General features: G+C 36.6%; 2 protein-coding genes across 4 annotated transcripts; both read right to left on the reverse strand.

Annotated features, from left to right (window-relative positions):
• Positions 1 to 30,202: 30,202 nt before the first annotated feature.
• Positions 30,203 to 31,159, reverse strand: LOC121426607 (galanin receptor 2b-like). Its single transcript, XM_041622965.1, has one exon. It carries the CDS (start codon positions 31,157 to 31,159, stop codon positions 30,203 to 30,205), a length of 957 nt encoding a protein of 318 aa, XP_041478899.1.
• Positions 31,160 to 38,500: 7,341 nt separating this feature from the next.
• Positions 38,501 to 95,152, reverse strand: LOC121426401 (rho GTPase-activating protein 27-like). Of its 3 annotated transcripts, none has more exons than XM_041622691.1 (15): positions 92,607 to 95,152; positions 88,351 to 88,539; positions 84,589 to 84,708; positions 81,332 to 81,412; positions 70,484 to 70,660; positions 56,953 to 56,982; positions 50,294 to 50,467; positions 48,646 to 48,741; positions 48,046 to 48,135; positions 46,653 to 46,725; positions 45,536 to 45,661; positions 45,020 to 45,199; positions 44,207 to 44,344; positions 41,585 to 41,693; positions 38,501 to 39,931 (listed from the first exon to the last, which is right to left on the reverse strand). In XM_041622691.1, exons 1-15 carry the CDS (start codon positions 94,074 to 94,076, stop codon positions 39,757 to 39,759), a joined length of 3,228 nt encoding a protein of 1,075 aa, XP_041478625.1. In that variant the 5' UTR covers positions 94,077 to 95,152; the 3' UTR covers positions 38,501 to 39,756. The 3 variants fall into 3 exon arrangements, with proteins under 3 accessions (XP_041478625.1, XP_041478626.1, XP_041478627.1); XM_041622692.1 differs by lacking the exon at positions 56,953 to 56,982 and adding an exon at positions 67,144 to 67,170; XM_041622693.1 differs by lacking the exon at positions 56,953 to 56,982 and having other exon boundaries at positions 92,607 to 95,150.
• Positions 95,153 to 115,714: the final 20,562 nt, after the last annotated feature.

A 115,714-nucleotide genomic window follows, 5' to 3' on the forward strand; every position in this document is an offset into this window, starting at 1 on the left:
AGGGAGATTTCATTTAATTTGTTTCATTTCATTTGCAACCAAGTACAAATCAGAAAAATACACTTTAGTCAAAACGTCTACATGTCTGATCACGTAAAAAATGTATTTTACTTCCAAAAGGTTCCATTTTACGATCAAGAATACAAATAAATTAAGGAAAACGGAAAACAAGATTGCGCCATCATTACACACGAATTGAAAACGCTGTTTGAATATTTTATACAACGCTATTTACTACTATATTAACCTTACCAATGTTGTTTTTCTTTTGTTTAAACAAGTTTTTTAATTCTTAAATAACAAAGTTTACTTTTTTAATATTTAATTCTCAATCAATTATTGAGCAGGTCGTTGAAACTGGTGAAGAACTATTGTAAGGTTTATATCGTAAACATTGTTGCATTAGATTTTAAACAGCATTTTTACTTCACACTTAAAATAAATGAATAGCATATATAGGAATACACGATTAATAACAAAAGAAGTATGACATTATATTAAACTTCGATACATACATGTATATTTACTATTGAAACACATTTTTCAGAGAAAAGTAACTTTCATGCCTCGACCGTTTTAACATAAATGTAATTAGTTTGAAGTTCTCATCCTATTTGTATTTCACTGTATTATATAATATTGAATTAATACATTGAAGTGACATACAATCATATGATTTTGTTAATAATCGTTATTGAATAAAATCATACACTCTAAAAACAAATCAGTCAAAAATGACTAGTTAATAGGGTCAGCTGGGAGCAACTGTTATTCTAGTCATATTTGACTATTTTCTAGTCGTATTTTACTAGAACATAGTTATTTCTGACTAGAATATACGTCAGAAATGTGATTATCAGGATTGTCATATCAGTTGCACCCAGCTGACTACTGGTCTAGTCAATTTGACTGATTTGTTTTAAGAGTGTATGGGATAAGATTCTTGTACTTCAAAAAGCAGTGAGTTATGCTTAAACATACATGCAATCTTCTCCCAGATGGTCTTATAACCTATAGAAATAGCAGTGCGTCCCAGAAAAAGGAAACCGGGATTTCCATGTGCTTTTTTCTTCAAAGGCAAATACGCTATATTTCATTTACATAATCTTTATAATTCAATTATACCTCTTTATTTTGATACCTAACATGAGACGAACACTTAACGCATTAATGAGCAAGAAGAGTTTGAAATTTTAATGTAAAAACGGTTGCTCAGAAAAAAAAATGGGACAAGATTTGTTCGAGATACGACGACCGTGCTTATTCGACGATTGGCTCATAAGCATTTCTATTTGGGGGGGGGGGTTAAAATTCTCTTAATGTTCTCTGAAATGAAAGTGGATTCAGATTCACAGGTGAGTTTCTGCACAAGTAGTTGCCTGAATATTTATTGTTTGTAATATGCCATGCGTGAACGATTTGCTTAGCTATTGGTTTCAAATTCGAGATGAGATTCCACTCTTGCCAAGAGTATCAAATTTATAGCAAAAAACATATTATATAATTGTGAAATCTATCTCTTAAAACGGTTCTCTTTTTTGCGGGACGTACTGTATATGAACTTTATTCTGAATACTATTCGAGGGATATATATCATGGATGCGTTGAGTTTCATTTTATTGTATACACCATTCACGTTGTACACATAAACTTGTTCAATATCTTAAAATCGTAATGTATATAAGATTCATTTTTATTCTCATGATTGAGATGATCATCTTTTTCAAAGATTTATATTAATTGTATCATTATTCAGTCTAGAATTATGCATATTCAACGATTTTCTTGTATATACAATCATACGATTTTACAAAAAATGACATCTTAAAATTTTGAGTACATGTGTTCATTTTGGTGTCCTTTCAATGATTTTTACTATCATAAAGAAGGAATCAAACTCCATGAATAATTAGCGAACGAGAGAAGAGAATTTGCTGCAAAGTGGGGGAGGGAAAGGGGTGAAAAAAAAACGAAAGAGGATGGAATAAAGAAAGAGAAATTGAGGAGGGGCAAAAAGGATGGATAGATGAGTAAAGAGTGCTGAAGAGAGGGAGAGAGAGGGGGTTGAGAAGGAAGAGAAATGCTAATATGAAATAAAAAGGAAACACTTGTGTAATGAATCAAGGGTTCTCCCCCAATTCCCCGGTCTCACAAAGAAATGCGAATAGACCAGTAGACGTCTTAAGTGTAGAAGACTTCGAGAAGCTAAGTACAGGCTTTTTTGTTGATTTGTCTTTTAAATGGGTATTGAAGTAAAGTCAGCTTGGTTGCCACCTTGACAACCTTAAGCATTTCTTTTTCTTTGCATAACCGCGTAAACATCTAATTATCATGTACAATATGATATGTAATATGCAATCAATTTTACACCAGAAAGTCTGAAAATCTGAAAACAAAAATAAATGTAATACCATTTTCTAAAGGCTCCTGTGACAAAAATGTATCCATGTAGGACACTATCAAGGAGGACTTCATCAAGGACACTTTCTCTTATCTAACCCCCTTTTCCACTTTTCCACCCCTTTTATTCCATCTTCTCTCCATCTTACTCCTCCTTTAATCTCCTCCCCTCCTTTTCTTCTGTCGTCCTTTCACCCTCTTATATTCCTCCTCCTTTCATGTCTTCCCCTTCTCTTCTTTCACCCCTTTCATCCCCTGTCTCTCCATCTTCCTCCTCCTTTCATCTCCTCCTCCTCTCCATCCACCCCTTTCAACCTCTCATCTCTCCATTATTCTCCTCCTTTCATCTCTTTCCCTCCTTTTCTTCTTTCATCCTTTCACCCCTCTTATCTTACCCCCTCCTTTCATGTCTTCCCCTTCTCTTCTTCCACCCCTTTCATCCCCTCTTCTCTCCCTCTTCCTCCTCCTTTCATCTCCTGCCCTTGTTTTGGCCCTTTCTTGTTCATATCCAATCATCTAAGCGCCAGACTGCATGCAATCAATCTTCTCACAACCAATCAGAACCAATTGACCATCCTTCAATTCGTCCAAACCTGATTAATCTATATAACATGAATTGAACAAATGAACATGATGTTCAAAAGAGGGCAGAATTTATCCATCCAAGGAAGGTAACGATCTTAAATTTCCTAAAGCATCCCGTTTGTGGGTCTTTAATTTGAAAAAAAAGTGTTAATATTCAAAATAAAACGAATCCCCCAATTTCAGATATGAATATGCATCTTAATTTGTATTAACTTGACATGTTTGACAAAGCGAGAAAATGGGAGGGGGGTACTTTAATTTTGTCCGGTGTTTTTTTTTTTCAATGTTAATTTTTATACAGAATCGCTCCCAGGGACAAGATTGTCTGTATTCTTTGATAAAAACAGGAGTCGTTGGAGAGAAATTAATTTTTATGATTATTTAAAACATTAAAATTTTTATGAAATTAACTTTTTAAGCTATGAAATCCATAAAGCTCCTTTCTACTAGTATGCAAAACATACGCTTCCCTAATTTTAAAATTAGTTTAGTTTAGTGAGACAGTCCCTGTCCAGTTGGCTGCATCTCCCTGTAGTGCGGTTCCTTCATCCCCTCCCCATCCTATTTACCTCTTAAAGGGGAAGTTCACCCTGAAGAAAAGTTTGTTGTAAAAATAGCAGAAAAAATAATAAAAAATATTGGTGAAGGTTTGAGGAAAATCCGTTAAAGATTAAGAAAGTTATTAGAATTCAAAGTTTTGGATTTGTGACGTCATATGCGAGCAGCATTCCTACATAGCGAATGGTAAAAAATCAATGAATTTCAAATTTTGTACGGTTCCTGATAACTTTATTTTGTTTTCTATTTATGATCGGGTGTGAAATGATTTGTCTATTGATATACAAAAGGCACAGTAAAAACCATTTTCAATTTTCTGAGAAAATGACATTTCATATATTTTTTACCATTCGCTTTGTAGGAATGCTGCTCGCATATGACGTCACAAATTCAAAACTTTGAATTCTAATAACTTTCTTAATCATTGAAGGATTTTCCTCAAACCTTCACCAATATTTTTTAATATTTTTTCTGCTATTTTTACAACAAACTTTTCTTCAGGGTGAACTTCCCCTTTAAACCATTTCAGATTATCCGTGGATTATTCTAAATTGTAGCACGAAACCTGCCATGCTTGATGGGCTGCAATTAGAGAAATTCAACTAAAACTTCATGTTTAGATGAAGAGTAACTCAAAACGAAATTGAAAGGGATGTTCGTAACCAATCAAGTTAATGGGGGTAGTTTCTACAACGACATGATCGAACACGACATTTTGGCGTATGGTTTTCCAATCTCTCTTCGCTGGCGTGGCTATAGGGTATTTCTCTGCTTTTGTTACATGTACGTGTGTATAATAAACCAAATTTTGACAGGGGGCCGGGAGCGGTCACCCCCTTAAGACTTTTAAAATAATATAGTATAAAAAAGAGGAAAAAGGGAGGAGGTGAAAGAATGACATGGGACATAGAAAAGGGCTATTTTAACACTACAATTCTACCCTTATATATAAATGAGAAATAGCATCAGCTTTAGATTGTTTTGCCCCCTTTATCAAATATCCTGCTGTCGCCCCTAGGTTTGCTCAAAATCTTTTTTCGGGGGGGGGTTCTATCTTACTTTCAATATTTTTCCGTGAGATACGAAGATCAGTAAGTCAGGACAGGCTGTCCAGAACGACAATAATTACTTCATCTCGTGATTCAAGAGTCGATGCAATTAGAGTTGGTTCATTTGTTCTAATATATCAAAGAGATCTTTTTATATAAGACGGGGCTGTATAACGCTTCATGCATCACTTTGGAAATGGTGTCGAAAATATTTGAGAATTTTATAACAAAATATTTTTTTCTTTTGGATAAGTTGTATATGGGCTCCTGCACATCAAATATTAATCAACTTATATTTGTGCTGACAGCAAGCACTGCCGGAAAGATTGCCGGTTCGAAAGCAATGCCCCCCCAAAAAAAAAAATATATATATATATATATATATATTTAATAATAATAAGTAAGCAAATAAAACTATAACCAAGGGATGGAAACTTTAGAGAAAATAAAAGTAAGGAAAAGTAGAATAGCATGAAATAATATGAAAATATATATAATTTTTTAGATTTTAAATAATTAGATTTTCATTTTAAAAAGATCAGAATTTTCGCTCCCTCGCGAAATAGATATCTTCCCATACGCCATATCTTACCCCCTAGTAAAATTGTTGGTATATACTGCGGTATAAGTACATGTTTGGTGCTCAGTGAGGCAAGCGCTCTACCGAAATTGCGAAATTGCGTGTTGACCGCTGATTAAAGAATACAACAGCGATTCCATTTTGAATTTATACGGTCCTTATCTTTAAAGCGGAAATAACGCTAATGGTAATGGGGAAGATGCGACGGCCAAAGTTAAACAATATTAAATATATCCTTGGCTTAAAAGCGCCAATAAATTACCTGAGAGGTAAAATCGCAAACCGGCGCCGCTCGTTACTTTGTCTGTAATGGCACGTGCATTAGCGATGACCATTACGGCGAAGGCCTAATCGTTTTGCGGAGTATTCATTTGACCCAATTCAAATTTTATAAAATGCTCTGTGTTTGGTCAAAATGTCGAAAGGGCACATGAAGGGCTATATGCTCTTTCATTATGAGGTCTAAACAAGTCTAAAGAGCGGTGTATCCAATTTCTTTATTATAGGTTAACAGGGGCGGATCCAGGATTTTGAAATAGGGGGGGCGCCAGCGGCAAGGGAGCGAAGCGACCGAGCGGGGGGAGGGTGTGGGAGGGGGGATACCCCCCTCCCACGGCAAGGACTTTTTCAAAAAATCATGTCCAAAAGTCGTATTTTGAGAGCACCTTTAGAAGAAAAATGCACACTTAAATCACTGTAACTTCATGAATAAAAGACACATACTGACTCATTTAGGAGCTGGTTTCCAGTCACACACCGTATAAGCGGTCATTCAAAACATACATTTGGCAAAGGCTCTTCACTTGCTTGCATCGTGTGATTGAAACGTCAAATTTAAATGATACGAAACTGAGACTTGTAATCGATAAGTTCCGAATAATCCATTCTGTTTATTGTCATTTGTGTATTTACATTGTGTGTTTTAAACGAGAATTGTTTAGTCGTATGGCAACATGCATAAAATTTGGTTCTTTTTTCCCCAAAATGCACAGTAAATTGTTACAAACTACAGAAAAAAACGACATCATCTTCTGGTAATCAACCTTTTCCCTCGTATTATTTTCAAATCATCTTCAATAATCCAGTCATTCTGCACAACCTCAAAGTAATATAATGCTTCTTAAGGGGATTCTCATCATTTTTATTGTTTACGTTTTCGATTTTGCTGGCAATTTTTTTTAAAGATATGTATATTGTAATCAGCAAACCTATAGATTATCAAACATTAAAAATGGGGTAAGGGGGGGTTAATGTCACAATTTCTACTTTTTAACAATACACAATGTGTCCTCGGGACGTTTTTCCCCAGCACGAAAGTATTTTTATTCTCCCCCCCCCCCCCCCCCCCCCCCCGTCACATAAAATCTTCGCTCCTTACGCTGACATATAGCTGCCTATAAACAGCAAACGCGGAGTGGGGTCGACTGGTGATTGAGAATATACAATTTTGCTCCTTGATAATTCGTTGGAATGATTGCTTCGGCGAAACTTAGTTGGGGCGCCCTGGATAATATGCCTCTGAATCTACCAGAAAGTGTAAAAGTTAGTTTACATTAAATACAAATATGTCTGACCTATACATTTCAGTGAAAACGTACATGACCAAGGCAGAATGATAATGCTACGCACGTGGCGCCCGATATAGGGCTTCATCTTTGAGTGAAGATTGAAGAATAATCAGATAATCTCGGGGATAGACATTATCATTCGCATCGTTGACACTTTCTCTCGCGATCTGTTACTTACAATTGACATGTATTTGCCATAAAGATGGACAAACGCATGTTACAAAAAACACAAAATTTCGGGAAAAAATGATATCCAATCCAACATCTTCACACTGGTCACTGCACTGCAACTCCCGATTACAAGTGGTGCAACTTTCCAACCAATCGACTTGCGCGCCCTGGAATTCCGGAATTTACATATTGCAATACAGTATGACAGAGGTGCATTTGTGCGAACACAAAGGCCATGAGCGTAAGTTAAAATATAGTTTTGACTAGATCTAGCCCTTGAAATTGACTACATTGTACCAATCCAGTAAATATAACCATCAAAAAAAAAAAATCCGGCGAAAATAGGGGGGGCGCGCGCCCGGGGCGCCCCCCTCTGGATCCGCCACTGCTTAAAGACCCTTTTTCTTTATATTGTGTATTGTATTGTATTTTTGTCTACAGGCGTATCCCGCCACAAGCCTTAGCTTTTAGGGTATACGCCTTCTTCCTTAAACCTAATATGTACATATTTATATATAGATATTTTTTTGAACAAATTGATTTATGTATGAATTTATGTTATGAAAAATGTACTGAAATGGAAGAAAATAAATGTTTTATTTGAATTGAATTGACCTACATGGGCGGAAATCACAGGGGGACAGGGGGACGCGTCCCCCCCCCCCCCCCCGTACCCAATAATAGGGGGACACATTATCAAATGCCCCCTACTATTTTTGGTCTTTTAAGATGTAAAAAAAATACATCATTCAAAACTGAAATAAACATTCTGGACGAGATGAGCTTATTTTTGGGGTGATAGCCTTTTTTTTTTGCTTGTCAAATTTGGTCGAAATGACCTGACCTTAGAGGTAATAAACTTTTTTTGTTCATTTGTTTTATTGCTTGTTAAATTTTCCAGCCCCTCGTCCCTCTACCTTTGAAGAAAGATTTTCACGTTCATTAAGCATGCATGCGCAACGAAGCCGCACTTTACTTACAGTATTATACAACACATACATAACCCCTTTTTTCTTTTCTTTTATCTTCTAAGTTTTCTTTTCAATCTCTTGGTCCTAAGACATTGGTGGTCCATGCTACAAGCCCCCCCCCCCCCCCCATCTTTACCCCAGTAACTCAAATCAAATGAAAACTTGAGATCGGGAACACGCCATGCACCCCATCCCCTTCCTTTCCTCAGGTTAAACGACCTTAAATGTTTACCAGATCAATATCTGGATGAGTACAAAAGGAACAGGTGTTTTCTGATCCCAGAGGGGCGTTTATGTATTGATTCATTTTGAATATAGAATCAAGATCGATTTCAAAGAAATATGAATCCAAAGATGATCTTGTATCGAGCTTCATGCGTGGCTATTATTTGTATATGAACGCCAGAAACGATCGCGAAATATAAAGGAACTCTTTCGACTAGTACTCCCTTCCCACAATAATTGTTTTTATCATTCGTATTAGTTACAGGTAATTTATCCGATCGCTCAGGTGGGGGATTACTTTTAATTCAATTTACGAATATTTTGTATAAATTTATTTAAATACAATCCCAATCTGAAAAGTAATCCCTAAATACACGATATGCCATATAATTATGGATCAAAGTATGGAAATTTTAGATTTACCAGTTTGAGAAAATAAGAAAATAATGGTATATTATTTACATAGCATGACTAAAAGACAACAACAGCAATTGCAATTGTTTATTACTACTGCACATTTTTAATAGTTTATCTGTGGTTGATTTGTAATCATATTTGATTCATATTTGATTGCGTAAATTAAATAATAGCTTGAACTTGATCACCATAATGAATTAAAGAGAGAGAGGGCGAGAAAGATTTTTTAGAAGGGCAAAGAAAGGCTAGAGAAAGAGTAAGGGATAGATAGTGGGGAGGGATGAGGTAGATGTGATGGTGGAGAAGTGGAGGAGAGGGAAAAGGAGTGAGAGGGAGGGAGAGGAGAGGAAAGTGGGAAAGTGATAAAGAGGGGGGAGGGGGAAGGGGAAGAGAGAGAGAGAAAGACAGCGCGGATACAGACAAGAGGGTGAAAAAAAAGAGTACCTTAATTGTCTATAAGGGATTTTTTCACTGGTTTACTTAGATGTGCAATCATATGCAAAACAAAAAAATACTGATTACCTGTCAACAGATGAAATTATTTAAACCGAGGTTTACATAAAATATTCACTACACAAAAATTAGGATTATACTTGTCACAGGCTAGCAATTAATTCTGCTTTAAGAATTATTCGTGATGATATTATTGTTGGTTGTGGTTATCGGCAAAAAGCTTTGACGAAAAGAATGAAAGAAAGAAAGTGTGATGCAGAGTCTGAGAGAGGGGGTATACTGGGAGAGAAGGGGGCAGAGAAGGGGAAAGAGAGAGAGTGTGTGTGTGTGTGTGTGTACATAAATATATATAGAGAGAGAGAGAAAGATTCACGAATCTTCCCTGTAGAAGGTAGAGGTCTACCGAAAATTTGGAGAGTGAATAATATAACTTAATTGTTAATTGTTGGCATTATTATTAACAATACATATGGATTCATTAATGTGAAATTGACAAAAACGGAAGGATGGCCCTACTCAGAAGCAACAACCATGGTGCTATCTACTGGTCTACCAAGGTATCCCCATAGAGCTTAAAAGAAAAATACACAAGCACAAATAAACATAAATTATACATAATAATATAAAAATGAAATACCAAGACAGCAAGAAATCAAGCTAATCGGTCATAACCCTCAGCCCCCTCCCTCCCCTCCCCCTATAGTAGGAGACGGAAAGAGAGATAGAGATGGAGGGGGGTGAAAGAGGGAGAGTGTGAATGCAAGAAAATGAAAGAATAATTATGGCTCTGACGAGAAAGAACCAGTAGGGTTAAAGAATAGAAGTCTGGAAAGAAATAATGATATCAGAGAGACTGCAAGCAATTAATACCGTTCTGTCTGAATCTACATAATCTCTCTGGAGAGAAAATTAGAAACTAAGCTGCTCCGATCATATTCCTATCAAGATATGTCTCTTCTGACACTAGATACAGATCACCGATAAGGGATGATTTTTAATGGATTTGTTTTAAAGGACCTGTTTATCGCAGTTTATTATTGCACTGCGAGCGTATACTGCCGCGTGTACAATGCATAATTTGGATAGGTAAACGGAAGCGTTATACCTAATTCTTCAAGGATTACAAATATATTTTACAGGTTCCATGAAATCTGCTCCGGTGACAATTGCTCAGATGGAAAATCCGCACATTTAGCCAAACATAGAATCTATCTTCCAACACTAAAGGCCTGGGGGGTGTTTCACAAAGATTTAAGCATGACTTAAATCGCACTTAAATGCCGACGCGTACATGATATGCAAAGCGCGATCTTATTGATAGATACGCATTAGTGCGCGTCCTCATGACACGATCTGACCAATGCGGTCAAGCCTTTCATACCGTACGCAACTCGGTATTTAAGTGCGACTCTAAGTCATACTTAAATCTTTGTGAAACACCCCCCTGGTCACACCGCCCGAGCGTTGTTGGAGCTGTCGTGGAGCGGAGAGAAAAAAATCATCACCGCTCGCTACTGTTCACCATTTTAGATTTCGATTGTTTTGGGGTTTTTTCGATTTTTTCCCCCAGGTTTGTGAGCGAAATTCGACCCTCTCTCCCTACCGCTCCAACAACGCTCGGGCGGTGTGACCAGGCCTTAAATAAACCCTAAAGGCATGGTCACACCGCCCGAGCGTTGTTGGAGCGGTCGTGGAGCGGAGAGTAAAAAATCATCACCGCTCGCTACCGTTCACCATTTTCGATTTCGATTGTTTTTTTTATGTTTTCGATTTTTTCCCCCAATTTTGAAAGCGAAATTCGACCCTCTTTCCCTATCGCTCCACGACCGCTCCAACGACCCTGTGACCAGGCCTTTATCCTTGACATTATTCTATTACAACCCAACTCCGACATGTCTGTGATATTAAGACCGGAGAAAATGTCACAGGAGCAAATGTCATGTGACTATTTTCACAACATTATTTTATTTTTCAAATTGGCAAAAACAGCCCCCCCCAGAAAAAAACAAATAGTGGATATAGTTTATTTTGAGTCAAACTTTCATCAAGCGCGATCATTGACTTTAACAAAAGTACGTCTTCTTCATAATATTAGATTTATCATATACGTATATAGGAGCGTTTGATAAAACTGCGATTATGTTACACACGACTGATAACCCTTTCTTATACGTCAAACATTTTTATTCCCAATTTAAAATCCAATCTTCGTACACTGAAATTTAACAAGCATTCGATTGCGAAGTTCATAATTGTCAAGTTTGATTATAGTAGTTAGATAAAAAAGAGTATTTCCAGGAAAAGTGAGGTATTTCGTTTCGAGTAAGGAGGAATAGCTAAGCAGTATTGTTACGATACTGCAACAAATAATAATAAATATTGAGTGTTGAATTTGATTTCCTTTTTTTATTACAGGATATTGATTATACATTAACAATCATAAATAAAACATAAATAAATATTGATCTTACGTCTCTTGAAATTGTGATAATAATCCAAAGTAAAATCCAGTATTTAATCCAAGTTGGTTGGCGAAGGTTCCGCAAATTAAAGTTCACAATGCTGGCGAGTGGCGACGATGAAACCGATGTTGAAGCACGATGAATAACAAGAGTCACTGTAACGAGTTGAAATGTCCATGAAGAAGATGTTGATGATGATTAACAGTCAATTTCAGCAATCCATGGGTTGAAAAGCGTTCATTAAAACAGGTTGACGATCTCGATGAGAACTTAGAATTCCTCTCTCAAAGTAACTGCAAACAGTTCATTGATGGCGGCAAATAATTCCACAGGGTGAAGATAAATATTCCCGGTGGAAATAAAGTCTGCTCTGACATAAAGTCTGGCGTGAAACTCTGAGTTCTGATCTGATATGATGATGTGATCTGGTATGATGTAATGTTGTCCTTGAAGAAACTGCAGCTTATATATACAAATTTCAACTATTCTAGAAACTTCTAGTATTCACCATTCTGGAAGCTTCTGGTATTGTCTTTAAAAATAACATTCTCCTTCTTTCTGGAGCAGTCTACATTTAGAAGATTCTTGAATGACTCAGTGAAATTAACATGTCAACAACATAGCTAAGCCTATTGTTCTTTTCACTACTACTGGGAGCTCTATTGTCTGCCTTACCCTATTCAAAAATAAAATTCCTTGGCCTTTAAATAGGCGAGAGGCCCGCATAACAGAAGCTTTACTATCAGGACATTCTGGAATATTCTTTATCATTCTATGCTATAAATATCCTTAAAGAGGAAATAACTAAATAAATGAATGTAATTGCTCTTACAACTCTTATTTTAACAGTAACGTGTGTTATAGCATAAAGACAGTTAGGAGGGAGTTTTGACGCACGACGAATTGAAGAATACTTTAAATGTATTGAAAATGCCTGAAAAACGACAATGGACAGCTGGGAGGTCTTTGTCGAAAATTGGTGAACGGGGAAAAAAACTCTTTCTTCCTAAATTTCGAAGCTGAATAAAAATGGCAAATCTATTTCGTTGTCAGTGGTCCAGTAAGAAAACTAATGTTTTATTCAGCAATTTTCGACAAAGACAGTGGCAGTTCCGGGGGGGCACATCCGGCCCCACGCCCCCCCCTTGAAAGTTACAGCATATATTTCAATGATATAATTTTATGACAATATTTCGTTCAGACGCAACCGATTACGCTTTAAATATATTTCATTTTTACTTGTCAAATTGTTCGTGGACGTTATGACCTTTAATTTGTGATTAAAGCTTTTTATTTATTATTTTTGCTTGTCAAATTTTCCTTTGGAAATGTGCCCCCTTCTTTTGGAAAATCTGACTTCTCGGTTCTTCATTGTCATGAATGAATGATGAAGATTATTTGACAATATGTTTTCTATGCTCTTGAGTCAATCGTGCGTCGGTGAAGAGAAAAAAAACCTATAGCATTTGTGGGGGGAAATAATCTGAATGAAAATTCGACTGGTCTTGAACACGAGATGGCAGCATTTCATTCAATGATTCGTTTGGTAACACACCACTAACTATTTCTTCATAGGCTCATGTGGTAATGAGATTTTATGAAATCATTAAAAACAAGTGTTAATAATGACACGATTCATACCTTTGTCATGAAGAGATCCCATCAAACATCCTTCATTTCTGAAAATATGATGATGTTTAGCTCTTTTTGTAATAGGGGGTTTGAAATCCAGCATACTCTGAAATTTAAAGGACACCAAAACCCAAGAGGTGCAGCAATCATATTGGAAAGAGTGAAATGAGAGGAACAATTTAAAAAAAAATATCACCAAAATCGGTTATGAAACAAGCAAGTTATGGACGTTTTAAAAGTCTTGTTGTACTTCTATGGGGATCCTCAAAATAATGTGCAAACGTGCTTCAAAATGGGTGATTTTGTGGACAACTCTTTATCTGTTTTGCACACATTTTCAGATTTTCCTCATTATCTTTAAAATCGCTTCTTGCCTCCTTCTGAGCACAACATATGTCATATGAAAATATGATTCACACCATGTATGTCAAGGTCAGGGGGAGATAATGTGAAATATGTAAAATACAGGGGAAAATCTGAAAATATGTGTACAAAACTAATGGAGAGTTGTCCACAAAATCAGCCATTTTGAAGCATGTTTGCCAATTTGAGGATCCTCATAGAAAGTACGATAAGACTTTTTAAACGTCCATAACTTGCTTATTTCACAACCGATTTTGATGAAACGTTTTTTAATTGTTCCCATCATTTTACTCTTTCCAATAAGATTGCTGCTTCTCTTGGGTTTTAGTTTCCTTTTTTAAGTGCAGCAACGTACAATGATGGTAGGTATTATTGGGCAACTAATAAAGTCCCCATAGAATACGAAAAAGATCAAATGATACTACTTATCTAGACTCGTAACAACAAGTTTAGGAAACGAAGACTGGGGACCTGTGTATTGTCAGTGGCAGTAAAATTGCAAATGCCAGCTGATCTAAGCACACATTCGGACGTACCATCAGTCAGTGTTGTAAAAAAAAATGAGAGGGCCAGATTCGCGGGTAAAGATTTTGAGCTTCTAAGTACAAAAATCGAATTATGAATAGATTTTGACGTATTGTTCAGAAAAAAAATATAAAGGCCTAATATTTCACTCTTTCCGGCCTTTAATTCCCTTTTCTCTCTTTTTCTTTTTTTTGGGGGGGCTGGTGTCATGGTCTTGAAAACTTTTGGGGGCATCAGCCCCCGCCCCCTATTTGTACGCCAGCGCATTTCTCCCTGATGAAGCACCTCCTGCTGACAAATATTTTTTATAAATGTTTGACAACACAGCACACACCCCAACCATACAAGATCAATTCTCATTTTTAACACGAACGACATGAGCATATAGAGAAATAGTTACTGGTGTGTTGCCCTGCGAATCGTTGAATCAAAATGCTGCCATCTCGTGTTAAAGAGTAGTCGAATTTCCATTCGCAGGAATTTTTCCCGCGTTGTAGGGAGCTTTCGCTTCAACGACGCAAATTCAAGGTCATTACGTCCAAGGTCCAAAAATAGGTAATCATATTCTCATTTAAAATATACGCTGGAACTTTCAAAGGGGGGCACACTTGCGTAAGAACGACATATTTACATTAAGATACTGACTATGGCTCTCAAAAGGGGGCACGGGCCGGATGTACGTGCGCCCCCCCCCAACCCCCCCCCCCTCCCCCTCCCGGACCGCCATCGTCTTTGTAGAAAATTTTGGTTCGGAGAGCTTGCTGTCTTGTAAATATTATGTGTAATTTATAAAGCTAGGGTTACACCAAAACCGAATTCTCCCGAATGAATTCGGAATGATTCTGCCCGAATATGGTCCGATTCGGAACCTATTCGCCTCTGATTCGCGGAACTCCCCGAATAGAGACGAATGGATCCGGAATAGGTCACGATTCAGCGCAGAAACGCAAAAAATAGACCAGTTCCGAGTTACTTCATGGGCGAGTTCGGTCAAGTTAATAACCTTTCATTTTTTTTCATTATGATAGGTAGATTTCATAGCAAAATATAATACAAGCATGCCTTACATAGCAGGATGCAGAAATTGCATAGACCAGGCGACTAGAATAGCACACCAATGAACACTCCTTTAAGGTAGTTGCATCTCTACTTTAAATGTATTAACATCTACTTGGCCAACTGTGAAATATACCAGTCGCTAATGAGTATTATTTTGTTTTGTTTTGTTTTTGTAGATCTAATGAAAAACACGATTCAAAAGAATATATGAATAATCAAGACATCAAAGTTGGTGCTTATCTTATTGAGCATTAAACAGTCAGACTGCAGGTCCCAAGAAAGTGGCTTCTTTCGGTAGGTCCATGGTGATATTCATGACTTGAGTTGTTTTGCATATGTAATGAGCTTGATGCGGACCAAACACCTCTTTTCATTCGGTCATTGCTGCTCTAATTGTGCATCGAATTTCATGAATTTGGTACCATTGTAAAGAAGAAGAATCATTCTTTCAGGTCATGTGTTTGGATTTATTCAAAGATTTTGTAATATAGGTTAAAATTTTGATCTAAAATATGCTACAAAATAAATATTTTCACCTGACAAAAGCTGCTATTTTCACACTTTATTTATGTTTGAGCCCAAATGATTTTTATATCATGATAAAGCTGAATATGTATGCTTTGAAATGATATAGGTTTCAAAATAAGAATTGGTTTAATCGGGTCAAGATCACACTTTTCATTTGCCAAGTACATAAAGCAGTTTGAAAACAAGAATACTGCACTCTGATTGGTCAAAGAGACCACCCAGTGGCAAATTCCAACGGTTCCAGTACCTGGGTTCGTGGGAAGGTCATACTTCCCATGTGGTAATCTCCTCAAATACCCCGCGCCTGTTGTTCTGTGAACCTTATCCAGCCAATCAGGACTCTGGATTTCATGCAAGTACAGAATTTCAGAAATCTCGTCTTGTACCTTGGTGGGAAAAGTGTGATCTTGACCCGATTAAAAGATGCCGCATATCAAGAGTGGCATTGTGAGAAAGTACAGAAGTTCAGCGTTATGGTGATATAGATATCATTGAGGCTCAAAATAAAAAGTTTTGCACAATTTGCAAACGAAAACAGAGGAAGAAAATTCATTTTTGAGGCACACTTTCAGGCCAGAAATTTACTTTTTTTAACAAAATATTGTATACAAAATAAATGACCAATATGAAAGAGTAAGAAAAAGAGAATAAGAAAATATCACGAATCACGAGATTTTGCAAGGAGGATTCAGCCACGAGATGATTTGGATGAATCTGGCCTTTTTGCTCATTAGCATAGGGACCTGCGGTCTGACTGTAAATCACCATGTCACTTTAGTACGAATGACCTTCTTCTGACCATGCGCAGAATGGACTCCGAACTGGCTTATTGACGCGAATAAATTTTGGCCTTCACGAATAAAGCCGAATGCCACCCGACTAGTGGCGAGAATGCCAAAGGTGCCCATAATTGAGCCGAATGTGACCTGATTGCTCCGATTACAGCCAAATGATGACCCGAAATTCAATGTTGACCCGCCAGTTGGAATGAATATGGCCGTATGCGCCGAGCTCGGACCATTACGCCCCGAATGATACGATAATTTATACAGTGCGTATCCAAAAAAAAAGTTTACACTTTGAAAACCCATGGGAATTAAAAAATATACAACATGTGGGTAAATGTTTACATATAATCTTGGGTTTGGGTCTCATCTATCCAAGAAAGTAAAAGTTTTGGCAGAATGTTGCACTTGAGTGAGCACTGTCCATTTTTGTAAAGCTCGCAGAAATCTGTTTGCGGATAAATGCTTGTTTTCACGCGAATTCAAACTTACCCTGCGAAACATATCACATATACATTTCCCTTGCACTTTTAGTTAGTTGAAATAAAACGGATACATTCAAGCGTTTTGTAACAATTTTGCCACCCAAATTGAAATTTGAACATTAGTATAAGCACAACCTTTACCCTTTTTCATGTTTTTGTGCCAGCTGGATCTGAGGACATAACTGAATCTGAACAAAAGTTTATATCAGACATCTCCAGCACTCCTTCACAAAGTTTTTATCCTTTAAAGTTGGTTTACATTTCAATTATCATTTAATACTTCTCCACCATTTTCCTAAGCTTGACAATGATTAAAAGATAAAAATCAAGCCTAAGCAATTTCATGGTAATCACAGCTGAGTGTAAAGCAAATATCTTTTCGATGGCCTCGGTGTGTGGGGAAGTGTGGTGGGGCGCAATGCACTCTTCGAAGTGTTTTGGGCAAAGAAACCAGTTTAAAAAGGTAAAATATATCTCAAAATCAATTTCACGAGCTAAATTTCATGATTAAGGTTCGCATAACTATTTCAAGGCTCTGCGCAAATCATTTTACACTAGCTTTTCAAAACTAAGTGGTGCTCACTCAAGCGGAAATATTTTTCGACAGTTATATCGTCATTAGCTTAAATGGATCTGTACCAATGTTAAAGGATAAGCCCACCCCAACAAAAAGTTGATTTAAATAAAAAGAGAAAAAGACAACAAGCATATTACTGAAAATTTCATCAAAATCGGATATAAAATAAGAAAGTAATGACATTTTAAAGTTTCGCTTCATTTCACAAAACAGTTTTATGCACATCCATGGTCGGTAGGCAAATGAGGAGACGGATGATGTCATCCATCACTCACTATTTCTTTTGTATATCATTATATGAAATACGAAATATTCTCATTTTCTCCTCATTGTAAAGTGAAAGAACAATTAATTCATCCATGAACATGTAGAATTAGCATGGTTTGATACTATATGGTTCACTTAAGTTGGTCCTTATTGTTAAATCTGTAGAAAAATGAAATATTGTATAATTCTTACAATATAAAACAAATGAAATAGTGAGTGAGGGACATCATCGAAAATCTCATTGGCATGACACTGAATTGTGCATATCACTCTTTTGTGAAATATAAGCGAAAATTTAAAATGTCATTACTTTCTTATTTCACATCCAATTTTGATGATATTTGCAGCGTTGCGCTACTTTCATTTTCTCTATTCATTCAAATCAACGTTGTTCTAGGGTGGATTTGACCTATAAAATGTGGAAAATCTTCGGGATAATGTATGATTTTACAGGATTTTTTTCTAAGTGTAAACTTTCTTTTGATACGCACTGTATAGGTTCGAATCTGCCCAGAATACTCCGAATGCCTCCCTTAATCCATCTGAATGCCATTCGAATGCATCCAGGCGCGTACGCAAGGGGGGGGGGTTCGGGGGTTCAACCCCCCCCCTTTCGTTTCCTTTTTTTTTTGCTTGTCTCCCCAGAGGTCGGTCTGGTCAAGGAGATATCGGGCAAGCGCCTGATAACTCCTTGGTCTGGTTACGGACAGTTCCCCTACCCAATAATGTATATGACAGCAATAATGAACAGAATCTCATGTTTCCGACGAAAAATACAGAAAAAATTTGCGCTCGCTTAGCGCGCTCCAATTTATTATATCTTTTATTTCCGCATGTCGCCGACATGATCACGGTATCGCCATTAACAAGGCCATACATGATTATCATGATGTATACTTATGAATACAAGTGAACCAAGACAAAGACATACGTTTTCTTACAAAATATGTTTTACCAATATGAAAACAAAAATGACGGAGAACGCTAAAATGTCGGTTAGCTCGCTCCGCTCGCTCGTAATAATTTATGAAATTCCATTAGTATCTAGTCTCCTGTTCAAGGCCGTATTATGAGTGTTACGAATAGAAGGACATGTAGCATCGACTAATACTTGATTTACTAACAAACTATTGACAAGAAATGTATGTTTTGACGGGAAAACGCGAAAATTTCGGCTCGCTCACTCCGCTCGCTCGTAATCATTTATGAAATTTCTTAAGTTTCTAGTCTCTTGATCAAGGCCATATCATGAGACTTACGAGCAGAAGGACATGTATCATCAACTAATATGTAATCATTACCAACAAGCTATTGAGAAGAATTGTATGTTTTGACGGAAAAACGCAAACATTTCGGCTCGCTTGCTCCGCTCGCTCGTAATTATTCATGACATTTATCAAGTTTCTAGTGTTCTGATCAAGGCCATATCCAGGCGCGTAGCCAGGGGGCGGTCGCCCCCCAAAAAAAGTCCCCAAAAAGAAAAAAAAAGAAGGGAAAAAGGAGAGGAGAAAAGGAAAAGGGAAGGAAGGAAAGGGAAGAAAGGTAGCTTTGTGTTTTTTCTTTTTATACTTTATTTTTTCTCAAAAGAGAAACTCCTTCACTCTTCTTGCTTTAAATTCATATATGAATTTTGCTTCCGCGCTGCACGCGGTTAAATGACAATTTAGAAGTTCTCCATTGTTCCCCACCTTTTCTCTAACCCTGTTTTTCCACCTCAGCTATGTGCTTCTTGCCAGTTAAAGTTAAAATTGTATACATTAGGGCATGAATTTGAGTAAGGTTAGGCCGAAGTAAATGTATGAAGTTATCTTTTTTTTTCAATTGATCGCGCAACTTCTGGTCTGGTCGGCTCCGAGCGGGTAAAATCTTTATATCAGTTTCTGCCGTCACCTCCATAAAGTCAGCTTCTCCCGCTTTTCAGCTCATTACTATAAACAACCATAATTTGGGGGCAAACAGGTTCCTAATTTAAAAAGAGGAAGGTATGGAATTCGTGTCGTATTAAATAAAAAAGTACAATATTTTTTTTTATCAAATTGTATTAAACTTCATGTCATTTCCCTGTATACATTCATCTCCTGTCCTGTTTTGCGCCCTCAGTTTGAAATTTTGAATGACACTTAAGTTTCTTTATATTCAAAATGAAGCGCTTCAGGATAAGTCAAAATAAATAATCATCCTTTATTATATAGATAGATAATTTCAATAAATCACAGAAGTTTCAACTTTATGCGCAATGTTTTCCTTGTAATGAAGTTCAATAATCTTAGAAAATCAATTGAATTAGAGACGATTGGGTATTAGAGATATCTACATTTGATGAAACGTCCGCCCTTTGAAATTTCAGAGTTTCACTGCTCATCGCGGGGAGGAATATCTTCCTCTACCAATCTTCTCCTCTGTTTTGCGAGTTAAAAATATGCACTGATGCTAAATTGTTTGTAATCAAATCTGATCTTTCCAAAGAAAGTTTCAATATATCTTTGAGAATACCCTTTTCATGGGACCCTTTTTATGGCAAGAAAAATTGATAAATCACTTTAGCTTCCGCGCTTCGCGCGGAGTTATTATCATTTTAATTTCCTCCATTGTATACCTCTTTTGTGCGTTTACAATCACTTTTGAAAACAAGGTTCAAAATCGCAATATAGTCAACCGAATTGGAGGTACTAGAGACAAGAGAAACGGCTCCTTTTCATTTTAATTTATGAAACACTAAAAGCTTCCCTCCCTGCACCCACCCCCTAGGGAGCGCGCTTCGCGCGCTCTGTAAGTGTTGGCACGCTTCGCGTGCATTTACCGCCCCCTCCAAAATGAAATCCTGGCTACGCGGTTGGCCATATCATGAGTGCTACGATCCAAAGGACATGTAGCATCGACTATGATTCCAACAAACTATTGACAAAAAGGTTATGTTTTCAACGCAAAAACGAGAACATTTCTGCTCGCTCGCGGGTCATGACCGCACTGTTACATACCCATCCCCACTTAAATGTTATTGTCTTATTTGCAGATCCTCACCCCCCCCCCCCCCCGCTCATCACTTTTTAGAGACTGGGCGGGAGATTTAAAAAAAAATCAGCTCGAAACCCCCCCCCCCTTTCAAAAATCCTGCGTACGCGCCTGAATGCATCCCAAATGTGGCCCGAATGAAATTTGTTGTGGTCATATTCGGAAGTAATTTGAAGTGTATTCGGCTGGTTTTGAATATTTCAAAACGAGCCGAATCCCTCCCGAATTTTCTCGCGGAGGGAGAACGGAATACCCCCGAAACCACCCGAATGAGTGTTCGGTTGGATTCGCGCTGATTCGGTTCCGATGTAGCCTTAGCTTTATATTAAACAGAACATTTCTTTTAAGCTATAATGAGGATCCCTTGGTAGACCGGCGACATGACTGATGCTTCGGAATAGAGCCATCCTCCCGCTTTAATTTCACATGAATTATTTTGTATGTAATGTTTGTTAACGGAAATAAATTCAATTTAATATAACTCTTTCACTCTACCCCTCTCTCCTTCTCTCCTTCCTTTTCCTTCTTTTTTTATATTTTCTTTGAGTCACTCACGACCGCTTTCTGTCTCCCCTCCCCTATCTCTCCCTCTCTCTCTCTCTCTCTATCCTCCAAGTCATCCCCTCTCTTCTCTCTTTACAGATTGCAAAGAAAAATCATCTGAAAAAAAAAAACAAATCACCTTGGTTTCCTGATTTCCTAAGAACAAAAATAACAAAAAGAAAGCATGTCCGCTTTTAGCGCCATATTCGCTGGTGTAAAATGTTAGCGGTTACGCCACTCCTTTAAATCAATTTATCAAAATAGAACGGAAAACACATTGATTCTCACCGCTTTATTCTCTTTCCTTGACATTTGAATTCCATACAACTAAATTTCGTAACCAAAAATCCTAGGGGTAAAAAAAACACCTAAGAAAATATGTTTTTTATATTATATTTGAGAAAACCGTATAATTGATTTCCAATGATATTATGCAAAGCAAGTGCCTATTTCAACACATGATATTACCAAGCTCATTGGAGAAAATGAGTTCAGGGCTAATAATAGGCAATTTTGATGTATGATCATGGTGATGTTGATACATTGCGCGCTAATGCAGAATTTTTCACATTTTAATTTCGGCTGAGTTTGCGTTTGGAAATCCTGCGTTCGCCTTAATGCATGATTGTAAGAAAATATCATCGACTAATATGGAATTTGAAAGGATAGAAGTGAACATTCAAGGACGGTTTGTCAATTTATTGGCATAATAAAACCGATTATACTAGAAGTACGTAGAAATAGATATGAATTCCATTCGTGTTTCCATGGATACCGATGGACTCTTTTATTAGTTTGAGACTTCTCATGTTTCGAAGTATTATCACTTCATTTCTGACCAAAACGATGAGTAAATCACTCTTTGGGGGAAAAAAATCGTACAAAAAAAATCCCTTCAAGACACACGTGTACACACAAACAGCGAACTGAATCACCTCGATCCGCAGCTCTCTTCTCCCGATAGGGGTAGTGCAAATGGACCACTGCTCTTTTACGAATGGGGTGGTGACTCCTCTCTACACGGGGCCTCCATTTAACGCCCTATCCGAGGGGCGGAGTGTTTTCTACTTTAACATAGCCTGCGTCTAGTGAACACAACAGACAATTTAGTTGAACACAAAGAAAATCCAAAACAATCTGAACACCGAAAAGTTTCAGCTTAATCGGATGGAAAATACGAAAATAAGAGAGTCGATGATGTCACTCAATCACTCATTTTTTGTTTGTATTTTATGACACGAATTTTGAAATATTTGAACTTTAACAGATATGACAATCTGAAGACTCTTCATGAGATCACGATATATATAGGTAACAATAATGTAAATTTGACTTGTTCAGTGTTTGTTTCACTCTCTTATTTTACATCCGATCTTGAGTGTTATAATTATTCTCTTTTCATTCGTATTAGGCTATCTTTTTGCTGGGATTTATACCCCTTTCCCTTTTTTTAGTGCTTCTTGGTACCTCATTCTGCTATTCCCATACGTCTTCCTGACCCACATCTACCCCACCGCCCAGCCACCACCCCCCCCCCCTCCCCCCTGCTGACGACTCTCTTGATATTTGTATGTTCTATTGAATCTTAAAGTCATAACCAAGGTAAAATTACAATATTAATAAATTATTGTGACAGATCACAATTATTGCAACAAAAAAGCAAACACAAAGACATAATTTAGCAAACAAAACAATAAAGTAATACAAGTCAAATACATCAACAACATAGCATTGTACAGTTGCTATGTGCTGTATATGACTGAGTTAAAGAAATACTTTATCAAAGAAAATATATCAACGTATATCTTTAAATATCAAGGTAACACCTCAAATTTCCATTTTTTAAAGTGGATGGAAAGGTTATTTCTTTTTTCTGGGGGGCGCTAAAGATTATTCCAAATCATTCTGTTTTTTGTAACAAACAACTTAAAAGCCTCGTTGTTTGGTAAGAGATCCCTGACTTTTCAAGCTGAATGTGACTCTGCTTTGTACCTATGAAAAGACATAATATTTATTAAAACAAATTTCTGTCATGGCGCGAACAAGGTTATAAGACAACAGAGATATCAAGTAGCATTCTATACATATGTGTCTTACCGCCATCAAACCTTCAACATGACTATTCTCCTTCTAACATTCTTATTATGATAAAAAGAAACCATGTCACTTTGGCATTTCAACGTCGAAAGCAAGCCAATTTAAATATCGAATCATTCCTTCTTCAATAAGGAAACAATACAGCAATATGTGCGTGATCAAGCAATGATTACATCGAAGCCATGACCATTTCCAACGAAAGTCGTCAACTCATGACTGTAAAAAATGAATGCTTCTTATTTTATCACTATTACGAATCAGACACATGTATATACAGCTCTTTTTAATCAAGTTTGATATTAGCTCATGTGAGTTTGACAAGAACTACAACCTTGCTTTCAAATTAAACTAATATTTTGGATGAAATTAAATCCTCTGAAGGGAGCGAGGCTGTCACCGCAGCATATTTTTAATTTCCGCGTCTTTGACAAAAAAGCTTATACTGGAGAATCTTCCGAACAAGGATCTTGGCCGCACCAAAAATAGCTTAGTTTTAGTTGAAATTATGAAGAAGGTGTTGTTTCGTCATCAATTAATTCAATCAAAGACCTGGGCACACACAATGCCTACAGATTGATCGAGAGGTTGATTTGTACCCATGATCATTGCAATCAAACTCAGACATCTAGCCCTGCGATTGATCGCTAAGCAATATGCTACGGGGCACGGTTTTGTAGTGACGCGCAATACGTAAACGTTTTGACCAATAACCTGTTAAACCAAGCTTAAAATTGATTAGGCCTAAGCCTGGAAAAATCAACAAAAACAATTTCAAATTTGATATACTTTCATCATCATTATTTATATAAGCATTCATGCTGTATAGATTTTCTTTCTCAACTTATTGAAAATATCGGGAAAAGAGGTAGTTATTAAAAGACGTTGATCCTCAACATATGGGGTCTAGTTATTGCGTGAAAATAAGAAAAAAACTCTCTTGGGTGAGGTTAATGCCGTATCCCCTACCCCCCCCCCCCATCTCCCCCCCTCCTCTCTTATCCTTCTTCCCATTCCCTCTTCTCTCTCGTTTTCTCCTTCTATCTACTATCTCCCCATCTCAACTCATTTCTCCTTTTATTCTAGTTTTGACCCTTTTTTCTTTTATTCCCAGTTTCATTCACGCTATCTCGTTATAGAATAATATCATACCTCTCACTCCCCCCCCCCCTCTCCCTCGTTCCTATCTTCCCTCTCTCTTGCTCTTTTTCTTTCATAATATTACATTATCATAAACTTTTGATTTTGTCATGTTAAAAGCTCCAATTCAGCCTCTATAAATCGCATGAGATATTAGAAAAGCCGTTTCATAAAGGGGTACAGTCTTATCATAAAAAAATAAACCTTTTGCCGACGGGTATCGTATAGGCCTATTCAATCATTTGTGTTTTTTACGTCATTCTATACATTTTATATACGCCTTTTTAATATTTCTTGGCGATTCAAGAATATCAATCAAATCAAAGAGGAGCGTAGTATCACAGTGGAAATAATTATGGCGCCATGCATTACCTTAGTACACCTCTGTCCATATCATAGTTCATCTATAGAAATGAAAACCGAAGGCCTATAATATCCGGTATAATATACCAGTGGATTGTTGTAGTTGTTGTTGTAGTTGTTGTTGTATGTTGTTTTATATCATATCCACCATGTCCACAGATTTCACAAAACCGCGATTCAAAACACATGTAAGTGCAATGTGGGCGAAAATCAAAAGCAAACAAAATTCATCAAAACAAAATTTCAACAACAGCAACAACGGGTCAATATTTGTCATTCAGTTCTCTAATAATCAATGTCACCATGGCAACGACTGATAATCTGCACTCATCTTCAGTTTACTTGCATTTTCAAAAAGAGGGGCAAAAACATGCACGAGGAAAAAAAACGGCTAATGCATATTTCGTGAATTACCAAACCCTGCTCAATATATCCTGCACCTCAGCCTTGAAGCTGGCTACTAAAGTGCAGTTAACTGTAATGGCAGGGAAAATATTCCACAGTCTAATGTCATCAGGAATATATATATATATATATATATATATATATATATATATATATATATATATATATATATATATATATATATATATATATATATATATATATATATATATATCAAAGAGTTCTGCGTCGGCGTCATAATGTAAAAACAAAAGAAGACTTAATAGGAACGCCGTGAGGAGAATCTTCCAAATTTTCGGTCATAGACCTAATTCTTCAGGGATGATGTTATTAAATCCAAAACAGGGGAGCGTTTCATAAAATGACTTGTCGGACGTTTTATCCGACAAGTCTTGTTTTATCCGACAGTTACTATTGTAACAGTGCTTCTCAACCAATCAGAATCCAGGAAAGTTGTCAGATCTGTCAACTTGTCGGACGAAAATATTGATGAAACATCCCCCCCCAGGTTGCATCATTTGGTGATGATACCAACGCGCAATAAATACATTGCGCAACAACATCACGCGACAGGTGCATTGTTATAATATATTGTGACGTAATTAGTAGTCCATGCAACTATTATGACGTAGAGTAAAAACGACAAATAAGTCTATCGATTCATCGGTATAAAGTAAGAAAGAAAGGTTCACTTGGTCTCAGGCGCGAAAAGGCACATTCATTCCGTGGGGGCGAGGGTCCCGAGACTGTAGATCAGCTTCTCTTCTCTGAGTTTGCGATCCGTCTCATTGTCGCAAGACATGGTAACGCATTCCTGTAGACCGTTGATGAAATGTCCAGGATGGTTGCAATGCGTTGCCACTGGAAGGCCAGGTGTGTTAAGTCGAATCGAACGCATGCAGGTTCTCTGTTACTTTGTCTGCCAGACGTCGTTTAGTCTCTCCGATGTATAGGCCTAAAGCTTAGAGCAGCGAGAGCATCTTACAGCATATACGACGTTTCTGGTAGTGCCCGGGGGTAGTGCACTTAAAGAAGCCTTGACGCGCCAAGTGCTTCTGGGTCCTTGGATGACATCTCCCCTCATGACGTAGGGACAGGTATTACATCTCGGCCTGTCGCATTGAGATGTACCAGGTGCATCTGTGGGTTGATCAGTCGGCAATTTGGAACGAACGAGATGATCACGCAGAGAACGGTCTTTCCTATATGCCAGAAGTACGGGGTTGTCTCCAAAGATCTCCTTTCAAAAAGATGACAGGAACAGCTTGGCGTTGTTTTTGATTGATCTTGTGATGAGTGCAGACGTGGGATAATGAGTCATCACTAGTGGAACTCGACGACTCTTGTTGTTATTTATCTTCCCAGTCAAAGCTTCGTCCTGCGAGATCAAACTAGACCTTTGAATGGAGTGTTGAATGAGCTCCTGAGGATAGCCTCTCTTCACAAAGAAATCACCCATCTCGGCAGCCCGTTGTTTAAAACGAGCATCATAGCTGCAGATTCTAGGTAGCCTGGTCATCTGGGAGTAGGGGATCGCATTTTTACAAGCCGCTGGATGGGAGAAGTCATATGATATCAGTAGAAAGACCTAAATCTTTGAGAGAGATGGAGATGTCTAGAAAGTCCACACTGGTGCTAGAGATACAAGGCGTGAACCTAAGAGATGGATGGTAGTTGTTAGCATATGCGATGAAATCTTGAAGATCCTCCTCTGAGCTGGTGCTTATTCCAAGATAGTCATCTATGTATCGCTTTAAACAAGACAGGCTTATAGGCCCATGATATGATTGCAACATCTGCTCCTCCATGAACCCAACAAAAAGACAAGCATAAGAAGGGCCCATTTTTGTTCCCATAGCTACACCTTTATGTTGGTTGTAGGAGCGTCCATCAAATTATATTAAATTATATATATATATACAATAATTGAGATAAACAGGATTTTTAAAGGACTATCCTTCCATGTTTAATTTTAGCGATTGATTTTTTACAATCATTTATAAAACGATATAAATGATGGACAAGTGTTTGATAGCGTACTCCTTTAACAATATAGTGGTCTATGATGTCATTATATACATGTACGGATCCTGCAAGCTCGTTAGTAATACAAAGGAAAAATAAAAACACTCCAGTTCTGGAAATTTTTGTTCCGAAAATTGTCTGTAACTCACAGAGCATATTTTTTTAACGAAGGAAAGTTTCTGTTATGGAGAATTTTGCTTTTGGACTCATACACCGATTTTCTGTAATTTCACAGTCTTCCTCAGTTTCAACGATGACAAAAACCCTTTCTACTTGTGAAGATTCCGAGAGGATCACTTCACTGTCCTACAAGAAATACCCTATTTTCCGTTATTTAACAGAAATTTAATAGAGTTCTTTCTTAGTTTTTGAAAAAGAGGTTTATCAAATACGCATTGGGTAATTTCCAGTTCAGTGTTGACCTTTTGGTGTTGGTGTTAGGTCAATTTTTACACGATTATTACACCAAACATAGAATGAAGATGGTCCTGAAAAGTCACTCACTGGTTGTTGAGATGTCAATAATGTGATCTGGATCAGTTTTACATACTTAGAATAGGTTTTGGAGCTAGGGGAAGCAATCCAAATTCCAACATTAGCACTAACACCACGGCCAACACATGACTTGAAATCACCCATTGTGTTATCAAATAGAATCAAATAGAAGAAGTGTAAATTATGTTTATAAAATGATAATTATAATCACAACATTTATTGTGCGCCATCTATATCTCGTGAACTATTCTGGGGCGCAGAGGTTATACAAAAAAGGTAGAGAAGCGGAAATGGATAACTTAGAATGTGTATTTTATTTGTGGGTGCAAGAATACATGAAAATAGCTAACATAATTATATTGAAACATATACAGCAGATTTACCATGCGTAGAGTAAGATTTGAAAAATAATGATAATGACGACAACAACAATCGTAATACAAAGCAAAAAAGGGCACCTACATGTCAGAAAGGGCATTTTAGTGCAGTCGGATTTTTCCACCATGAGATTATCACCTGCGTGAAGTAGATGTGCATTGTGTACTAATTAAGTTGAGCCAAGCCATTTTGAAATGATTTCTGATTGAAAAGATATGCAATAAGGCTCATCCGTTACGCGAGCGAGCGGTTTGAAAAAATATCAAATCTGAGGTTGTAAAACTCGCTTTTGGCCTATTATAGCCCTAATATCTGTTAAAAGGGCATCATTAATGCGAGATGTTGCAAGCATGAACCGCGAGTTCAAACTTTGAAAATTTTCACGTAATAAGATATATGTATTTTTTATATCCTGACCAGAAAAGTAACCTGTTAAGGACGGAATTTATTGACTCATGCATAGGAAACACATCTCACCAATCAAATGCGAGCGCGAAGCGCGAACTTAAAATTTATGATATTACAACCTGAAAACTGGACATTGTAAGTATTTTTGAAACCAGGAGCAGAATGAATACCTTACTAAATAATAATTAATACGAGTGCAAAGCGCTAGCTAAAACTTTGTGATATTCCAACCTTAACACTGGACATTCTAACAATGCCCATATTCCATGAACAGGATGAGTAACCTACTAAACATTTATTGATGCGAACGCGAAGCGCAAGCCAAAAATTGTGTGATTTCCTAACATGAAATTATTGTTTTACTTAAAAAATAAATCGTTTTTCATTTTGAAAAAAAGGCATATTTCATTTTGAAAAAAAAGACATTTTTCGTTTTGATAAAGTGCACTTTTTTCTACGGGGGATTTTTTTGGGGGGAGGGGGGCAAGTGCCCCTCCCCTGCCCCCGGTTTCGCCGCCCCTGATCAAGTCTAATTACCTCCACCAAAAATAATCATATTATTTTGGCACAGGTGGATCTCGCTCGACAAAGTAATCGGGGTCAGAATAACAGGTGAGGTCTAAAAAATGATATCCGAACTTTTCGCAATAACTGCGCAAAAACTTTCTACAACGGACCAGTTCCTTACCAAATGCAAGAAAAATTGTAATGAAGAGCTGAGAGGCTATTGTCGAAAGTTGTTGGGCCGGGACAGCATCGGAATCTCTTGACTCTGGACATTTGCAATTGTTCGTCCGGTGCAAATCTTCGGATGATCTGCTGTCTGAGTCCACCAATTTCCAACCAAAGCCTCTCAGCTCTCTATTGTGATTTTAATTGCCTCTTCAAAGGAATCGATGCGTTGTAGAGACACTCAAAGACTATCTATTGGGTGGTCCTTTTCAGGACCAACACTAGCCCAAGAAAGATACATGGTGTACCGTGAAACCTACTACACTAAACTATCTATTATGTAACCAGAGTGGTGACGATCAAGGTAGATCAACAACGATCTGTAATAATTTGATACCAATCATGATATAGAATCCGATCACCTATCGCCGAAATAGATCGACCAAGCAAAAAATATATTTTGAATTCGGTACACATGGCGCAGGGAACCCTTATTAGCAGGATCGATCAATTCTGTCGGCTTCTCTTAAAAAGATAAATCGTGTTCATTGAAAAGCTTGGGGCTATCGACAACACTTATGTTGCAATCGTGTTTGACCTACGATGGGCGTGCGGCGACTCAAAAACAGCCGTTTTTTAGAAGTTTTGTACCAGCTTCCTGTATCTGGTTCGTACAGAAATCCGTAAAGCGGCTGTCCACGACTCGCCTTGCGGACATCACGGGGGAACGCGACTGCAGCATTAGTCTCGGTATTTGATCATTTTGGCATGTTTAAAATATTGTGCAACACGACCGTTGTCAAACAATCCTTGTTACCTTGCTCAGCTAGGATGGCCAGGCGTCGACGGAAAGTATTTTGATCTAGTTTAATTAATTAATTAAATTGATTACAGTGCAAAAGTGGGACCGTAAAGGCTGAAACAGCTGCATCCTCAAGCAAATCGTTCCAGCAGTGGGAATCTCAATTAATGATATAGCAATTATTATCTCTCTAGGCGTATGTGGTCTATGCTTTCATTCTGAACAATTTCTTCAAACCCTTTTGGAACTTCCGATATTTGAAGGTATAAATCACCGGATTGATACACATATTCACGAAGGCAATGTAGACAGACGCGTAGAATACTGGACCATTTAGATCAATTGGCCCACCGAGATTATAGTACAAAAATACAATCTGATTCGGGGTCCAGCAAATTACGTACGTTATGCAGACGATAAGGAGAGTTTTTATCACGTTCTTTCGCGCCTTTTCTCGGTAGTTGGGCAAACCTGGCTCGGCGGTTGTTACGTCGGATCGGGTTTCTGTGGATGGGTTGCCGACGTCCTCAACTCTCTGTCTCATCAGCTTTCCGATTCTGATGTAGACGTAGGCAATGATGATGAGAGGGATTACGAACTCAACGATCACGGTTAGACAACCGATAAAACCCCTGATAAAGTTGCTTTCGTATTTGACGATGCATCGACCATCGACGTGCTGGTTGACGACCATCCAATGGATGCCGTACCCGAAGCCAACGATCCAAGGAGCAACAGCGACTCCAGCTGCACGACGATAACTGAACTTATTGCGGTAAGCCACCGGATACATGACTGCGAAGTATCGCTCGAGTGCTAGCATGACCAGATTGTACGTCGACGAGATAATGGTCCCCCAGAATATATAACCCGAGTTCCAGAAAGAGCAGATGAAATTGGCAGCCATCTTCTGCTTCGGTACGGCGGGATGTGGAGCGATGAACGTTATGAAAAGAAATATCGATGTCGTCATGTCGATGATGGATTGGTTGGCGATGAAGAGGTTGGTGATGTTTCGTAGATCCTTGACGGCAATCATCACGACTAGGACAAGACCGTTGCCGATGATTCCAATGGAGCCAAGGATGGAATAGATGGCCACTGCTACAAGTCTGGACGATCCTGGGTCGGTGAGCGGAGGCGGTTCCGAAGTAATATTCATTTTTATCGTTATTCTGTAAACCTTATAAGCAGAGTATTTCGTTGCTGAGTTGATTAACTGATTAGGATGGCGAGTATTAAGATAGTTTAATAGGTTTTCTAACTTCTCCCGGTAAGACTGTCGAAGAAACTACGGCATTACAAACTTGTGCTCATTTTGAAAAATATGAACGCTTGTAGAGCGGGATCGCATAAACTCGATTATTGTAGAATCAGTGACGATGATTTCGAACACATGAGAGAACAGTGATCATGATGACAATGAGCTTCATCACGTGACACTGCTGAACATGAGCAAATTTCATTGCGAAGAGAATTCCATGTTTATCAGCCGATGATTGTAAGATTGACTCGAGGGCGAGAGCGTGCATCTGATAATGAATGACAACTAGAATAGAAACTCGGCGATCGAGAAGACACTTGGCGTTGAAGAAAGCACTGTCATATTTTGTAGTCGTTCTCGCGATATGGTTTGAAAAGCGATTGCGTACGTTTAATGGGTTTACTTTGTACTGTGCTGGTTGTTGCAGAAAGGAGTTTCGTTTAAACGGGAGTCATAATATCAAACCGGTATCAAGCACAAGTCAGGAATGAGTGCTTTTGATTGGTCGAAAATCCAAGTGCTTATGAGTTTTAGAGTTAATAATAATAATGTTCCGCATTTACCCCGGTCGGATACTTGCATGCCCGCATGCAATGTATGCACCTTCTCCACTCCCTTGGGACCATTCCAACAAGAGTTCCAGGACTCAATTGCTAGGCATACTACACAGGCTTTCGCATCCTACCGGGTACCCATTTAACACCTGGGGCCTGTTGCATAAAGCTTTTACCTGAGCAAGCTCTGGTAAAAACTGAAAACTAAGGTTAGTCTGATCTCTGCCATTGACTTTAACACAGGGCAAAAACTCAAGGTAAAAAACAACCTGAGATTTTTCAGGTAAAAAGTTTTATGCAACGGGCCTCTGGGTGGAGAGTGGCACATTGAGGATTGACGCCTTGCCAAAGGACGATAAGCCATGGTGGGATTCGAACACAAGACCCTCTGATTACAAGGCGAGTGTCAGAACCGCTACGCCGCGGCGCTTCCACTATTCTTCCACAGAGTTGCGTTTGATTGTAATTCATTATACAAACTGGCTTTTGTCTCAGCCACACCAAAACAACCGACTCGGTTTCGATCGATTGTACATCTATGAAAATAGCGTAATACTTCTTATTGGTCTTCATTCGGTTTCGTGGGTATGACTGAGCGTACGATATATCTAGACATTAACTACATGAAAATTATTATACGGGGGTATATCGTAACACGGCATTGAAAGGACCCTAAAGAGTTAGAATGCTGGCTCACATGAACGACTTTTAGAAAAGTATCCAGGGTTTGTGTGTTGCGATGGGACATGAAAAGAGAATGGAGCATGAGGGGGAGAGAAAGAGAGATCTCTATGGAGTGAGAGAGTAGGGAGAGAGGAAGCAAGATTGATAGAAAAAGAAAGGGGATGGAGAGCAACATGATAGATGACGACTGTAGAAGTTCATGTTAACATGCTGATCAATATTGTCAGCTATATATTCATAAATAGCAAGATATAATTATGCCTTCGTTTTAATTTAGACACCATCTGTCACTGGCGTCCGCCCAGTCTTCACGACCAAGAAAAATAAAAAAGAAGATAGAAAAGAATAGGGATAAGGGAGAACTGTGATATTATTTTCTGAATATTATGTCTAAATCTATCATATTTTTGGTAATATAAATGTTGTTTGCTTTGCTCGCTCGCAACTTTTTTAATTTCATGCCCCCTCAAAATTTTTGGCTCATTACGTCACTTCCTTTTCTCTCTCATTCCATCATTCTTTCTGACCCTCCTCTCTCCGACAATCACTCACTTAATCTTTCCCTCTCTCACACACTCTTTAACTTCTATCCATTCAGCCATCCAGCTATATTTCTCTATCTATTTATCTATCTATCTGTCTGCCTGTCTGCTTATCTATCTACCTATCTATCCATCTATCTTTCGATCTATGTATCTATCTCTCTATCTATCTGACTATCTATCTGTCTATCTATCTTTCTCCCTCTTTATCAATCTATCTATCTGTATATCTATCTTATCTTATGAAAGGATGATGAAAGGAGCGATCTTTTGAATACACAAAAATGTGAAGTCCTGAACGGGCTTTCTCTGTCGCAGGCTCGCAGCACCTCTTTGGAACTAAATGCAATTAAATCTTAGGAAAATTTATCATACAATATAATCGTTTTGATAGAGACTTTCAAACCTAATTTCAAGTCTTAGATATATTTTCTATAAGAAGCAGTTCTTGGCATTAATACACCAATTCACTCTCGTCCACTCACAACATGGTCTACCTCCATTTAGTCTGTCATTCCATTTGTCTAACATTTGGTCCAATGACCATTTGGTCCAATCATCATGTTGTCTAATCACTAGTTTGTCTATGACCATTTCGTCTCATAACCAGTTGGTCTATTATGTGTTTTATTTTCATTCATTTTACCCAATTTTAGACCAAATGGTATATGGACTAAATGGCCATTGAACCAATTGGTTATTAGGCAAAATGGTGAGTGGACGAAATAGCAATAAGACCATGTGGTAATTGGAAGAATTGGTATTGCACCAAATGAAAATAAACCACAAAAAGCAGATTAATAGCAAAAAAAATTATATAAACTGTGCTTGTGCATCTTCGGCTCCCTATAATTTTGGCATAAAATTGGACCACAAATACATTTTAACCAGAGCTCAGAATTATGATCATTAAAAGTAAAAAAAAATCTGCCAATCATCAATCAAAATAAACAAACCATCACTCTTTTTAACTATATTTCCCAGTATCTTTTAATACCATCATCCGCCGTCTCATCCATTTTTCGCAAATGGAAAAAAAAATTATAAATCTTGACATGCTTGTCATTATAAACAATACATCTACCTGTACATAGTTATATGCAATGTTCCCACATCCCAGTGAAAGCAAACTTTTACATGGTGGTACATGGTACAATCAACTCTTTCTTATTAGGCAATATTTTCATAAATATCAAACGATCCATTACTGTAATAACTCTTATCACATACATGTAACAGAGATATACCTTAGCATACAGAAGGAACTTAAAATGCAGTTTAGGAAAGACTTCTTAACAGTTTAAGGAATAATCAATGGTCCATTACGGTAAAATAGAGCAAAGGAAATGTACAGAATAAGATTGCGGAAAATGGAGTTCAAGGAAAGACTTATCAAATAGTATTGTGATTGGATAAATTATATTGAAGTCCTAGCTACTGACAAAGACATTGAAAATTCATATGATTTTGCTCAAAATTAGGTAATGAACAGCAGTTTCAATAGAAGTGTGTAAATATTATCAACAATTAAAAAAAAAGGAAATTCTTAGAGAGGAGCTTCTCGGAATGGTCAAATTTTAAAATTGTTTCCTCCAAATTGACAATGATTGATAAAAGGTACTGAATGAGCAATTTTCCACACAAAACATTTTATTTTTTGTAATTTGAATTTAAACAACCAGGAATTAAATTATGATTTTTTTCCCCTGGATATTAGCAACCTAATTCACAATATCTACACATCTGTATATCATTACAGTATTAAGTCTCTATGGTGATAAATTCGGTGCAAAAATATTACTGCTAGAATACAATATGTGATCTTTAACACAAAACTGTATCCCTAAACAAGACAATTCACCTCTTCTGATTAAGTATCGACTAAAAAAATATACTTCATGCAGAATGACAGTTTATTTCTGCAAATCAATTACTTGCTTAATCCAAATGAAACATCAGTTTATTTTTCAGTCACAGTGCTTCTCTTTTGTACTTCCTTTCACTTTGCAGCATGGCTTACATGAATTTGAACATTCAATTATTTTCTTTTTTGCTTGAAAAAAGCTCATGTAATGCTAAGAAACTACATAATTCTTTCCATAAAGGGGGATACACAAAGTAGTGCTTCGGAGGGGAGACTCAACCCTACTATCCAAAAGCAATGCTTATTATTCAAGGAAATACATTGTACAAATGATAACTTTGCAGATTGGAACAAATAAGATGGCAAAGTAATTCAAAAAAAAAATAATGAGTTGTGTGTACATATTTGATACAATGTATATTTTTCATAAACAAGTAGGATTTCACAGACAGAAAGCCTTTGCAGGAACTTGCATACAAGAAAACAAGCTTGAGGCACCAATCACCAAATTTGCTCATGTGATCAAAATTTCTAAACTGTAAATATAGCTTGATTTTCATACAGTATTTTTCTGCAGTTTAAAATATGATCTGCTGCCTTGAACACATAACGTTATATGGATGTTTAATTGAGGGTTCTGCTCACCTCTTTCTAGGCTTATTCACTGTATTTCAAATTCATCTTGCCTTTTTCACTATTAAGGAGACGCACAGCTTTATCTCTTGAATTACTGAATTTTTTTAAAATTCAAACAATAACATGGGTGGCATCCTGATGAGGATAACATATTTTACCTCTAATAATAAAGAATCTTAATCCACAGTTCTAAGGAATGCTTGCTGTCATCATACATGTACGTATTCAATATTCATGACAGAGATAATTGACTCAATGAAATTCATTGTATGTACTCACATTGGGTGATTTCAAGTCCGGTGTTGGCTTTGGTGTTGGAAGCACAATTTGGATTGCTTCCCCTAGTTCTAAAACCTATTCTAAGTTTGTAAAACTGATCCAGATCACATTATTGACATCTCATCATTGGTGAGTGACTTTTCAGGACCATCTTCATTCTATATTTGGTGTTATACTCCTGTAAAATTAACCTAACACGAACACCCAAAGGTCAACACTGAAATTGAAATCACCCATTGTGCCTTCCTTCCCATTTCATAACAAATCATTTTTTGGAAAACTTTGAACACAAGACTACACAAGTTTGTAGTTTAAATGAACTGGCAACCGGCACTCCATAAGAGAGTATGAATCGTTTAACCTATCAAGGAAAAAAAAAATTGAAGTTCTTTTGCTACCTGCAGCATGCTGTGGAAACTAGGTACTTGATTTTTACATATTTTGAAAGATATATTGGGTTTTTAAATTCAAACTCTTTTGTTATTGCAGATCTATCTTTAAGTACAAAATGTTGTTGAATACAATAGATTTGGTCTTTACAATAAAATCATACACAGATACAAAAATATCGATTAAATTTGACTAGGCTAATTTCTCAATAAACGGCCCTTGATTGGGCGGTGTGTCATTATAAATCTGTACATTATCATTATGGATGTAACACCCCTTGTAAAATGAACACTGTAAGTAAATAAATACAATTCATTAAATGGGAATATACAGTGACTTCTTACGCTTTTAATATTGTCCATATAATAGATTCATTTCACATAATCACTATCATATTATAGGCTAACGAGTATAAATTGTGATGTTGCAATGAATGCAAACGTCATGAATCGTTTCGAAAGTTTCAGAAGCGTGCAATGAGTCATATTGTCACTTATCATTCAGAATGTATAGATATGCCTTGTATTAAGAAAATTATGTAAATTGCATTCAGTCCATGATCTTTTTAACTATAAGTTCTTTCATTATCAGTCCGCTCATTTGTGGAGAAAGCCCATTGATCTTCTTTGCAAAAGTGAGAACCATTGTTTTTTTTTCCAATTTAGATAAATTCTGACCATTCTACAAACTAATTTAAGACTAAAATTCCCATGTATCATCATCACTTGAGATTAATCAAATCGATTACAAACTGTTTGTGATTTAATTTCTTGTTCTTGACGCAGAACACATGCAGCTACCAATGAAGGCCATAAAATCTCTCTGTGTTATATTCATTACTATTAACTGAAAAAAGCAGGGAAATATTAATTACTAACGCCTCCCAGGGCTGTCTAAGCTATAGCTATATGTAAGCAAACAATATAGGGAATTTAGGGATGCAGAGGGAAATAATACATACTATAAAATAGAAAACACATATTCAGAACCTGTGTAAAGTTATTCATACATGTACTTAAAACATAAAATGGAATAAATCTGTGAATATAATACCCTTTGTATGTGAGTAACTAAAGAATTACAAAAATAGAATTGAGAATATATGCTTAATAGAACTTATAATGCAAAGAAAAAAAACAATATGTCACATGATTTACATCAGATATATTTTCCACTGAATGGAATTTCTTGAAGACATTGCAGAAAATAAAGAATGCAATGCATTGTGGGGAGGATAAATCCCGTTCATGCTGCTTTAAACATAAAATATGATGAAATAAATCTCTATTGAAAGACATTTTCATATAAACATACATGTAGGATTATTAATGGAAGCAATCAAAACATAAACTGTTCTGTCATTCACAGAAATAATATGCAGAAAAAAATGTATAAAATTACATGCATTACTGTTAGCAGAGCTGAAATTATTACTCTTTGAGAAATGAACTATTTTCTGGTTTAATTCATAACCACATTGTTGATACATGTAAATGCAAATCAGTCGCAGAAATTGTCAGTGAAGTATAGATTAATGATAAGCGTGTAGTTGGCTAATTTCTTGACCAATGGACTCACTTCCAGAAACACTATAGCCATGTACACATCTGTGTGATCTAAACCGTGTCTTACAAAGAGTTGGAGTAGATCATTCAACCATAACTATGGAAAGCCAGCAACATCAACATCTAAAATGCATGTTTGTTCAAAATGTTTTAGAGATATGATGTATATTCACACATTCATTGTTTCTTGACGATTCAGTATGCTCCTCCTTTTTTTTACAAAGATATTATACAAATATCCTGTAGGAAAAATTATGACAATGATGGCTTTCCATATAGTTCAGGTTGATTGGATCAGTCACAAGTCTTTAAAAAACAGGGTCCAGAGGCCCGTTGCAGAAAAAGTTGCAATCAATCGCAGCTCTAAATATCATGCGCAACTTGATTTTCAACCAATCAACAGAGCGCGTTTGGGACTTGGGTTTTATTTTTTGGCTTACGTTTAAACGCAACTCTTTCTGCAATGGACCCCAGATCAAGTAAAAAATGGTCATAATTTACAATGACTGATCCAGCAAGGTGGCTGATCAATATTTGTGGTCTGACAAGATGTCCAACCTGCCAACTTTCCTTGATGTTGACTAACTGAGCACAGAGGTGTCTCACTGTTATTGTGATGGTAACTTAAAAAAAAAATAGACCATTGGATTAAACGTCTGACAGGCCATTTCATGGACCACTCTCCAGGTTGGTAGATGTTCTCCAAGGGATGTTTGCAAGGCCTTTCTTTCGTTGATAATTAGGCGTTCCATTCGCTCTCAGGACCATGCTATGATCTATGTGAGCCCTGGTAACCGGACGCCATCTAAGGGATGTTCCCAAGGTCTTTCTTTTATTGACAGTTAGGCGTTCCACTCGCTCTCCGGACCATACTATGATCTATGTGAGACCTGGTACCCAGACGCCATCAAAGGGATGTTCGCAAGCTCTTTCTTTTATTGACAGGCGTTCCATTCGCTCTCAGGACCATGCAATGATCTATGTGAGACCTGGTAACCAGACGCCATCAAAGGGATGTTCGCAAGGTCTTTCTTTCGTTGACAGTGAGGCGTTCCACTCGCTCTCCGGACCATGCTATGATCTATGTGAGCCCTGGTAACCAGATGCCATCTAAGGGATGTTCACGAGGCATTTCTTTCGTTGAGAGTTATGCGTTCCATTCGCTCTCAGGACCATGCTATGGTCTATGTGGGACCTGGTAACCAGATGCTATCCTAGTGATGTACACAAGGTCTTTCATTCTTTGATGTAGGCGTTCTAACCGCTCTCTGGACCATGCGTGGTGATCAGATCTCATACTTCATCAACAATATCCATCATTGCAAATAACAGTCATGAACGGACAGATCGGAATGCTTTGTGTAAGTAAAGCCATCAAAAGCCAATCCATGATTTCATGAAAAGCTGCTGTAAATTGGTCTCCTTCTATAAACATACATTCTATAACCATACAAAAGCCTCGACGATTGAAATGGATGTATTATCATACATTCACTTTTGTGCACACTTAATAGAAGTTCTGTCTTGCAGATACATGGGCAATGTCATCTTTTTGTCCTGCCTCAGCTATACTTCATGTGAGTTGTCTGGTTCGAGGAAGATCTGGAATTATCCATCAAAGACACTTCCATGCCAAAGAATAATGTTACATAATGATGCTCAAACATCTCTGAAATGGTTTGGGCTTACTTGGTAACACATGAAGTCACAAAGCTGATAATGTCACTTTGCAAACATGATACACATGGTGATAACATTTCCAAATAACTCTTGCATATCTCATCAAGTGTGTGATGATATGTGAGCAACTTGATTCATATTTTTAAAGATCATTTTAACACACATCTTCAGGTACAGAGAGAGACAGAAGTTGAGCAAATGTTGCTGTAGTCCAATGCCCAGGTTTAGCCAGACTCTTAGTTGCAGTCCCACCTGCTGTTTTCTGTGCAGTTCTATAAAACAATGTCTATGGGGTTATAGCTCATGACCGAAAGATATTGTCAAACTCTAATAAGACAAACTCCATGACTTGGTTCTGATAGACGGTAGCCATGGTCATGTTCATACTCTCTCTCTCGGGCCACATCAGGGTCGGGCCGAAGACCGTCGCCAGATTCTTGGCCGGCATACGGTTGTGCTGGACATTATCCATCACCCTGGGGAGATAGAGATGAAAGAGAATTGATGATCATACCATGGCACTTAAATATTTGTAGAAATTACTTTTCTCATTAAATATATCATGGTTACATTTATTTTGACAATTTCAGCTCTCCTTTTCATTTTGGTTGTTTGTTATTTGAATCTCCATTTCAGTACATTTTAATTTTTCTAAGTATGAAATATGGTCTCTATAAAGATCTAGTGAAAACAAATTAAAGCAATATAGCACATATTCATCACCAAGAATTTTAGCATGTCTTGAAATTGTGTGGTACTTTTGCATATAACACAAAAGTTGGCGATTGATTGCTTAAAGTGATTGGTTAACATTGGTTTGACTTTTAAAAAATCTGGGCTAGAAAGTCACACTTGTCACCTGTGTCTGTGATATGTTACAAAAATGAAGCCCAGAAAAAATTGCGTTCAAAAATAATCATTTAGTGCTTCAAAAATTGAAATATAAAGTGACCGGAAACCCCATCTTAATTTCATCCAATACACTTATATGTACTATTTAGGCTTCTATAAGACCCCTCTTTACAAAATGGGGGTTTGCCTTGTAGTTTTAGCTTTTCATTCTCAATAATGGTTGTTTTCAGGGTTTATTAGTTCTAATACATGCACTTGTATGGTAGGGGGTCCTAAGGCTGCGCGGGTCCTAAAGCTACGCACCACTCATCGCGCATGCAATTTTTATGGCAAATGCGCACTCTGTGTGTGGAACTGTGACTGCAGAGTGACGAACGAATCCTATTCATTTTTTTTCTACAGAGGCTGCCGTAAACCTCTAAATGCAGATAAAACCAACAACTGTTGGTATTTTGGAGTTATATTCGCTTTAATTTTATTTTATCCTATAATAATTTGAATATATTTTAGAAATTGAGGCACAGGAAATACTATTTTTTTGCATGATAAATCGAGTGCGTAGCTTTAGGACCCCTTCTACATCGGGCGACAAAATCAAGAGGTGTTTGGAAAACATGGCGGGATTTTCGTATTAGTGAGTGTTGCGATATTTTCCTCTTGGTAAATGATCTTTAGAATGTTTGCCACAAATTAGTGAAATATAATTTGTTGAAATATAAAAATTGGGACAGTTTTTATTGTTTGAAAACAAAGTGCGCAGCTTTAGGTCCCCCCATCACATGTTTCATCTTGGTTTGAGAATTTTTTAAATCGGCTGCTCACAAAGTTAAACAATACCTTTAATGAAATAGCCTATCAAGACCACCATTGCATGCGCATTTTGCTCCATAGATTGACTAGGAACCAAACAGAAGTTTTCTTTCAAATTAGTGATTAATCACTAACCTTTATGTTGCATTGCCCAGAGTACAGGGCCCTGTCTCACAAAGAGTTGCGATTGATCCAATCAACCACAACTATGAATGGCCAGCAACGTAGACATCTAACATGCAAATTTGTTCAAAATATTTTCTATATATGATTTATATTCATGCATTCATCGTTCTCTAGAAGATTCAGTGTGATTCTCTTTGTTTTCTAAGGAGATTGTGTAAATTTCTTGTAGAAAAAAATTATGATATGGATGGATTTCCATACAGTAGTAACTAATTGGATCAATCGTAACTCTTTGTAAGATGGGGCCAAGAACACAGTCCATAAGATTGATCCTGACTAACCTTTTGAGATGTGAGAAGAGTGTGAAGATTGTATCTTGATTTACCCGAGGCATCTCACTAAACAGGGCTCGGAATGCCAGGATCTTCTGATCTAGAATAGGTATTTGAGCTGTTAAAACAAATTGATCAGAAAAGATGATAGTTAGGCTTCCTTTTTCCATTTCCATTCAATGTCTACTGTTGAAAAAAAAAATATCAAGGAAAAATAATCAGACACATTTTGAACATCTAGGGTCACTGTAGGTTTTCCATTCTGATTATTGTTCGGCTTAAAGGGACATGTACATGTATTTGCTAACATTGATTTGACTTTTAAAAATCTGAGCTGCGAGGTCCCACTTGTCACCTGCACCTGTGATTTGTTACAAAAAGAAAAAAAAGAAAAAATCGTGTCCGAAAATCATTATTAAGTGCTTCAAAAAAGGGAAATACAAAGTGACCGGAAAAACCATCTTAATTTCATCCATACACTTATGTGTTCTATTATTATCGGCACGATAGAAATTGCACAAAACCATCAATTATAACGTATATCAAAAGGATTTCTTTCATTTAGGTTTAGGTTGACAGAAAGGCATTCATGTACATTTTTCATCTCTCCTTTGATATTTTTTACATTACATGTCTACAACGTTAGCATATGCCTTTAATAGGCACAATTTCCATCACAGTAATTGCAAGCAGAACAAAATAAAATAGGCTCAAGGTCCTGTTGTATAGTGGTCACGGTTAATTACCATTTCGCCTATTGCCAACTCATCCACTCATCACATGGTCTACCTTCATTCAGTCTGATGCCATTCCGTCCATCAACATTTTGTCTAATATACAAATCATGCATGCAGCCAAGTGCGTTAGTGGAAATGCAGAGCACGCGAGGTTTCTTTAGATAGGTGCCGCACTGTGCAAGAGCTGCTTGCGGCGAGTGCCCAGTGTTCATCATCTGAAGAAACCGAGCTTTCTCTGCATTTACTTTTACGCACGACAGAGCAAGTGCATTATTTGTTTTATAAAATAGCAACACAGAAAAAAAATTCTTAAAATGTTACAGTAAAGTTTTGTTGGACTTCTACCGCACTGGTTACCTTGAGAGTGCAATATCAATTTTCGTTGCGCGCTTTTTGCACTGCCGTGCAGTGCACAAAAAAGTTGGATGTCATGTGACTCGTATTGGCCAATCGCGATGCTTGAAATAATACACCTATTTTATAACAATTACAGTTATTTTATCATCACTTCGTCTATTCACCAGTTTGTATATGACCACTTTGTCTCATAACCCCTTGGTCTAATATCCATTTTATTTTCATTCATTTTGCCCGATTAACACTTAGAACAAACAGTATATGGACTAAATGGCTATTGGACCAGCTGGTTATTATATGAAATGGAGAGCGGATGAAATGCCAATTAGACCATGTAGATAGTGGATGAAGTGATGGTAGACCAAATGATAGTCTACAACTTGGTAATTGGACAAACTGGCAATAGACTGTGGTAACTAACAATCGTAATAAGCCAGTTCATGACCTTTGTAATTTTTCATTAGGATAAGCACTATCATTTATTTTCAAATGTAGATGCTTTATCGGTAGAGTAGAGTATTCAAATTCTACGAACAAAAGGCATTGTATAGACCAGGTGACTAGAATAGTACATCAGGGATAGTTTGGAAATCTGTTTTATTGCCTGCCTCTGGCACATTTGACTATTGTTTAGGCTACTGTCAAATACCAGTGATAATGAAGACTTTTGTTTCTCTTCAGCTTGGATGTGATGAAAAGAATATTTCAAAAGGAATACACGAATAATCATCAAATCACAAATGCCTATGTCAGTGAATTTGAAAACCACCTTCATGGTTATCTCAAATGATCTTTTACTGCGTGTGCGCAGCTAACAACCGTGAACAGGCTTATTACATGGTCCAACTGAAACCAAGATCACCACTGATTGGCCATCTTAGCATCAAAGTTGTAGAGTTAGTGGAGTTTCATGGCCCATTGGATTAGTCTCCTGATTTTGAAACAGAGGGTTGTTGGTTCAAATCCCAGCCATAGCATAATATCCTTTGGCAAGAAATTGATCCACATTGCACTGCACTCGACCCAGGTGAGGTAGATGGGTACCTGGCAGCAATTTAGCTCTGCTACAGCCAGTAATTATGGTTCATTTATTGTGGAGCCCTTAAATACTTCTGAATATAGGTGTTAAACATTACACAAGCAGGGCCCCCATCTTACAAAGAGCTACAATTGATCCAATCAATCACAACTATGGAAAGCCAGCAACGTCAACATCTGAAATGCATGTTTGTTCAAAATATTTTAGAGATATGACATATAATGTATTTTGCGCGATACAAAAACGTTTCATTATTATTATTATAATCATGAATCCTTGTAAACAAAGGAGAACACACCAAACTGTCAAGAAATCAATGAATTTATGGGTATACATTCATATCTATGAAAAATTTTGAGCAAACATGCATTTCATATGTTGACTTTGCTGGCTTTCCATAGTTGCAATTGATCGCATCAATCGCAAGTCTTTGTAAGTTGGGCCCCAGGTGTAAATAGTGTTTTCATTACCGGTTCAAAAAGTCGAAACATGACTTACTTATTGATGCAATAAACTTGTCAAATGTACTAAAGGTGAACAGAGGCTCGGGGAGTTCCCTGAAGTAGAGCTTGAGAGCGCCGGTTATAACATGAATGTCATCTTTCCATGGCGTTGAGTCTAGATCTACTGGTTTCTCTGTTGGTCAAAAACAGGAAAATTTGTCATATATAGATATTATTTCCTATAGGTTTAATAACATTGGTTTTTACAAATCACAAGAAAAAAGTGTAAACCTATTTACTTTTGTTTCAAAAGAAATCATATATCATATTACACACTGCAGTTCCTTGTATATCAATTCAGTTCCTATGTCAAGTAAATCTTAATCTACATGTAATACTAGAGAAAGAATTGCTAATGTCAGAAACATTATTCCAGACAAGTTTCTTTTTCAGTCTACTACAGTATACATGTAAACCACTCCTTGAAACATGCTCAGTGAAAAAAAAATCCATGTAGTTTTTTCCCTCATTACGGCAAAAAGATAGGGAAACAAAATATACCATGACAATGTCTTTTCGATTCCATCTCAGTTACATTGGGTCGTGGTTGACCAGATGATTCATAAAAATTATCATCAATATGAAACACGTATTCTTACATCTAATTTATTTTCAAAGAATTGTCAGATAGTTATTACATGATGTCCATTCACCTTCGGCTTTACGATAACTTACTCGGCCTGGAAAAAAAATTGAATAGCCATGAATTTCATCCACCATTAACATGTCTGTACCTACAACAGTGAATGAGACTGACAGCAAAAACCTTTCATAGAAAATCCCCAGTTGAAAGAGCACTTTTACTCACCTTGATCAACTTGGAATCTTAATTTCTGTATGAGAGATAGATTCCCACTGACCCTGTATATCCCATCACACTCCAGTCCTCTCCTGTCGATATACTTGATGCATTGGTTGACAAAGTTCGGCACAGTAGATCTCTCCTTCTCACACAGCTTCCTGATGTCCTTCCCAAACACATTCTCCTCTGAGGGTGAAAGGCAAAGATAACAATACATGTGCTTGTTAGATCCCTGAAAATGTTCCCCAGAGCCCCATCTTACAAAGACTTATGATTAATCTGATCAACCTTAATTATATGAAAGTCCATCAGTGTCATAATTTTTTCACACGAAGTTTGCATAATGTACTTTGTGACCAAATACATGTAAAAGCACACAGAATTTTTAAGAAAATTATTAATGTATGATTCTGGTTTATGAGGTCGCATAAATGCAGCCACATTGCTTTGACTGGTCTGGGGTCAGTGTCATTCAAGTGACCGCACCTTGATCCTTCCAAGTAAAATGAAAAGTTGACAAACCTTGTAAGATGCCCTTTCGTCTGAGGTCATCCTTATCGGGTCTGGAGTTGAAGAAAATCTTGAGTTTGCCTCTGATTTTGCTGTTGTTCTTCTTCATGGCATGGACATCATTGCTAGGTGGAGAGACTGAAAAATATAAAAGGTAGTCAGGACATAAACTCATCAATATATACAAACAGCGAACAGGCATGAGCGTGATGCTACACCACTGAAAGATGCTCCATTCAACAAGTTCTAACAGACTTGTCTTTTTCGTTGACTGAATGGAAAATGATGTGCCATTGTACCTGTAAGAATATTGCCTATTTATTGTACAACGCCTCAGAAGTTTACTAAAAATTACAACGATACGTGTGCAACTGTACGAATGATGCACATTCAGCCTCTCATTTGCTTGCATTCAAGCAGCTAAGTAGATGTACAAAAGATTATAATTAATTGATTATTTATGAAGTAACCTACCTGTCAACCCTGAAACCCAATGAAGTAGCAAGTGGAAAATAAATGTAGAGGCTGAAAATATGGACATTGCAGAATTTCCCATATATTAGCCAAAACTTTTCTTTTTTTTAAATAGGGACACAGTTGCTAATACCCTTTTCATAAACTCATCCTCCAATTAGCCGCCTAAGAGTAATGCGGATAATTCAATAAAATTTTTCAATAATCGTCATAACTGGACACGCCCCCTGCGATGCGATGGTGTTGGAAAAGAGTGACCTTGTGACCGCACCATGGCAACTATCCGCATTATTTGGAAATGCATTCATAAAGTCAAAATCTGGTCCCGATGCTGCTATTATGCGGATAATAGCAGCATCAAAATAATGCGGATAACTCTGGTCCTCCTCTGATTTTAAGACCAAATTATGCTGCTATTAGCCGCATAATTGGGTTTATGAAAGGGGTATAAGTGGCATTGTCTTTAACCACGAATCAGGACAGTAAGCAAATATGAAGTAGCCCCACACAAAGTTAAAATGGTCTGCCAAGGACCAATCGCAATATCACACAATATTGTGTTAACATCAATATAACATACAGTATATATATATATAAATCTGTATGATAGTCCAATGATAAAAGATGAACACAAGAATTTAATTGTTCAACTTACATCCAGGGCTGGGTGTGAGAGGTGAAAGGTTATCATCATTATCATCAGGACTGGTTGATGTCCCCGTTCGACCCTGTTCATACACAAAAATGAATGAAACATACCAAATGGTCAGATCTGGCTATTTGCAATACCAACAATGGGTGACATTATACAGTGTGTATAAAAAAAAAGGTTACACTCAGAAATAACCCTGTAAAATTATATATTTGTAATATCCTGAAACTTTTTTCCACATTTACATTGGTACTGATCTCTTTAAGCAAATGACGATATAACTGTCAAAAAATCTTTCCGCTTGAATGAGCACCACTTACTAGTTATGGTGGTAATGATGGTAGTAGTGATTTTGTACCTGATTGCTAAGAAAGCATGAATGCTTGTAAGCAAGCAACCAGAGGACCGACGGCTTAAGGTCCTCTCCGAAGGACTTGGTACTGAGGATTATTGCCTTACCAAAGGGCACTAGCGCACCAAGTGGGAATCGAACCCGGGTCACCGGAATACGAATCCCCTGCTTTACCGACTGAGCTATTGCTATTGAAAATCTCATAAAAATATTTGGGCAAAAATTGAAAATAGTTCTATGAATGATAGTAGACATTAATCATGAAGAACACATGGATTTGGCTAGAAAGATTGATTTGAAAATATTTTTTACCTTTTCAAACTTATTACCTTGCCTAAAAAACCTCATAGAGAGCCACTACCCCCCCCCCCCCCTTCCCCACACACCGAGACCATCTCGATGATATCTGCTTTACACAGAGCTGCCATGCACATGAAATGGCTTTGGCTTGATTTTCCTTTTGTTTATCCTTGTCAAGCTCTGGAAAATTGTGGGGAAATAAGTATTGAATTAAATATGAAATGTAAACCCACCTTAAAGGAATAGTGATGAAACCCCTGTGTGAACCCCCCCCCCCCCCCCGATAGCATGAAACTGTTGCCAGTCAGCATTTGCCAGGTTATTATTATTATTTGTTTGGCGTCACCTGTGCCTGGGAGGCGAAAAGCGAACTAAATCACTATGACCCACAGGTCTCTCCTCCCGATATAACTGATTGGGGGGAATGCAGGTGGACCACTACACCGGGGTTTCCCCCTACTCTTATACGAATAGTGCAATGGGTTCTTAACGTGCAAAGGTGGTGACTCTCCTCTACACGGGGCCTCCATTTAACATCCTATCCGAGGGACGGAGTGTTTTCCATTGTAACATAGCCTGCATCTATGAAACATGGGAGAGACGTTTACACACAACGCACTGGCTTCAGTCATCCGCCCGGGGTGGACTCGAACCCACGATCTTTGGTTCGACGGGCAGACGCGTTACCGACTGAGCCAACACCGCTCTCTGATGTTCATGATATAGAAAAGTTATTTGACTTACTGCTACTGCTCCTTTAATGGCTTCATACCAGGACTGGCTTGTTGTCTCATCTTCACCTTGCACTAGGTATATACCTTGATCAGTAGACAACTATAAGAAGAGAAGATGGCATGAAAAAGAAGGAATTAAATTGAAGGTTGATTAATCTGTAAACGAAGTAAGGTTCATTAATTAAAAAATGATAAAGGTTCATTATTCCAAAGTTCCAGAGTTCAAAAATGAAATAAGGATTGTACTGTTCACTCGTATTAATGATCGTGTAGGTTTCACGGTGCACCTTGTCCTGAAAAGGACCACCAAAACTCGACGTTTGGACAAGTGTGTTTGTGTCGTCTTCAGGAGCATGATGATCGTACTAATGATCGTTATTTCATTTTTAAACTATCATACCTTCGGGAACAACAAAACCTATTGCATTGTTGGATTAACAATCCTTCGAAATAACCAACCCTGTTGTCTTTTGGATTAATGAACTTCAGAATAATGTCATAAAAGTTAATTTTCAGCCCATTCGACATCTTTGTTTATGCAAATTAGATGATTGGGAATAATGCAGGAGTTCAAAATCTCTGGAATAACAGATGTCACCCGATATCTTACCTCAAAGATTAGCTTCTTTCCTGGCGTTCTGCTTCTTGTCCAACCAACCTCTGTTCTCCATAAGTTCAGGCTCACTTCAGGGTTGCTTGCATCCCGCTGTTATAAATGAGATTAATTTATAATAGTTGTACATTTATACTGCGCAATTTTTATATGTTTATACTCAAATGCACATTACAATAATGTTATTATTATCATAAATCTGGCTAAAACTGTGCTAGTGACAGGCACACTGGCATATGAGGAATTTCTTCCTATTGGGTACTAATTAGGCCCGTTTCGGGTACACGTGTACACGTGTACACGCACGTTCAAGTCAGTGCACGTGTACTAAATTCCATCACCGTGTACACGGTAGCATCTGCATAAACAAGCTCACAGCCTCACATTAAATCTTAGTTCTCAGACACTGCACACGTTTTAATTACTAATATGTCAACATATTTCAATTAATCCAGAGTGAGTTCACTTCCAAAATCGCCAATTTAATCCACATTCTTTCTGGAGACTCACGTTTTTGTACCACGAAATCGGCACGAAATGGGTCTGCTCCGGTCTCAAAAGCTCGAAAGCGTTGCTCAATCACACTCAGAGTCAATTTGAGAATCACAAATTGCGATAGCGATCATCGCTACAACTTACGTGTTATACGCTCGCACACAAGCCTACAAACAAACGCTCTTCAAATTGGCAACATAATAATGAAAATTAATCGATAACTTCAGTTACACTTATTCTGCAGTGATCTGTGCATGCATGTACGGTACAGTATACAAAATGCGCATCCACCGAGCGTCGGCGATAGCTAGGGCCCTGCACTGATTTTCTTTTGCATTCTTTATTAATTTAATGCGCTGCTAAGCCGAGTAAACTTTTAATTTGCACCAATTTTTGTGGATTGATACTTCAAACTTCTCAGGTAAGCTTTAAAACCGTGACTTAGGCTATATAGACCCCTTTTTATGACATATTGATGCGGGTCCGTGTCGACATGAAAACAGAACTCGCTCTCACAGTGTTTACAACGTGTACACGTGTACACGACCGAAAAACACGCCGTGTACACGTGCATCTAAAATGGACTTTCAAAACCGGCCTAGTACTCATTCACCTTATCCAGGTTGAGTGGAGAACAATATGGGTAAATTTCTTGCTAAAGGAAAACACGCAATGGCTGGGAATTAAACCCACGTCCCTCAGACTGAAAGTCAAGAGTCACAACCACTAGACCACAACACCCCTATAGGCATAAACTAGTGTTACAAAGGTCAATTTTTTTTAATAGTGAAATTTGATGTACGTTGTATTTAAGAAAGTCCAAATGGATTATTAATGCAAAAACACCAGGAAGAAAAGAAAAATGAATTATGCAGATTCTGACAAGCTATCTGTGTTTGAAAAATTATCATTTATTAAACCGTCTGGACAGGACAGCATTTACGCTTTTTGGAGAGTACTTCTTCAAGGTCAAGGTCTAAGGTGAGTAATAAAACACATGTTGGTGCATGGAATGAGATTAAGATGGCGTTTCTGGTCATTTTGTAACTAATTTTTTTTTTAAAGCACTACATAATCATTTTTTTCCGGCGCCAACGCAAAAGCAGTGCCCACAGTCTCGCTCTGCTATGCAGGCGAGACAAAATAATACCTCAAAGTTCTTGTGATCCTTGTAGTATTTGAGTTGTGAACCTGCCAGGACTGCGTACCCAGGCCGACCTTTCTTCTGGCGCCCTCTATCTTTCATCAGCATCATCGTCAGCATGCCTTCTTTCTCCCTCACCTCCATATCGTAGGGACTCGGGTTGCCGTAAACACTTATCCTCTGCAAGATGAGCAAAATACGAGTAAATATTAGCCTTGTCACTTTAATAGCACAAACATTTTAAAAACACACACAAAAATATACTCATTTATGAAATGAATACATGTGTTAATCTGGGAGCATGCACAAAATGTTGGTAATTTGTTTTAAACAAAAAAAAAGTACATGAATGAATAATGATTGTAAAACAGGGTGGTATTTCTAGTACATTGTAAAAAACAAACAAAACAAAAAACATACATACATGTATGAAAAATGACTGTAAAACAAAGTGGTATGAATGACTATGTATTTAGAACCACTTTATAAAGTTCATGAGGTTGGTTTAAAGGACAGGTTCACCCCAACAGAAAAATTATTTGAATAAAAGAAAAATCCAACATGCATAACACTGAAAATTTCATCAAAATCGGATGTAAAATAAGAATGTTTGAACATTTTAAAGTTTTGCTCATTTCTTTGATTCAAATCAACCTTTTTTTTCTTTAGATTATAAAAAAATATTAAATTTACAAATGATGTCAAATCAATGAAATGGTATACATTCTAATAAAGCCCTGACCTTCCATACATTTTTGTACACAATGATATTCATGCAAATGGGAAATTGAATTGTACAAACTTTCAATGAGAAAGGATGCTTAAAGAGCCTTTTGATATACACACAATATCTTGTGCTAAATTCAAACAATTAATTACATGTAGGTAATCACATGTTACCATACTTAGTTTCACATCATATTTGGTTGTATATTTGGTGGGATGATGAGCACTATTAGAGAATGGTTTCACAACTGACTTGAATCAATAATACTTCAAATACTACAAACATTAATCGCTAGAGGGTATTCATTTGTCTCGCAATCTACTATGGTCAACAAGGAAATTCGTGATCACTCTCGCAAAAAGTGTTCACTGGCTTTCTAGGAAATTCGTGATCACTCTCGCAAAAAGTGTTCACTAGCTTACAAGTTCACGAGCTTTCGAGTGCCGCTGCAACTCTTTATCAAGTGACAGAGATTTATCCGATATCGTACTCTATACTAATCTCCAAGACCGTACGCACCCATGCGAGAACAATAGGTGGGCACTGATCCGTTGTGTGATTGGTCAGGAGTTATGCAAATAAGCCGGGGGTATATGCAAATACGCCGTGGGTCGGCAATATGCAAATGAATACCCTCTAGCGATTATTTCAATCCGCAATAATGAACCTATTTAGTACAAACATTGCTCATATAAACAAGATATTGTGCACTAATGTACGATACAAGTGCAGTGGTTTTTCTCTTGCAGTTGTAATCGTGACAATTCACATCTTCAGCATAAAGTGGATATGAGAATTGCCATAATTATCATTATTACAAAAGAGCAAACGCTGAAATGAGATGATAAAATTGGTTACATACTTCTCCTTTATAGGGAAGATTGTTTTGTGTAATCACAGAGAACAACACAAAACATATACACAGAAGATACATGGAAGTTTTATTTCTTCCGTAATGGTGGTAGAACGGGTAGGAGTTAGAAATGGGTTCACGGATGAGAAAAAAAAAAGGATATAAGAAGGAATATATGACTGTAAATGTCATTCAGAATGCTAGACACAATATATATATTTAAGAACTAAAGATAAAGGGAAACATTCATTAGATTAAAGTACACATACATGTATGATTAGGTAGGGGAGGAGAGGATAGAGGAAAGGATGTTCAAAGGAGAATAATGAGGATCAAAAGAGTAGAGTGAAGATTATCTGTTATAATATAATATATATCTGCCAACAGATTAGTCGGTATCAAAAGGGTTAATTAGTACAAAAATTGTCGAGTACAATAGAATATGAAGAATATACATGTAAAATGGCAAGAGCTGAAGTATCCCATAAAGATGTAAAATAGACAAGATTTATAACTGGAATACACACAAGTTCCTATAAAGGTGAATTAATCATGGACAATCTGTATCCCAATAGTTCAATATGTTGATCAACCCCCCCCCCCCCCTCCCCTCCCCCCCTCAAAAAAAATTGTATACATGATTATAAGGATGATGTTACTATAAAAATGATGATGCAATGTTTCTATCATTGACACAAGTTATCATCAATTGATATCACAACAAATAAACAATAACTTTCATGAGTGACACTCTTTTACTTTCAAACTCATACAGCACCACATTCAATTGGCAATGGACTGAAAACTTGTGGATGTGACGTCATGGTGATGACAGGTTAATACAATATGATTATAACCAGTTGATATAATGTGGTTATGGGGAAAAATTAACATTAGGTCAATTCCAGCGTAACGGACATGACGTTCAGACAAATTTTTGTAATTCAAAGGTTTATACAGTAGAATAAGCAGTCTTTTGATAATTGTTACTGAGCTTATCAGACACATTTAAGTATCAGTTACATACACATGAAATTTCAAATTGTTTCATTGAACAGTTGTTGAGATATTGCACTCTTTGTGAGCGTAACGGACATGACACGAAATGGACGAAGCATTTTTACCTCCAATTGCCTATCAAAATTCCTGTGAATTCTTATATTGCATGCACCTGACATTGGTGTTAATTTAACCTTAAAATCATGCTTTATCCATAAAATGGTGTTTAACAACAGTTTTGAAGTGCATTCTGTATTCATAGCTCAAAATGTAGCGTAACGGACATGACACACGAAGCGTAACGGACATGACAGTTTCGTCCACTTTTTGTAAGCGAATATAATTTTTTTATTACAAGATATGGTACAAGTCTAATTGTTTACATGTTAAGGCTAGAGGTTAGAGACACACATCATAACTGGTAATCAGTAATATCTCCCATTATTTTGCAATTTAAGAGGGGGGCTTTCCATACAATATTTATAAAACAAAAAAATATTTAGAAAAAATTATTTTACACCCGTGAACAACAGATAGAGGGTATTTTCCAGTTACTACCATCCTCTACACCTAATTAAAAGAGAAAAAGTTGATAGTAAAGATTATTTTTTATTCATGGCTTACCATTTGATAATATACACTAGCGTAACGGACATGACACCCTTACGAAGTGAACTTCATTAGCACTTCTTAGTTTCAAAATGAAAGAAATATGAATAATGAATGTAATTATGTAGCAGCTAAGTACCTTTACTAACATTCTATGTAGAAAACTATGTAGATATTATTGGCAGGTATCATTAATTTAATAGCTATAGCCTCCATGATATTTTTTATAGAATACAATGTTTATCGTACCACTACGGCACACTGAGAAGATCAAATCTCATTTTTTGTTAGAAGAAAACAAATGTACCAGACCTATATAAATCCAAGATGAACATATTATGAAATGTATTTTATGATAAAGAATATGTACTGTAGTAGTATTAATGTCAGTTTTAAGATTTTAAAAAATGACATTAAAAAGTATTTTAAAATTTAATAGCAGTACCTGGAAACCAATCTTTCATCATCGATTATGTATGAGTTGAAAGGAAATCGGAATGTTTGTAAATTGCTTCTGAAATTATTTTTCATTTGAATTAAATATCATCCTGAGTATAATCATCCTTTCATCAAATCTTGGATGTTCTAAATCTTACGATGTTACTTGCTGACAAATGTGGCTGTATCTAATTTCGTTGCATTGTCCGCGCTGCTTGTGTACAAATGAAGATACATCATTCAAATCGTGATTATGGCTGACAAAAATACTATGATGACATAATTTATTGATCGCGCCACATTCCTTCCACAGCCCCTTTGCTTTGTGATATTGCAAAGAAGTGCCACTGTAGGTTCATGGATTCATAGAGCTACACCATGTAACACAGACATCTGATTCTGAATTTACAAACTTGTTTTTTTTTAATGTGAGCCTGTGCCATCACTGATGAAGTAGAGGTTGGTGAAAGTCAGATAGTTTGAAGCAATACATGTATCATCAATGATCTCATGAATTCACACAAGTTGAAGTTTTATCATGCTCCAAACTGTCAGTGCAAACACCTAAGATAATCAATTGCATTGTTCAAACGCAAATGATGCAGATTGTGATCTAAGTATGTTGCCAGATCTAGCTGCATCTTTCCTAATATTATGTGGCATACCGTTAATTCTCAGAAAAATATACCAGAACAAGAGCTGAACTTTCATCATTCACTAACTTCTAAAAATGGCTTGAATGACATGCAGATTCTAGGAGTTATTACATCCAGCTATCCTCAAGCAATTGAGACTGACCTCAGTCTGCCACACTGAGCCTAATATTTTGTTTTTGTGAATGCTGCCTTTTGTCATATATAAGGCGTCATGTCCGTTACGCAAATTGTCATGTCCGTTACGCCATTTTTATGAAAATGAGGAGAGGTAAGGGAAAATGATCGCTACCCATGGTAGGGAGTTTAATTCTAACATAGAATCTGAATCTGCAGTACCTTTAGACAAATTTCCTGTAAGCTATGAAAACTTTAAGTGAAAAACGTAACGGACATGACACTGATAATGGTAAAGAAATCACACAAATCTGAAGACAGATTTCTCTAAAATTGATGAATGGCATAAAATTTAACGATGATTTTCTGTTGATTTAAACATTAATCAACTATTCAAAAGTTAAAAGAGACCTCTGGGACCTTGTTTGCTTTTAGTAGAGACAGGAAAGATGAATTGTTTAAAAATAGCCACATTTTTACATTTTGAAATTTACTATTCTATTTTTTTGATGATGGAAAAAAACTACAAAATTTTATCAATATTGCGATTATTCTATTGGAAATTGGTACTTTATAGATTACTTTTTAAGAAAATTTGACTGCTTAAGTGAAATCTGAGACTTCATTTTTCCTCTAAAGTGAACATTTTCCATGGAATTGCCCATTAGCATTCACACAAAGACATACTTCAAACTATAACAACATCTCAGATTCTGTTGGATACTTTTTGAGCTATGCAGAATAACCTTTACTTCAAACCAATTGGCAAAGTGTCCACATTCTGAACTAGACGTACTTTCAACATCGTCTCAAAACTTTTTATTTAATTCTCAGCTCTTTCTGTGCGTTGAGCACTCTACAGAGTGGATTTGTTGCTTCATAAGTCACATTTATGAATGCGAATAAAGTAAACGGATGTAACTAAAGAGAATTTGAATTTTAATAATGATCAATATTCCCTAGTGGAAAGAATGCAGTGACCCACAGTGTGTTGACAGTGTGGTGTACAATGTGATATCACCTTCACACTGTCAACTTTGAGCAGTTCAACAGTGTGAATCCCATATTCACATAGTTGACCATGTGAAAGCGCTGTAAACAATCACACTGTCGAGGTGTGAAAATACCTGTCACACTGTATGTGAACACACTTTGATCACACTGTGTAACACACTGTCATCACTGTGCATTACACTGTGATCACACTGTGTAACACAATGTGTAACAATGATCACACTGTGATCACACTGTGTAACACTGTGAACACACTGAACACACTGTGTAACACTGTGTAACACTGAACACACTGGGAACACACTGTGAACACACTGTGATCACACTGTGTAACACTGAATGCGCTGTGATCACACTATAACACAATGTGTAACACTGAACACACTGTGAATACACTATGAAACACAGTGTGATCACAGTGTGTATCACTGTGTTCTTTCCAGCAGGACAATTTGAAAAACTTCTCAACTCATTACTGTTCTATAGAGATGCAAGAAATGGTCCTGTAGTACAAAGCTTTAATCATTCATAAGATTTATTAGATTGTGCATTGTGTTAAATGCAATCATACATGAAAATTTATACTACGATTAATAGCTTAGCTTTGTGTAATGGGGCCCAGATCAATCAGCAGAAACCACTCTTTTTTATTTTAGAAACACTGCATTCAATTCATCAACTGGATTTTGAAAATTAAAAAAAAAAGTTTATTTGTTTGATAATTCTAAAATTGCAGCCTTTTGACAGTTAAAAACTGATTTGTTTTGAAAAAAACGTCTTGAAAAATGTTGTTACTGGAATTAACCCTTCTTGCGATTTCATGAACAAGAATATTGTCCTTACAAACCATATGTTTTAATGGCTTTATAACACTTCACTTATCTCTAACCAGAGACTTTCAGAAAACTCTTCTTTTGAAACAATTTTTAAGAAAATCAACATCGCTGAAAACTTTCTTTTTTTTGCCAGAGGTTGCCATGGTTTTTTATAATCACATGTGGCTTTTTCATGCTATCAAGTTGTTAGCAAAGTTGTTGATCAAGGGTTTATCAAAGTAACGCACCAAAATCATCATTACACTCCAAATGTTTGTTTGCTTTCATCATACATTACACAGCACAACAAGATAGTTCTTAACCACAAACAAATGAGTTAACTCAAACAATCAAAATGAAAAGCAAGATACTTCTTAACCACAAACAAATGAATTATTTCAAACAATCAAATGAAAAAACCTTCAAACTCTGGGACTTACATTATTAAATTTTCTCTTAATTTCTTCTTTCTGTGAGAGAGGAAAGTTCAGAAAATATAGTTAGATTTGTTCCATTATGGTATTGATTAAATGAGATGAAAACAATATATCATCAATCAATATCTGATGAATGTTGTTTAATGATCGAGGATGAAAAGTTCACAGAGATGGGCAAATCCACAAAACGGACATGGCATTTCGTTCATTTTCACAAAGCATAGCCCTTTTAAATTTACAGTATTCAAACAATACTTGCTGTGTTTTATTAGACACCATCTACATTCAGTTACTATACCCAATGGATTACATGTATATGGATTTTCATTGAACAATTTATAGAGGATTGGTGACTTGTGATTTTTTTTTTCATTTAATGAAATCATGAAAAGGTTATGTCTATTTCACTCAATGAAAGTCATCAGTGACCAGATCTTTGTAGAAGTGCATGGCATGATCTTTCAAATGAATATACTGTATGAGGAAACTGGTATCATTGTTGTGAGAGGTATGACTTTCATATTATGATAACAAAAGAATTTATTTCATGATTAGAAATATATTTAACAATTACAGAAACAACAATATTATTACATTATGATTTGTTAGTGGTCAGGTCTTATCAATGAAGGATATTAATACAGATGGTGGATTGGTCCTTGTCGTGCATGCGATCAAACAACTTAAATTCAAACAATTTTATCTTAAAAAAACGCGGATGATATAAAGCTCATGGCAGACATGATTCTAAAACCTTGTTCCCACCGTCGAGCAATCTGTTATGAACGCCACAATTGACTTTTCATAGCTGATCACAATAAAATTGAAACCTTTCGACATTTTTTCAATACAATTTTCACGGCTGATCTGATAAGATCTGATAAGATAGATCACTACGACTGTTTCATGATGAGGACCATGGTTTCAATTATGAAATGAATTGTAGCAGTGGGAACTATCAAATAGGTGTAACATTACTATCAAAACTATTCAACACTTAAATTTCATTAGCTTAAAGAGACTGAAACATATCATATATGCATGCATTGAAGTAGAATCCTGAATTCAATTGGGGTAAACGCTGACTCTTTGGACAGTATTCTGATTTACAATTTAAACCTAGGTTTAACCCTCGTCTAAACTAGATTTTTAAACCACAGTTCCATGGAAAGCTGGGCTTCATAATATTTTGTCCATATTGGTGACGATTGCAATGTATTATTAATCCATTGAAATTAATGATAGTTTTGTATTTTCAGATTCTTCGCATTTAACAAATCAATTATTTATTGACAACTTTTTGCAAGGGGATAACAATAATTTTTAATTGGTGGAACAAGTTGACTACTGGCAATTCATAAATGTGTGGTCAAAGTAACCCAGGTTTCATAATAAATACAGCCATGGCAGTTGGTGGTTTGTGTGTTCAATCAAAATGACATTGAAACAATTGAGGTTAATGCTGATTTGTTTCAATATGTTAAAGGGATGGTTTGGGTATTTTAATTAAAATGTTAACAGCTTTTAGACAACACAAGGGGTATCTGCAGTATATATAACGTATCATGGTCCACAGTCCACACAATCCACAAACTTGGCACTCTTGTGTTCTAGATTTTGAAAAAGTCTTGTAAAGAAATGCAGTAAAGAGCTAAATCCAAATAAGATTTATATAGATTTTTAATCTTCTCTTGGATTCGTCACAATCCTTTTCGATGAAGCTTTTATTTAAACTACGAAATTCAGAGTGTACTAGTATGAACCGAGCAAAACAAGGGGATTTTTTTTCTTTAAATAGTTGATTCAAACAGGGTAAGAATGTCACAAATTTTGTGGCTTCAAGAGGATTGAAGAAAGGACTGTTCCAATCATACTCTTGCAATGATCACTGCCAAATCTAAAGGGCACTTATTTCTTGCAAGGAAATGAGCCTGGGTCAAGTTGCATAAAAATTAGTTTTGCCATTCAGCAGTGTCTTCCATGGAATCCTTGATTTTGATTGGCTGGTAGGTCGTGTTACCATCAATGTGAGTTACCTTTGGATGGCAAATTTACTTAGTAACTTTTATGCAAAGTGGCCCTTGGGCCCGTTTCATGAGGGACATGCAACTGTTGAACCTTTGCCAAGATGGCAACTACAGTACCACGGTAACCTTGATTTTGATTGGCTGCTGAGCCCTGTTGCCATGGTAGTTGCAAGTCCTTTATGAAACAGGGTCCCTGGTTTTGCTTCAATCCTAGTTTTCAGTAAGGGGGTACGATGACAAGGGTTTTTCTTAGGGTTTTTTAGTGAATGCATGCATGGAGGTATATATATATACATGTAACTTGGGCATGATAATGGTCACAGCAAATATACCTTTTTTTCATAATCCCAATCCTGTATGAAAAAAAAAAAAACAGATACATTGTAAATATTTTGGATAAAGAAACAAATAGATGAACATCGGTAAAGTAATATGGCTGGCCGAACCTTAAAAACTATTCTAAATAAGGTTGTGTTCGTTTGCTTTAATTTGAACCAGCTAAATGTAATTCATTTGAAAAATTAAAAAAAATATATTTGGGGAAAGTTTGAGAGCTGTAACCTGCCAGGCTAAGGTCAGGATAGTAAGTACTATCTATTAAGTCCTTTAGAATGGCATAGGGATGCTAGATTTTAGGTTTCATAACAGGATATTTTGTGTAGTCTAAGGAAAGGTTTCACAAAATGTCCGACAATGATATTTAATCATCAGATTAGCTCTCAGCCAATCAAATGCATGGATTAAAGATGTCACTGACGGCAAACGGCTTCATGAAATACTACACAGTTTTTAAAGATGTTGTGAATAGAGAGGCCCCTTTTTCCGATCTCGACAGAGGCACCGTTACAAAATTGCAATCCTTGTTAATGTGAACAGGGTCTTTGTTTAAAGTTCTTAATTTCAAGTTTTTTTTCTCAAGAGGACGTTTGGGTTTCAGTTCTGACTGTACAGAATACAAGAATGGGGAAAGAAGCAAATTACATGTAGACGCCTCATCAATCAAAATCTCTCTGAAAAAATTGTCACTTCTGAGCTCTTATTAGTATGTATGCTTCTACCAAAAGTGAAGGATGAAAACCACTAGAAAGTATACCTCTATACTGATGCAAAGTCTTTAACGGCCACTGACACAACACACAAAAATATTTCCTGGTTTCATCTTATTTTTTCAGTTTGCATTTCTGTGCAGTCAAAGTGCAGTTGGTTATGATCTAATACCCCTTTCATAAACCCAATTATGCGGCTAATAGCAGCATAATTTGGTCGTAAAATCGGAGGAGGACCAGAGTTATCCGCATTATTTTGATGCTGCTATTATCCGCATAATAGCAGCATCGGGACCAGATTTTGACTTTATGAATGCATTTCCAAATAATGCGGATAATTGCCATGGTGCGGTCACAAGGTCACCCTTTTCCAACACCACCGCATCGGAGGGGGCGTGTCCAAGTGTCATGACGATTATCCACCTTTATCAAGACGGGCGCTCGTAAAAATAGTGCGGATTATTTTCGGAGTTTGTGAACGCAATTATTATTGAATTATCCTAGGCGGCTAATCGGAGGATGGGTTTATGAAAAGGGTATAAATGATAAAAGCAAAAGACTCCCTTATTGTCATGACGTAGCCATGATTTCTCACGAGTGATGTAATATTTTATATACAAGCAAATGTTTGTAGCTAATGAATTGCGTTATTTTCAGGATTTTAGGTCAACTTGGGATTTGTTTACATTTGTAGCATGTTTATATCCCAGAGAACTGTTGCTAAGCTGGCGCCATGAGCGTCTTAGGATGATATGCGTGCTCTACAAATCCACAATATCATTATTTATATTATTATTTATTTCGCTATTTGTTTTCCTCCAAATCCTCTCCCTCCCTACATGATCCTACATCCTACACGACTGGTCTGAATTGGGGAAGCATCATCAATCGCAACTCGCTAGAGTTAGATTTCATGCCTCCTCTTGCTCCTCAGTCTCCTTCTTCCTCTACTTTACAAAGTCATATGGTGAGCGTGCTTTTACTCATGCCTCTGCTGTCCTCTGGAATGCTTTACCTAATTCAATGAGATATCAAAGTGATTTATGTAGGTTCAGGAGATCCCTTAAAACATATCTATTCAATGCATAAAATACCAACTTTGAACTAATGGTCCAATATAAATAACTTGATTACTTTATTCTTACCTTACTATTTCTTCTTTAAGTGCATAGGGACATGCTATGCTATGTGTGATGCGCTATACAAGAATTGAGCATTATTATAATTATTACTTCTTGGTAGTCTGCTTGTTTGTCTCCTTGTTTTTCTATCCATTCAAAACAACTGAATCTTTTTCTAAAGCCATACCTCCTTTCATTCTTCCTCTAAGGATTGCTCCTGTTAAAGTTGTTAAACGTTTCTATCAAAAGTATGTCAATTTCAATTCAATTCAGTTTATTTTTCTCAGTATAAAAACAATATAAATAGTACAAACATGAAATAAATCAGACATAGACATAAATGAAGTATTACACTGAAAGGGTAGCAGCCAAAAAAAAGGTGAACTTATGTACGGCCGACCCAATTGAATTCCAATCATTCATTTGATGGCTCAATCCTTGATTATTCTTACTTTCACAGTTTCACATTGTAATCATCAGATCGTGTGTTCAAATCCCTTCATGGCTTACGGTCCTTCGGCAAGACATTAATCTTCACCTTGCCACTCTACACCCAGGTTTCGAATCGGTGCCTGGTGTAACATGCAAGCAAATGTAGAGGGAACAGCGTTCAGGTTTGGTACATAGCTCCAGTAGAAATGCTTTATACCGGGCATCATCTTCTCTGTATACCTTGATTCTTCTAATTCCGCAACAAGGAGCTCAAAAGAAACAAATTGAGACATCTTTGAGAGCAATTCTCAAAGCTTTGAAATTCTTTATTTCCTACTTGCATCATAAAAGCTCAAAAAAGTGTAGTGACCCTTCAGCAGTAGTAAGAGCCACATTTGCACTGAAACTTGAATCCCAGGAGGGTCCACCACCGACCTTGATCCTTGTTAGGGATATCTTCTAAAATGATCCCCACCAATTTGAAATTCCTAATTTCCTATCAGGTAGTCCCTTTGCCAGTACGAGCCATCTTTGCTGCTTTGCTGACACCTGAATTACTGGAGGGTCCACCCCAACCTTGGACCTTGTTTCAAGTTGTTTGGGACATCTTTGAAAATGATCCCCACAAATTTGAAATTCCTAATTTCCTATCAGGTAGTCCCTTTGCCAGTACAAGCCATCTTTGCCGACACCCTAATTAATAGAGGGTCCACCACCGATCTTGGACTTCCTTTGGGAAATCTTCAAAACTGATCCCCACTAACTTGAAATTCCTAATATCCTATCAGGCAAACTCACCATAGAACTTCTAGGTAGAGTCCCCTTGCCAGTACGAGCCATCTTTGCCGCTCTGCTGGCTCTGGAATCACTGAAAGTCCGCCACCGAAGACCTCGGTCTTGCTTCTTTATGCTACACTGTTGAGCATTCGTGGCTTTGGCCAATGCTTCCCATACCCCCTCCCGAGTAGCCATGTTATTGTCCATGTTTCCGAACCCCATCTGTTGCAGATTGACATACACTGGGTGCTGCTCGACATCAATTGGGACAGGTTTATTCCTAATGTTTCCTCCGTTTGGATCTGGCTCACGTTGTGTTGACATAAGTTTTCCCATATTCCTTCCTACTTTCCTCCATGTCCTTGCCTAAATCAAATACTTGCTCCTCCAACAACGGGGTGCATCCAGAAGCGGGAGTCTTTGCCACTTGCCACAGAGCACAGGTACTAATCCTTGTTGCTTCTCATACAAGCATGGGTATGTTTCCAAGGAATTTTTCAATTTTCAAATTCGATGAGCTGATTTGCTTGATCGCGAAAATGAATGCAACCGATTTCTGTACAGTTCTCTGTAGAAACTACATGTACATGTAGCTACACATAGTTTGTAGCAGCATTTGAATGGAAAATGCATAGCAATTCCAGTACGAAACTAGAGAAATTATTTCCTGACATTTCTGAAACTGCTAGTTTTGCACATATACCTGTATAGTCAAGGACTATTCCTGGTAGAATTTGAGGAAGTATAGAAAATGCAAGAATATGAAAATATTGCTCATTTTGTGTTAGACACAGTGTACGAGCTGAAGTGTTTACATAAAGAATATGATTGTTTTTATCATGGCTGTGCTCAAATAGATATGTCTATTCACATCAGGAGAGCATGAAGACATCGAGAAATTATTTAGGAAGAAGTACTTTTGTACCTCAAATACTTCATGCAGAAGCCTTCTTTATAAATAACTACTACTACTATAAATGCAACTGTCAAATATAATCAATGAAGTTAAACTTGGATTGAATTCATATGGAAATTTGCTTTTTTATACTGGATGTAAAAAATAAAATTCTAATCATTAATTTCACGGATAATTTTAAAGACATATACATGTAGGCATTCAAATGATACATACATGTATAGAAGTGGGAAATTGGAGATCTGCTAGTACTTCCTGATAATGTCTTTCCTGTTAATACATGGACATACTTCTTCAAGGACCCTTGACAGTGACAATCAATATTTTATCAAGTTGAGACCCCTGAAAATTGAAATTTACAAATGCCAATATTGCTGTTACCATCATGGTGTACTTAACCCAACTAAAAGGTATGAATAATCACAAGCATTCAAAAGTAGAATCAAGATTTAAGGCTCATATTCTAAACTCTGGTTTCACGTAGGATGTGGCCTTAATAATCGTTGTAAAACTATATTTAGGTGAGATACAAGTCTGACACAGGTCATACATAATTTCAGTTCATAAGTTTATAAGTTTGATAATCAAATTATTAAAGTTGTATATGAGGAGGCTGAAAAAATATTCCTCCATCATTAAAGCCTGAGAAAAGAGCCCAAAAGGTGCACATACTTTATACGAAACAGGCAGCATTCGCAAGGCTTTATATATTGGACTTCTCAGCACTGGATCAAGGATTATAAAATTACCAAACTTAAAGATATATGAGCATTATTCATTAAAAAAAATTGGAAGGGTGAAACAAGACAACTTCCTTGGATTGGCAACACTCACCCACCCCCCCCCCTAAAAAAAATCTCTCCCCGAGGAAGAATCCTTTATTATAGGGCCTACATAAAAATTGATAAATAGGGGAAGGCGGGGTAAGTTGTGACAGTTTTTGCTTTTTGCATGTTAGAATTGATATGATTAATAATCTTGTCGAAATAAGTACCTTGCCTTGAAATTTAACTCTTCTGAAATATTTTCCACCTATATATAACTTTCTATCCCCACACTGAAAGTCATCGTGACCTTTGAAAAAAACGATGTCAAATGGCTCAACTTGCCCCATATATGGGGTAAGTTTGAGCCACCTTCTGGGGTAAGTTGAGCCACAAAAACTTATGTACAAAATGTATGAAGGGAGAACCAGCATGTCAATTTTTTGTTTAAAGTCTTTTCATTTGCTAATTCTCTATAAATACTAACATCCTTTAAAAGGAAAAGAGCAGCCATGTAAATTTACTCCTTTCAGCCAGCATTTCAATCGATTTTTATGGTATGTTTGTTTTTTAAGATACATTACCATAGGAATTACCATGGCTCAACTTGCCCCATGCTGTTTGGCTCAACTTACCCCAGTCCGAACTCAGTGCGATAATTTTGTATCCACACATTTATTATGCATCCATCATATAAAAGACTATGACAAGAATGAAGATCCATACCTGGACTAATAATGTTGTTATCATGTCTTTATTATATGTAAAGACGTGTGTGTTTATAAAGCACTTATCTATTTCACACTCTTTTTTACTTTTTTGGATGAAATTCATATTTTTCCCTCTAAAAAACTACTTTTTGTTTCAAAGTTGAAAACAATGTGGTGGGGTTAGGGGTTATGCTATGGGTCATCAATACATGACACCACCACAATGTCTGACTCATTCATTATTGGCCTGGGGCTGGTGGCTCAACTTGCCCCTATGCTCAACTTACCCCGCCTTCCCCTACTGTTGGCATGAAGCAAATTACCAGAGTTCAGAATATAGGCTAAAGAGCTTTGGAAAGGTGAAACGGGACAACTCCCCCTCCAATCCTTCCCAAGAGGGACTCCTCAGGTACATGTATGTGCCTCCCTAGAGAACGACACCTTTCACCTATACCAACTTCTTCCTAGAAAACAAGTTTGTCATGTACACCATCTAATGATAACCACTCAGCATTGAAACTTTCAACAAGAATTCTAGTATGATAACAGAACAGCGCCATCTTGTGGTCAAGTTGCTATAGTGTAGCTCATCACTCCTACCATATATGCATACATGTACATGTACCAACTTCTAGGGAAGTATATTAAAGATGTTTATCTTAAGATGAACAATTGATTGTAAAACAATAAAACAATTTTATTACATGGCAATAGAGAGAGTTATACATTCGGCAAACCAATGTACCACATGGCAGTACCATAGGTTTTCACGGCGATTATGATACACATAAATTCCAATTTATAATCATTAACACATACACATGAAAAAGTATATCAAAACAAGTGTGTAATTTATTTCAGGCTCAAAAAGAAGGATGAGCCTTATTTGGAGAGGTATTCTTTAGGTAGTGCCCCTTTCATGTCATTCATTAATAAAACAACTATGTTTGGATACAATATACATGTCTCATTATTTATCAATCTATGAAGTGCTAGTTGTGTGAGTCTCTGAGAAAGTGCAGAGGGATAATAATACTATGAAGCAGTACACATATCTGAGGGAGCGTTTCATGAATAGTTACCGGTACTTTAGTCTCTGATTTTCACCAACAGGGCCCCATTTTTATACAAAGTTATGATTGATCTAATCAATCACAACTATGGAAAGCCAGTAACGTCAACATCTACATTACATGTTTCTTCAAAATATTTTCTAGTTAATATGAGGTATATTCATACATTAACTGTTTTCTTGACAATTCAGTATGCTTCTCTTTGTTTTCAAAGGACATTGTGTGAATTTCCTAAAGAAAATATTATGAAACTAATGGATTTCCATAGAGTTTTGATTGATTGGATCAATCGTAACTCTTTATAAGACTGGGACCATGTTATAAGCTACTGAAGATCTTGCTAATGATTGACTGGTAGCAAATTTGTCGGTGAAAACCACTCTTCATGAAATGCTCCCCTTGTCACTTTCTATTTCTGATCTTCAGGGGAATTTGAGGCTGGCCAACTTTCTAAATTTACTGCAAACTAAACATTCACTTGATCAACAATAGATTGTGCTATCGTTTTTTCAACTTCCTGCTCACTTTAACAATTGAACGGTTTCATAGGAAATCAGGATGTGGAAACCATTCATGATATCAAGATTTTGTTGGGTTTATTTACAAATCAAATATACAGAAAAGTGTGCATATACCAGACAATTAGTAGGATATTTGTTTTGATTTCAATAAAATTTTGAAACTTTGGTATAACCTATACAGAAGATCCTTCTATATAAAGGGAAACTATCTATTAAAAAAGTGTATGTGAATTTTAATAATGTAAAGATTTTAAAATGCAAGAAATAGAATGAAAAAAAATTGTCCATGTGATTTTCTGGCTCTTAAAATGAATTTAGATGATAAAATGAAATATTGAGTGGGGCAAATGAATGTTCTTTTGTTCATGTTAGAAGAAAGGTGATTAAAAGATAAAAAAGAAAATACAAATAATAGAAAATGCTTTTATTGCTTAATTTGAAAATTGAAAGATACTATACATACTCTATGAATTTTAAACAGAACTATTCATTGTAATCCTACATATATGTGTTTCATAAAATGAGAGTTAAAGAGTTACTTCTTTGTACAAATATAATAAATATATAGAAAGGTGCTGAATATTCATTACAGTGTAATCAAATACAGATAGTGTTTCTGTAGAAAATGAAGGAAATAAACATGCTCAGTGTGTAAAACGTGGGAATAGAAAATGCCATATTTAATGTGTTTTTAGTGGGCTTTTAGTGGGCTGCAATGTGTAAAAGTTATGATAAAAGGTGTTTTTGCCTCAAAAAATGAGAATAAAGTGCTCCTGTGTGTGATGGAATACAAGAAACTGACTTTACCTGATCAGTGACAGGTTGAGATGGATTCTGGATTATCATTTAAAAGAAATAGAAATACAAGGAATGAAGCACAAATGCTACAACATTCAGCAACTTCCACACATACAAAACATTCAAAATACATTTTTAGAAATTACCAAACAGAACACACATCAACAGAAGATGTACATTACATAACAAACATTGGGGAAAAAATTACATTTTGGCTGAATAGATATGATAGCGACCTCAAAACACCTGAGTATGAGAAAGGAAACGACAGTAATTTTAACACAATAACATGTAGATTTGAAAGAAATATGATTCATTTTTAGATGTGTAATACCTGAAAAGTTCCCCATCAACCATAGATGCTTCCAGTAATTTTTGATAATGTTCAAGATAAATGTATATTTTTATAAGATCTGGGGCCCGTAACACAAAGCTAAGCAATGATCGTAAAACATTTTTCTACCATTGATTCTATTAACTACAATGTACAATCAACTGTGAAAATCAAGCGTACGATCAATCGCTAACCTTTGTGTTACGGGACCCAGAAAGAGATGTGATTCTGTTTTGAATGCACTATGTTCATGACCGTATGCAGAAATTATTTCCTGTGGGGCAGGACGCCTAAAATTTTTTGAAGAAACTTGAAAGCTTGGGTGCGAAGCGACGTAGCTTGTCATTGGGGTGCCTTTGCATTTTCTCAAGTGAAATTGACAGATTTCATGCAAACTTTTACTTTTTAGTGAATTTTGTGTAAAATTTTTAGTAAACAAATATAGGTTCTCAAAATTTATAGGATTCGACAACTGCCCCCACCCCTCCCCTGCTGTGTATAAGTATGTTGGGTCATATTGTACATTGATAAAAAGCCATTTAAACTATGAAAAAACTGATAGACACTCTCCCAATTGGCCATCCAAAAAACAATCTCTTCTTGAGTTTTGTGTCCTTTGCTCCAATCACTTTCGTTATTTCTCTTATTTCAAGGCAAGCAAATGACAAAAAATGACAATTTGATCAGCAAAAACTGATAACAAAGACCTTGGAAAACGTCACTAGTAGAATACACGTAAAATACTGTGAATAAATAATAATTTAATGATTATACAAACATTTTTTTTCCATTTAATACCAGATGATAAGTACAGTGTTTGACAAAGCAAGCCATCAAGAGGTACGGAATGAAGGTATTTTTTCAACCATCAATTTATGGAATTCATATATGAATCAGCATTTCATTTTCTGAAATATTATTAATGAATTTTTTATGGTTTTAGAGACATTATGCAATTTGATAACACATTATGAAAATATTTGATAATGTTCTTTCATGCTCTAATTATAATTCCCATTCCAACTGAAGTGAAATGCAATACTTTGGTGCATATTAAATATTCTCAGAGCAAATATGATTTAATTTGATAATTTCATTTGAAAACATGGACAAACAATATTCTAATCATAAAAATAGTTGCCATCTCCAAACAATATTTTTTTTATTTTCGAGTCCTGGCCCTAATGGGTTTACAAATACACAGCTAACAGCCAATCACATTCCATTGTCTCGGTAATATATGTGAATAGTGCGGCATGGCATTTTTGTTTCTGCAGAAAGAGATTAAACCCAACAAGGAAATAGCAAAGTGTTATTAAGTAGAGTATATCATTCAAGCACTGCATACTGCCATGATAATGAATGCTTTGCTTTAAAGCTGAATTTCAATTAAACTTGAATTGTGAGACTCTTTGCGATTCAAATATATAAATTTTCATTATTACATTAAAGATTTTACTTCGGATTTAGATTGCCCGAGTATTAACAGTACTGATGAATTCTGTTTTCATAGAATAGTCCTCATACCACAAAATTTATTATCAGTTTTGAAGCATTTTATTAGTTGAAAAATACATCCACAATCGTGGTTTAAAGAAAAACAAATTTCCATGCTATTTTCATCTGAATAAAAAATCAATGAAGTACATACAGTCTAATTCAACTACAGATATTTTGAAAGTTCTTGTCATAACATTTCCATCACTGAATTTCCTGACGGAAGAATCTCTTGCCATATCAAGCAGTGCACTGATATCAAGTGGGTTCATAAATTCTCGCATGACCATATATGGTATGGTACTCATGTAAAAGGTAAACATAAGGCCAGCAAAACAAAGACAGAGTATTAAAGATTGTTATCTACAAGCACTTAAATAGAAAGTATGTAAGCACCTACTATAAGGATGTACTGTACATGCGTGGGTGTATGTCTATCAACTATCAACTGGCTTCTAAATAACTGGATTATCATAACAATGCCCATTAACTGCATATTTCTCTCTTGCATTTTTCACTTCTTATGATATGTGCATTTTTATTTTTTGATGATGGAGGGAAAAAATACATAGGGGCTCACCCCCAAAATACTCAAGGAAAAGAGCCCTGTAAAATCCTCATTCATTGCCATGTTAAAGCTCATCCAGTGTTGCAGTAGATTGTGATAAGTAGCCCCCAAAAAATATATATATATATTTGTTTTGCCTTTGATGATGTGATACAAGTGAATAATACCGTGTTTACACAGTGACACGGCTCGGGGGTTAGACACGCGAGCCATGCTCAACACGGCAATTTTATGCTGTGTAAACGCGATCAGAGTGATCCGCGAGCCGTGTCGAACACGGCTTTTTTGATCCGCCAAAATCGTAGGTATCAACCCGCGAGCCGAGTCAGACTCGGCAATTTTTTCATGTGTAAACAGAAAGCCGTGTCGAACTCTCTTGACCAGGTCACTGCACGCACTTTCACTTTTGGCATTGTTGTTGTTCGCACGGACAAGATTTGATTCCGGCGGTGAATTTCCCGCGTTTAATTTGCGACGTCATAATTCTTCTTCCGTTCGAGATCAGCGAGCCGTGTTGAACTCGCCTTTTTATATGTACGTATAAACGCGATCTCTGGTCCCTTCTTCGCAGTGTTCAACCCGGCTCGCGGATTCAACACCCGAGCCGAGTCAATGTGTAAACACGGTATAAGTGTTGAAGATAGGTTTTAAAAGAAGCAGAGCTCACTGTTCCAGTAAGAAGCAAAGAATAAATAGAGTTAATATTAATTCCAATATGTTTTATAATTTTCAGGAAGAGACACAGCCGATATCAAGACATAAATGCAGCAATGTTTCCAGCTTTTAGACACACGAAAAGAAAAGAACACCCAGAAACAAATGGATAAAGCAACAAGCAAGCCACTTCCCAGACGATACACGACACAAGAAGACAAAGCGGGTGAGAGCGTGAGACAAAAACAGGACAAAAAGACAGACAAACACACAAGGACGACGGATTCAAAGCTTACGTCAAATAAGCGGCTCTCGGAAGGGAGGCTCGGGCTGGAAGACCGTAAGTGAGGGTGAAAAGAATGAGGGCGCCCTTGTGAAATTTTCCCTGCTCGGAGCTGTTGACTTGGAACCTTCGGGTCATCTCCTCGACCCACTCCGTCCGATACCATTCGATGACGAGGAGACGAGGCAACCTAGAAGGATGTGTGTTAATATAGTCAAGAAGGCAGGGCAGGGGTTGGGTTAGGGGAGGGGTAGAATGAAAAATGGGAATTAGAAATCTGAAATTTACATCTACTAGTAGTGAAAAGTACAAATTATCAACATCTTGAGTTTTATAATACAACCTGCGAAATGAAAACATATGGTATATCAGTCTAATACACATCTTATGGAGCATTCCCGCTGTCGTTCAATCTGTTAAGAATGCCACGATTGGCCTCCCGCAACCGATCGCGACAATGTTTTATCAATTCAATTTTTTCTGCGATCAGTACGATCGTCACGACTGATCTGATATGACCTGATACGATTACTATGATTACCACACGACTAAATATCGTCGTTTCAAACGTGGCGCGAATCATGCAAGTAGGAAATAGGTATTATGCAATAGAGAAATAAAATGGTTAGTCAGTCAATAAGTGTTGGCAATGATTTTGATAGGCCAAGGAACGAATGCCCCTAGCTCATTGCAAGAATCAAGACTGTAAATACATTATAAAATGCACACAATAATGAAAAACATTCAACTATTAAACAAATCTTTAAAAGTTAATAAAAAGCAAGGGAACGCACTTTGTATGCATCATATAGTTTTCATTGTATTTTATTGTATTCTGAGAGCCAATGAGGAAATAAATACCAGCATGACACATACATTCACATAAAACCCATACAATAGTATTGGTCTTTACACAATATGTACAGGTTAAATTAGAACTGAGTGCAGAGTACATCAATCAAGGATACTGTATGTATGTTGATTAAAGCAAACCTCTGTAATAGAGCAGCGAAGTGATGACGTCACAAAAAACTTTTTTCTTGCATTTCAGTGTTTTTGATACGTTATTTTGGTAGAGCATGAGGAAAAAACCCCACTGCCAAAATTTGGTGGGAATCGGTCCATGGGGGCCTTAGGTAAGACCTCATGAATACACAATTAGCCTCATTGAAGTCAATGTATTATTGGTCTGATTCCTACCATTTAGAACCAAGGCCAATAATAAATCGACTCACTACAGTGAGGCTAATTATGTATTCATGAGTCATATCTTGGGGCCCCATGGACCGATACCCACCAAATTTTGGCAGTGGGGGTTTATCATCACGCTCTACCAAAGGATGGTATCAAAAATGCTGAAATGCAAGAAAAAAGTTGTCTGTGACGTCATCACTTCGCTGCTCTATTACAGAGGTTTGCGAAAATTGATGACGTCACACTTCGGTACTCTATTGTATGCAGCTTCTTTCAACAGATGCTTATGGCATGAGTGGCCATTTTGTGAGATATATTTGGTCCAGGGGGGGAGACAACCCTGCCAAGGGTTCCTGTACAAAAATTGAAAATCTCCCCCCCCCCCCCCTCCATCGCCACCAATGCATGTAATAAATGACCTATCCTGAAAAGCCTTCTTCTGGAATCATACTTAAAGTTGAATTAAGAAGGGGGTGAGTTTCCATAAATATGGGTTCCACACACAATATATAGTATATATTAATTGTTCAAACAGATAGCATGTCACAAAAACCATCTGCCTTCTCGATATTTTGCTTAGAAAGTCTATGAAATTAGCCCCCTGTCAGAGCCCGAGAGACGAGTGTACAGAAAAATCACTCTGAGTGTGACGTCACCGGCGGGAATTTAGTGTAAGAGGTGCCTGGGTTTAATACAGAAATGCTATGCAGAGTCAAAGAAAGATATTTTTCAAAGCAACTCGAATCAAACAAATAAGAATCATATGTACAAATCTTTACTTTACCTGTATAAAGAATAGTTTGAATTATTATCATGAACTGTTAAATCATGATGTAAGATTGCAAACAGTGAGTTATTGAATGATATTGTCACTATTTCTCATTCATTTTATCACGATGTACCTTCGAGTGAGTAGCTGGAAAGTAGATCCGGCAGCTAGCTCAGCTCTGCCCGGCCGCCTACACACAACAAACACACAGCAAGCTTAGCGCGCGGCTTTCAACTTTGCTGTATTGCATTTACGTAAACAAACGGTACCGGTATAGTATACTACTGCGGTGGCTTTACTTTTCTATTCGACATTTGTTGACGAAGTGAAAGAATGGCCGAAGATACGTTTATCGACTGGTGAGAAGACCTCGATCAAATTTCATATTATTCGCCTTGAAATTATTCCTTTAGGGTCTATGGTATCATTGTGAGGGAATTTACATATTTTGAATAATAGTACGACCATAAATATATTTTTAATCATTTCCTCTTTGCAATTTCTCCGGCTCGAAGATACAACTTCAACTGCAGTTTATGACTTGTTTCGCCATACGGACACAGTCCCGAACGAAAACAATGCATTAAATCGTCTAAAATCGCTACAAAGAAAAAAAGTTTAACAATGTAGGGACATATTATTGACTATATGACTTTCAATAATTATTACTTCCTTTTAATATCGTTCACATGAAATCAATATCGATAAAATGAAGTGTTGACACAAAAGTAAATATGCAGGCGTACGTGCATAGTACACAAAATGGCATTGCCTTGTTTACTACATACCCGCCGGTGACGTCACAGTCAGATAACCCCCGTCTCGGTAGGCATTGCAGGAGCGAACTCAGGGAAAATGGGTAGGGATAAATCGTTCAAATTCACTATTTTGACAAAAAAAATTGGGGGGTCGAATCACCTCTTAGTGTTTTGGGGGTTGTAAGGTTGCTATTAATGTAAATATCTCAATATTTGGAATCGTCTTCTTAATTCAACTTTAAGTTCAAAAACATCTTTCAATTTTTGTTCAAAGTGTTGATTTTGGGAGGGGTGCGCTCACTTGAATGTTGGTAATCTGCTTTAAATTCAAAAAAGGTTTTTCTCTGTAATGTTCTCTCATTCTCTTTAAAAAAAAATAGTTTCATCTTCAATCAGACTTTTTCGTTTCCCTCACCTTTTTAATGGAATGAATTCCATACATTGTAGCTACATGTATCTACACCTCTTGTTCATATATTCTATGTCTTTCTCTTCTCTTTCATATTCATCTGACAATGGTCTTTGCCTCCCTCCCCTCTCTCTCTCTCTCTCTATCACTTTCTTTCTTTCTCACCCTTTCTCCCCCTCTCATGTACATGTACTTGTATATAAACATGAGCACTATTCACAATGACTAAATAATACATATAGTCAGTACTTCCTGAAACTTATAAAGGACAAGTCCGACCAACAAAAAAGTTGAATTTCATGAAAAGAGAAAAATCCAACAAGCACAACATAGAAAATTTCATCAAAATCGGGTGTACAATATCAAAGAAAGTTATGAAATTTTAAAGTTTTGATTAGTATCACAAAACAGCTATAGGCACATCCTCATCAGTGTGCAAATCAGAAGACTGGTGACATCACACACTATTTCTTTTATATGTCATTATATGAACTGTTTTCATTTTCTCCTCATTGCCAAGTGAATAAAGTTTTATTCCTCCCTCAACATGTGGATCTATCATCGATTTAACATTTTTTTATTCAGTCAAGCTTGTCATTATTGTCAAATTTCTTAAAATTGAAAAAATGTATTTAAATCAAGCCACCACAAACAAAAGAAATAGTGAGGGACATCATCAGCTCTCTCGTTTGCATATCACCGAATTATGCACATAATTGTTTGGTGAAAAATAAGGGAAACTTTAAAAAGTCATAACTTTCTTATTTTACATCCAATTTTGATGAACTTTTCAGTGGTATGCTTGTTCGATTTTCCTCTTTTTATTACCATCAATTTATGTGTTGCCCACGGTGTACTTAAACTTCAAGCAAATAATTCAAACGAAGTCGTGCTGAGCTGATAAATAGGTCTAAATCACTTACATGTACATCAAGTGCGTTCAAATGATGTAGTTTCATATACCTGAATCCTAAATCAAAGCTCTATAGAATACAAAACATGGATACTTTCAGAGCTCTTTTATCAAACCTAAACCAAGCAAATAACTGGAATCTTTAATAAGTACATGTACACTCTAAATTCCAAGGATTTATCATAAATCCAGATCGGCTGTGAATAGTGACCGGCGGAATTTCAAATACTTTCAATATCTTAAGGATTAACTTTTAAATCTCAAAAGATTTAAATTCAAATCTTTAAGACTTATATTTCAATCAACAAGGTTTAAATCTAAATCTAATATTCGGCCTTCCCTTTTCTCAATCCCATTTCAGCCCCAAGTTTTCCGACGTCTGGATATTTTTTTTTAAAAAGCCCTCTTACCTGAATAGTCTCGTAAACATGACCGGGCAGGGTGGACTCATCAACCCCTGGTTGGGCGAGAGGTTTGAAAGTTATCAATGTACATGTACTGGAAGCCATTCTAATTTAAATGGTCAAATATACGGTTTATGATTCTTGACAGCATCAGCGTGATGTTCACAAGAGCGAGTGATGTCTGTCCATCTTAAAAATGATGCTCACTTTGATTCAATTCTGTAAATCAACTCATCCGAGGAAGCCAACGATCATCCAACTACACTGTAGTATAACGCCCATGGATCCAATCTAATCCTACTGTATGAGGTGGACTGGATGTCAACAACATGCCTATAAGTCAATCTGAACTTATACACTGTATGAAAATACATGTCTTGATCCCAATTAAAATAAAGTACGCATATGTAGAGTATAAAGTGTCTAGGGTGGAGTAAATATTACTTTCGAGACTTCTAATTAGAAATATTGAATATTATCAAGTCCTGGCAATTAAAATCATGTTGTGATAGCCAAATTAGTACATATGGTACATGTCCATATAGCAGAATCTTCAAGTGGATTAGAAACTGCCTAATAGCACAATAAAGTGGAGTCCTTATCCTAAACAGCGCTGTGCACATACATGTAGGTGATATGGGCCGCAGTCCTTGGAATGGCTATGTGCACATTAAAACATTGATATCATTTAATTACATTATTTTGTCCATGTAGTACTTTACTAGCTTTATCAAAAGAAAGAGCTTCAACTAAATCGCTTTGCGTTTCAAAAATATGTCAACGGAGAGTAGTTTCAAACTGGGCTGTTTTGCAGCATCAAACACAGATCGCTCTTAAATGCACAAAGAAGGGCAAATTCTGAGGATTATCCTGATAGAGTCCAATGACATAAACTCCAGCGAGATCATTCACTTTTCAGTTTGAAAATGACAATTTGGTCGATTCAATCACAGAGACGACTTTTGAACTAAACAAACGCAAACCTGAGACAAATTAGTAGCAGTTTAGCATTTCCAGGTTGATTCTGCTCAAAAACCTATTGTACATACACATGTACATGTATAGACCTACATGTATACCACCTCTTGGCCCTTTACCAGGACATCCGTAAACAAGTGAATTCTCTGAAGGGATATGAATTTATGAAACCTAAAATATCCCTTTTGGACGATTTTCAAAGAAAAGCAAAATGACAAGGAAACTTTCTTATGAATGATAGGAAAACACTTGTGTTTACATTTCCACAAAAGAAAGTCCACACCTCATGCAAATAGCAAGTTCGAATACGGTTAAACCTATACACTTGATTTCATTTGAGTGCTGTATATACTTCCTCTTTCTTTTTCACACCAGTGACATAATTCTTTCAGAAATAAAGCTAGTGATTTTATTACAGCAAAGTAGATTGATTTGAAAACTAGGTTGGTACTACATGTACGTGGAAGGTTGTGGCCCAGTGGATTAATCTTCTGACTTTGAAACAGAGGGTTGAGGGTTTGAATCCCAGCCATGGCGTAATTTCCTTCAGCAAGAAATTTATCCATATTGTGCTGCACTCCACCCAGGTGAGGTGAATGGGCACATGGCAGGGTTAATTCCTTGAATGCACTGAGCATTGAAACGCGGCTCGGGCTAAGGCCGGGGTGATGATAACAATAAACACTGCGCCTTGGAATAGATTATTTCTAGATAGATGGCGCTATATAAATGCCTATCATTACTATCATACTTGGTTAAAACTTGACAAATTGACAGTATAGATTTTTTAAATATAAAAATGGGATATTGGTTAAATTTCTTGATTTACTTTGAAAGTGTGACGGAACCATTGCTATGGCAGGCATTTGAAGAATTCTCAATTTGGAAGCCTGCAAATGCTGGCTGACAACGGTTATCTTTTGGAAGTATGGACAATATCCAACTTCCCCAGTTACTTTTCAAAACATGCAAACAAACATTATTTTTCATTACTTTGGACTCCAATTTGAGCCATTTGGTGATATGATAAGACTGACAAAGAATTTGAAATGACATTTGAAGAACTTTTTTTCACATTAAGGCCTTTTTTGTCGCTTGGTATTGATCACACATATGGCTTTGTTGAAAACTTGTTCATGTACAGTCGACACCAAAAGTTTACATACATCCATGAATTTCAATGAAATTTGTTCGCTTGCCAAACATCATAACATTTACTATACATGTATCTTCAGAAATATAAATACGACCATGACAATATTGATATCAAATGAAAGAGTATATAAAGTTCTTTCACATAATCAGAATGCCCTTGGGATTAAAGTATATTTCAGGTAGAATTTTCTTTATTAAAGAAAAAGAGTAATATTTGTGTCCAATGTATTTTATTGTTTCATATTATATTTTCAAACATTGTTTCATAGAAACATATAAATGTCAAATATATGATTAATATTACATTTTATATCATGATATGTCACCACTGAACAAAAAAGTGCAATCTGAAATGTTTGTTAAGAAGTAAATAGCATAAATGTTAAATGTTTTTGTCAAGTTATTATTTTTAATTTGTCTAAAATATGAAGATTTTTTAGGAAAAAAGGACTCGTAAATACTTTTCAGCTCCTGATGACAAAGCAATGTGATAGAGGGGCATGACATACTCATTCGTTTGATATCAAATTTGTCAACATAGCACAAATGTTTTATAAGATACAGTGAATTTTGTGACGATTGGCAAGTGTTAACTTTTCTTTGAATTTCCTGGGTGTATCACTGTATGTAAACTTCTTGCATCAAATGTATATGCCTGATAAAACTCCATGCATAGTAACATCATTATTCAGATATCTATAGGTGAGAAGATTCAGTCTGGGGAAAATCTGAGAGCAGACAGTTTGACACCTCAATGCTAATTCTAATGGAAGTATGAACGTGATCTAATTTGTATCGAATCTGGAAAAGCAATTGTGCAGGTTTACTGCATGTCTCAGATTCAGATTATTAGCAAACTTAAAGGGACGGTCCAGGCTGAAAGTATTTATTGCTTAATAAACAGACTAGAATTCACTGAGCAAAATGCCGAAAATTTCATCAAAATCGGATAACAAATAACAGTTATTGAATTTTAAAGTTTAGCAATATTTTGTGAAAACAGTCGTTATGTATATTCATTAGGTGGGCTGATGATGCCACATCCCCACTTGTTCTTCTGTATTTTATTATATGAAATTAGGTTTTTTCAATGTTTTTCCTTCAAGAACTAGAAAATTGAATTGTCAACTGATTTTAGTGCATTAGATATTAACTGATACAACTATTTCATTACAAGGGAGACATATTATTTACACAAGTATGAAATAACGAAAAAAAAATATGATTTTATGTAATTACATAAGAAAACGAAAAGTGGAGATGTGACATCATCAGCCCACCTAATGAATATTCATGATGACTGTTTTTACAAAATATTGCTAAACTTTAAACTTTAATGGCTTTATTATTTGTTATCAGATTTCAATGAAATTTGGGGCATTTTGCTCTGTGAGTTCTACTCTATGTATCAAGATATAAATATTTATAGCCCGGACCATCCCTTTAAAAGACCTTCATGTAATAAGATATTCAGTATAATGGGAGATAGTTTTTTTTCTGAGAATCCCCTGAACAAAACATCCAGCACCCCTATTAAAAAATAATTCCAAGGACCCTGGGAAGTAGCATGGCTTTAAACTTCATATTTATATAAAATATCTAAATAAAAGTATGAAGTCTTATGTTTGTGAACATGCATATAAGATACCCTTTGATTTCCTTTAAAATTATTTAATTTTTTTAATATTTCCCCTTCTCTGCATATGCAGCCAAAACTGTGATTAAAATTTGTATACAAATCACAATGCAGTTTATCTCAGTGAATTTTACAGTTTAGTTGGTTAACTGTTTCAAAGGAATGTTTAAAATCTTGAACAACAAAGGTCAACTTTTAATGTACGTAATCATCGATGAATTTTATAGTTGTTAAACAACTACTCTATAGTTCAAACAAAACTGTATATAATTCTAAATAGTGATTTTACTGTGTATGCCTATTATTTTTCTCTCTCCCTCACTGTCTATCTCTGTTTCTCTTTCAGACACTTTGCGATTTTATATTTTACTTCTGATCCTTGTCAACTTTCCCTTCTTCTCCTCTTTTCATCTCTTCCCTTTTCCATCCTCCTACTTCTTCTCCCTCCCCTCTTTTCTCTAAAATCATTTTTCCTTTGCACAGCCTTCTCTATCTCAACAACATAGAAAATATAATGTACGCCCTTGACTTCCATTCGTCTTCTATCATTTTGTGTTTCCCTTTCCCCATGCCTTGAGCATGTACATGTACTGCCCTTAATAGGGAAGTTCACCCTGGAAAATATTAACACTATTGCAAAAATAGCAGAAAAATTATTGCCAAAGGATTGAGAAAAATCCATCAAAAAATAAAAAATAGTGCTGTAAATATTCGAATTATTTGATTTGGAACATACTGTATATATGCGAGCAGCTTTTCTACATATCAAGTGGTAAGAAATGAAATGTCATTTCTCAGAGAATTGAAATGGTTTTTACTCTACATTCAGTGTATCAATAGATAAATCATTTAACATCCGTTCCTAAAAAGAAAGCAAAAATACAAACCATTTAAAAATGAAATTTATGCATTTTATATTACATAACATATGGGGCAACTGCTCATATGACATCACAAATCCAAAATTAAAAAGTTTAATAACTTCCTTAATCTTTAATGGATTTTCCTCAAACCTTCACCAATATTTTGCTATTATTTTTTTCTGCAATTTTTACAACAAACTTTTCTCCAAAGTGAACTTCCCCTTTAAATTGACAAGATGTATAGATACCTGCACTTGTAAACATTCTGTTATTTATAGCTTTTCATTTATCTTGAATATATTCCAACAAATCTACTTAACTAATAAACATGAAATGAAAAATGGGTCTCCTCAGCCTTCTCAAGAAATTAATATACTGAACAAAGAAAACAAAATGACAGTCCCTCATCATTAAAGGTGCATTTTATTTTCTGCTCTTGCTTTCTCATATCAATTTCTCATTTTACCCTCTTTTACACTTACATACATTTTTTTTAATTCTTTGGAACTACATGTATAATCAAATTTCTGGCCTAATAAAATTCAATTGAAACCAATTGTCTTGAAGAGTGTCACACTTGAAAGGCTGTCATAACTTGATTCTTTTTTGTATTCACTAATTAAGTTCTTTTAATTAACAGGAATTCTTGCGATCGATACAGTTTGAAACCAACAGGAGCAAATATTCTTAACCTCCTGGGTCAAACTCTATGATCTGTGATGCCCAGTGGGTGGGCTTAAACGGAGTGAGAAATAGTACAATTGAGCACATCTCTGTGTTTTGGCTTTGATGGTGATTCATGTTTATAATTCTCAGCTGAATGCACCCCTCTACATTTTATCTATCTGCATCAAAATAAACACATTTCATCTCTCCTTCACTCTATCGCTCCTTATACCTGCACTTTAATATAACCCCCCCCCCCTCCCTCTCATATCATCATCATCATCATCATGGCATTACGATTTCAACTTCTGACGAGACAATTCATCATTCATGAACACATGGGATTTCTGACAATTGACCAAATATCTCTCTCTGTCTGGCTCTCTCTTCCGCTCTCTCCACCTTCCTCAACCCAAAATGAGTGCAATCACATCACTCCTTGAATCAGAGTTAGTCATTGTCACCCTACAGCCTGTATGCTTAACATCACTCATCATCAATGACTACATCGTCTAGATGACTTGCTCATCCTCAACTTGGCACATCGAATCCATTGTTGTGGGGATGACAATCTCACAACACAAAATATTTCATACAAAGGAAAAAGTTATGAATAAATCACTATGAAATGCTGACTTATGCATGGTGCAGTCCACATGCAACACAGAGATGACTTCTCTATCTACTTCCTTTTCAACACCCAATTCACAATTCAAAACCTAATTTCACAACAGCCAAGATGTTCTGAAAGAAATACCTAAATAAAGAGGTATTATAGACATGAATCATTACGGCAATCAGTGATTATAATCAACGATATTATAAATATAATTTTACCTGGATTCTGAAATCTGTAAAGTGAAGGTAAAGAAGCAAATGAGTTATCTCCAAACTCGACCCAAACACCCAGAAGTATCTCATGTCCAATACAGACAGACTACGTACATGAACATGTACAGGTGTATCACATAATTTCTGGATATATTATTTCCTGTTCTACAGAAATATTACTTGAATATAAACTTAACAACCTGTGCAAAGTGCAATCAAGCAAAGGGGTATAATATCGTAAAAATGAAACAAAAAACATCTAAGAAAAAATAAGTAAATACTTACTGCCGGTAAATCCCACCGTGTTTGCGACCTGTCTTCACTGTAATAGTAAGGCTCCCCATCAGTTGGGACTGCTTTATACCACTGCAGAGGGAAAAAAAGTCATAAAGAGAGATTGATTGATGCGTATCATATTGCAAGATAATAACATAGTTCATATACATAACGTAAGGAAAGACCAGGAAATAGAGTCTAAGTCTTTCAAGAGGCTTGTGTGAGTTGAAGTATTTCATGGCTATGGAAAGAGTGGAAAATGTATTGTGAGCATTACGATCACGAGCATCATGGGATGAGAACAATGCATTGTTTATAATTAGCGTGATGTATCTATTGGTACTTTGAGCAGGTTTCTGCCCATAATGTTGTGGTTTGTTTAAAACAACCTTTCATCAACTTGTTCAGACCCATCTCCGTCAGTCAGTTTTTAAATTATCCTGCTTGTTTCGATCTCAAATTATTCCTGATCAGAACAATCTTGGGATTATGTGGAAATGCAATTAGGCAAAAGAAGTTTGTTTGTTTAATTTTACCTGACTGGCCCTCATCATACCTGCCGATTTTTACTTTTATTTTTAAATTTGACGCCCCCCCTTTAAAAAAAAAGGAAAATGTGATAATGTGCTGAGTGACCCTAATTTTCATTGTTTTGCTTACACTTTTTTCCGCTTTTTCTTTGTTTTCTTATAACTGGCAAAAGGAACGGTAGGTGGAATATCATTCAAATAATAAAATTGAATATATCTTATGACTAGTAAACTTAAAATAGGTCTCTTGTTGGAACCCTAAATCTCCATTTGACATGCATTGTTTGAGTGTATACATTTGAAGTGGCTTGAATTAACAAAGAACATAAAACTTTTGGTATACATTACAGCTCTGTGTAATGCAAGGACTCCATGCTTCAAGCAACCCCCCCCCAAAAAAAAAAAACACAAACACAGTATGTAGGACTACAGTAATGGGAGGCCTGATCCTGTGCCATAAAAAAAAGAATATATCAACCAACCGACCCATTTTTGCCCATCATCGCAAGTGCATCTTATTTTGGTTTAATAGGCCTTTAAGTAGTCGGGTAATATAGTAATATTTGCATATTTATACAATCAAACTTTTGTCTAGTGGCTTTAATAAACATAATTTCTACCTTTGCAAGTAACTGAGCTAATTAACTGGTATAAAGGCACTAATAGCATTTGTTTTATACTGTGTGAATGTTTACTGAATTAAAAAATACAATCAAACTTTGTCTAGTGCCTTCAAACATATCATTCAAACAAATGTAATATCCATATTTCAAAAGACATTCACTTTGTTCTCTAATTACAGCTTTAATATGATTTGCCCATACTATCTATAAATATGTCAATTGAGGAGACAATAAACCAAATAAAACCCTTTTATAAGTTTGTTTTTTGTTGCAAATTTTCCCCATGACACGTAGTAGTAAAGTGACACAGCAATCAAAAAGGTTTTTATATGAATTCATATTTTATCAAAATTATATAACAATACATTAAAAAGGTATGACTATGTGTAAGCATCAGAATCTAATAGATCTATCAATATTCATATTGTACACTGTTAGAAAATTTATCCAAAAGAAGTTCCTGCAGAAGAGTCTCGAGAACACCTGTAATCTTACCAGATTGCATAATCTTACAGGAAATTGGTATTTGGTGTATGGAACCTTACAAATTTCCTTAATAAAACACCTTTTTCCACTTTTTAAACAGACCTGTTCTGTTAAAGTGCAGAAAAAATCCTGTTTTATGAATTTACAGAATGATTCTGTTATTGCTTTTTGCAAAATCTTCCTTCTTTTTTCAGTAAAATCAGAGTTTTTTTATTAAACAGTGTATGCACTGCAATACCATCACATGACACAAGGATCTGAACTAAACATTACAGAGAAACTATTTCCCATTATCACAATTACATAGACCCTTGACCCTGAATCTAGTTTGGAGAAGTTCCCCAAAATTATCAAGAGTTTATATTACCCAAAACCCAACACAAGATGGGGCTATTATTTTTATTCATTCATCTAATTTTGTGCCAGGAAATATCAATATGAATTATTACTCACTGCCACTTCCTATATCTCTGTTCTTTGTTTATCTTTTTCAAATTTAACAATTTTTAAAAGGAACCTAGTTTTATATTTGTAATGTTAACATCATGTTTACAATTAATTTTTTTATATATTTTCAGACTGCAGATTTCTTGGCTGTTTTTATATCAATTTGTTTGGTTTTTTTTCATAATTATATCATTAAAGTTTGATGGTAAGGACAGTAATTTTCCGCGATCGCGGAAAACGGACGGAATTCACGGAAAGAACCTTCTGAAACGGAAAGAGGCATTTCAAACGGAAAATCATGGAAAACGTATTTTCCCTCAAAATACACAGAATAGCACTCCAAAATCACAACAAAATGAGAATAGTAAATGGCCACGAAACCCCAGAAAACACGATCTCACTTCGCTACAATCATGACAATTCACACATCGTGACTGCCCTCAACATCAGCACACTCGATTGTACCCCGTGCGCCCGTACCATACCCGCGTACCGGCCGGCCGGGTTGGGCTTCACATGCACACATATCGCTCAACTACACGGTCGTGTGTTGCTGCCCTCTCCGTTTGAAGATGTAACAGCACGATATCGTGGTCTTTAAATCCAAGATGGCGGATTGGCGAAATTCTTTGACTGATAATAACGATGTCCAAAAAACCCCAAAATTTTTGATGAAATTTAATTGCAGCATAAAATAATGCTAATAATGTGAAAGGTGAGGATGTATGCATGCTAAATGTGCTTGAACTGTTTCTATTGTGTTGTTGGTACAGTAGCAGATACAAATTTTGAGCAGTGCGAGTGTACGTGTTGTGATTTTGCTATTCAATGTGTAAACGGAATTATCAATTTTCCGTGTGTACAAAGTCTATGGGAAAACAGAATTTCCATTTTCTGACATGCTGAAACAGAATTTCAGATTATCTGAAATGGAAAAGGCAATTTTTTGAAACAGAAAATCACTGTCCCTATGATGGTTTTATTTGTTCAATACAGATAAATGTGCCAGAGCAGGATGAATATTGTTTGGATGTAAGTGGGTGAATGGATGTGTGTTTGTAATGGGGGGAGGTCTGTAAAAAAAGTATGTTACTCATATTTGCTGCACTTTTTCCTGGAAAATGCTAAATGAACACAAACAAGTAGAAAAAAATGGATCTGACAAACAAATGGAATATACCTTTTCTGATGTAACCTCATTGATGAAAACAGGATCTCTTGTTATGGTCTGTTCCATTCTCCAACCACGGGGTACATTCTGATCATCTTGGGGAGGGACAGCTGTCGTTGGACTATGAGGCTATAGAAGAAAAAAAATTAGGCAAATGGTAAAAAAGTAAGTTGTCGGTCCTTTCTTTTATAATTTCATTCTTATTTAATACAGTCCAGGGGAGCATTTCATCAATATTTTCATCAGACAAGTTGTCAGATCTGACATCTTTCCATGATTTCGATTGGCTGAGAGGCACTGTTCCTATGGTAACTGTGGGATAAATGGGACTTGTCGGAAAAACATCCGACAAGTCCTTTCATGAAACGCCCCCCAGTTTCATTTAGACGGCTGCTTCAGGACTGACTCCCATCTGTACAGTGAAAATGGCTGGATTACAAAGAGATATATGTATGTAGTGTAATACCATACAATTTGGAAATAAAACAAAATACAACAGAAAATAAATATATTGTTCAAATACCATGTCAATACATATCGAGGGAGTCAAGTGCGACCATTATTGAAATAATTTATAAAAATGTGAAACTATAGACATTCAACAGTATGATGTACTTACATGTAAATCCCCAAAAATGTTCATATAATAATAATAACAAATAATAATTATCAATTAATAAACCAAAATATGAACAGGTATACACAAATATAAATAAAATAAATATTTAGAGAAAGAAAAAATAAATCGATATCATAAAAATAATTGAACAAAAATAAATATAAAAATTAGATAAAAAATGTTTTAATCATTACATTTGCTTTGTAGGCTTGTTAGGACTCTCATTAAAAATTGTGAAAAACTGAAATACATGTTACAATGTATATCGAATTAATACTCAGGACTACAAAAATTAAAGCATATACTTTGATACATATATATTGACTATGAAAGGTAAAGTTTTTTCATTTAAAAATTTGAAGTACCTCCCCTACGTGCCTGAAAATTGATGCAAAGGCAATTTGCATCGATACTACATGTACATGTATATTCAAATTGTAATTATATATTGTCAAATCACTCAGCATATATGATATGATATTGCACAAGTCTAAATGTACATGAACAGTACAGTACATCTGCCTAAATCATTCCTTCCCATTAGCTGCCTACGTGAAAACAGCTGAAATATCAGCAATTACAAATGAGGACAACAAAGAAGTGCAATCTAAATGAGAAGGGAAAAAAGCAGACATGTGCATGCTGTCACGAATGAGTCACATTATCCCTTCATAATCCAACAGATAATCACATAACACTGATATAGCTGAGGCAGGTATGCAATCGCCATGATGACATCATATTGCAGTCTGAGAAATTATTATCGTAAAAAAGAATTGGAAAGGTATGAATTTTATACTGTACGGTATGAGAATCATATCAAAATATTACTATCATTGCCTACAGGGGCCTGTTGCATAAAACTTTTGCCGTAAAAAAATGGCAAATAAACAAAAACTCTGGCAATTTTTGTCCAGTTTTTATGGCGAAGTTTTATGCAACAGGCCCGAGGTGTATTTATTTTCAAATCCAACACAAAAACCATCCTACATTGTACATACATGTATATAGACTGCAAAATTTTGAGTATTTTTTTTATATTTGAAGAAAAAAAATATAACAAAATGCACTCACATGACTAAATGTCTGTTTTTAATTTAAAAACTTTACTGGGGTATTCCCTAAACACATGTCTACATGTATTACAAATCTATCACGATTTCCTGTTTTAATTTCACGTGGATGTCATTGTGAAATTAATATTTGGAAGCTTCGGGAGACTTCCAACTATGTGTGATGCAATATCCTGAAAAAAAATCTATAAATAAAAATAAAAAATATCAAGATTGCTATAACTCCTCAAGTTAGTGTCATAAACATGTAAAACCCATGATTGTTGAAGGTGGGATTGCTTGTTTCAAAGTTCTCTCCTAAGGAAATTAACACCAATTCATCCAAGTTTTCTTGTTCTGGAACCGAACATTCAGAAAATTAAAAAAATAAAAAAGTAGCAAAAGCAACAGCAAATGTTTGCTTACGGCCTTGTCAGCAAAGAATGTTTACCACATGAACATGAACCAAATATGGGATCAGATCCGCATAGTGCCAAATTCCATTCCACTTGATCAACCTTATCATGTAAGTATGTGTGCACAAATGAGCAAAGGTCCTTTTATTCATATTATCATGAACTAATTAATAATGTCAGTTTTATTGACAACAAAATAGCTATTGATTTCATTACCATTATTAGATAACAGACTTCCCACATCTACATGATTGTGTAACATACAAATGGGTGTGGCTATACATGTATACATGTATATGCTATTTTCATGCTTTGCATGAATAAAAAGTGATTACAAACTATTTGGCTGGTCAGTAAACTACAAAATGACAACAACAAAATAAAATTGGCAATTAATGTAGTGATTTTTTTCTTGGGTATGTGCATTTTAACAAACCTTTTTATGGCTTTTTGTGCATACCCAATTTCCATTCATTATTTTGTTCATCTATATTTTTTGTAATTATGTGCCAACCATATACCTTTGCTTTTTTTAATGCTATTTTTTTTTTCTTTGTGTATACATACCTTTGTTCTCATTTTGTTCTTTTTAATAATGAATTTGGAAATAAATGCTGAATTGAAATTGAAATTGAGAGTAGTACAGTACATGGACAAGTGAATAATTGGTCTCCAGACTAAAACTACAAGGTCTGGGGAGCGTTTCATGAAAGGACTTGTTTTATCAGACAGTTGCTATGGTAATGGTGCCTCTCAGCCAATCATAATCAAGGAAAGTTGTCAGACAAAAATGTTGATGAAATGCTCCCCCGGGGGTTCAAATCCTATCACAGCACTCAACACCATTTGAAGGCATTTATCTACATTTGCCACCCTTAACCCTAGTGTATAGTCAATGGGTAACCAGTAGGAAGAAAATCCTCAAATGCTTGAGCAACTGATCAGGGCAGCAATGCTAAAGCCTGGGTAACAAGAACATTATCATTTTATGCAGGGCCTGCTGGGAGAACAGTTTTCAGAAATGGTGTGGCTATCATGGGTAAATATGAGGTTATTTTACTTCCTGGTGATTTTATTAGACATTTAATATAAAATCACCCAGAACTCTTTTGATGGCTTTTGGCCAAGCCTTCATGAGTAGGTCTCTCTCATTTTTTTCTTCTCCTTTTAATATTAGATAGCAACTTGACTCCTCATTAGACTTCCCCTCTGAATAACACATGAAAAATGATACTACCAAAAACATACTAACAAGATGCCCAAAGCTGAACAAAACCCTTTATTCCTAGCTGAATCTTCTAAGACCCATAGAGCAATTATTGCAGGAGAAGTAACACCTTCTGTACATGTAGTACCCCCCCCCCCCTCTCGGGTGTAATCTAAAATTTAAAAAAAAAGAGCTGAAAAAGTTCAAGTGTTAAAAAATTGCTGAAATCAGAGGAGCTTCCTTTCTTTGTACAAAAAAAAGCTAAAATGAGTTAAAATTAAGCTTGACAATCATAAAAAAAAGTATCTGAAATTGTGCAATAATAAGATAAAACAAACTGAAAATCATAACAAAAAATAGCTGAGAAATCAGCTATAAAGCTGAACTCTCACACCCATGCCCTCGACCAAGATATCTTTCGTGATATACTGCAGCATCGGTCAGAAACCGGAACATCATCTCCAATCTAAAACTCACCGTACTCCCCCCTCTCTCTGATCCAAGAAGGGACTTCTGCGATCCCGTTGGACCCGTCTGGGGTACGTCATAGCTCTGTGGGGTACTGTCAGATGGGAGCCGATGGGCCCAGTTGTTGCGGGAGACAGCAGGATTCTTGACCACTCCATCCCCGCCAGAATTCCAGGAGTTCTCCCTGCTCGGTGTGTACTGTGAAGGAAAGAGAAAACAGATTGGCATATTTTTATTTAGATTTCACATATTGTAGATTGGACTACGCGTACATGTATATATCCAGCACTAGAAATATTAGAATAGGCTATGTTTGTCAGCAATTATTGAAACAGTGTAAGAAACATTGAGATTTTTTACATGAAACTTTGGTTCCTATGCACACTTGCACTGTAATACCACGTACATGAGGTCAAAGGAAATACCGAGCATGTTTATTTTACGAGGAAAGGGAAAACCAATTACGATCACAAAGAAATATATATGTTCAGATTGCTCTCAGTATCCTCTGATAATATACCTTTTTATCATCTTTATCTTCTTCTTTGTTTGATGATACTTTTACACTTCTAGACACCCTTGCAATCTTCCCCAACTTTGCTGAGACATGGGCCATCTTGAGTGACATCCTCTCATGAAAACCCTCGTTCGATTCATTCCCATCGACGCTGCTATCGCTTGAACGCCTATCTTTTTTCTTCCGTCGAAAGCCAAAGACATGATTAGATTTTCCCTTGCCACCCTCTGTTACTGATTCACTGTCCGATCCCTTGATGCTCTCTGTCTCCCCCTCCTCATCAACGGCTTCAGAAATGCTGTTCAAGGAGGACAGGCTGATGGACAGTCCCATGCGAAGGCCATGAGGATTGTTGCCTTGACCCGCAGCATCCGCTTCATCCCTGAGGCTTTGGTATTCCTTCTCCATACGATCCACTCTGCCCTCCAGTGCCTGGAGTCTGGTTTCCACATCTTGATGCTCGGCTACAACTTTCTTGATCAAACTACCCAGATCCTCCTCTCCGTAAGGACCACCTTCAACAATCTTCGGTTGCTTTTGAGAGTTCCTACGATCCACAACCTCATAGATGTGGAAGGAAAGATCTCTAACGAGTTTGCTACGAGCATTGCTTGGTTCTGCACTGCCGATCCCTGTGCTTTCCGCAAGTCCATCGAGTCGACTCTCTGTTTTGCTTAACTGTCCTTTTATTTCCTCTTGCTTCTTCAACACACCCTCCACTTGATCCAAGTACTCCTCGTTGTTTTCGTATCCATGAATTCTTCCATCAGCATCCTCCATATTGTCTTCTCAAGCTCCAAGGTATCTACTTTCTAACGTCAAGATTTGCTGGAAAACCATCCATTACTGTCGACAAAATGACCAGAATTTTAACGGTGGAACATTTTGGGACTATCAAAGAATTGTCCGTTAGAGGCACACTTTAGAGCATAAGACAAGAGGAATGCAGGGAGGCATTGAATTCTTGCAAGGACCTATTGAATTCTTGTTTCTCACAATCCTCACCAATTTCCTTATTCATTCATTCATTTACATCTTGGTCATGTGGGTTATGAAGGAATCTGTATTGTATTCAAGTCTATTATTGAACAGTACATATTGTTTCCTGGATCTCCATTAGAGAATCAGCCATAGAATGTTTGCAAAAATGTTTATACTTTAAATAAATATTTCCATTTTGTACCTGTGTAAAAGTATTTGTGAGAATAAAATGGGTGCTTCATATATTATTTAGATGCCAAAATGGGCTATAAAAGTTTTTCGCACAATGTCTCCATTTTGACAATACATATTGAACAATTGTGCACTATTATGCAGAAGCGTTTTCACACCTCCCAATAGGGGAAAAATATGGCAGAGAGAGAGATCCCCAGCAATTGTATGTACATGTAGAAAAGCAATGTCATTTCAAAATTGCACACTTGTACATGTATGAAAACTTCATTTCGATCAGGTAAAGTTCTAACGCATGAATGAAATAATAAAAGGTAGGGAAAACTGTGGTTCCTCATGCACTGCATCTCCTGACAATGCTTTATAATACACAACCATAGAATAGAGCATATACATGTACATGTATATGTAGGCCTACATGTGTGTATCATTGTCTATTACAGGGGTCAACTCAAAATGGCCCTGTAAAATAAATTTTCACAAAAAACAGTAACTTTCCTGGACTTCTCACGAGAGCCGGCACTTTTATATGCTTTTCACACTGCATTTCCTTAACCCCATAATATAATGTATACCGTAAACCCCAGACTATCTTTTTTTAGGATTTAATACTGTCTTTCTTATCCCCTTACTAATTGCTCATGACTATTTGCTTTCATGGACGTTAGGCGTTAACCCCGGACAATTGTACATCTCATGAATATTGATTATTTTGCAACACAGCGCGTGATTAACATGCAATTTTGACTACTGCGATTGGCTAATGCTTAGCCCCACTTTTCCTTAGTCCAGTTTGGTTTCACAATGCAGTTCTTAGCACTGCAATTGAGGTGTTAGCACCATAATCAGCCGGCTAACCCTGCTTTTCAGCAGGGACAGAAAATACCATGCTAGCCCACTTTGGTAAAACGTAGTGTGAAACCAGAGTGGGCTAAGCTTAACTCCAGGAAATATCTCTAGTGTGAAAGGCATCCAACAATGGTTTAAAAAAGCTCACTCAATCGGTCAACAAAAATACTGTGCCTCTAGGCTTTTAATATAAATCTGTTTCAAGTGTTCAATTGGTTAGATCTGAAACTATAACAGAGAACAAATAAATTCTGGAATATTTGTACAGCAAGGTAATGAGCCATGGTAATACAGATGAGCTACGTATGTAATCGCATTTATAGGCTGTCAGTAGAAACGTTTGTTTACCTCACATTCCAATGTGACATGTATACTGGTATTTCAGGAATGCCTTCCCCCCTCCCCAAAATGATATTAATGAAAATAGTAGTAATAATAATAATCTTGTATTATTAGCAACCATAATTGCAATAAACACAATAATCATACAATATAATAATATTAATAATAAAATAGTAGAAATAATACCAAAAAATCAGCAATATTAATTGTAATAATATTGATAATGAAAATGAATAATTAATTAATATAATCAAAATTAAGTATCAAACAGTCCATCAATAGATAACAAAATATTTACTCAAATGCCCTTTTTACACAGGATTTTCTTAACCCCGGACTATCGCTAACCCCGTACTATCCTTAACCCCGTACTATTTTTTTTCCTTTTCACACATGCCAAATTGTTATTGCTAACCCCGGATAAGGAATGCTTGCTTTTTACACACGAAACTCGCTAACCCCGGACTAGTGGTTTTTGTCGATCATTCGTAGTACAAGTGCTTCACTCGCAATTTCCTTAACCCCGTACTATTTAAGCTTAACCCACTTTCGTTTTACACATGCGATCTTAACCCCGTACTATTGCTCTTAGCACCGCAATTGGTGGGATAACCCTGCTTTTTTGCAGGGCCAAATAATCCCGTACTATAGGTGGGGTTAGCCCACTTTGCAAAAACGCTGTGTAAAACGAAAGTGGGCTAAGCTTAACCCCGTACTATAGGTGGGGCTAAATTGCCATTTAGCCCCACCAATAGTACGGGGTTAAGGAAATTTTAGCCTGTCTAAAAAGGGTATATGATGTCTGTTTTATGATCAACAAAGTTTTTCTATTTTTTATCAAATTTGAATATTTCTTTGAAGTACTAATATAAATTTGTGAGAGTTATATCTTTTTTGCAATGATTCACAGATAGAGTCATTAACACTTTTTTTCAGTATCCAGGTTCCATTTTCAACGTTGCCCTGTCCTTACATGTACATGTAAGTTGATTCTTTTGTATTTGTTGTGGTGGTCATGTGTTTCATTGTTTTATTTTGATATTATAAGGGTTTGATTTGTGTATTTATAGAGTATTGTTTTTATATAGCACGGTGACTTCCTCATTAAAGCCACTGGCTATCCTGTTGTACACATTTCCATTTATATGTACATGTAGTACCACTGATCACATAATAATAGACTTTGTTTTCTTGTAAAGTCTTGTTACTTTGGTCATTTTTAAGCAATCTATATAAACTCTTTCATGAGTAATAAAAAATGTTAATAATAATACATGTTAGTCTTGGACATTTTACTTTTCAAATACTGGCCTTTACAGTCCATAATGTTATAATTTTTTAATAATTGAATACCAAAATGCATTTATTTGAGCAGAATACTTACCGATGGAGATATTGATTTAGATGAGTCAATGCCACTTGCCTGGGGTTCATCATAAACCACAGGCTTAACCGTTTCTATATCTCGATGTGCAAGATCCGAAACTTGATAGGCTCCTATAACGGTTGCTTGGAGTTTCTTAACATTTGTCATCACCTTGTCGATATCTTCATAGACATGATCGGCAAATTTTTTGTTCATGGCAAGTTGTGCAGGAAGAGCGGTGTCGTTGAACTTGGTGTTCGTGAGGTTGGCAGGATCTGCGTCAGAGCTGCTCTCGTCTTCCTCATCTGATGGGCAGAGGGTGGCATACACTGGAGTTTCCTTCTTGATTATCGTGGTGTTCAAGGGTTCTTTATCCTGTTCTGTATCGCTTTTTGTTGCTGGAACACCCGGGAAGCCGCTATCCGCCATACTGATCAGGTCATATTCATGAATGCTGTTTGTTGCCTGGCGTGGGCTCGAAGGCATGGTGGGTGGCGAGGGGAGAATGGTTTTAGGGTTCCGCCGATTATTAGGTCTCAAGGCAGCGAAAACCTTCTTTCCCTCGCCAACATCTGCTGGCTTGTTGGTGGAAGCCATGAAGGATATATCTGGACAAGCTGGGTCTGATTTGCTCTTTCTAAGACCATGTTCATCTGTGGGCCTTGGCCCTGAAAATTTAAAGCTTGATAGTTCTCTGACCATTTCCTTGTTGGCTGGGTTTTCACTTGGAGATGTGCTAACAATAACACTAACTTGGCTTTTGTCTTGGTCTTCAATCCCTTTAACTTCCCCATTCACTGAATCTTCATTATTCCCTTTGTTAGCCTCTGTGTCATGGCTTTTCTTTTCTCGTCTTGAAAATCTCATGCTCTTCACCCGCCTGACAGAACGGGCAAACCTACTTGACCTTCCTTTTCCTTCTTCCTTTCCACTGCTCTGTCCTCCTTCCACTTCCTCCCCTTCTTTATCTCCTTCTTTCTCTCCATGCTGTCCATCTTCAGTTTCTTTGGTCTTTTCACTTGGGAACACAAATACAAGAGGCACATCGTCTCTGGCATGTTGTACATGTAGCTTTGAATTCCTACTTTCATCAGGAACACTTCCCAACAAACTAGGAGCCGAGGATTTTCTGAGGAAATGGCTGGACAGTTTTCTCCGGAGTTCAGGGCTTCCAACTACCATAAGATTCTCATTTGAAAATGATTTTGCATGTTTAATTTCTGAAACTCCGCCAGGACTTCTGGGTTTCTCAATGTCTTTGGGGCTTTTTTCCTCATCAATGCATCCAAGACGAGCTTCCATTTCTTGTATCTTTTTCCCAATGCTTTCCTGCTTTGTTTCTTGTTCCCAGGTGATATTGTCATTTGCATCTTTCCACTTGGCTTTCCCCTCTGGAACTCTTTTTTCTGATTTCCTTGAAGCCCTTTCAAACCTTTGAATCTTTCCAGATATATCTTGTTGTTCATCTGCCATGCTTCCCAAAGTCATGTCCACACCAAAGTGATATCTGAAGTTCCTCTATTTATTACCTTCACGATAGAAATGAAAACAGTGCCTTCCCTGTGCTATACATGTAGTTTCGAACTGAACGAAAACATGTTCTGAGTTTATTTCAAATCCCTGACAATCGATTCCAAAGTCCTGTTTGTTTTCCACGATTTGCAATCCTCATCCACTTTGATAATACCCCAGTGCTGTTGATATGTGAGTTTCATACAGGCATTCAACACTTAAAAAGATCAAGTTTGTCCTCAAAACTGCTAAATCAAGTAGTCCACTCACTGAAAAATGATGTGCCTGCCGGTTTCAAAAACAAACTTTGAAAACTGTGAGAGTTCCAACCCAGTGATTTCATATGAATTTCCCACACAGCTTGTTCAGTTGTACTGCAACAGGGAACTTGCTGAACTCAAATCACAAGCACAATATATACAAAAAATGTTTTGGGAATGTATGAAAGTCGGTCTTTTCAATTCAAAGTTCAGCCTTTTCTTTCCACCTGAGCACCCGCTTTGTATGACTCGAGTTCCTTTTCTCCAACGTCAACAGCCCTGCCTGCTTGACAGGTCAACGGCGATAGGAATTCAACAGGGAATCGTCAAACCGGGTGAAACAAAGCAAGAGTCTTCTTGTTCACCTGATGTAACCGATAGCGAGGATGCCTTTTGTAACGTCACCCGTTCCTGGCAGCCTTTTTCTAGCAAGTCTTCCCTCTACATGTGTATCTCACTAATTATTAAACCTCTAATTCTGTCAAGTCTGCTCAGCATTACAACACTTATTAGTCAGACTTTTGATCAACCCCTGATCATTTTTAGGACCAACTTCCCCATTCCGTCAGTAACTTTTTTTGCACCCTGATAAAAAAGAATCTCTAGGTCACAAAGTCCATTCAGCGAGTAAAGATTACCTCTGGTTGATCAACTCATGTGATTAAAAAGGAATGATACATCATGCATGCATGAATGCTATTTGTTTTCCCCCAAAGTATGTCCTATACAGATAATGATAGTTTAATATTTGCTAATCAAAAGGGGATCATTTAAAATAGCAGCATAGAAATACCTACTTCCTTTTGTTTCTAGAGCAATAATTACTTTTATTTTCTCAAACATCAGCACTTTTCTGCAATGACATGATTTTGTTGTTAAATTTCTTTTTGATTAATTACACTGCAGCTCCTCCTTCATGATGAATATTCATATGTATTGTGTGCTCATTTTTATAAATGCAGAATTTGTGAAAAGGTGTCCAGAGGAAGCAATACTACATCATCGATACCACCTAGCCACTCTTACAAATACTTGCGATAGATCAAAATCAAACAGAAACTGATATTAATCTAGAAGTGTGTAGTGTGTACGGCTGAGAGATATGATTTGAGATCAATCTCATAAAGCCCATTACAACTGCTCCACCACAACATTAACATTTCAATGTGAAGGTTAATTTGACCAAAAAAAACTTTACAATGAGCAAAGTTGCTTCCCTGCATAAATCTCATGTTCTTGAACACAATTTGCATATAGGCCTATATTCTTGTCCTGGCTATTTTAAAGGAAAACCATAATCCTGCACAGGCCTTTTTAATGTGCATGACTTTTTCAACTTTTGTCTTTTACTGAATGACTAATATGAGAGTTTTGAATGATAACTCTGGAAAAGGAGACACCTGGATTTAAAGGGTAAAAATCTGGTCTGAAAGTCCAGAAAACTGTGCCTGTCTCAAAACCGTAGGTTGAACGCTGGGGAAAAACCTGGGGGCTCAAGCTAATTCACCCCTGAAGGCCTTGGAAAACTATAAAAAATAGTTGTTTTTTTTAAAGCCCTGAAATTCACATAAACTCACTGTCAGACCATGGAGCAAATTTTGGCCAGTGAACTAAAAATTGTAACCCTTTTCTTTTTTTTTTTGCTTGGTACAGGTGTAGGTTGAAAAGAAAAAAAAATGTTTTATTTTTCAAAGTTCAGTGCTTGATTTGCATTTTTGCAAGGGATTGGCTGATTAAGGCTATCAAATTTCCTCCTTGGATTTTAGGAAATATTCATAACAATTATCAATTTATTTACAAAATGCTAAAATCTCAGTCAAAATTCTTTTCTATGTTATAGCATCTGACTCTGAGCATAAGAGAACAAAAATCATTGAATTCTTTTCATTCAAATAAAACATCACAAATTGACATGAAGTATTACATGTAAGTACAAGGATTTATTGAAGGAGCTTGTTTGAATAAATCACATTTTTAAGTTTCAGATATGCATATTTGGGGGTTTTCCTTCTTGTTTTTGTTATGCTACTTCTTGATACTTCAGCAATGGAATGGATGTGCGGAAATGGGTCTAAATCTTTTGATTTTTAAATGGAGTTACAACTGGGGAGCATTCCTTGCATTCATCGCAGCCTCATTATGGCGCTGGCAAAATCAAATATACAATATCTTTCGCATCCTACCAGGTACCCATATAGCACACGGGTCAGGAGTGGCAAAGTGTGGATTTACGCATTGCCAAAGGACGCTAGACCGCGGTGGGATTCGAACATATGACCCTCTGTTTACAAGGCGAGAGTCTGAACCACTACACCACGGCTCTTCCACATATCAATTTTTTTATTATATCAATATTTTTGGTGGCCCGCAAAGCAAACTTGGTGGCCCTAAAAAACAATAGACAAATTACAATTTCTCAAAACTTTGGGAGCTGAACTGGGCCATGAACTGTGAGCTTTCACAGAATTTTGCTGGCCTGGGCCTGTATTCCATATTCACGAAATAAGTTTTTTGCTCAAGTTTGAGCAATATTTGCCTTTGCCAAGCATTTTGCTTGTCAAAGAAATTTCTCTAAATTCTATCAACTACGAAGTAGTTTTGAAAATAAAACTTACATGTCAGAGCTTACATGTATCCAATGATTCCATTCATCATTCACAAGTTTGCACAAAACCCAATGCAGTCTGTAATACTTACAGAGTAATCTACTATGCATGCAGCACCAATAAGTGGGAAGAAAAGTAAAAGTACCCCCTCATTGTTCAAAAACATACTAGTCTACATCTGCACATGCATGCTCTGCATACATGTATTTTAATTGGTGATTATCTGATTTCAGAAGCTGCATGTAAAGTTCTGATGAGTGTTTATGTGATAAAGTAAACCAATTGAAACTAAGAAATTATGTCATGAGTTTGTAAATGTACATTACATTACATTGATCTTCTTTCCAATGTCTCGGCCTACATACATGTACATGTATTTGTTCCAAATTTTAACTTTTAAAAAGATTTCGGCTTTTCGTGTGTATGTGTCTGCTTTTATTCCATATGGACTGCATTCTCTTTCAATAATATTGTTCTAATTTTCGAAGATTATTTTTGTCCATGTTCAATAGTTCTGTACCATTCATTGTTCAGAAGTCTTGAATCACTGTATTAATTAAGCTGGATCTAGGAAAAAATTCAAAGGGCACAAATATATCCAAGGCATGTGAAAGGGGCATTAGGCGGTGCTGCACCAGCCCAAGTTTGCTCAATCTCAAGATTTTAGCCCGATCAGCCCTCTTCGCAATTAATCTCGAGATTCAAGAATCCCCATCTCCACCAGCGCAAGAAGAGCAATTCATGCTCAAGCGAGGCATCGATGCATAATGGTGTGACGCCGTGAATGAATAATCCAGGGGATAATTCATATAATAGCGTGCTGTTTTGCAAATAATCCTAAGTTGACTTACTACAATTTTGAGACTAGAAGCCTCATTCAGACATGGGATCTTAGTCGGAATAAAATTATGCATCGATTAAATTTCCAAATCTGATCATGACCAAAACGTAGGGTATTTTGATCAGGGGAAGGGTCGGAGGAAGCCCAGTTGGAGGAAAAGTCGGAGTAGTACCCGTCTGGAAAGAGTTACTCCGACCTTCCTCTGACCAAGATACTCCATCTGGTTTCCAAAAATTCCAATGTCTGAACAAGGCTTTAACACTTAATAGGTGACTGTGTACAATGATAAAAGAAAAGGATGTGCTTAATTGTTAAGCCAGGTCTTAACATAACCTGCTATCAAATGCCTTAACAAATTGAAGAAAACTCTTAATCCTCCTTTTGTCACCGTGCACAAATAGAGTGCATTGATAAAGCTCCTTTAATATCTCATCATGATCAATATACATGTAGGTGACACATGTGTAGTTTGGCTGCCTTTTTTTAGTTGTACATTGAATGCTGTCAACAAGAAAAATCTGTCAAAAATTGTAATACCCTCCTTCTTTCTTGAGTGGCCTATGATTTGAATATATATTATATATTTTTATATGCATGCTACAGAGTTCTCTTTTCTCAACATACATTGTACAAAGGAAAAAAAAACCTTAATATTTTTTCTCACTGTTTCCTGTTTGTGAAAAACCTAAGTGCAAATAGAAATCACAGCCACAACTGTACTTCATTTTTTTTTATTAAAGTTTGATGTCAAGTTTCTTTAATATCAAATTTGTTTAATATCAAGTTTGTTGTCACATTTATTTCCAAATTTATTATCAATTTTGATGTCAAAGTTTGTTACCAAATTTGCTCTTCATATCGAATTTGTTGTCATGTTTGTTTAATGTCAAAGTTTGTTATCAAATTTGTTATCAATTTTTTATCAAGTTTGATGTCAAGATTGGTATTAAATATGTTGTGAACTTTGTTGTCAAGTTTGTTTCCAAATTTACTATCAAGTACAATGTACATGTATGTAATCCAAGTCCATGAGCCCTGCCTGGTCACAAGATGGTGCACTCACCTTTATATTGTGTTTAAATGAGAATAAAACCTTTAGCAAGAACAATATAGCTTGTGTGAAAATAGGAAAATCAAAGAAACAGATCAGCAAAAGTTTGAGAAAAATCAGATAAAAAATGAGAAGGTTATGAGCATTTGAATATTGCGATCACTAATGCTATGGAGATCTTCACATAGGCAATGCGACAAGGATGTGTGATGTCACTTGTGAATGCCTATCCCCATTACTTAAGTATATATTTCACTTTAATAAATTGCCTCTTTCATCACATCTACATGTATCAGTAGATCATATATAGGAGGGCATGTACATTAATACAGATTTTTAAAGAATACATTATGGATAAAGAAAAAGCAAAAAGCTCATTTTGGGGGTATTTTATAGGGAAAGTTGTTCACATGTGACATCACACATCCTGGTCGCATTGCCAATGAAAAGGATCTCCGTAGCAATAGTGATTGCAATATTCAAATGCTCATAACTCTTTCATTGTTGTCCGGGGTGCTACATAACTTTTGAGAAGCACTTGCCAAGTCGGGCAAGTAAATTTTTAAATAGTTGAAATATAGTTGCCCACATATCTATTTCACTTGCCCCAAAATATCCTTGAAAAAATGGTTTTACCTCTTCAAAAGAAAATTTTGCGGTTTTATAACCATTGACCTTTTCTCTCTTTTGACATGAACTGATATACCTTGTATAGTATTGCATTTCTTTTTCCAAAGTGATTTTATCTTGCCTGCCATGACAAAGTTAGGGCCAATATATTATCGACCCTAATTTTGGCTATTCTGCTATGAGAATTTTGCTTGCCCAATTTGGGCAAGTAGTTTTTGGTCTTTACTTCAAAACACTTGCCTGACTCTAACTTTTACTTGCCCCGGGCAATCAGGCAAGTGCTTATGTAGCACACTGGTTTGTCTGATTTTTCCAAACTTTCGTTGATCTGTTAACTTCGATTTTTCTTTTTCGACACAAGCCTACTTATTCCAAAGGCTTCATTCCCCTTTAATGATATCTTTTATTATTATTGCCAGGATTTTATTTCTGTCTAAAGTTCAGAAAAGTCAAATAACACAGAAATTTGATAGTGAATATAGTCCAAATGGTTCATAATTATCACATTTTTTTTTCAAGACAGTTTGTGCTTATTGCAATAGATACATGTATAAACTTGATCATGTGTGTCTCTGTACCATGTGCCTTCATCTCATAAAAAAGAACCACAAAATTCAAGCTCTACAATGTGGCATGCCTCAGTCTAAAGCACATGTATAGCAGGCAATACTACATTGGCAAAAGGAAAAACAAGTTCCAGAACACCTACGGCAGTCTTGCCTGCATAAATTCAATATACAGTAGCAGCAGTGATGACCTTGAAAACTATTAAAGTAATTATTCACAAAAAAACATGATTCATATGATATACATATGTAATACTATATTCATTGACCCTACATGACATTTGACCTTGATCATGTGACCTAAAGATTTGTCAGTGATACTTGATTACCCTCATGTCCTCATTTTATATTCATGTCCTGCATCCATACACTTTCAAAGTTATGACAACAGGTTACATGTACAATGTACATGGCCAAAAGTTCATTGACCTGACCTTGGACTTTGGTCATGTGACCTGAAACTCCCACGGGATGTTCAGCGATACTTAATTACTCTTATATCCAAGATTTATGAACAAGGTTCATGTACACTTTCAGAGTTATGATTGTAAACGCAACAAATACTCCCAACATGGCCAAAGTTTATTGACCTCTAATGACCTTGGTCAAGTGACCTGAAACTCGCATAATGAAACGACCACAAAGTGTGTGAATAAAAAATATGTGCAAGCAAATGATTCTGGTAGAAAGTGTGCCAATGCTGAGAAATTGGAGAAAAATAAAAAAATCACATGTGCCATTCCAGCCAGAAGTGTTCTTTTCGACGCAGTAGTAATATGGACCCACGTGTGCTCATCTGCGTTGGTGATTTTCTTCTTTTTTTCAACTTAGTAACCATTTCCTGATTTCATGTTATAAATATTCTACATAAACCAGATATATGTAGATAACTTTACCATGATATGGTGACAATTATCCTTTTTTTTGGGGGGGAGGGGGGGGATGAAGTCATTGCTGCAAACTTGCAACTACTTGAGCTTCATCAAATTGAGATACTTACCAGAGGGCTATTTGGCTCTGAAAAAGGACTTGGCATTCCATCTCTCAGCGGTGCCGGAATGATTACATCAAGCTCAGTCGGTCTCTTTTGTCTCTCTTTGCCACTGCTCTCTTCATAGTCCGTGTTTGGAGGCTTCGTAAACCTCTTAGTCTTAGCTATTTCCTGCATCATGATATTGTGGTTTCCATGACGACTCCCCGAATCCCGACCTCCCGAGTCTCTCCTCTCCCCGTTACCTGAAGGCACGGAGGTTGGAGTCGTCGCCGGTGCCGCCGAAGGCTTGTCCTTCTCTTGGAGGTACGTTGCGGGGAGGTACACCGGTTTCTCACCCATCTTGCGGACATACCACCAGTCTTTGTTGGATTTCTTGATGAGCTGGAAGACATCGCCAGGCTTCATCTGGAGGCTGTCCCCGTTCCCGTTCTTGTAGCTGTACGGGTATTTCGCCGTCACGACTTCCATTTCGAATGGTCTCTTTTACAGTTTTCCTCACACACACACAAACTAGCAATAAAGAAATCCACTGGAATGGGTTTAATGATACCCCTACATGGGGCTATATTTGTACTGATACAGGAAAGAGGTAATTAACTGGATATCAATGTTTTAGTCGGGATGGGTTTCAATTTTCATGCAGCCACCAGGTCAAACCATGATCTTCTGTCATTTAATATGTAATCCACTGGTCTCAGTTTAGCTGCACTGCGAGTATTCCAACTACCAATACCCCATGCTCTACACTATGCATAGCTCCTTTGTGCTTTTAACATACAGTACACAACTCCAATAACAACCCAACTGCATGGGTTTGAAGCACAGGATGGTGATTAGTCTAATCCAATATTACCGCTGCTTACATGGTATTCCAACCTAATTCACAAGTATTATGTTCCCGAGCTCTGTCCAGGAAGGGGGCTTTCCTCGCTCAAGCCGATCCAACATTCACGCCAATGCGACCCACAGGGGGGCTATTAATAAAACACCGTCTAGCTCGATGGGAAACTCTCTATTACATCTCATTAAAAGATGGGTTTAGGGAAACAATAAAGTGTACACACACACACGCTTGTTGTGGAGAATGTTCATGTATTGTTCTACTTCCTCTCCACTGATGACGACTCGTGTCGGACACAGGACATTTCTCCGAGATGAGTAATATAACACTGACGATAACAATCCAATGCTTTATTGAACGGCACTAATAATCAACAGTCCATCCAACCTACATGTAGGGCTGTACATGGAAGTAATAGAGATACTGTTTTCTCTTTCAAAGCAGCTGAGCCGGGAAGTCTCTAATAAAAAAAATTCTTGGTCTCCTTTACAGGTGGGCGCCCCTCAATAAAACGTACATGAACTCCAGGTATTGGTATTATTTCATGCCTTATTTGTACACAGAAATCACACACAACAGCTAGTGTTTGGAATGCGACTGATGAGCCGATACTGAACAGTTTTCATGGGCGGTGGTGTGTTCTATTCATGTCACCCGCCTCTGTGGTGGTTACAGATTCTGAAGTTGATGGTAGAGATTCTCAAGTTGCTCTAGGGAAGTCCTCCTGTCGCTACATGATCCTCCATGCCTTCCTCCGCACGGCCTGCATCTTTTCCTGCAAGCAAAAAATAGAAAATTGATAAGGATGTTTTATTTTGACTGTTAACAGTAAGAAGGGATAGCTTGTGTACATGTATGCATGAATACTACTGTAGAATAGATCATCACATTAAACAGTTAAATTTCTGTGTTTGGCTATGAAAGTGCAATCATTAAAAACAAAATCAGGGGGGGTCTTATTGGGGATATCAATAAAGTGGAACATCCATGTACAACTGTTCAGTCAAAGTTGCTGATTTCTTTGGTCATGATTCCACCAAAAATCACAACTTTCTTTGATTGAATCATGATCAAACTGCATTATTTACTCACAACAACATCCATCCTGCTTCTTAAGATAAAATCTTACTATTGGATCAAACCATAATGCTCAGGAATTAAAGATCTTTTCCATGGCATCAAGTTGGTGATGGATGGAAGTAAATTATCAGATTCACAAACTTCCAAAACCTCCAAAACCAAAGAGTTTTACCTCATATATTAAATTGTAGTGTTATTTGATTTTAATACCAACACCATACAGCATGTCAGTATCGCCAAAGACATTTTTGTGCCACCGAAATGCAATTCAAACCAGTTCTGTATTCAACAAGCTGCAACTGACTCTCCATGATCAAATACAAGGCATGCAAAGCTTCACTGCATTTTATGGCAAGAATTTATTAAGTCAACATGATGAACAAGCCAAACCAAACATATTCATCCTTATAAGCACTAAAACTTTCAGTCGGCTTTGGTATCTGCTTTGTTCCGCGAACAATACATGTACATCCTTGTTTCCTCAAGATAATTATCATAATACCACTTAACCATTCAAAGTCAGGGCATTAATTCATCACAACTTTATTTAGTTAAGAGAATATGATTATGAGCATATGAAACCACTTCACAGTCATATTACAAATGGAAAAAATAACAAAAACAAAAGCATAAAACAGAGACAACTGAAGGGTGTCTTTATACATGTCAGGGCATACAGTATAAAATTTCAAGATCCTTAATTAGCCTCTTGAAAGTGGTTTTATGAGAAACTTTGCCACACTCTGCATTTATTGTACAGAATATAATACAGGCAAAGGAAGCTCAGTGGAGAGTTGTGGCCCAGTGGATGAGTCTCCAGACTTTGAACAGAGGGTAGTGGGTTTGGATCAGGGTGACCAGACGTCCCGCATTTCCCGGGATCGTCCCGTATTTTGCTCCTTTGTCCCGGCGTCCCGACAAACCCTTCCCGTGACGCCTATTTGTCCCGTATTTGAGAATATTGAACAAAATGTAGTTAATACATTTAAAAGTGACGAATTTTCATCAAATAACCAACAGATCCGAAGCAGAGACAACAATGAAATCGATAACTGTAAACTTTTGCAAGTTTTGCGGTGATTTTCTTGCTAATTGAACCCAATACATTGCAAACGAACTGGCCTCCTGCCCGTGTGATGAGGCAGGCTACTATCTAGGCAAGTGGGATCGGAGCAGATTCTCAATGGTGCAAACAATTTTGATAAACAGTTTTTACACCAAAATAATCACATAATCGGCGGGAAATTTGTATAATTATATCATGGATTCTTAGATCTACTGATTTGGAGATGTAATCGGAGGAACAAGTGATTGAGTTTTCAAAACTAGATCTGGTTGTGTCAGCTTTCGATTTGATCGAGTCTTAATTGTTGTGATGCTGCAATGATTCATCTCATTTTTAAGTTGACAATGTTTCACTTTGAAATTTTATTCCATTTTAGCTTTTAAAATTTCAATAATATATTTGAAAAACACCAAATGTTGTGATTTTTGTTAGATGATTGGATGGTTTTTGTTTGCTTGAAGTTTGAACTCTTCCTTTTTTCTTTCTAATTCTTTTTTCATCCTTCTATCCTTCCTGCTTGCCTTTTTTTGTTCTTTATTTCCTAAGTCTTTCCTGATCCTTTCTGTGTTCATTTTTCTTTCTTCCTCCTTTCTCTTACCTACCATCTTTCAGTAATCTTTAAAAACATACTTGTTCTCATGTTAGATTATTTTGTTTAGGAAAAGCACCATGTACTACGTTGCAATGTTTTAATTTTTCATTTAGTATTTACGTATTTTATTTTCAGTATACATGTATTAGACTTAATTGCCTCTTTTGTAAAGCGCATAGAGATTCCGTCGAATATTATGCGCTATATAAGCATCTATTATTATTCTTTGTTTAAAATTTTCTTTGTTTCCTTCTCCTTACCTCTGCTTTTCTTTCTTTCTCTCCTTCCATTTTTTTTTCATTCTTTCCTCCCTCTCTCAGTTTCCCCTTTTCTTTCATTTTTTTCTAATTCTTTTCCCTTATTCTTAACTCCTTCCCTCCCTTCCTGTTTTTCTTCTTTCTTTCTTTTTCTCAAAAAATGAAGGAAACATTTTTCTTTCCTTCATTCTTTCTGTCCTCCTTTATTCTTACTTTCTTTTATTTCCTTTCCTTTATTTTGTCTTTCACACATTTATTCATCTTCCATTTCTTTTTCTTTCTTTCTATATTCAAATCAAAGAATGACGGAAACCTCTTTCTCTCTTTTATTCTTTCTGTCATCCTTCTTTTATTCTAACTTTCTTTTATTTTATTTTTTATTTTTCCTTCATTTTCCCTTCACTTTTTCTTTCTTTCTTCTCAATTTATCTCTTTTCTTTCTCTCCTTCATTCTTTCGTTCACCCTCCCTTCCAATTCTTTATATATTTTTCACAAGTCTAACAGTTTTGTTGCCTTTTTTGTTGATCTCTAATTTTGTCAATTGTCCCGTATTTCATTTTGTGAAATCTGGTCACCCTGATTTGGATCCCAGCCATGGCGCTATTTCCTTTCGCAAGAAATTTAATGACATTGTGCTGCACTCAACCCAGGTGAGGTGAATGGGTACCCGGTAGGATTTACTCCTTGAACGCTTTAGCATCTATTAATATGGCGCCTTAGCTTCAGCCGGGGTAATAATATGATACCAAGTATCAAAGCACAGTTGAGTATATATGCACCACCTACATGTATAGTACGGGGTTAAGGAAATTGTAGCGTGTATAAAAAGTGTACGAGTGAAGTACTCGTACTACGAATGATCGACAAAAACCACTAGTCCGGGGTTAGCGAGTTTCGTGTGTAAAAAGCAAGCATTCCTTATCCGGGGTTAGCAATAACAATTTGGCATGTGTGAAAAGGAAAAAAAATAGTACGGGGTTAAGGATAGTACGGGGTTAGCGATAGTCCGGGGTTAAGAAAATCCTGTGTAAAAAGGGTATGAGAAAAATGTGAACATGGGAAGTCTATCCTGGGACAGTGGGAATAGTATCTATGGGAGATCGGGGCTAGTTGGAACATGGGGTAAGTTGAAACATTGTAAATTTCTTTAATGCCTGTAAAATAAATATATGCAATACTGCCCTCAATTTATTGCTTTTAATGATACAACAGTGTTGAATTATTATTGCAATAAATTGAGGGAAGTATTGCATGAATTTAACTTACCCCATGTTCCGACTAACCCCGGTCTCCCCTATGCAGTACAAAGTCTACACTGGGCCACTGAGGATAGTGTGGACACAGTGAGCCTAAACTGGGCCACTATGAATAGTGTGGACACAGGTAGCTTTATGTACAGTGGACCACTGGGAATAGTGTGAACATAGAGAGTCTGTGATAGGAAGTCTCCACTGGGCCACTGAAAATAGTGTGAAAGTAGGAAGTCTACACTGGGCCACCATGAATAGTGTGGACACAGGGAGCCTACAGTGGACCACTGGGAATAGTGTGAACATAGAGAGTCTGTGATAGGAAGTCTACACTGGGCCACTGGAAATAGTGTGAAAGTAGGAAGTCTACACTGGGCCACTGGGAATAGTGTGGACACAGAGAGCCTACAGTGGACCACTGGGAATAGTGTGAACATAGAGAGTCTGTGATAGGAAGTCTACACTGGGCCACTGGAAATAGTGTGAAAGTAGGAAGTCGACACTGGGCCACTGGGAATAGTGTGAACGTAGGAAGCCTACATGAAGCACATATTACATGTAGGAATACAGTGAATGTAGCAAGTCTACACGGGACAGTGGGAATAGTGTGAACATAGAAAATCTACTACAGGACACTGAGAATAGTGTGAATGTAGGAAGCCTACACTTGGAAACTGGAAATATAATGAAAGTAGGAAGTCTATTCTAGGACATTGGGAATAGTGTGAACGTACACTGGGAATATAGTGAAAGTAGGAAGTCTACTCTACAAATGTATGTAGGACATTGGGAATAGTGTGAACGTAGGAACCCTACACTTGGACACTGGAGCCCGCATTCTGAAGTCGGGTTTAACTTAAACTCAGGTTTAAAGTTGTGGTTTAAGTATGGACAGCCAATTGTTACATAATCAATAACAGTAGAGATATCATACTTTCAGCTCTTTCGGCTCTCAAATCATTCATAATTGTGTAGGAAGTATAAAATAGATGATCGTCTTCACCATCGATGAATCAGGAAAGAGCAGAGTAAACATAAGAAACACACAACTTAATAAAAATTTTGATACTTTTGGCTGCCCATACTTAAACCACAACTTTAAACCTGAGTTTAAGTTAAACCCGACTTCAGAATACGGGCCTGGGAATATAGTGAAAGTAGGAAGTCTACTCTACAAATTTATGTAGGAAATTGGGAATAGTGTGAACGTAGGAAGCCTACACTTGGACATTGGGAATATAATGAAAGTAGGAAGTCTACTCTACAAATTTATGTAGGAAATTGGGAATAGTGTGAACGTAGGAAGCCTACACTTGGACACTGGGAATATAGTGAAAGTAGGAAGTCTACTCTACAAATGTATGTAGGACATTGGGAATAGTGTGAACGAAGGAAGTCTATTCTACAACATTGGGAATGGTGTGAAAGTAGGAAACCTACACTTGGACACTGGGAATATCTACTCTAGGAGATTGGGAATAGTGTGAACGTAGTATAAAGTCAGTATAAAGTCTACACTTGGGAATAGAGTAAAAGTAGGAAATCTACTTGAGAATAGTGCGAATGTAGGAAGCCCACAATGTGACACTTGGAATAGTGTAAATCTATAGGAGGTCTACACAGGGGAACTCAGAATAGGGTGAATGTGACGAAGTTTAAAGTACTCTGAAACACTGGAAATAATGTGTGAACCCATACATAAAAAAGGTGTCTCCAAATATTTCAGTTGCAAAGAGTAGTTCAAAGTTCATTCTTTTATTGTTCAATTTATGCCCCACATGGTAATGTATCATTTGTCTTTTCATCAAGACAAGCTATTAAAAACCTGCGTACATCATATGCAAGCTATACGCTCTTACAACACTAGAGTCCGACTAGACAGAGATACATGTGTATTTCTAATCACAATGAGCTGTAGGCCTAAACATAATCTCTGTAGTCAAAACTAATAACACTTCAAGAAAGCTTCGATTTCAAGCACTTAAAAAAAAGATTTCCAGGCTCCTAGGCCTGTTATAGTCACTCTATTATGGATTTCCTTGAAATGTAGATGTATGTTTTCGTGCATGGTGGCCATCATGTCGTCGCACGCACCACGAACCGTCCTCTCTGCGCACTTCGATGCGAAAGTTAGTTTTGCAGAGAACGCATTTACAAAAAAAGGTTATTTAAAACCAGCAATAAGTGCACCTACAAGGAGAGCAAATTATTTACTGGTGTCTTTGTTCGATAGTTCAGGTTCCAAAGTTTCATCCCGTATCTTTACATTTTCTTGAAGTAAATTTATTCACGCCACAGTGGGCATCGTAATAGAGAGGACGGTTCGTGGTGAAATCGCGAGGCGCGATAGCACACTGTATTTGCGCAGAGAGGACAGTTCATGGTGCGTGCGACGATGTCTGTAAAATGTGCAATTGTGTCTTAAAAATTCCATATCATTCCCTAACATCCACCCCATCCCCCCCAAAAAAAAAAAAAAAATAGGGGAAAATTAAACATTTCTTTCAAAATATTGTAATTAATCACAAATTTATAATTTATAATTAATACTTGTTTGCTTGTTGTCACAGAAAGTTCATGAATAAATTAATTTTCAAATCATGAACTGACCTACATGTACTGATTGCAAATTTCCATGGCAACATCAATGAAAAAAAAATCTATTTTGCTATTTACTACCTCCTAAGATTTATCTGCATTACAATCTTTCACCATTAACACATGTATTAAAGTAGACAAATAATACTTTTTTGCATCAATAAATTTCCATATGACCAGGCAAAAACATGTGTAATTTGATAACTCTGAAAATAAAGAGTACATGTATATGGAGGGGGAATTGATGTTTATTCTTGTGACTTCAACAACTGATGATTCAGAAAATGTGCACCCCTGAACTCTCATTTTATACATAGGCCCAAGCCAATGCTTTATAGTATAGAGAGTCTTGTCAAACAAACATTGTTTACTATTAACAAATAATCCTGACAGGCCTCTCTCTCCTCTTTTTATAGTCACGAAGTGCATTGCACAAAGTGTACACTTGAAATTGAGAAAAGGACGAATAAAACACCAGGCAGTTAATCATAGCTTTGCCCACAGGTTTTCAGACTATTTTTATGGTCATATTGGTAAGAATTCAAAGTTGCAACTTTACAAGTTGCAAACACTTATTTGTGCCCAGTTGATTATTGTACAACGTCAGATGAACCCTATCATTATAATAGGTATTACCAAAAAATAATTATCCTGGCATTTGAGACATGTACATGTACTTTGGACAAAAACATTTCTTTTTCTGTCAGAACTGAGATTAAATATTAATTGTTTATATGCAAATAAAGTATGTAGGTCTATACATGTACATGTATATAAAAGCTTACAGGTGTACACACGTACTGTACCTTGATGCTTTGGTATAGTACATGTACATGTACATAATGCAGACTAATACCCAGCACATGTATGTAGGTCTACATTGGGAAATAAGAAAGTTTTCATAAAAGTTAAAACAATCCTTAATACTTTTTTCTATTTTGAACAACGAGGGCAGCATTCTCTTTAGTTGTCTGTATGACATGAGCAAATACTGCATGACTTTCAAACAAAAAAGATTACTTTCCCTACAGTATGTAAACAGCCAGCCAACAAGAAAGAGATTAATACTAAATATGTTCATTATTGCAGATTGAAATAATCGCTAGAGGGTATTCATTTGTCTCGCAATCTACTATGGTCAACAAGGAAATTCGTGATCACTCTCGCAAAAAGTGTTCACTGGCTTTCTAGGAAATTCGTGATCACTCTCGCAAAAAGTGTTCACTAGCTTACAAGTTCACGAGCTTTCAAAAGAGAAAGAGATTCTCATGTTTTATACAGTTCTCGATCTCTCCCAAACTCTCTTCCTCTCCCTCTCTTTCCCTTCTACATATTCCTCCTTTATTAAACAACATTCTTTTATCAACTCTCTCATAATCTTTCCTCATCATTCTTCATCAACCCCTGGCATGGCATACACATGCTCAGTTTTAATAATTTATGTCCGATAGGTGACACAACATTTGCTTTGAACTGCAACAAATGCTCCGGGCTTTACTTCATCTATTATTAAAGATGTAAGGTTAGGGTTGCACCGGTGGGGGGGGGGGGCACTCGACCCAAAAAGTGGTGGGGGTGTGCCACGGGCGAGACAAAAAACGGGGGCCTTGGAGCGGGCTTATTGTAAAAAGGAGGGTCCTCGGAACGGGTTTCGGAACGACAAATGTTTGTGAAAACGGAGGTCCTTGGAACGGATCGCCAGCGTGTTATTAGTGCGTATGCATCCCTATGGAATGGTCATGCTTCATGATGCAGCTAGCACGGCCTCCGCCGGGGAGCTCTGCGGCCGCTTTTCACCAAAATTGCGGCCCATTCAATGCGATCGGAGCGGCGTAACGAAAAATATGCGAAGCTTTGGAGCGGATTTCTCTTTTCTTTTTTCTCGATAAGAAGAAAATGCTATGCCTTGGAGCGGCTTTCTTTGTTCTTTTTCTCAACAAGGCAAAAATGCTCTACCTTGGAACGGAAATTTGAGTGTGAAAATGGGGGTCCCCTCCGCGGCACATACCCACTATGCATTATATACTGAGTGCCCCCCGGGGGGGTTGCAATAGGGATTTATAGGTACAGGGTTAAGTTTAGGACAGGGTATACTGTACATGTACATTTAGTATTAAATCCAGGGTTGAAGGTGTTCATTTGATTTTGAGTAAAGCAGAGTAATTGTCCCTGGAGTAAATGTCATAGAACCTTCCTATGTACCGGACACCACGTTTTTCAAGTATAAAGCTTGACAACTTCTTCAAAATGTGCCTGTTCTGAAATTGAACAAGCCATGAATTGATAATTATAGCCCTACAATAAAAAAATGTTCTTTTTAATTTGTATACAACTGTCTCCTAAAGAGTTAAAGACCCTGACAGGTGTAAAAACAATCATATATTAAAAGAAAGGCAATGATTCATACAATACAAATATACCAAAAATATTCTGTACATCTCCTTCCATTTTTTAGAAATATTAGATAAAAATCAAACAAACTGCTCCTCCAAAGTACGCTTCGATTTAGCACCCCACGTCGCCTGAAAAGGATGACGTCATGTTGTGTCTGGAGGGTTGCGATTCCATAGGTTTGTGTACAAAAGCATTGGGTATTTTCTTCCATTTCTATATTATGAATCCAATTTCTTTTTTTCGTTTTCAGATGAAAATGGCACTCACAATTATTCACTGTTGAAATTGATGGAAACCTACAACTATTCACTGCCTTTTTTTGTGATTTCTTTGTTTGGCTCTTATTGGGCCTAAATTGCTATGTCAGGAAAAGTTGTGATACATAATCTGAATGCAGATAGATTTGAAATCTACGCCAAATAAGCAGGAAATAAAATATGGCAAAAACTAGTTCAAAACTGTAGATTTCATAATTTAAGCATGTAGGAAAAAATATATGTGATATCACTCTGTGATGGAAGTGAAGAAAATGAAATGCGTAATCTGGAAAGCAAAAAAATAACCCAGTTTTTCTGTGTACAAACCTATGGAATCGCGACGCTTCTTACACAACGTGACGTCACGGTCTCGAGGCATTTGAAAAGCACAATAAAGCCTATTTTCTAAGCCGGGTTCGAAGCCCGATAATTGGAATATTCTTAAGCAAAATGCTCAGCTGGGAAGGGTGAAAATGAATAAAGCTCACAATGCTGTATTTAGTAGCTTATAAGCTTTCGATTGGTATATAATTTGTCAATTTCATTTTTGGGTCCGGTCTGGGTCTTTAAACAAGTTTTTAAAATTTGAAACAACAAAGTTATTAAAATTTTCAATATTAATTCTTAATCATTCTCAATGAAGCTTGGTTGTTTTGTGTAACAACTAGTGCAAGGTCCACATTACAGGAAACAGCATTACTTTTTTAAACAGTGCTTCTACTGTGTATGGTGTCATTTGCATAGCCATATTAATATTCAAGCAAATCTCCATTCTCTAAAAATGCCCTTTGCAATTATGGAGTACACGATAATAACATGTCCATATTATTTTCATCACAATATCACACGAAAGAGAATTATGGAATATTTTTATTGTATTCACAATGTCCTTCTCACCCACACAATCCTAGCTTTCTCCCCAAAACCAAAGAAATAAGTTGATTCCATCATAATAGCTGAACCGTGATGGGCCATCACTGCCAAATATGTGACCCTTGCTGTGCAAATAGTGGATATCATTGTATCCCAATGACTGCTACACCAAATGGATAACACTACATAATCTCAATTCAACTGATTTTTTTTAACCATATGGTACACTAGTGTCTGTACATCTTGAAAAATGCATTCCAATCTATTCATGAGTAATCCTTAGCGCACACACAGCATTACAATATACACATGTAGGGTAACTTGAAAAAAAAATACCCGTACACAGTATTAAGTGCAGTGTTAAAATACATGATAAATAATGCTAATGACTATACTAAAAAGGTTCTATGAAACCAAATGCAATTTCGCCTCTAGTCACATACACGTACATGTACATGTACACTGCACACACAAATGAAATGGAATACTGGGACACTGTATTGTCAGACAATCAGTTTGAAATATCATATTCATAAAATCACAAGTACTTGAAAAGTGATATTGCAGTGGACTTTAATATATTTTCCCGACCCTAGTATCATAAAAAGAATATGAATGCTCACAAATTATTTTCCCCCACAATGAGTTTCTCAATGTACAGACATGTAAGTGATAATCATAAACACACCATTGGAGCACCAGAGCCCCAAAAAGGGCCATCTGCACCCGGGGGGGCCACTTCCATTCACGAGTGGATACCATGCGCGACCATGGGGTCTCCGAAAAGCACCCTAAACACGTAATTTCCATATTCTGAAAATGCACCCCTTAACAAGTATTGGCGTGTGAAACCCTACCCTTAACAAGTATTGGAAACAAAACGATACTCTTGGCAAATATTCCCTGAAATGAACCCCTAAACAAGTACAGGAATGTTTTATTGTTACGGGTCCTTCGGTCGTCGGCTTTACCTTATTTGGTTTAGTACGACCTCACCTTCTACACCTCGCGCAAATAGGACTCTAAACACGTAGTATTGGGGCAAAAGGACATCCTTTATAAAACATTTTAATTTTGTTTTATCATCCCCACAAATTCGACCCTAAACACGTAATTTTCCTAGCGAAATAGATACCCTTTTTTTCATTATTTTTGTGTTTTTGACACCCTTATCACGTTACGTACGTAACGTGCCCTATCGTGAAAAGGACATCCTTTTTACGTGTTTTTTTGGTCGCGCATGGTATCCACTCGTCAATGTAAGTGGCCCCCCCGGGCATCTGCACTAGCCTGAGTTTTCAAATTAGCCCGCTATTTCTGATCTGGCAAATTATTCCGATCTGAACAATCTTGAGATTATTTGAAATAAAGACGCAATCATCACGCTGGTTCACTGGATTAATGTCAAGATTGCAATCCCAAGTCAACTTGGAATTGTTTGCAAAATAGCGCGCTATTTTACCAATTATCCCGCTTATTTGCAGGTGAAGACGCACTTGGGATTATTTATTCAAGGCGTCACACCATAATGCACCGATGTCTCGCTCGAGCAGGAATCGCTCTTCTCGCGATGGTGGAGACAAGGTTTGAGATTAATCGCGAAGAGCGCTGATCGGGCTAAAATCTCGAGATTGAACAAACTCGGGCTGGTGCAGCACCGCCTAGAGAGTAAACTTCACTAAAGAGAACTTTTTAGGTAAAAACATACAGAATCCAAGTTTGCCAGTATACATGTACATGTACATTGCAACACTCAATGTATTATAAATTCATTAGAGATCCTAACCCACTAATATGCTTTTCACATTGCACTTTTTTCCCTTAAAGAGAAATGCCAGTAGTTACAGTAAACACTGATTTCATGAGAAAGTCTGTAAAACAATGCTTTATAATTGTCAGTATATCATCGAGGATTTAGATCTGGTACAATTACATAAACTGAACTTTGTGAAATCTTGAAATCTACGCTGAAAAATGTTCACACTGAAGATCACCAACACAGATAAGCGCACGTGGGCAGGACAGTGTATAAGTATTGCTTTGAATGTCATGCCCGACGCTTGACCCGAATCCTGTGCTTATTTGCTGATTTCTCCGCAATTACACAATTTCTTCCAGAATCCTTTGGCACATAATGTTTTATTAAAATACAAAAAGACACTTTGGTGGTCATTTCATTGGATTCTGTACATTTTGATATCGTTACCACAACTGGAATTTACCTTTAATCCCAGGAAATTGGTGGGGCTGGGGGTCTTAGCCCCACCAATAACCCAGGGATAAGATTAGCCCACTTCGTTTTCACACTACGTTTTACAGGTATCAAAGTGAGCTAGCACGGTAAATAGTACGGTACTCTCTGGCCCTGCAAAAAAAGCAGGGTTAGCTGGCTTTTTGTGGTACTAGCACCACAATTGCAGTGCTAAGAGATGTAAAACAAGGCTATTAAAGAAGCGGGGCTAAGCATTAGCCAATCACAGGAGTCAAAATTGCAGGTTAATCGCGCTCTGTATTTTTTTTTTTTTTTTTTTTTTTTTTTTTTAACAAGTGCACACCCAGTTACCAATAATGCATATAGCATTTCCATTTATTTGAAAGCAGGATAAAAGAGCATTGTAGATTAAATGCCTTGCTCACGGGCATAGGTATGGTAAAATCATCAATGTTCATGAGCTGTGTGATTGCCCGGGTTAAGGCGTTAACCCCAGATATTAAAGCAAAAAGTGTGGGGTTTAAAGACAGTGTGAATAAAAAAAAAGATAGTATGGGGTTATGGATAGTCCGGGGTTAAGGATAGTATGGGGTTAAGGAAATGCAGTGTGAAAAGCTTATAATATAACCATAGAAATTTACTTTTCAAGATAAGCTTGTAAACAAAGCATCAGGGAAAAATATTAAACAGGGGGTTGGTGCTATTTCACCCCTCATTGCTCAAAAGAGCCCTTGGAATATCTCCACTCATTGCGATGTTAAAACTTTATAAAATCCCATTTTCTGGCAGTCTGAATTTGCACCTGTACCTGAAAAAAATGTGCCATTTTCCCCCTGAAATCAGCCTGTTTCATGTTTTTTTATAGCTGCACACACCCTAATGTAAGATAAAGAATAACCTTAAATGCTTTTCGCGATTTCAGAAAATAAGGCCTGTCTAGGATACCGATGTTGTGATCGTATCCATATAAAATAGCTATTATGTGATTAAGATTCCTGCGCCCCAAAACTGCACTTTGTACAACTTAGAAGAAAGGACTCTATGTGTAGGATGGCGGGGTCTGATGTCAGAAACTTTATGTAAAAGTCATCATTTTTATCTGGGTATTTCTAAACATACATGCATCAATTGTAGAAACAATTATTTATGGAATATAGTCTCACATCACTTTCAGTTTCCAAAACATTGATCACATAGACAAGGTTCCTGGAATGGTTTATTTCCAATTGGTCTAATGCTAATTTG

Source organism: Lytechinus variegatus, chromosome 13 (assembly GCF_018143015.1).
Source record: "Lytechinus variegatus isolate NC3 chromosome 13, Lvar_3.0, whole genome shotgun sequence".
NCBI lineage: Eukaryota > Metazoa > Echinodermata > Echinoidea > Temnopleuroida > Toxopneustidae > Lytechinus > Lytechinus variegatus.

Coding starts and splice junctions, on each gene's coding strand:
- LOC121426607 (XM_041622965.1), bottom strand. CDS start 31,159: ATGAATATTACTTCGGAACCGCCTCCGCTCACCGACCCAGGATCGTCC.
- LOC121426401 (XM_041622691.1), bottom strand. CDS start 94,076: ATGACTTTGGGAAGCATGGCAGATGAACAACAAGATATATCTGGAAAG. Junction 46,726..48,045: donor CCATTAAAGGAGCAGTAGCA/GTAAGTCAAATA, acceptor GTGTATGAACAG/GGTCGAACGGGGACATCAAC. Junction 39,932..41,584: donor CTCTTCTCACATCTCAAAAG/GTTAGTCAGGAT, acceptor CTATCTCCCCAG/GGTGATGGATAATGTCCAGC.